This window comes from Lacerta agilis, chromosome 6 (genome assembly GCF_009819535.1).
Source record: "Lacerta agilis isolate rLacAgi1 chromosome 6, rLacAgi1.pri, whole genome shotgun sequence".
In the NCBI taxonomy this organism is placed as follows: domain Eukaryota; kingdom Metazoa; phylum Chordata; class Lepidosauria; order Squamata; family Lacertidae; genus Lacerta; species Lacerta agilis.
Window position 1 is genome coordinate 47,907,704 of NC_046317.1, and position 144,179 is coordinate 48,051,882.

The 144,179-nt window shown below is 44.1% G+C and overlaps 5 protein-coding genes across 8 annotated transcripts; 1 reads left to right on the forward strand and 4 right to left on the reverse strand.

The window, feature by feature from the left end:
- Nucleotides 1–1,198: 1,198 nt before the first annotated feature.
- Nucleotides 1,199–9,273, reverse strand: LOC117048526 (glutathione S-transferase Mu 1-like). The gene is made up of 8 exons (XM_033152469.1): nt 9,108–9,273; nt 5,855–5,930; nt 4,838–4,902; nt 2,884–2,965; nt 2,645–2,745; nt 2,231–2,326; nt 2,029–2,139; nt 1,199–1,451 (listed from the first exon to the last, which is right to left on the reverse strand). Exons 1-8 carry the CDS (start codon nt 9,141–9,143, stop codon nt 1,356–1,358), a joined length of 663 nt encoding a protein of 220 aa, XP_033008360.1. The 5' UTR covers nt 9,144–9,273; the 3' UTR covers nt 1,199–1,355.
- A 9,112-nt stretch (nt 9,274–18,385) lies between these two features.
- AMPD2 (adenosine monophosphate deaminase 2) lies at nt 18,386–66,889 on the reverse strand. Of its 4 annotated transcripts, none has more exons than XM_033152473.1 (18): nt 53,569–53,801; nt 45,113–45,243; nt 41,673–41,803; nt 40,463–40,531; nt 38,554–38,665; nt 36,692–36,878; nt 35,439–35,580; nt 33,883–33,972; nt 32,769–32,898; nt 31,937–32,131; nt 31,660–31,791; nt 30,819–30,982; nt 27,286–27,412; nt 26,683–26,846; nt 25,557–25,677; nt 25,136–25,309; nt 23,133–23,243; nt 18,386–21,555 (listed from the first exon to the last, which is right to left on the reverse strand). In XM_033152473.1, exons 2-18 carry the CDS (start codon nt 45,140–45,142, stop codon nt 21,340–21,342), a joined length of 2,295 nt encoding a protein of 764 aa, XP_033008364.1. In that variant the 5' UTR covers nt 45,143–45,243; nt 53,569–53,801; the 3' UTR covers nt 18,386–21,339. The 4 variants fall into 4 exon arrangements, with proteins under 4 accessions (XP_033008364.1, XP_033008363.1, XP_033008362.1 ...); XM_033152471.1 differs by lacking the exon at nt 53,569–53,801 and adding an exon at nt 66,479–66,889 and having other exon boundaries at nt 21,340–21,555; XM_033152470.1 differs by lacking the exon at nt 53,569–53,801 and adding an exon at nt 64,295–64,490 and having other exon boundaries at nt 21,340–21,555.
- A 12,978-nt stretch (nt 66,890–79,867) lies between these two features.
- On the forward strand, nt 79,868–99,033 carry GNAT2 (G protein subunit alpha transducin 2). The gene is made up of 9 exons (XM_033152474.1): nt 79,868–80,258; nt 89,143–89,185; nt 90,847–90,988; nt 92,668–92,825; nt 94,552–94,680; nt 95,667–95,796; nt 97,326–97,479; nt 97,764–97,974; nt 98,554–99,033. Exons 1-8 carry the CDS (start codon nt 80,141–80,143, stop codon nt 97,952–97,954), a joined length of 1,065 nt encoding a protein of 354 aa, XP_033008365.1. The 5' UTR covers nt 79,868–80,140; the 3' UTR covers nt 97,955–97,974; nt 98,554–99,033.
- Nucleotides 99,034–100,554: 1,521 nt separating this feature from the next.
- On the reverse strand, nt 100,555–125,058 carry GNAI3 (G protein subunit alpha i3). Its single transcript, XM_033152476.1, has 9 exons — nt 124,845–125,058; nt 115,932–115,974; nt 115,030–115,171; nt 113,034–113,191; nt 109,347–109,475; nt 105,297–105,426; nt 104,608–104,761; nt 101,834–102,046; nt 100,555–101,726 (listed from the first exon to the last, which is right to left on the reverse strand). Exons 1-8 carry the CDS (start codon nt 124,960–124,962, stop codon nt 101,856–101,858), a joined length of 1,065 nt encoding a protein of 354 aa, XP_033008367.1. The 5' UTR covers nt 124,963–125,058; the 3' UTR covers nt 100,555–101,726; nt 101,834–101,855.
- A 12,746-nt stretch (nt 125,059–137,804) lies between these two features.
- Nucleotides 137,805–139,865, reverse strand: GPR61 (G protein-coupled receptor 61). Its single transcript, XM_033152477.1, has one exon. It carries the CDS (start codon nt 139,306–139,308, stop codon nt 137,944–137,946), a length of 1,365 nt encoding a protein of 454 aa, XP_033008368.1. The 5' UTR covers nt 139,309–139,865; the 3' UTR covers nt 137,805–137,943.
- Nucleotides 139,866–144,179: the final 4,314 nt, after the last annotated feature.

Here is a 144,179-nt window from a genome sequence, read left to right on the forward strand (position 1 = left end):
ATATTGTGAGGTGGTATGAAATAAATTTATTTATTTATTATTTACTTATTAAAAGGGTCAAATGAGACGCATGGGTGAGACTTTGGGAAGTTTCTTAACTGCTCAAACCTGTACATGTCTCCTCAGAAGTAAACCCCACTGAGTTAAAGGGGACTTTCTCAATAGTAAGGTAAAGGTAAAGGGACCCCTGATTGTTAGGTCCAGTCGCGGATGACTCTGGGGTTGCGGTGCTCATCTTGTTTTACTGGCCGAGGGAACCGGCATACAGCTTCTGGGTCATGTGGCCAGCATGACTAAGCTGCTTCTGGTGAACCAGAGCAGCTCACAGAAATGCCGTTTACCTTCCCACCAGAGCAGTACCTATTTATCTACTTGCACTTTGACGTGCTTTCGAACTGCTAGGTTGGCAGGAGCAGGGGCCGAGCAACGGGAGCTCACCCCGTCGCAGGGATTCGAACCGCCGACCTTCCGATTGGCAAGCCCTAGGCACTGGTTTAACCTACAGTGCCACCCACATCCCTTCTCAGTAGTAAGTGGGCTCAAGATTACAGTCCCAAGTTGGTACAGACAACACCCAGAAGAGTTCAGTTGGAGAGCAGCCAGATGCTACAGGCTGAAGCCAGTTATCAGAAGAGAGGACTTTGGACAGAGCTCAGTCTTACTAATAATTATTAAAAAGTGGCACAGGGAATTAACCCATAAGGGCCTGTTGCCTATTCCAACAAGGCACACACACACACACTGTTTTGCCCCATGTCTTCTACTGCATATCTGTATTGAAAATTTGACTGGTGAAATATTAAGGAAATTACTAATTTAAAAACAACAACATACTACTGGTGGCTCATGTAGAAAAGCCTTAACTGGATTAGACCATAATGCTTCCTGCCAGTTTATTTGGTTGGCAGATATTTATTGGCACAGTGCACTGGGCAATGTTGCAGGGGACAACCACCTTCTTCTTCTTCTTCTTCCTCCTCCTCCTCTTCTTCTTCTTTTTCTTCTTCTTCTCCTCCTCCTCCCCCCACTTCCATTCAGGTTGTTCTGTGCCCTGTGAGGTCTTGGAATAAGCTCTTTTCATAAGCAAGTACTGTAGCCACCAGCTTGGTTTGCTGGCAGCATTTTAAACCCAATTTTAAAGCATGGGAATGGAGAATTTTTTGTGGCTGCAGGGCAGAAAACTAAGGAGCCAGCACAATCTTTTCAGTATCCAATAGTTTTTTATTAATGACAGTCTGGATTAAGGGTCACAGCATAACATACATGTTTAAAAGCATGAAGGGATGGTGATTCACTCAGGGGCCATCACTGATGCTAACACCCATCTGCAGAGGCTTTAAGGTTCACAGTCTCCTCTACACTTTTTCATAGCTCCACTTGGCGAGCCTCCAAAAGATGGGAGCCTTCATGAAACGGCCAGATTTCATGTAGGCAGAAATTTTCTCCAAAGCCTGCAAGGGAATACGTAGTCATTAAACAGCAACACATAGCAAGAGTCTAAACTTGACTCTGGAGAAAAACTGAAAATAGCTGTTTAAGACCCACAATGCTTCAGAAATGTTTTCGCCTGGCTGGAATGTGTACTTGAACTCTGATAATGCCTCTTGCTTGCCTGTAGGGGTGTACCTAGGGGTTGGCCAGGTTGCCCCCATGCCCTGGCAACTAACGCAGCTAATTCTGGTTTTGTCCCCATGCTACTTCCTGCTTGAATTCCACAAAGGCAGCACTGAGACTAAGGCCACATGCACAATGTACATTTAAAGTGCTATGATACCCCTTTAAAGAGTCATGGAATTCCCCCAAAGAATTCTGGGAGCTCTAGTCCCCTAGGTGTGCTGAGAGTTTCCGATCACAGAGCTGTATTACAGAGTTCACAGAGTTGCCTGGGAAGAAGGAATGATTGCCGCACCACTCAGGGGGTTCATTCTGTGGGAGACAAAGAGCAACTCGAGGAATTGCATTTCCTTTGCTATCAATATAAGAACAATTCCTACTGGAGATCAGTGCATAGATCACAGTAAATCTCACCTCAAAGCGGGCAAGGAAATCCTTCAGATTTGGGAACTGATCAAAGTACTTTGGCTCAAACATCCAGTGTTGATCCAATATGTCATATGCAAGAAAGTCTACATAGGTGATCTAGAAAATTACAAGAGGAATACATTGTAAATTGAGCCCTAGAACTAAAGAGGCATCTTTGTTTCTATAGAATTATACATAGCATGTGTACCTTCTTTCCTGCAAACCACTTCCTGTCCCCCAAAAACTGGGAGAGCAGCTTCAGTTTTCCAGGTATCTGCTCCAGATATTCGGGCTTCAGTTTTTCCTGCAACCAGAAGTTCTTGAATCATTAGGTACACAGATTGATTTCCAGCTCAGCTCTTGTGAAACCTTGAACTACTGACTCCCCAGTTATAGACTTCCTTTCTCTCTCATGCCTGCTTATTGGTTGTAACTTTACAGAGTTTTGTTCCCCTCCCAGTCCCACAAGAACAGAAAGAATTATTTTGTTCAGCCTTACGTAAGTGCTATCTTTTTTGACCCACTCACACACCATACTGATCCCCAAATGATTCTCAACATCTGCTAGATTCCTGATCAGTTCCAATTTGGGAAGTGGGGGGATGCAAACCACAAAACTCACAAAATCTGGACTGTAGCAAACTTTTGCAAAGGCCATTCTCAGATCCATAATGTGGTTTTCAAGCATATCTATTCTGATCATTTCTTCTTCACTCTCACCACCTGTAGAAATGCAAAATACACAGAAGGTAAGAGAGTACGCACTAACCAACTATTTGGCAAGAATATTACCAGTCGCTTAATTAATTAATTAATTTTTAAGCTGGCATCCAAAGAAACACTAGTGCCAGGAACACTCACTCATCTTGTGCTTGCGTGCAATGTATCTCATGATGGCGTTGCTTTGTGTGATCTTCGTCTCACCATCGATTAGATAAGGGAGCTAAGGAAAGGATAGGAAAGGTTAACAGTGCCAAGTGCAGAAGACCCAGAACACTTCATCGCCCCGTCATCCTTGATGGACAACTTCCCATTTACTTAGGAGAAACAGCATCAACCGAAAGGCTTCCTAAGCTGAAATGGCTTCAAGAGAAGCCGTTTCACACTGCTGGGTGATAGTTTTCGTATCCTAGTATAATTACTTAGGGCTGTCCAGGGATGGACATGGTAATTTTGCACAGGATATCCCAGTAGCTCCATCCCGAGGCAGTCTCTATGGGAAAAGATCAGGGAAGGAACAGCAGGGACACATAAGGGATGTCTTATTCCTTTCTGGTCTAGCCTCTTCTTTTAACACTGAGCCTTCTTTCTTTTGACACTCATCAGCTTCCAGTCTTTCTCAAGTTCCCCCAAGTCCCACAGAATCTTTGGGGAAAGTCTTGCACATTAAATGTATGGTATTTAAGGTGTGTGCTTCTTGTTTTATTGAATGGAGAATAGAGACAGGGCTGGAATAAGCTCTTTAGAGGCCCTAAGCACTTAAAAGATTTTGGTGCCTCCATATACATCTAATTCAAAATATAACAATAATAAACCAAAAAATAAAATTATATTTTTCAAAATAAAACAAAACCTACAGTAAGATGGAAAATAATGTTTATTTTTTTACACTTCCACTTTATTTATATCTGAAATTTTTTCTCCTACTTTTTCTAATTGCAAAGTCTTTGATCAGATCCTCACAACTAATCTTGCAGAGCACATCTGCTTCTATACTTGGTAGAGATAAGGCATCCAGCCTGTCATGTTGCACAGTTGTTCTGCTGGGATTTTTGATAATCTTCAACTGAGAAAATGAACACTCAACTGAGCAATTTCTGACCACTAATGTTAAAAATCTGACAATGGAAAATTTCTGTGGTGCCCTACTTGATGCCCTAAGCACGTGCTTATTTTGCTTAATGGTTAATCCTGCCCTGGACAGAGAGATGGTTGAGAGAATATGTGCAGAAACTAGCCTAAGGCATAAAGGTAAAATTTGCATTGCTCCACCCACTTTTGCCTGTGGCCCTGCCCAGCACTGGCATGTGGCCCTTGGAAAGTTGCTCAGAACAGAACACAGCCCTCATAAACTAGAGAATTGTGCATGAGAATTTGGTTGCAGAATTTACAGGGCCTGGCTTCTCCCCCCAGGCAGGGACATCTTAGCTATTGAGGCTACTGGCGCAAGGCGCCACAGCGTGCGGAGGGCACCTGCGCCCTCCAGCCCCACCGGCAGCGCCACTCTCGCCCACCTCTTCTCAGGCTGCAGATGCGGGGAGGCCGTTGGCAAGCTTTCCATCAGCGCTGCAGCCAGGGCTCCCTGGACGGCAGCGCCACATCGCCGCTTCAGCCGAACAGGCGGAGATGAAGGCGGAACACAGCTGGCAGCGTCCCCACCCGCCCCTCTGTGCCCTCCGGCTGCCCACTGCACCTGGCCCTTCCCGGCGGAGTGCGAGGGGTGCCAGAGGGATCTTTGCGCCAGGGCGCCGGATTTACTTAAGACAGCCCTGCCCCCAGGCACACTTGAAAGGCTCTTGCCTCTGCCTTCCTGGCAGCCTTTGCTCTAGCAAGAAGCCAGGAATGCACTGCAGATCTCAACCTCCAGCCAATCCCCTGCTTTAGATTCTGCTCACACACCGTCTTCATTTTCCACTGAGCTGTGACCTGTACTTGAAGTAGCAGACAGTGAAGCAGAGCTAGATGAGAAAGAGCCTTAGGACTCTGGCCTGGTTGCTCTCACTCATCTCAAAGAGGGAGCAGCAGGAGAATGACCCCACCATCCCCATCAATGCACAACAACATGTTGCTGGTTTTTTCCACAGTTGCTACATACATTTGGGAAGTCCAAGCCCAGTGTCTCCTTCGTATCAGTCCACTGACTTGCGTCATAATCAGGAGCTGTAAATACAGGTATGAAAAGTAAGTTTTCTCCTTCATTTCCAGCTTCTCTTTTGTTTTTGGCTCCATTCCTAAGGGCATTATGAGGCATGAATCCTAGCAGTCTCATGCTGGAAGCCATAGTCCAAAACAGCCAGAGTGTCAGGTTGGGGAAAGTTATTCTAGCTGTAGAAACACAGGGCTGAATTGGTCACTGTCCAATATACAACCCATACAATTAATTGCATACAACAGCAAGAGATCATCTGTTGCATTCCAACTCGCATCACTAAAATATTTCACATGGGCTGCATTAAACACACACACACACACACACACACACACACAAAACCCTTGAATCCTTGAGGTTCACCAGGAAATTTTCCATGTATAAAAGCCAGAAGGCATACTCAGAAACCCTTAAGTCAGGCTTCCTCAACCTTAGCCCTCCAGATTTTTTGGCCTACATCTCCCATGATCCCTAGCTAGCAGAACCAGTGGTCAGGGATGATGGGAATTGTAGTCTCAAAACATCTGGAGGGCCAAGGTTGAGGAAGCCTGCCTTATGTGATCTTGAGTGTGCATGGTTGAGAACATGAAGGTCTTTCTTGCTCAGATCAAGGTCCTCCTAGCCCAGCTATCTTTGCAGGGATTCCAGCAAGGAGGCCTACACTAAGTGGCCTCCAGAACTCGCAGGCTGCTGTCTACCTGAAGATCAGAGTCAGCAGCTGCACCAGGATTTAATTCTACTCTTTCGTGAAAGTCAAATAAAAGGTGCAAGTTACTAAAAAAAATATCCATCTATTTGCAAGTGTTCTTCTTGGATGTTGTTTTCTCTGCTCCCCACCATTCACATAGCTAGATAATTCAAAGAACCTAAGCAAATAAAATAAAATAAAATAAATAAGGCAACTGGCAATAATCCTAACTGCTGATGGGATTCACTATTGGCTGCAAAGTAACAGCTCCTTACCATCTCCAGGTGCATATTGTTTGTCCTCAAATGTGGTCCCTGTGTATTCCAGAAGGAGTCGGATTGCATGGGCAAGCTGCAGGAAGGAAGAGACAAATATTTAGTGGCAGAATAATCACCAGTGGTAGAAAAAGCAGACAATTACATCTGCTCCAGACTAGCAATGGCCCAAGGCAAAGGATACTGACATGTCATCTGATATTTCACAGATGAAGATAGCACTTTCCGTACACCCTATGTTCAGCCCACGTCTTCAGGGCCTGCATGGGCTGGGCGACGGGAGCACCTTCACCGACCTTCCGATCATTAGGAACGCAGGAACGGCAACACAGCATTCCTGAGGAATAGGTCCTGGTGCTGTGGACTCACATCTGCTCATGTGAGCACCCAAACGCAGCAGAGTAAATGGAAGCAAAACTGTGGAGGTTCTGTAGCACACCTAATTTATTTCTACCAATCAGACTTGTTCCAATAAACCATGGTTAAGATTAATCAGACTAGGGTTTGAATGTTTGAATTGTGGTTAAGAAATGAAGACTTCCAACCTCCTCATACTGGAGGAAAAGAGAGAGAGAGAGAGAGAGAAGAGCGTGAAAGCCCATGAAAATGTAAACAGAGTCACTGTAAACCGTGGTTTACACGGCCTGCTCATTTAATCTACAGGATAATAAATCTTAAAATGCACTGACATCTGAACTCACAAGCAGTGTCAGATTAACCAAGTGACCTTGACTCAGGGCATCTTGAACAAATGCGCCATGCAGACCACTCCCCAAAGAGTTGTATTCAACAGCATATGAGAAAATATGTGTATAACCCTGATAGCAGAAGCATTTTTTATCAGTTGAAATATCATGTAGCATAGTGGCAGCGAATAGGAGCTACAGAGTTTAATTCAGTGGGGCTTAATCTCTGGCTAAGTGAGTATAGGATTACATAAGCATGACTGGAGACATCCCCTTGGGGTGGCGCACCAGCATAGTCATGCCAATCCTCAAAAAAGGAGATCTATCAGACCCCCATACTATAGACCCATTAGTCTCCTAGATATGGCTTCCAAATTATACTCACAAAAGAGTATAGGATTGCAGCCTTAGTGAGAAAGATACAGGAAGCATGCTGAAACACCCCAGAGTGTTATATAAAAGTGTTAAGTATGAATGCACCCTAACAATAACTGGCTTCCCATATGTAGTTATATAAATATTGCATAATTATCCCCCCAAAAAATAAGCATTATTATAAGCCCATTTTTTTCTTAATTTTAAGTATTTCTTAGCCACCTTTCATCAAGAAGATTCCAGCATAGTGTATAAAAGTGTGAATAAATCTGTTCATGCAACATAGGAATAGAATACAAAACAAACAACCAAAACAAGAGGAAAAGTAGAAGCAGAGAACAAAGGCAGCTCCAACAAAAATATCGCCCCAAATGCCTGGGCATTACAGCTACTGCACCAGAAAAGGAGAAAGATACAGCATATTTTAATGACAGGAGAAATGGGGGTCATGTGGCAGGGGGGCAAGCTCCTTATGGGAGGCACTTGCCGTCCCCCAACTGCCACCCTGGCACCACCTACACTGGGCAAAAAGGGAGAGCTGAACGGGGCATTGAAAAATATTGTCATGCCATTGCCATGCAGAAAGCATTCCACATTCAGGGCACCATTGCAGAAAAGGAACTGTGTTCCAGAAGGTCCTTGGGATAGCTGGGATAGCTCAGTCGGGAGAGCATGAGCCTCTTAATCTCAGGGCAAAAGATTCCTGCATTGCAAGGGGTTGGACTAGATGACCCCGCGTGGTCACGTCCAACTCTACAATTCTATCTTTCTAGGATGTTAAGTGCCTTTCCAGGAGCTCTCCGGGCAGGGATAAACTGGTACCTTGAACAAAGATCTGGGGCCAGGGAGCAGGATGGGGCTGGGATTGTGCTTTTGCACCTGCACGGAGCGCAGGCAGAAAAGAAAAGAAAGAAGAAAAAAAGACGTGGCCAATCTGCCTCCTTAGGATGCCAGAGAGGCGGGTCTGCCGGAGGAAGGTGGCTGAATTTTGGGCAAGATGGAACTCGCTCCTTCTCCTCCTGCACCACCATCACTGCTTTTCACTCTCGCTGATGACAACGTCGCCCAACTGTTATCCAAGCTTTTTTGGCACCGGATTGAAGAGGTAAAGGGGGAGGGAAGCGGCTCCGCGCCGGGATTGGCTGCTCAGCTGCCCGTCGGGGCGTATCTCTGAGCTTCCCCGTGAAAGTCAAGGGGGAAATCACGGCCACAGGAAACGCGCTGACGATGCAATCCCGTCGCCCCCGCGCCAAAGCCGGAATTTCAGGGAACTCAGGGTCTGGCGCTGAGTCACGCCATCTCCGCGTGGGGCCTGATGTTGTCCGCACGGGCTGGCAGCCACTCTCCGGGCTTTCAGACCGGGTCTCCCCCACAGCTGCCTGGAGACGGCGGCGATTGATCTTCAGCGTGCCAAAAAGATGCGGTAGCGCCGGACGATTAATTGATTGATTGTATTTCTATGATGCTTTTCGTCCAAATGAATCCCAAAGCAGTTTACACACAATAAATAACAATAACTCAGTGCCGGATTTACGTATAAGCTAAACAAGCTATAGCAGTTAGGGCCCCACTTTGAGGGCCCCCCCAAAAAAATTAAAGGGGAAAAAATGGGTGTCCATTTCCAAAATATAAGATAAAAAACAAATAAAATAAAACCTACATACAGCAACAGTGTTTTGTGTTGTGTAGGCTCCTGTTTGTTATGTGCAAATGGCTATTAGGTACATAAATTACCATATAGCATATATTCAGCACAAAAATCAGCGACAATTTGTTGTTGACAAAGGACAGCTGGATATATAAAGGGCCCCATTACCTTCAGTAGTTTAGGGCCTCATCAAACCTAAATCCGGCCCTGATAATAGAATACCCTTGTCTTTCCCCGAGTTGTATGGCTTATAGTAAGCGGAGAGAGGGTTGCAGCCTGAGCCTCTCGCAGGACTCCGGCAGCCCGTTTTCCTGTCTGTGATTTTTTTCTGACTCGCAGGAAGAAGTCAACGGGCGAAGTTTTCTACCGCCGCTCCGGATGCGTCTTCGGAAAGCTGCACCTGTTGCACGTCTGCCTGCGAGACAGCCTCTGCGAGGCACTCATAGACGCCCGCCCATCAGAGCGTGATTGTTGGTACAAAGACCGGAGCTCTAGTGGCCAAAAGACGACCCCAGCCTGCCCCCCACCAAGGACCCCGACGTACCCCACGGATATCCCAGTAGCCCAGCGTCACCCCCATCTTCCTCCGGCGTCCCTGGCTGCTGTTGCTCGGCTCAGGCAGAAGCACGACCCCCGCTTTCGTGGAAAGGCTGAGCGCCGCTTTCAAACTTGCCCGGCGAGTTTCCGGGAGGAATGTGGAGGGGCGACTCCCATTGTGAGCTTAGTATTACCGATGCGGGCTCCGCCCCAAATCCCTCTCGTTTCCAGAGGCTTGCCTCGCCTCCCGGCCTTGGAGCCTTTCCTCCAACCTCGCCAGTCCGTTCTGTGTCCTCGTAGCTGCGTGGGACTGTCAGCTGCTCCTCCTCCTCCTCCTCCAGCCCCAAACCCATTGAAAGCAAACGCTCCTCTGTAGGTGATTCTCTAGCAGCTTTGCAGGTGCCGGTGATAATTTGCACAGCACAGATCTCTTTGCAAAGAAGACTTTTAGAAAGGCCAGAGAGACAGGGGTTGTGAAGATCTCCAAAAGACACAGAGCAAACTAGGTGAATTGAGAGTCATGCACAGTAGAAGAAAAAAATATAGTGCTGTGTGTTTTGGGCGTGGGGAGTGTTAAACTGTATGCCAGACCTTGCTAATCCCTGGGTTAAGCAAGTGATGAAATCTAATCTTCTAATTCTTGTAACTGCCAGGTTAGCTTCCTGGACAGGTGTCAAAAGAGCAAAGGAAGGGGCTTTGTGGGAGATGGAAAATGGGTGGAGCCCCTCCCTCAACTCCTTTAAAAAAAGTTTTTATACTTTTCAAGTTTATACATTTCATTAGTTTCACAACCAATTTAAAATTTCAAAATTTGACTTCCTTCCCCCTCTTTCTGCAGTTCCTTAAATTTATTTTTTAAAAATATCTTCTGCATATCCAAATTCATTTAATTTGGTCTATGTATCTATTTTAAATATATACTCTTATGAAACTGCAGGTTATTACAATAATCCTGCTAATGTTTTTATCTGTTTGCAATTTATCTGTAAATATTCAATAAACCATTTCCATTCTCTTTTGAAAAGTTTGCTATCTTGATTTCTTACTCTTCCAGTAAGTTTCACCATTTCTGCATATTCCATAAGTTTTTGTATCCATTCTTCCTTTACTGGGACTTCTGCTTCTTTCCACTTTTGGCCAAGTAGCATTCTTGCTGCTGTAGTAGCATACATAAATAAATTTCTATACAGTTAAAATAGCTCTGTCCCTATAATTCCCAAAAGAAAAGCTTCTGGTTGTTTTTTTTTAATAAAAGTTATTTTGAACATCCTTTTCAATTCATTATATATCATTTCCTAGTAAGCTTCAACCTTACTACAAGACCACCACAATGATAAAAAGAACCTTTCTCTTCACATTTCCAACACTTGTTTGATTTAGATTTATACATTTTTGCCAATTCACTCAGTGTTAGATACCAATGATAGATCATTTTCATATAATTTTCTCTTAAACCACAACATGCTGTAAATTTTATATCCATATTCCACAATCGTTCCCATGCTTCCATATCTATATATTATGATTGATATATATTGCCCAGTGTATCATTGAGGATTTTACTTGCTCATCCTTTGACTCCCATTCCAATAATATTATATACATTTTACATGACACTTTTACATTACATTCCAACAGTTCTCTCTCCAGTTGTGATATACGTTCCCAAACCCCTGTATCCTATCTTTCTTAAATAATTCATTCAAATGATGATATTGTAACCATGTTGTTAATTTCCCAGATAATTCCTTAAATTCTTTTAATTTATACTCTCCTCCGCCTTGTTTTAATACATTTCTATAAGTTGTCCGCCCTTCTTTCATATACTTTTTCTTTACTGCTATAGCTTCCAGCAGTGAGAGCCATAATGGTGTTCTTACCTCTAATAAATTCTTGTATTTATCCCAGGCATAGGCAAACTCGGCCCTCCAGATGTTTTGGGACTACAACTCCCATCATCCCTGACCACTGTTCCTGTTAGCTAGGGGTGATGGGAGTTGTAGTCCCAAAACATCTGGAGGGCCGAGTTTGCCTATGCGTGATTCATCCCATACTCCATCCCCTCCCTCAACTCTTGGATAGCTAGAAAGACAGAGGCAGAGTTGGGAGGGCAGTGATGTGGCCCAGATGTCAAAGCAGCAAGCTGGGAGAAGGCAGAGCAATGCTTGATTTCTGTTTGTGAATCCATGGCTGTGGCTATGGGAGAAGCGAGACCCTCTTGGGGTGTTAATGCTGTGAACTCCATCGTAGGCTCAGGTTGTACAGGGTGAGTCCTTTAAAAGAGGCCCCGTGGATACAGAGTACACATGTTCCAAGGGGCCTCTTTTAAAAGACTCACCCTGTATATATGTGTAAGGTAAAGGTAAAGGACCCCTGGATGGTTAAGTCCAGTCAAAGACGACTATAGAGTGTGGAGCTCATCTCGCTTTCAGGGCAAGGGAGACCGGTGTTTGTCCACAGACAGCTTTCCAGGTCATGTGGCCAGCATGACTAAACCGCTTCTGGCACAACGGAACACTGTGACGGAAACCAGAGTGCACGGAAATGCCACTTACCTTCCCGCTGCAGCAGTACCTATTTATCTACTTGCACTGGCGTGCTTTCGAACTGCTAGGTTGGCAGGAGCTGGGACAGAACAGGGGCTTACCCCATTGTGGGGATTTGAACCGCAAACCTTCTGATTGGCAAGCCCAAGAGGCTCAGTGGTTTAGACCACAGTGCCGCCCGCTTTGTAAATAAACTATGTATCATAAAGACACCATGGTCTCATTCCTGAAGGAAGCACTCACCCTGAGTACCCCTGGAATCTTGCACCATTCAGAAATTGGGGTGGCTTGCAATAATATATTCCTAACCTCACATTGCCATGCTGGGCTCCTTTAGGAGAAAGGATGGGATATGCATTTAAATTTATTAGTGATAATACACACATTTTTATGGCATTTGTATATCACATTTTCCTCCAAGTTGCTGAGGGTGGCTTACATTTAATCCCCACCACACACCTATGTTACTACAGGTTATGTTAAGAGGCAGTGATGGTCTTTACAGGGTCTAAACTGGTGGTGACAAGAGGTTGGTAGCAGCTAGCTGGCTGAAAATATTGATCCGTTGTGCAGCAGCCATGAAAATGGCGGATTTCATACTAGGGACCATTAGGGAAGGGATTGCAAACAAACAACAACAACAACCTGCCAGTATCATAATGCCGCAACTCAAATTGATAGTGTGACCCCACTTGGAATATTGTGTATGGTTCTGGTCACCTCTCCTCAAAAAGGATAGTGAAGAGCAGGGGAAAGTTCAGAAAAGGGAACCAAAACGATCAAGGGACTGGAGCAAGTCCCCCTCTGTCAGGAAAAGATACCACATTGGGGGCTTTTTAGTTTAAGGGGGAAAATAAGTAAGCAGGGGGCACGAAGGAGATTTATGCAATTATGCATTGTGTGAGGAAAGTAGATCTCTCACATAACAGTGGAACGAAGGGTTATCCAGTGAAGAATACTGGAGGATTTGGGATGGACAAAAGAAAAGACTACGTCACCTCATGCATAGTGAAACCAATGGCCGCCATCTTGGGTGGCTTTAAAAGATGATTAGACAAGGACATGGAGGAGAAGGCTACCTACTGATGGCTACTAGCCATGACAGCGACATTCTATCTCCACTGTCAAGAGGCAGTATATGCCCCTGAGTTGCTGGAAATCACAAGTGGGAAGAGTGCCTTTGCTTCTAGTCCTGCTTGTGGGACTCCTCACGTGCATCTGGTTGTCCACGGTGAGAACAGGATGCTGCACTAGAGGGGCTTTCGTCTGATCCAATGGGAGTCCTCTTATATATTATCTTTTCAAAATAATTAGCTGAATCATTCAATCTATAGACTCTTTCATATTGGGGAAGGAGAGAGAGAGAATTTAAAGTAGACCATTGTTCGCCTTTGTTTTAAAAATTCCTGCCTCTGGCCTGTACCTTGCAACCAAGTGATCCTAGACAGGGAAGGAAGGAAGTGGTTGCATCACCCAGCAGAAACCAGTTGTCTTTGCCTCAGGCTGAGGTGGAATAGCAAGATGTGGCAACCTCTTTATATTTTAACCTACCACAGGCAGGGATCCGTTTCTTCATTTTTAAGCTTCAAAAACTGGGGTGTAATTCCCCCAAAGACTGGACTTTGTGATAAGAAAAGTGAAGGGGAAATGTGCCTGAAATTAAATATAATTAAGGCAACAGGAAGTGGAGGGAGGAAAGGTAACAATGAGATAACCAGGATTTTAAGTGACTGGATTAAGTGTTTTGTGAAAGTTCTCTAGGAATGCAGCTGGACTCTCCATGTAGAGCTCATGGGTTATTATATTGCATGTGTGGAATAGTGATTATTTCTGTCACTAAGTCTTTACAAAATGCATGGGATTTCCATGAAATGGAGCTATGAACCTGATTGCAGATGTGCAGTGAATATTGTTTAATAATATAACAGCAGATCCTTTTACATGATGTTGCATGACCACTGGGTCTTAGTATTTCATGTTGGTGTTGGTGTTGGAGTGTCTGTGTGTTTAAAAGATAATTGCGAAGTTTTGAAAACCTGTGCCAACTGGAGATACTGGTTCTGGACCTTGGCTCCCCCCCCCCTTTTTTTTAGCAAGGGTGATATTTGGATCTAAATTGGTGAACATAAGATATTTAAATTTATGCAATTGAAGAAAATGGGTTGGTTTGTTTTTTCATTATACATATCTATCTATAATACTTTCAATTCTTAAAAGACTGAACTCATACAGTTGCATTACAAAACAGGACACGGGAGAAGGCTAATAAACCAAATTGTGTTCGTCCTTTTAGGGCATATTCACATTAATGGGTTGAGATGCAGGAAGGTCAGCCCCCCCCCCAATGTGCCCAGTTGTGTTTCAAGCCACAATGTTTCCCTGCCCCACAACCCCCGCTGGAAAGCCTATTCATTCAGGTGTCTTCTGCGCTTGCATGCTCATCTGCACAGCAGCTTCTGGGGTATGTTCACATTAGAAAACTGGATACAGAGTAAGTGGCTTGAGGGGAAAAATGCATCAAACAGCAGTATTTGTCAAGAATCTGTAGGATTGATAAGCATCGTGGCTGACATCATGTGAGCGCAGCTGCAAAAATGATCAGCGAGGCAGCCCTGGGTGTGGAATAAGTGGTAATGTGAATATACCCCCCGTTGTGCAGAAAAACTGACTGAATAACACTAAGAACACCTCATGTGCTGTAGAGAGAGCTTCTCATGCTCACATCTTGTGGATTATTTTGATGGGAACTTGTAGCACAAACATGCAGCTTGCTGACAGGACGTCCTACGTTAGGAAATTAACACTGGTGAGCTGAGGAAAGGCAAACTCCCCATGAAACCAAACCTGATGCTTTCTCCAGTGACATGACGTATTATCCTACCTACTTAATAGAAAGGGTGCTCCTTTCATTAAGGATAGAATTCACTGTTATTCAGTTGTACAGGGTGATTTTGCATTCTTCTGCAATGAGGCAGGGCTAGTAAGAGTGCTCCTGGCCTGGGCTGCTCACCATCTGATACACCTGTCTCAGGTTACCTCTCCCCCCCCCCCCAGCCTTCGTAATCCTGCCTTGCACAGAAATCTTCCCACAACTCTGGTGTTCTCTTGGCCCGGCTTCCTTTTGGTTTACTAGAGCTGTCCCTCTGGTGTTCAGATGCCCAATAGAGCAGATCAAGGTTTTCATGTTATATTAGTAATTGTGTCCCATTATTCCCACCATTATCTAAACATAACAGAACTTAAGTCATACTGGGGCCCACAGAGGTCTCCTCCCCTGTTGATATTAGGCTGGAAATAAGCATTCTGCTGTAACCAACACAATGCCGGAGGGACATTGCTGCTGCTGTGAGTGCTGGAAGGAAGAACGCTCCCTGCTGCAAGGCCCATTTCTACCTGGCCTAGGGGGTGGGGCCCAGACTCACCTTGAACAGCTAAAAGAGGCTCCCTGGAAGCTGGAGGGACATTGCTGGAACAACTCTTGGGTTGGGAAAACTGGCTAAAATATTTTAAAAGGCTCTAATTTTGGTTCTTCTGTTTCATTTTTGTTGGTTAAATGTTTAGCTGGGGTTGGTGGTTATTTTAATTTGGGTATAACTGTAAACTGTTTGTTGTAATTATTGTTATTGGTTTCTATTGATTTATTGGTTTGTTTGTTGCATGTATAGGATATTTTGTTTTTTAATGTTTGATGTTTTTGTTGTGTTTTTATATATGTTGTAAGCCGCCCAGAGTGGCTGGGAAAAAAACAGCCAGATGGGCGGGATATAAATTTAAAAATTATTTTAAAATATTGTAATAGGTTGAGAGGTGTCCTTCGCTGTCATGTGTGTGGTGCCCGAAACAGTTCCTCTGGTTTGCAAAGGGGCTCAGAAAGGCCGACAATCCCTGACATAAAAGCACTCACCCTACAGATTCAATCGCTTCACACAAGGCACTGTGGCAACGGAGTCTAGGAGTTTTCAATCCAGGCAAACCTTCGGAAACAGTAGCAGGCGGTGGAAGGAAAGCATTTGCAAAAGACAGGGATTTGGGTACCTGGCACCCATCGAGGTTCCCTTGCTTTGCACCCCCTCAGGAAAAATGAAGGAACAGTTGTTATCTCTTGCTCCTTTCAAATGCAACAATCCCGTTTTGTTTCAGAAAAGCTGGAGCTCCATCTTCTGGCAACTTTGCAACATGGCTTTTTGCAATTATTTCATGCTCCACAAGTTTTCTCATCTCTGAAGCATTTTTAATTCAGGAACCACTTCACCATCCTTACTATATTCACCTTCCATCCACCACAAAATCCCAAGTGGCAAGTTTCTTATTTCCATTTTGCAGGCGAGAGACAGTCGCACTTGACAACAGCCACAGAATGAGCCCATGAAGAGCGGGTTCGAACTCTGATTTCCCAGCTTCATCTCTTTAACCCCAAGGCCATGCTTAGAAACAAAGAGTATTTTTAGTTTCATATAAAATAGAAAATACTACATGAATTTGCCAAGATAGCCCCAGAGAGGAGTTTGGAGCAACCAGTTAGCAGTTGATGCTAAGTTACTACCTGCTACAACTATCTGCAGACAAGGACCCTTGAAAAGGAAGGTTCCAACTTCCCAAACCTGGGATACTCCCGACTACTATATTCTGCTCTGGTCAGACCTCACCTGGAATACTGTGTCCAGTTCTGAGCACCACAGTTCAAGAAGGATACTGACAAGCTGGAACGTGTCCAGAAGAGGGCAACCAAAATGGTCAAAGGCCTGGAAACAATGCCTTATGAGGAACAGCTTAGGGAGCTGGGTATGTTTAGCCTGGAGAAGAGAAGGTTAAGGGGTGATATGATAGCCATGTTCAAATATATAAAAGGATGTCATATAGAGGAGGGTGAAAGGTTGTTTTCTGCTGCTCCAGAGAAGCGGACACGGGGCAATGGATTCAAACTACAAGAAAGAAGATTCCACCTAAACATTAGGAATAACTTCCTGACAGTGAGAGCTGTTCGGCAGTGGAATTTGCTACCAAGGAGTGTGGTGGAGTCTCCTTCTTTAGAGGTCTTTAAGCGGAGGCTTGACAGCCATCTGTCAGGAATGCTTTGATGGTGTTTCCTGCTTGGCAGGGGGTTGGACTGGATGGCCCTTGTGGTCTCTTCCAACTTGATGATTCTATTCTATTCTATTCTATTCTACTATATCTGCTTGTATGTAGGCACTCACCTTCTACTTGATACAGCACTGGGCACTGGATGGAGTTGATTCCAGTCATTGCCGTGTCTTACACCTTAAAAAGCAACGACGACAAAGTGCACTAATTCATGTACTCAGTGAAAGGAGACAGGAGCACTTATGTGGATAGAAGCCTTGCATTTTCATAAACTCCACCAGCAAAAAAGGCCCCAAATTGTTCAAACTACTGCCAATATATATTTATGCAAGCCTGAGTTAACTAGAGATATCACTGTGTGTTACATAACACACCATGTACAAATTAAGAGCGGGTATTGGGGTAAGGGAGTCCAGCTATCTAGAAACCTCCCGTTTTGTACCAAGCCCACATTCCAGTCAACCTGGGGGTGGTCATGGAATGATCGTTAGCTACTGTTTTATGAGCTGCGTTCCAACCTTATCTGGTTGTTCTCTAGGGTCAAAATCCACGAGCTCACATTTTCTTAGATAGGCAATCCTAGCTAAGTTAGATACCTGACCCCTAATTTCCTGCTGTTCCAAGCTTTCAAAAGCTCCCTCAGGAGGGCTTGGTGCAAACAGGATTTCTGGGTTTCATTTCACCGATTTTGTTCCGTGACTCACAAGAAAGGAAGGTGTTTTCAGTTCTTTACTGGTCGACCACTTTAACTTACAGGGATACACTCCCGACTCACCACCCGCACAAGAATTGTCTTCAGTGAAATCATATGAGAATATCCCAGACCTCTCTCTCCTGCCTTCTGGAGAGAAAATAGTCCTTTAGCAATGACATTCTGGGAATGGGGCTAATGCTTGTCTTTGTAACAACGCAAGCAGCATTTCTTGGCTCACTGGCTCTCTGAATTAAAGCACCAACCATGTGTATTTGGTGCATTTTCTGTAACTTGTATACATTTAAATTTTTGAATGTTTAACATATTAATTCATTTTTTTATGTCATTTCTTAAAAAGGAGCAGTCGCCCTGCAGTCCACAAAGACATGGTGTTGATTGCTCAGTTTGCAAAAGTGTACAATTGTCACGGTGGCATTTTTAGACTTTGGTCCTTTAGATGATTAAAAGTAAAGGTAAAGGTACCCCTGACCATTAGGTCCAGTCACGGACGACTCTGGGGTTGCAGAGCTTATCTCGCTCTATAGGCCAGGGGAGCCAGCATTTGTCCACAGACAGCTTCCGGGTCATGTGGCCAGCATGACCAACTCGTTTCTGGCGAAACCAGAGCAGCGCACGGAAATGCCATTTACCTTCCCGCCAGAGCGGTACCCATTTATCTACTTGCACTTTGACATGCTTTCAAAGTGCTAAGTGGACAGGAGCTGGGACCAAGCAACGGGAGCTCACCCCGTCAAGGGGATTCAAACCGCCGACCTTCTGATCAGCAAGCCCTAGGCTCAGTGGTTTAGACCACAGTGCCACCCGCAACCCACACTTTAGATGATTAGTCCCACATAAAACACACTCCATCCTTGTGTGGAAGCAATCTGAGCAATAGCCCTGTGTCTGGTCTGTGAGTCATCCAAAGTAAGAAGTCCATTCAGTCAGAAACACACAGAAGACTTACTTAAATAATCTTTAATGATGGATCATGCTCATGTTTGATAGGATTTCTAACATCACATTTCAGCACAGACAAGCAGATAGTTTATCCAAACTACATCAAAATTATCAAGAGTGTGTGACAGGATGCAGTGATTGCCAGGGGGATACGGGTTTCATCTCCATCTGACAACAAAGCAAAAACTAACATGGTGTGTGCCGCACCAGATACCAAAGAGAAGCAATGCAGGTTGCGGCAAGGAAAGTAGGAAGGAAGGAAGGAGGGAGGGAGGGATCTGTGGGGAGGGGAGAACCCTCTTGACATAGACCAAGGTACATTCAACTCCCTGAGTCGAGATTCTGTATCTTCACAAAGATACAGACCAAAATGCTGTGGCTCCGATCCACAAGGCTAGCTGAAACCAAGGCAAAACACCTCCACTGCACTCTCCGGGTACTCAAACAAAAGCACAGAGGTAGGGGAGGAAAGAAAAAAAGGTTTTCCCCTTTCAGGCCGTGGAGGTGAGATGCCAGTCATACAAAGAAAACATTTTGACCCTTTAAGAATTCTCCCTGTCCCTCTTGTACACACACAAACACATGGACACAAAGTACAACAAGTGCCTGTTTCAGAGGTAGAAGCTCAAGGGGAAATCTACCCTGTCTTGGCACACTCCATGTACTACTCTAAGCAAGGCACTGGCTGCAGTATGGATCTTCAGATTTTGGTCCACAGCAGCCTAGAGGGAGGGCTCCGCAAGCTCCCTGCCCAACCTTAGAAAAAATAAAAAACCCATTTCTATTGATGCTGCTGCCCATCTAATGTTTAGCAAACACATTTTCCCATTGAATCAAAGCTGCTTGCAACTACAAGGTCAAAAGTGCCTTGGCAACAGCAAGGGAGAGGTGGCGCCGTGCAATCGACTCACCACCGAGAAGCATTTTTCCATGAGCAATGCAGACTTTGCCCGAGAGTCTGAAAGGAGCGAGCCCTGTCTGAGGCTGGTCTTCTATTCCAAGCGGCTGTGCTCACAAGGAATTCCTTACTGCGACTAGTTGCACACAGACTGCTAAGGGGGCCACAGAGGCCCAGTATGTGAAGGATGGTGAGCTGCCCACAAGCAAGCTTCAGAAGCTATGTGATGGTGAACAGCCTGGCCAGAGATCTGTGGAGGGGACTCTTCTAACCGTTATGAACCTTTCACAGGGCAGGACTCAAAATGGAGAGCTGGGAAAGGCACAGATCCATGTTCTTCTGCGCGTTTCCATTTTGAGTCACACGGCTTCAGCAGGAGGCAGAAGTTACTGCCTGTTGCCTCCTTGGGATTCATTATCCATTCGCAATAACTAGGAGGCATCAAAGTCAGTTCCCAGAACAGCAGCAACTTTGCTGGTGAGAAAGCCAAAGCATTTCTATGGTATGTTTCCTTGCCAAATGTAGAAAGAAGATCTTGACATACATATGCATTATGCAAGGGCAGACACAAGAGGCTGTTCTCCTCAACCCAATGCAGAGGAAAAAGGAGGCTGCCCACGTGGTCTATGCCTATGCGTGGCAAGGCGTACTGAGAGCTAACGGCTCTCCCCAAGCTCAAGCAATTGGCAAGAAACCGCTCTTTGACCCTGTTGAGGATGGGGATCAAAAACAACAATGCTATTCTATTGCAGCTCCAGGGAGGAGGAGTCAGATTTTGTTTGGAACAGCGATACTGAAGTGGGCACCATTTTGCTGATCTACTTCCCAAACAGCAGAAATGTTCCAAGAAAATAATACAAGTATGATGCAGATACTGTTTTCCGCCCCGCTCCTGGGCTAAGGGCGGCTTGTGGGGTGAGGGGAGGGCAACAGTTTAGATTAGATAAATGGATTGACACATGCACTCTAAATGACACCGATCCAACCAAAAACAGGTGTTTAAGGTGTTTTTTGGTGTGTTTTTTTGTTTCGAAAGGACATAAATAAAGGAATACTCAATATGGCTGATCACAGAACGCCCATGTCACATCCATTTCAACCTTAAGGCAAAAGCCCCTGCTAGGATGGGTGTTACGGCTCCTCTTGTTACACTTAGATAAAGACCTCTTTGTTACATGATTGTAGAGACAAATGCTAAATATGCCAGTTATCCGGCAGGCTACTTTCTCTTTATCCTGCTGGGCTAGACTTGAAGGCCCACTGTTCCCCAGCCACTCACAGTATTTTGCCTCCTAAGGCAAGTGGGGATGAGAACTGGTGCTTCCCCCAAGCAAAAGACACCAGAGTTTAAGGGCTTGAGACAGAAGAGACTCTCACCGGATGGCCAAGCTTTGCCCTGCCAACATGCCGCTCTGATAATAAAACACAGGGCTGCCTAACCAAAGAGAAATAGAGATAAAGAGGATGTTTTATTGGCCAATGATAAACTCCAGCTACCAGCAGCCAAACAGAGGACAAACAAAAATCCAGCGTAGCAGAAGGCACCACCACTCTGCTCTATCCCTTGGCAGAGCCACACAAACACTCACAGCATCTCATTCCAAACACAACTGGGACACATGCTTCCATGCTGGTGCTTCATTTGGCCTCCATGCAACTGTCGCCAGGTGCCTCTAAGCTCCACTCAGCAGGTCTCTGCCACATCCTTACTCTTTGCTATCCAGCCTCTGCGCAAAACCACCACTGCCAACATCTGCAGGATGCTCTTCCCCCTTTCTAGAACTCATTCTAGAGACTCCAAAAGGAATTTCTCTGACACCCCTGCCTCCATTGCCCCAGCAGGTAACAAGTGCAAAAAAACCAACCCATTAATGCCTTTCCAGGAGATAACAGAAGATAACAATATGCTTAAAAACAAAAACACAACAGGAAATTAAAACGGTCCATGGGGCCAGGGTGAGTGGGGTGGTGGTGGTCAGGGTCTCTTCATGCTTGTAGGACAGCCCCACCTTGGCAGGCCAAGAAGGGGATGGAGGGGAGATTGTGAGCAGGCCATTCTTCAGCGAGCATCCAGGCTGGAGCTCATGGTCAGAAGGTCTTCCTCCTGGATGGTCTCCAGTTCCTCTGTCTGCACAGCCTGCGTGATGAGGGTCAGTTCCTGGGAAAGTGTCTCATAGCGGTAGGCCACCCGGATGTCTGGCACGTTGGTGCGCCGGATGTCGTTGCCCTCAGGACCCTCCTTGTGGTAGTTGTGCCCAAGCCACTGGCTCTTCACCTGGGCAAAGCAGAAAGAGACCAATCCATTGTTAGAAGAAGTGACAACTTACGCTTTTCCACAGTTGTGCCATTCAACTGTGTGGTAAGATCCTGTGCCCATGAGCACTTTAATCAAGGCTAGCACTCAAGCATAAAATCCCAGGATACCTTTGTCTGTCTTTAGGCAATCTGTAAAAAGGAAACCTTAGAAAACAAAGCCCTGTGGAAGCTGTAAAGAGCTGGCAACAAAACTGTCTGGGCTGCTGGTACACGGATACAATGCATCTTTTGCAAAAGAAAAGAAAGGCAGCTACATTTATGGTTCGCTATACCCTAAGACAGTGTTTTTCAACCACTGTTCCGCGGCACACTAGTGTGCCGCGAGATGTTGCCTGGTGTGCCGTGGGAAAAATTACTTTATATATAGTCAATATAGGCACAGAGTTAAATTTTTTAACATTTTCTAATGGTGGCGTGCCTCGTGATTTTTTTCATGAAACAAGTGTGCCTTTGCCCAAAAAAGGTTGAAAAACACTGCCCTAAGAGAACTTGTCCTCTGAGTGCCATTCCTTATGAGGACAAAATGACACCTTCCACATACCAAATAGAGGTTATCTGCAGACCTGGGGGTGAAATGTCAATGTTTTGCAGAAGTACAAACCCGAATGGGTAATGCAAGAATATACACAGCTGATTAAGGACTGAACATGCTCAATGAGCACAGAATAGCGTGACCACTGGGTGGATGGGCAGAACTTGAAAATCGGGGGGAAATGGAATGGAGCACCCTTGAAAATGTCAGGAATCCTGAACAGGAACACTCTAAGGTGCAACAATTCCTTATATTGCAAAAGTAGGATGTCTTTGTGCACACATCTCAAAGTCTAATAAGGGCAGAGGAGACAGTTTAGAACCACTCTTTGATTCCCGCCTCCTCAAATCCCACAGGGGCAGAAAATGCGAGCTGCTCTCAGCTGGCCTGGACTGGAAGAAGAATCATTTTGGTAAGGAGGGGTACTTCTTTCACATAAAAGGACTGCAGTGATATTGGGTTGGGAGAAATTGAGCCCAAGAGGCCACAGGCCACAGGGACAGCATTATCAAAAATCAATTCCCTATCCCATCCACCAGGGTCTTATTAACAACCAGGAGGACAGATCCTTCATTACTTAAATTTAAAGGGTCACAAAGTCCAGAGAGGAGCAGGGAGGTTACAGAATATCCACCTCATGACACAGCTCCTTCTGAGCTCCATTTCTCCCCTTTCAACAGAGGTCACGCTGCAGAAAAGGCCACAGAGTGGAAGGAACTGGGCTGAGAAGAGACCCTCTGGACCTGATCCCAGCCACTGCCTTTCACAGAGCCCAGTTGTCACATGACAAATACAAAGATATTCAGCTGGAGCATGTTCATGTGTGTGTAAAGGCACAGCTGGGTAGGAGGCAGTTCTAAACCAATCTTAAATGTCCAAAGCTGGAGACATCAGGCCATGAACCAATACGGAAGGGAGTTGCTGGGGTATTCTTGTGTACTGTATTCTCTGAGAGGTCAGGAAACAAAGGCAACCTCTTTTCAGAAAAAAAGATGTAGCATTACCTTGTGGGAGAAGCCACTCATGAGCACACTGTTGCGTGCAAGTTCGCACATATCACAGGAGCTGAGCTTCCAAACCTGTGTGGCGATGCTGTACTCTTCCATCAGGGGTTCCTGTAAGAGATGGTTTTGTCAGTCAGGCTGCATCATGGACTATATTGCAGATGAGAACATACAGCGGCCCCATCAAGGCAGGACTTTGAGGCAGGTGTCCAGGGTCCCACTCAGAAGAACAAGCAGGAGGGTCCCCCAATGAAGCAGGGCTGGCTGGCAACATTTTGAAAGCAGTGAAGTTATACGTGTTATCTTCGAAAAAGGGCACCTCCCCATAAACTCCAGAGCCTAAAATAACCTACTTGCACCCTTTGCTTGTATATAAAGAGCATTAAGACATGCCACTGAGCTAGGTTTGGAGATTCTAGCACATATTGGATTGGATGGGTAGGAATGCGAGATTTATGAGATCACGGGGCATATTCTGGTTACCCTACAGCAATTTCTCTGTACCAGATAATTAGGAGAACAGCATGTACTAGGAAAATTAGGAAAACGACATGCGGCGAACATAGCTGAAAAGATGCAGACAGCTGAAGCAACATCTCCTGTAAATACAGTTCAGTTGTAGCCCTGGCCTGGCCTCCTGCTACTATCCCCCCAGGCTGAATCAAGCTCAACACTACAGGCTGACTACTACGTTCTTGCTCTGGCCGCCGTAGTGGACAGGCATCTGTCCAGACAACTGAACAGTCACTAGGTGGCAGCATTCATGCTGACTTGTTGAGAGGAACTTACTGCTTTCACAAGCAGAAAAGGAATTAAGAGGAAAATCTGCCTACAAAGTGGAACCCAAGAAATGATGTGTGCGTATATGACCAAAATGGAGACAGAAGATGATTCCCGCCCCCCTTCCAGTTGCTAAAGTTACTTCTGAAGTCTTCCACAAAGCCCCAGCCCTCAGATCCAAGTTCCGTAAGTTTCTGTCATGCAGGAAAGACATTCAACTGATTGCTATCAATACATCTGGCTAGGCAGGAAGGTGAAATGTAGGGCTTCTCCAAGGTAGCTTGCTCTGAAATGCTACCCATTCCATATGTAGGCGAGCTGTCAGGTGGAGTGGAGGAGATTCAGTGCATGGATGAGGTATCTGGAGAAGAGCTTTGGCACTTCTTAGGCACTAGGGCATGTCTTGGGGCAAGCCAGACCTCTGCAAAAAGGCCCAGGCTCTACATGAACTGAGATGTAACTTATCAGAAACATTCCAAAGCAGATCTTAAACTGACCCTCCTAGGAAAAAGCCAACAGGAGCTGGGAAGCATCTGCTTCAGAGTGAGGGTGAAAATGTTTCTGAGCATCCAAGTTGGTAGAATTAGGCAACAAGCACAGAGCAGGATGGAAGAAGCAGCCAAAGGACCTCAGGGGAAAACGGAAGAAATGTGGTAATACTGTGAGAGCCTCCAAGCCAAGTTGGGGGTTGCAGTGGGGGAAGGAACTGGAATGCTTGTCGCTAAAAGGAGAAGATTGCTACAGTGGGCATAACAGAAGCTTAGTGGAATGGAAAGGAACCAAACAATGGATTAAAGGTACAAGAAAGGAGATTCCAATTATACATTAGGAAGGACATTCTGACACTAAGAGCTGTTCGACAGTAGAGCACACTGCCCAGGAAGGCAGTGCTCTCTCCTTCGACAAAGGCTTTAAAGCAGAAATTGGGTGGCCATCTGTCAAGGATGCTTTCATTGTGATTTCTGCATTGAAGGGGGTTGGGCTGGGGGTACCTTCCAACTCTATAATTCTTTGAAAAGAACCAGTGGAATACAGATTATCATACAAACTTTACAGGAAGGAAAGGCTTGCCAAAAAAAGCATTCTGCTTGCAGTGGGTAGTGTTTTGTTTTGTTTTTTGTTTTTGTTTTTGTGAGGAGGTCAGAAGTTACATGAGACAGGTAAATGGATGCCATCTGCCACAGGGTCATGGCCTCACTTGGCCTCGGCGACATCACACTCACCTTAGTGAAGTGGAACTGCAGTGGGTCGTCTGTAGACAGGGAGACCATGAGGCCCCGAGAGAGGTACTCAGGCAGAGGGTTTCGATGGTAGCTTAAGAAAAGGCTGTTATTGCTGAGTGGGGACATGGCAATGCCAATCTGGGCCAGGTAGTAGAGGTACTGCAGCACAGGTGCCTATGGAAGAAATGCAGGGTTAGGAGCTGGGCAGCACATCTGGGGAGTGTTGAGCTTCATCAAATCCTTGGCTCAGAAGGGAATAGCAGCAATACCCAGGATGTGCCTCCTTCAACAAGTTCAGAAGGCTCATGAGATGCCAGGGACTGAACCTGGAAGCTTCTGCATGTGCTCTGCCCCCGAGTTTGCACATGGGTGCACACGCTCTCGTTTTCCAAATGTGCCCCCCTCCCCTTCTTACTCTCACCTTGCGGAGCAGGAGGCCATGTGATATGTTCTCAGACAGCATGAAACCAGATACCAGATGGTGGATGGGCCCTGCCTCTCCACAATGGGGGCGCAGCACGAAGGTGTGAAAGCCTCTCTTCCTAGAGAACCAGCAGCAAAACACACAGTTCAGTGTCACTGTATAGTGCCTTCATTTTAGCTGCCTATTTATTACATTTATATCCTCCCCAGGGAGCCCAGGGTGACAAACAAGTGATAAAACAATAAAAACATCTTTAAAACTATTCCAACACAGATTCAGGTTAGGACCAATCTCAACTTAAAAGGCTTTTTGAAGGAGGGTGGTCTTCAATAGATGCCTAAAAAGACAATGGAAATGGAACCTGTCCAGTGTACATGGGGAGGGAATTCCAAAGTGTAGGTGCAACAACACAAAAGTCCCGATTCCTAGATTGTGTGGACTTCCTGATAAAATGGCATCTTGCAGGAGGCCCTCAGCTGCAGAACAAATTGACTGACTGGGTATATAAGGGGTGAGGCGATCTTTCAGGTATCCTGCTCCCAAGCTGTAAAGCGCTTCATGCACCAAGACCGGCATCTTGAACTTGGTAGCTAATTGGCAGCCAGTGCCTTTCTGTAGGAGTAGGAGATGAGTCATTAGAATGAGAAGTGGAATGGGAACTGGGATCCAAGCAACAACATCGAAGGTGTGAAGCTAACACAAAACACAGCAGCCACCTCCAAGGGCTCTGTGCACCTGCTTATCTAATAGGGCACAGTGCTGCATGCTCAGTCAGCAGGCACCCAAGGAGTCTTGGCTCAGGAGGTTGCGCAAAGAGCCTTAAAGGAACAGGATTGGGGAACCTCAGGCCTCTAGACCTCTCTATCCGGCTCTGGGGGCTCTCCTCTGCTTACTGGCCCTCTTTGACGTAGGCAGGAATGGATGCATCTCTGGATGGAGAACAGAGACGGGCATGCAAAACCTGCTTCTGCCTCTGGCCTCACCCACCACAGACATGTGGCTGCTCAAAGGGAATGTGGCCCCTGGGTTTTGCCTTTGGAGCTAGCAGGGACAGGAGTACCATTCTGCAATCTCATCCATGTAGACTGGGGGGTGGGGAGGAGGTAAGAAGAGAGCCACCTACCTGCGCAGATGATTCAGAACCACCATGTTAGCATATGTGTAGTAAAGGTAGTAGGAATAGGGTGGGTTGTCCTCCTCCACCCAGTTCCCAGGCAAGGGGCTGTCTAAGTTAAAGATGTGGTGCTCTGGCTTTGATTCGTCATCCACGCTGTCAAATCCATCCACCTGCCCATCAATAAGCCAAGGGAAAGGAAGGAGAGACAGAGACAGAGAGTAAGGATGGGATGGTCCCTCTTATCTAAGGATTTTTCTGAATCCTCTCGCTCCATGCAGAAAACCTACTATACAGGTGCTTAAGGAGATACTCATCCTCAAGAGCCTTCTCTGAGAAAGCAGAGGCAAGTCTGTTTCTTAGCTAAGACCGAAATGCTAAGACTGAAGGTTCAAATGGCTCAAGATCTGGCATAAAGCCATTTCCAACCAAGCCAAAGTCAGTCCCCCAGGACTGAGTGCCCAAGACAAGGGGCACCCAAGCCCCACATATAAAAACATAATCCAAAGGTATAGCAATCCCTTTAGTCTATTCCAAATCTTGAGACCTCACCAGTCTTCCCCTTAGGAAGCCACACCAGATCAGCCAGCTTTTTTTGGCGGCAGAACTTACGTGCTCCAAGAAGAGGTGCAGCTCCGGGTGGCTGGCAGGGTGGATCGTAGCTTCGAAGAGGGGCAAGAAGATGTTCTCCAGCATCTCCTGGAAGTTGGCCAGCTGCTTCTTTGTCTTGTACACATCGCTGTCGGAAGCAGAGAGCACAGTTGTCATTCACAGAAGCTTAAGACACAGGCCTTTGCAGTACACCTTGCAGAAATCTCCATATTCTGCAGTTCACCAGAGGGTTATCACTTGCAGTGGCTGAGTGAGCCACTCCACATGCCACATGGCCAGAGTAAGACCTAAGGCAGTACTGTTACCCTGGTTCAAGTCTCACCTCTGCCATAAATCTGCTAGGTGGCCTTAGGTGAGCCACACCCTCTTAGCCCCAAACCACACCACACCTCCCCCATTTGCAATAAGGGGATCACAATTCTGAGCTCCACTGATTAGAATTGCATATTAAGAAAAGAAATGACATTTGAAAAAAAGGCTATAAATTTATGACTATGGAACTAATCTAGATGGTTTTGATACAATAAACCACTTAGAAAAATCCAAAGCAATTGCTGGAAGCTACTTAGAAGAGAAGTTTAAAATTACTAGAGTTAGCAGCAAATTTAAAACAACAGAACAATTTGAATATTCAGATAGTAGCATTTGACCTGAAGAATTTGACTGTTTGGGACATAAAGAAGCATGTTGTGGGCTGGACACACAAGATGATCTCTTACCACATCTTTCCTGTAATCAAGTACAGAGCAAGCTAGGACTGAAACTGTATAATTAACAGCTACATGCTCAGAGTTTGCCAACAGCTTCAGGGACTGTTGGGCAATGGTCTTAAGAATGTGATCCAAAACACAAGCTTGCAAAAACTTGATCCAAAATATATCCTTGCAAAAAAAAGGGGGGGGGGGGAGGTGACCATAAGCATTAGTGTATCTCTCCCCAATTCATTGCTTTGGTTAAAACATGGTGATATACTATGTATCTTCTGCTTGTTAAATATTGTAACAGATTTCTTCTCTTTTCTTCCTTGTGTACAACAACTCTTTTTTAGGACAATAACATTATGTATTGGATAATAACTTTATTTATTTATTTATTGTAGTATTGTAGTGTTTTGTTTATTTTGTAATTTGTATTTTTGTATTTGTTATTTGTTTTTGTTGTGAAAACTTAATAAATTCCTTGTAAAAATATTTATTTATTTATTTATTTATTTATTTATTTATGGAATTGAAACTGATTACAGTTAGTGATCTATATTATACCTTTTTATTAAACTTTCAATTGAAATTCTCTTTAATATATTTTGTTAAATAAAAATGAAAAATAAAACAACTCTTCTTTAGGAACAACTGTTTGCTGACCGCCCACCGCCCCCAAGTATTTCAAGAATACCTCATTACAAAATGCTGAACTTTCTCCTGCCCTAATATCAACTTAAAATACAGACTCTACTAAACAGGATTGTAGGGATAACCAAGATAATGTGTGTGAAATACTTTGGGCGCCCTGCAGCAATACACAAATTCTAACTATCATCTTCACCTTCCAAAGCAGCATTTGCATGGCTTCCTGTCATCTTTAATCCACAAGAACACAGGAAACTTCTTTATAATACATCAGACTAGTTGCCCATCTAGCCCATTACTATATCCTCTGATCAGCAGTAGCAGCTCTCCAGAGCAAAAAGCGGTTTTCCATATCACCTGCTACCTAATCATTTTATTTAGAGGTGCTGGGGGTTGAAGCTGCCTTATTCCAAGCCAGACCCTTGGGTCCATCTAGCTCAGTACTGTCTACACTGACTGGCAGCAGCTCTCCCGGGTTTCACACAGGGATTCCTCTCAGCTCTACCTGGAGATACTGTAGCTTTAATCCTGGCCCTTCTACATGGCAAAGCAGTTGCTCTACCACTGAGCCCCAAGAATGTTGGGCTCGCTTCCCTTTCACAGCTTTCTTTTAGAAAATCCCAGCTTATTCTAGTCTCTCTGCACCATTTAAGAAACGCAGCATGTTGCGCTCCTCAGGCGCCCACCAGGCCCCCGTTCTTTGCATTGTCACCTGAGAGATAGCTGGCGCACTCACTCTGTTGCTCTATTCAGACAGGGAGGCTTTTCATTCACTTCCCCCAGCCAGCAAAACAGGTGTTCAGCTTAGAACGTGCAACCCTATCTGAAGGGCTTGCAAGCTGTGTTGATATAAGTGTAGCCGAGCAGCTAAGCTTCAAGTGCGCTCTCCTGCTAAGCTAGGATTACAAGCAAGCACGGCTAAAGCCCCAAGCACAGATCCCTCAAAACAAAGTCCTCCGCGTTCCTTGTCAATTTATCCATCAGTCAAATATGCAAAAAGAAAACTATGGGCACCAGCTAAGGAATAAATGGACTTAGTTATATGATGCATAGCCTACTTTTCTCCATCAAAGCAGCTTGCCAGCTTTGTTTACTTTGTCTTAAACCATAAATTAAGAGGGAGGGAGCAGAAAATGCTAACACCATATCAGAAAAGCAACAGAAAAGCAATGGTAAGAGCAGCTGTAATATAAGGTACATTTGCAGGCCAATCACATCATGGCTACATGGTGTTAAGGAAGGACCTGGCGGGGGCTGCAAGAAGAGAGCAAGCTGGGAGCCAAGGGAAAGGCAGCAGAGAGGGAAGGAGCTGAAGGGAGAGACCTGACTAAGCAGGGAAGGAAGCAGACAGAGGAGGAGAGAACAGGAAGAAAAGTGGACTCTGATAAGCTGGGAGAACAAAGGCAGAAACTGCCACCTGCATGAGAGCAGTTAACTGACAATATTGATTTATTCATTCAAGAAATTTGCTGTTGCCAGGCAACTAGTGGCAGCTTGTTCATTTACTGGTGGTGTTAAGTAATCTGCTAATTTTATGAGCTGGTGTTTTTTTTATTTTTTTATCAGTCCTACTGAATTCGATGCAAGTAAGTGCATGTAATACTGCTGCTTTGGAGACATGGCCTAAAGAATACCTGCTCAAGCAGCACAGTTTTCACCATTCTTTTATAAATGCAAAATAAAAGGGGCAAGATGTGTCACTTTATAAGGAGGCTACTCCACAATCTGGGTGCCAAAACAGCAGAGGAAAAGAACCTCATGCAGGTGCCTATGAGAGATCAGGGATTTTTCTGCTGTTGTTTTGGTACCCAGATTGCTTTGCGGGTGAGGGAAAGGTGCAGAAACAAGAGCCTCAGAAGCAAGATTCTGCTTATGGAACAAGCTTTCCCAACTTTTCCATTTCAGATTCCACCTTAACTACAACAGCTGCAGGGGTGTCCAAACCCCTCACCCTGCCAGCACAACAGATTCTACCCCTCTAGCCCTTGTAAAACCCTTTCTAATAATCCCAGCAGCTTGCAACACTTTGCTAAAATAGAAAAATGTAATTATGTTTCTCCTGCATAATACTGCGATCAATTCAAGCCACACAAGTCAGTACAGCGGAGTACCCGTCGCTTTGAGGCTGTCTCCCCTGCCAAAGATAGGCTCCCCTTCCTGGAATAACACAGGGGGAGTGACACTCACAAGAGGCGAGGCACCTGCACCAGCCAGCGCACGTTGTTGGAGTGCACTTTGTGAGCCACAGCCCACTTGGCTAGCTTGTCCCACTCGTCACGGGCTCGGCCATAGATGGAGAGCCGCAGCTCCGCATTCTGATACTTGCTCTCTTCCAGATCAGACATCACCTCCTGGAGAGAGAGAGAGAGAGAGAGAGAGAGAGAGAGAGAGAGAGTGTAAGGGCTTGTCAGCAAAGGAGCCTCATCAAAGACTACCCTCCTTTGCTACAGAAACACTCTCGTGTTTTTGCAGGATGAAACGCATTACAAAGGCAATCCAGAGCTTGGACACCTTATACCTTCTTTGCATGCAGGGTAGAATAATTTATCTGCCTGCAATTGATTGCTTGGACTTCTCATGTGCTCTTTGAAATAGCCCCAACTGTCTCAAAATTGACTGCTCTCTTTGCCCTAATTTTTATTCCTAAAACAGGTGCGTTGTTATTCCTAATATTCTGGAAAGCAGACAGAGTGAAGAAAATCTTGAAACTTAGAATCTTTTATTAGGCCTCAAGTCTGAGGGCAAAGTTTGCAAAAAAAGTAATATCTGGGAAAAACTCAGAAACCAGGAGGGCTGAAGTGGGCTGCTAGTAGTCAAGAAATCTCAACTGCCCAGCATGGTTCTCTTTCTCTGCCCCATCTCCTGGTTCACTAGACGCCCTAACTCAATTTGAATGCTCCTCCCAAGTTTTAAAACCACACACAACGCAAGAATAGGGATACAGAGTGTGAATAGCTTATTCAGCACTCTGGCAATAAGCAGGAGCTCCTGGGTACACAACTAAGAAAAGATCAAGCAGTCTGCTTACCTTGATGATATGGGCAAAGTATTTTCCAGAGACTCTGTTGTCTGTCTTGATGAATATCTCCCGCAGCACAGACTCACCTATGGGGTTATATTTGGCATTGAACTTGTCAAAGCGATGGAAGGTGTTACGATCCTATTAGAAAAGGCAGCGACAAAGATTGTTGTAATTAAGTAACCATGAAGACAAAAGACAGCAATTCTCTTCTTCCCCATTTGGCAAACTGCAAATGAGTATATAAGGCCTGTAATAACATTGTTAAGGCTCTTATTTGACATACCGCATGGACATCAAGCGTGTCTACGCTGAGATCATAAGCTGTGAGATTCATGGTCTCAAAGACCTCCTTTAGAGTTTGCTCCTTGCCCTTCTCCACATGCACAATCTCCTCCAGGTGCTTCTTCATAGCCCGCTTGATGAAGCGCAACAGATGCTTCTGGTTCATGCAGGATGATGCATGGATATGCGTGTCCACCTGCTCAAGAGATCAGTGGTTAAGAATACGGGCCAGGAAGTCCAGAGCTCAAATCTGACCTTGGCCATTGACCCACCAGCTGGCTTTAGGGAAATCCATTATCTCTAAGCTCCAATGCCTAACCTTAAAACATGGGCAGAGAACCTGCTGCTGGACTACAACTCCCATCAACCCTCATCACTGGCAACACTGGCTGGGATTGATGGGAACATGGCCATTCTCTGGATGGCCATAGGCTTCCCACCCGTTTTAAGGACTGAAATAAAATTTAAAAATATACTGTAGATAAATGCTTATTATTCAACCACCATGACACTTCTTGCCACTATGGTTGCCTGGAAGACACTCAAATGGGCAGGGAACCATTTGTCAGGCCATCTACGGAAGCAGGGTGCAAAAACAAGCCTTTGAAAGAGAGTGCCTGTTTATTAAGAGGTACCAATGGAGAGGGGCCCACGTCTCCATCAGGCTTGCTATTCCTTCCTTTGGCATTGCAGAGGCCAAGCAGTTTGGGCTGTAGCTACTGAGCATTCTGCAGTAACTGCTGGGGTTGCCTAGATTCCAGTTACGTGTGGTACAAGCATTCTTTGTAATAAAAACTACAGGCACATACTCCTGAAACAAAGAATGTCAGTACCTTCCGGATATTGTAGAAATCGCGGTGCGGAACCCTCTTCTGAGCTGCCAGTTCTTTCATCTCATTGAGCAGGACGTGCATCTGGAACTTTGAACTCAGGTACTGCAAGCGTCTGTAGCAGAAGGATTTTCTGGCCAAACATTAGAAAGGAGGTTTAGTTCACCACACCAAAATCAGACCTTCACCATCTCAACATAGTAGCCAGCACTGTAAATCATGAAAAACTAATTTGGGGTTTAAATCTTGCTTGCAGATAGCTCAGGCTAGTGCATTTGTCAAGCAACAGCCAGCATTTCTAAGGAGGTCTGGGTGGGTGGGTAATTACCAAAGACATAAGGGAGAGAATTGTAAGGAATTCCGTAACATCAGAATACATTGCCATGCGAGGTCAGGTCCATGTTCCAGCCAGCTCAACACTGATCAGACATATACTGCAGAGAAATTCCAAAGCAAGCCATGTTGATCCTTACTGTAAGTTCCTGGCATCTCATAATCAGAAGTGTACTACTCTCAGTTTGACCATGAAGTTTGTACAGTAGACCCTCGGGTTACGTTACTCTCGAGTAACGTAAACTTTGGGTTGCGAAAGTGGCAAACCCCGAAGTATTTTTCCAGGTTTCACCGCTCACACATGCACAGAAGTACTCTACCACGCTGCATGCATGTGCAGAAGCAGCGCCTCTGGATATGGATTTTTCAGTGTGCACATGGACCCCCAGAATGAATTAAATTTGTATCCAGAGGGCCCACTGTACTTCAGGTTATCATGGCAAGTAGCAATCACCAGAACTATCTGAAGAAGTGTGCATGCACACGAAAGCTCATACCAAGAACTAACTTAGTTGGTCTCTAAGGTGCTACTGGAAGGAATTTTTTATGTTGTTTTGTTTTGACTATGGCAGACCAACACGGCTACCTACCCCTTGTGAATTTACTCAGGCCTTTTCATTTTTAAAAAAATGATTTTGATGCTAGTTCTCCATGATAAATACCAGAATTACAATCCACCCGGCTTGGATGTGAGCCTAACCACATTTAACTTAATTGTCATTTGGAAGAAGGAGCTTGTTCCTGCATGTAAAGTTGAAAGAAATAAAATAATAGCATCACTTACATTGGACCATTGATGATCAGAGCCATTAGGACATTCATGTCAGCAATGAACTCCTGCAGGTCAGGGTAAGGCAAGTCTAGTTCTGTGGTCCTAGAAGAAGAAGAAGAAGAAAGAGATGAAACAAGATCACGGACACAAGCAGACACAAGTAAAAGGGAATCAGAGAGCTATATTTTCCAGATGTGCATTTTGTGTAGTTCTATGTGCAAAATGAGAGGAAAGCAAAGATCAGCCCTGCCAATAGCACAAAAGGAAGATCTCTCTCTAAAATCATTAGTTAGAACTAAAGGTGGGGGGGAGCTACCAAAGAAGGCGCTAGCTCAAGAGCAAACTGGCAAACAAAATGCTTGAAATATAGAAATTGGCAGTTATTACCACTGCTTCAAATTGAAATTGCCAGAATATCGAGCTGCTTACTAGACCAACTCTGTTAAATCAGGTTAACTGATATTTCCATACAAAGTAGGAAATTAAGATTCCTGAGAACTTTCACTTTAAAAGAAATTGTAAGCATTAGCAGTTACTATTATTGAAATGCATTGAGAAAAACACAGATTGTTTCTGGGGCAGACTCCTGTTCTTTATTGTATGTGTGCTCTTTTATTGTATGTATATTGTATTTTCCTCACTTATCTATGCCCGTTTTCCTGCCATGTCAGTATTTATTAAAAAATCACAACTAGGGTTCAAGCTTGAGGAACTTCCATTTCATGCAAAACTATCCCATGCAAGGTTCAACTTTTTGTCCAGGAAGTCCTGTCTAGCTGTATTATTGCATTCATTCCTCCACCATGTAAAATCTTGGTTGTTTGCAAGGATTTACCTAAGTGTCTGAAACTGGTTAATAGCTATTTTGCTAGAATTTGATGTTTTTTAAATTCAGTTTTATTATATAGTACTCTGAATATGTTAGAAGGAAAAAAGACTTAACAATAAGGTTTTCATACATTTTACTAATTTGCTTAATCTAGTTTGAAAACAGCATGTGCTGTTTGGTTCAAATAACGAACAGGCCCAATTAAAATGTGGATCTGCCTTTCTGTGCTCTCAAAGCTGTGTAGGCGGCTGTCAATCACACCTTCTTCCCCAGCTCCTGTAGTACAAATATTCCCTTCTATACTTTCCAAGGGCAAATGGATACCGGGAAGAAAGCACAAGATTCATAGTGATTTTGACAGTGTTCATTATCAGACATCATGTGTGCATATATTACGATTTGCATGAGGGAAGTGTTTTCACAAGATGCTACATAAGAATATGGAGCTAGACTTCCTAAAAGCTCAGGATGACTATAGATGAATTTTCACTTTCATTGGGCATATGCCATTTCTATAGATACTTGAGCTAAACGCATCCAAGAATCCCAGCTACAGAGAAAACAGGGAATAACTTGGCCATTTAGGTGTGGGCCATGGATAAAATCACTGTGAATGACCTATGCTCACCTCCAAATTTTACCTGTCACTAAAGAACATATTTTCCTAGAAGCACTGTTAGAATACCAAGGCATCTGTACCCAGCAAGATATTGCCATGCCTTCTCCCATTCCTGCTTACTTGTCGGTGATGTCCTGCTTAGTGTACACGTGGACTACTCCATTGACCATCTTCAGGCCAAAGCCAAGGTCTCCAGGCATTGATTCAGGGTCACACTTCTCATAAGGATGCTGGTTTGTAAATGGCGTGTGCCCTGAAGCATCTGCAACACAGAAAAGAGCAAATGAGAGGGTATACTTTTGCTTCATCACTACAGATACTGCACCTACTATTTTAAACAAAAAAAACAAAATACAAAAAATAAAACTAATTATTCTCAGGAACCATCTCTTTCCTTGAAGTTGATGACACATTCCCTTATCCAGTTATTGTTTGTTTGTTTAGCAAGAGTTGGTGAGAAAGAAAAGCTAGCACATGGGGCACAAAACAAGTCAGCTCAGTGATGGTTGTTCAGCTACAGAACATGATGGATCAAGTCAATATGGGACGGCACAGTCTCACTTGGTCCAAGTCACGCCATCTCCCCCAATCATCCAAGGCTGACTCCACGGGAGCACAGAAACCTTGTAGAATGTAATTAATGGGTACAAAGTTCCATTTTTCTCAGAATCTTTGTACATTTTTTTTTGAGAGCAAGCAAGTTTCTAGTTCTCATGACATAAGATACATTTTGAAATGTGGGGGCAAAGTCTGCTGAACTCTCAGAATCCAGAGGGGTGGCTGCCACAGAACATTCGCTAGAACTTCAACACCCCACATAAGCTCCTTGCCTCCCTAAGACTAATAAAACCTGAACAAAATGAATTTTGCAAAAAACAAAACCAAACCCCAAATGTACTCAACTGGAACCCAACATTTGCAGAATTCAGCATTTCTCAGCACAGGATTTGGGTTGCCTTAGTCTCCAAATAAACACACGACCCTACACTCAACCCATAGTTCTGGCATCTTTCCATGGGATCACTTATAAATTATTTGTAGTTGAGCCCTTGGAGACATGAAGATATGCCCCATTAAATGTTGCAGCTACGTACCCAGTCTTGCCTACCCCAAAGCTGGGGGCAATGTATGACTTGCCCCCACAGCTCTCCTTGGGTGTGGGAGAGGAGGGGAGCTGCCTCTGGACCATGCCCTGGCTTCCACTACCTGCTGGCCTTGCAAAGGCATCATCAATACCATGACCACCTTGTAAGTAGCCAGGGACCAATCTAAACCTTCTCTGTGTTCCTCTTCCTATCTGCCACTTTAGGCACCTCCATTACTGGAGTGAAAGGAAATGCCCTCTCACACACAGGTCCAGATTCAGACCTCACCTCCAGCCCCAGGGGTCTCGGGGATCTCCTCATACATCCTGGGGGCCAAGGGTCTTTCTGAAAGGTCCTGTAGGAAGCGGGCTGTGGTCTTGCAGAAGCTTTGCAAAGAATGCCCCATATACTTCTCCCGAATGAACAAGGCCTTCACCACACTCTTGGCAGCATCCAGCAGGTCTGTGAAAGGCACCTGGGCGGCGGCGGGGGGGGGGGAGGCAAAGAAAAACAGTTAGCTGAACTGGGAACAGCACTTATCAAGGAATCATGATGGGCAGGATAGGAAACAGACGGCATGAACCACTAGACAAAAATGCGTAAAATATAAATAATAATAATAATGTTTCCAATAAAGCAAATCTATCAAGTGCAAATTTCAAATAACCACAAAATGCTAACTGATCCATTCAAAATATATAAAGAAGGCCAGAAAATCAAAACAGCAGCCAGAAGGAAGTCTTCAGAGATTCAGTGCATAACATGGAAAAACACAGGGACTGTGTTAGGTAACTCTAACTGCTTTGCAAGATATCAATAAAAAGCCACTTAGCATGCAGAACTTCAATATCCATAAATAAACACAATGAAAGTGAAATACACGGCTGCAGCTTCTTCATGCTAAATCAAATCACTCCAGAGGTTCCTAACAGACACAGCCAAGTCTGAACACCAAATTAAACCATAGTTTAACCAGACAAGAACAAGTCATAGTGAGTCTTTGGCTTGTGCGTGCTCCAATCCACCCCCCCCCAAAAAATACTCTACCTCCAATGTAGCCATGAAAAATAGTTTAGACGGTGTCACGCCTGAGTTCAGTTAATCATAGTTTAGTGTCATTCAAACCATAAACTGGGGTTAATGTTGACTATGGTTTGTATTTGGCTTGTTTCAAACAAACCATGATAAACATTATCCACAGTCTGTACAACACTGAAACATGAGATTAAGCAAAAACAGAAGTAAAAGTTTATGAATTCCAGGAGGAGAGGGAAAGGGGGAGCATGTGAGCCAGAAGCTCACATGGGCTCATTCACAGCACGCTAAGCTGAAGTTTAGCAAAGTATCCAAATGGAACCACTGGGTGAAGTTAGGCAAGCTCCTCTTCTTAGTCACAGACTCCCATCTGCAATTTTTGGGGGTATAACACTTACAACATAGGTGTTGAAAAAATTAGTTAGAAAATTCTTTGAATACTTGAAATAAATTAATAATAAAATAAATAAATAACAATTTTCCACAATGAGCTATGCCCAAAGTGACTCACAGCAAACATTCAAAACATCAAACTACAAAGCACCAAAAATACAAACATACAAAATACAGAGCCTGTCAGTAAATTCTATTTGTCCAGCTGGTTTATTTAGATGTGTTGCATATTTTTTACCAACAGCTGCTCTCCAGGGGCTCAGGCACACAGAGGCCTTTCAAATTCCCTGCTACCTGATCCTTTAAAGTGGAGATGCCAGGGATTGAACCTGGGACCTTCTGCATGCAAAGCACAATGTGCTCTAGCACTGAGCTAAGGGCTAAACTGGAGTCATTTCCTGCCTGGAGGCTATCTGATTGTTATCAGAAAGCAGCATGTTGTGTAGAGCAGTGGTTCCCAACCCACCCGCCCCCTGCCCCATCTAAATATTGCAGAACACATTGTCAGACCACTGAATGATTTCCCTGCCTGCTGTAGCAGTTGTAATGCACTGTGCTGGGTGCTGCATGATTTTTAATTGCATTTTTTTTTTTTTTTACAAACATAGCATGGGTCACCCGCATGAAGCTTGCAGACCACTGTCTGGGAACCCGTGTTCCTTTGCGGGAGATTATGGGTGGGTGCAAATGGGATGGCTAGTTTCTGAATCCGTCAGCCTTACCCCGCATGTCTCTTCTCCGGAGATGGCGACCCTCTGGAACTCCCTTTCCAGAAGCACATCCCGTTCTTTGGGGAACTGGTCCACCAGGTCCTCTCCCTGCTCCTTAAACAATCTGGGGAGAGAGGAAAGAAAAGGGAGAGGTGAGGGAGCAACAGTATATGACAGATTTGGCTCTGCCGGTATCCTGCCGTGCTAACTGGAGTCCCCTTTTCGAAAGAGGCCCTTCAAGACATCAAAGCAGGACGTACCACACACAAAACACGTTCAAGACAGGGACAACCTCCCCGCCGACCACATGGAGAGCAGCCCTGAACTACGGAAAGAGGTGGAGACAGTCATGGACACCTGGCAGCTTCAGAACCATGGACATTCAAACAGGGAGCCCACGGAGCAGGAAGGTGGTTCCTGCTCCTCGGGGAAGGGCTGTTTCATTCTGCACAGTTTCACCAGGTGACCAATTGCCCCTTTCCGCACTGCATGAAGTCAATCATCTGGCAGAAGATGTACAGAACCAGAAGCAGAGATCCAGCAGAGCAAGGGCCTGAAGAAGCTGGCCTCCGAGGGACCCCCTGGCAAGGACCTCGCTTGGCAGAGGGGCTGGGCTTACTAGGGATCTGAGCTGCTCAGCCAGCACCATGAAAAGAGGGAAGGTGGGGGAAGAAATATAAAACACAGAGACAAGAGGCTGGCTCCACCCACTGCGCCTGCCGTGAAAAGAATCATCACCACTATAATAAAAAGACAGGAGGGAAATGGAGCTCAGAGCAAAGGAACAAGGGAAAGTGACCAGCAGTGGAAAGGGAGGAATCCCCCGCTCAGCTGTGTCGAGAGCCATGGTAGGCTTGGGACCAAAGGCGCTTCTACCTGCCCTAGTTGCCATGGGGCTTCCCAGCTTCTCAATCTGAACAGCATCTACTTCTCAGGAGGGCTTGCCAAACTTGACACATGCACCAAAACAGTGGCTAGCTTTGGCCTTTCCTCTGCAAGGATTTCTCCATTCTAAAACACCGAACTTTCATTCTCCTCCAGGAGGTGAGGGGAGATTCACTTCATCCATTTACACTAGGCACGTCCAACAGGTAGATTGTGGTCTACCGATAGACTACTGGACGCCTGTGGTAGGCCACTTGTAGATCACTGGCTCCCCCCCCCCCCAAAGAAGCTCAACAGAGCTTTCCTCCCTAAAAAAGCCCAATAACTTTGACCTGAACTACCCAAAATGGGGTGGATCACTGCCAGCTTTTAACTCTGAGTAGATCGCAGTCTCTTGGGAGTTGGCGACCCCTGATTTACACCATCTTTCCACTCTGAAGTCCAGTTCCAGGCCTGCTTCCAGGCTGTCTGGCATGTCTCTGCTGGCAAGATTAGAGCCCTACTCGGACATTTGGGGCAAAATTATGTGGACTTAAGATGGAGAGGCGAGGGATATAAATGCAAGCCCCCCCCCAACTTCCTTGTGCCTCCTGGCCCCACTTGTACAAGGTCTGATGGGGGATTTCTAAGCACATTGCACATAGAATCCCCACCCCCGCCCCCTTTAAAGCTTTGCACTGATTGTAGGAAGGTCTGAACAGGAGCTGGCATGCACTGGGATGCTGAGGGAAGGTGGAAGGGTTGTGTACGCATGCCTCTGCCTCCTCCCCATTTTAAGCCTGCACAAGGCAGTCCCAAATCCCTGCACAGGACTTAGTTTGACTTAGCAGTACCTGCACCTAATGAATTGGCCACACACCCAGCGGTGGCATGATTAAGAGTGGGAATGTGCCACATGCAGGTGGATAGAACTCTTGCAAGAGTGTCACTTCCTTTGTGCCTGCCAAGGTGGGGAGAGGATGAGGATGCAGCCTGCAGGGTGCTCCCGCTCCCACCCCTGAGTCAAGGGCAGAGAGAATTAATGCCAGGCACTCACTGTAAGTCAGCAGCACTGTCAATTTTCAGGAAGTCCTGTTTGGCTCTGAGTAAAATGTCAGGTTCTAGTCTGAGGATAAATGGGAAGTGGAGGCCAAGGCCAAGACAGGAACAAACAGAGAGACAGAAAAAGAGATGGGAGGAAGAGAGAGAGACACACAAACACACAGAGAGATGAGAAAATGTGGAGGAAGAAAAGGAGAAGAGAAGGAGAAGAAAAAAGAAAACACTAGCATTAATGCAGAAACCAACACCAGAAATGGCAGACACTGTACAGCAATATTCACCAGCAATGGGAAACAGAAGAGAATGGACTCAAAGGCCTAGGACAAACATCAAAACCAAACCATGGTTTGGCCATCAGGAAAGTGCTGCTGATTTGAATAGTAAGTCCCTCCTCATCCATGGCAACCAATTTGCCAGGAAGATCAGGCAAACCACCCCCACCTGAACCAGAAAGTATAGCTCAATGTGAGTTTCTGGTTCTGGTGAAGAGGCAAACTATGGCCAGTTGTAACCATAATTTGATCAATCCAGACATCATGCCAAAGTATGGTTACCACAACCCAGGAAGCGGAAAAGGGAATTGGTGTGTGCATGGAGAAGAGCGAGCAAATGCTCTTACAGCACATTTCCAATAGCCTAGGCATGGTTTGGTCACAACATCTGTACTGGGCCATATTTGTCCTCTCTCCAGTCCTGGTTTCTAAACGAATCTAGCCACCTCTGGGCAGACAGAGCTGGAAGAAATCCAGAGGCCTTTATTTGACTGCTGGTAAAGTAGATAACCACAAAGCAATCCCACCAGTGAAAAGCCTCTGGGCACCCAAGACAGACTGTAAGCAGGACAAGCATTGTGTAAAACTGCCAGGTACAAACAAACACACACATACACAGTTATGTATATGCACACACACCACACACACACACACAGCCATGTCAATGGCAGGCATCCTCGTCAACGTCCGATGTGCACCTCTTTGGACCACCTGTGTCTTCTCCATCAAGCCTGTTTCCCGAGTTATAGCATTCTATTCTAGGTTGCAACTAAGGGTTCCCCATTTGGCTTCTTGCCACCTTTCTCAGTTCTCAACTGCTCATATTCATCCAGTTGTCTTTGTTCATGAACTTCTCTGAAATGTACCTTCCTACTCTTGGAAATACCAAACAAAGGAGCTAGGAGAAGACCAAGAAGCACCACAGCAACTTACTTCACATCCTGGCTGATTTGCCGCTCCAGCCGCTGGCGCCTCTCCTCCAGCTGTTCAATGGGGCTGTCTTCTGGGAATTCATAGGGGGCACTGCGCATTTCACTATCAGCCAACGAACGGCAGAACAGCTCCTGTGGGCACAGCAGCACAACAGTGCAGTTGACCAAGGGTGGGGCAGGGAGGAGTAGTTAAGCCTCCCACATAACAAACCCCTGGCAAGCAATGCGGACACCAGCAGGCGAGTCCATTAAGAGAGTCCCCCTGGAGTCTGTCTGCCGAGATGGGAATCCTCTGCCAGCATCCATGAAAGTTGTGGGTGGGATCCATGCCACAATGCCTGCTTTTTCAGGGCAGGAATTCACAATGGGGTCACCAACGCAGTGACTTACAATTGCCTGAGTGATGACTGTTAGATGAACCTCACTGCTGCTGGTTTCCCATTGCCCAGGTCATCGAAAGGTGCATTAATGATTAATATATCTCAAGGTCCCCGTCTCCCCTGCTGCCTTCCCCAGCATGTTTCTGACACACGGATGTGTCAACATCAGGAAACAACAGCTGCTGGGCCATCAAGCAGGCCCCAATTTCTTCCTACAAAGGTCAGGTGGAAGCTAGAGCAGGCAGCTTCGAACACTTCCATACCACCACCAGTGCTCACATCCAGTGTCTCTCTGCTTAGGACCATGCCTCACATTTCAGTTGTAAGATATAGACTTTACAGACCTGTACTGTGAATCCACTAAAGCCGTAACATCTGAAGTGTATATTCAAGCCTGTGAGGTGGGGCTAACCTACATCACGCCACAATGCTTTTCTACAGTGTGCATACGACATTTATGTACTTCAGCTATTGTGATTTTAATAAGTACACTTTAATAAGTCTGTACTATGGACCCATTAAAATCAGCACATGATGTGAGCTCCACCAACAGGCTCCGTGACACTTCTATCAGTCTGGGACCAGAAAGAGAGAGGGCAGACCTAATATCTTCAGTTTGGCAAAGGTAGATTGAAATGACATTTCCTGCCTTGAAAATGCATACACATTTTAATGTCCTAGACCTGGGGTGAGATACCCATGGTTTGGCCAGATTTCATGCAGCCCTCTGGGTGCCCTGCCAACCATCAGCTGTTCAGCAGTAATGGAAAGAGGGTGTGCAACCATGGCTCCTTTCTCTGCAAGGTCACAGCAAACTTGTATTCTTTGCAAAAATGCAAAAAGTAGTCCACACATTTTGCAATTGTTGGATCTCAATTTTGGGGAAGGACTTGCAATTCAGCTGTTGATTGAACATATTTGCATTATCACACTAGAATTACTGAGCCTTTTGGATAATCAGTACAAATATAGGAAGTTCAAAGTATTTTTTTATTTAAAAAAAACCAAAGTCTATGAAGGAAATGGAAGGTATAACTTGAAGGGAGCTAGTAATAATTAAAAATATGCCTCTGCTTCCATGATATGTGTGGTGTTATGAGAGAGAAACAGAAATTGTGTGTGCATCAAGAGTTTATGATTTTGTGTGGATGTGACCCCGCCTGGTTCAGGTATATGGCTCCACAGCTTTTCTACTAGGCCAATGTGACCCTCAGCCCCCACCCCCATGGCCCCTCATGTTCAAGAGCAAGGCCTGAAGACAGATTTGTAGCATGGTTCAGTTTTGCAACTGCTCTAAGATGTTTGTGGATTTTGGGGGGGTGCCTAAATTGAAAAATGAAGTTTATAGCACATATATACAACTTCTTCTTCTTTTTTAAGGAAGGGGACAGACAGTTCTCCTGAATTACAAGAAAAAGGACAAGATCTTGCTATGGACATTTCCATACTGCAACTAAAGAGCCCTGAAGCACAGGCAGCAAGAAAGCGAGCTGTGCTACAAAGAGACATGAGCTGGGAAGTGCTGAGTCAGGCTCGCTCTGCAAGGATTTCCACCAATAAATCAGACAAGCAATTCAATTACTTAGCCTGCCAGTAGGTCGATCAAAATGCATTTTCAATTAATTCACTCAGGTACCCAATTCTTGAAAGCTTGCCTGTGGTAAGTTGTGCTCACTCTTTAGATAGCTAAAGGCAAAAAGCCAAATTTCTGTGCCAACAATTACAATGGAAACATCTGTTGCATAGGTTAAAGGGTATCAGCATCAGAATTACTGGCGAGGCAAGTTGGCGAGGCCACTTGCCGTTGACCTGCAAATTCCCCAGTTGAAATTAGGGACCTTTTCAGTCTTTCCAACTGAGAGAGAATGCACCCAAGCTCTCCAAAGCAGACAAGAGCCCATCCAGACAAAAAGTCTGGCCAAAGTACTCCTGTAATCACTTCCCCTGACAATGGCTCAGTTCACACTCCAGCAAGAGATTGCTTACCTATTACTGAGGTTGGAAAAATTGTTCTGATTGCCTGAAACAGGAAGCCTGGAACTGGGTCAGGCAATAAGGGGAACATAACAAGAGCTTCTCCTTTTTCTTGCTCCTCCTTTCTCTTGTAATGCTGTGATTAGCAGGACAGTTCATCACTCGCAGAGATTCTAGCTACTCCAGAAACCATTAAGTGCACAAGGGACAGACTTTGCCAGGCTTTGAGGCTGCATTTAGGCTAATGCACATTTGCTGTGAGCATGCCACGTCTGGACTTGGAAGTACATAACAGAGTCCCAGAACTGCACAAGATTTGCCTACCTTAGAATCTGGCATCCCCAACCAGTGGACGAAAACAGCCAGTGTGGGCTGCAAACAATGCTAGGTCCACCTTTCCTTTATGCCACAATTAAAATTGGGAGATGGTGGAATCAATATGGCAGTGGAGACCACGTAACAACACTTTATGCCTCAACTGAACGGTGGCACTAACTAGCACAATGTGGCAACCTGGCCCTCTGGGAAGCACCCCAACAAAACCTCACTATAAGCACACTCAATGAGAAGTAACTCCCAAACACTGGGTTGGATCCAGAGGTGGATCCTAAGAAAGCAAAACTGTACTTCAGCCAAGGCATCAAACCAGCAGAAGCTTCCACAAACAGAAGGGGAGGGTGATTTATCCCCACAGCCCCTCCCATGGGTCCCCCAACCCTCCACCTCCCACCCACCCACCACGACCAAGCGCATTTCCCAGGGGCACAAGAGGAACTGGCAAAGATCACCTCCCTCTCACCTTCCATTTGCAGGAGTTGAAAGCAACCCACTCATTACCTTCAACAGTGAGAGGGTGCATGGATTATCTCTCCCCCCCCCCAATCTTTGCAAATGCAAGAGGAATTGCATGCATTTGTCAGAGTTCAGGGTTACAGAGTTGAGAGTTACAAGCTTGTTTCATAAAAAAAGCAATGAAAGGAAAAGAGGAACTCGGGACCATTAGGTATAACTCTGAGGTGGTGCCCTTGTAGGCCTGGTTCCAATGTTATAAAAGAGGGAAGCAACAGCAATGAAGAAGTCACGCTACCTCGGCTATCTCTTTGTACTTGCCATCCATGGAGGTGCGCAGGTCAACAGGAAAATGCTTCAGGCAGTGGGGAGGCCCTGGGAGGGAGCGTGCAGGCTGCAACTGGCGGGACCGTGGTCCTCCGTGGATCTCTGAGGAAAATATGAGACAGCAGTCAGGGAGATGAGAGAAAGCCATGGCCCTGATCAGAACAACTCAAGGGAAGAGAAGAAATTTAATCAAGCACAGCCTCTATCAGTTCTCCCCAACCTGATGCCCTCTAAATGTTCTGGACTATGATTTCCATCAGTCCCAGTCGGCAGCGGCTGCCCTACCTGGTAATTCTTTCTGGATCAGAACTGAAAACTGCCATAGGACAGTCCTGCTTTCCTAGAAACATCTGCAGACACCCCACCTCCATCATTTCCTTTGAGAAACAGCTAAAACACTTGGCTTTACCATCACTCCCTTCTCACTCCACATCATGCATTTGAAGGAAGCAGGTTGTGGCTGCTGGTAATTAACAAACAAACAACTTTATTGCCCTGCCTTCACCCTAAGGTCCCAGGGGTGGGCTACATTGATTAGAAGTACATCAGAAGTTTTTTAAACTTACAATAAAAAATGCAACCACACACACACAAATAGAGTGGGTCCTGAAAATATACATCTCAGCTGTCAAGGCCAGGGAAAAGGGGTGATAAGATGATGATGCTATAAAAGGTAAAAGGTAAAGGACCCCTGGATGGTTAAGTCCAGTCAAAGGCGACTATGGGGTTGCGGCGCTCATCTCACTTTCAGGCCGAGGGAGCCAGCGTTTGTCCACAGACAGCTTTCTGGGTCATGTGGCCAGCATGACTAAACTGCTTCCAGCGCAATGGGACACCGTGACGGAAGCCAGAGTGCACGGAAACACCATTTACCTTCCCGCTGCAGTGGTACCTATTTATCTACTTGCACAGGCGTGCTTTCGAACTCCTAGATTGGCAGGAGCTGGGCCAGAACAACGGGAGCTTACCCCGTCACAGGGATTTGAACTGGCGACTTTACAATTGGCAAGCCCAAGAGGCTCAGTGGTTTAAACCACAGCACAACCCACGTCATATATAAACCAATATAATGTACTAATTCTACACTCTTTCCATCCTTTTGCTTCAGGAAGTGGCTCAGGAATGTATTCAAGCTAAGAAGTTAGGGCAATTTGTGCACACAGAAATGGCAAGCACATACTACCTCTGCTGAACCTCATCATCCTTCAAAGGAAAATTAAACTGCCAAGTTCACTTTCTGGAAATCCTTTCCAAAAGCCTTTTTCACATCTGTGCACACTGAAAAGTATGAAGCTGCTGGAACTCAAGACTGGCCCAGGGCATCAACAGAGCGAAGATGCTACTGAAAATTGACATTAGAAACAGAACTAGTCTTGTGGCACCTTAAAGACAGGTGTGTTTATCAGGGTGTAACCTTCTCTGGATTAGTCACCAGATGCAACAAAAGAAAAATAACAGAAACAGAGCAACTCTGATTGCTGCTCGTAACCCACCCCATACCATGTCCAATGAATGGCAGCTATTGACAACAAGCAGGAAATCTTATGTGAAATATGCCCAATTTTATGCTGTTTTCTGGTCTCTGTTAACATAGCCCAGGTTCATCAGTTTCTGAGCTATATTTACTAGTTCCAACAAGAGCTCACCATTTAAAATAAAAGAAAATGGCACAAGCACTATTTGATCCATTGGTTCATCATCCACCCCCAAGGGTCACTTGACGCCCACACTCAAATTACCAGCTGTCAGTCTGTGTCACAGGGTCCCAGACCTTACAAACGCCCAAGAACTATCTTATGATCCATCCTCCTGTTTGCCATATTCAGCTGCTCTGCTACCAGGGACAAGGGTTGGGTCTGGAAGCCACCATTATATTAGTATTATGATTAGAGTTCCCAGACATCTCCTTCCATGCCTGGCCATTCATTTCCTGAATATGTAGTCACATATTAATTTTGGCAGATTGCATAATATGCACAATTGTTGCTTTATTCAAGCTCACAACAGTCATGCAAAATAAGCCACTCCTACTCCCATTGAACAGATGCAGGATTGAAGGCGAGACTTCCTGAAGGGCAGTGACTGTATGTTCCTGGCCCAGCAGGGATTTAAAGTTGGACTCCGGATAGGCAACCAGCATATGCTATTCAGCTTGACCCCACCATGTCTCAAATGTTGGTTCTCAAAGTACCGGAAATGCCACTGAGCTGAGGACCAGATCGCCTTTCAAATAGGGAATAATCCCTTATCAACTGGCATCACCTTTTATTGGGCTTTTTCAATGCCATTCTTGCTAGCATTTGTGACAACCACAAACCATGTTGCAGATGGAGGACTCCAGCCCGGAGATGAAAATACTTACTGCCATGTTTAACAAGGAATTTCTGGCAGGGCCAGGAACTGACTATGCTAGCTAAAAATGAACAGATGCTATTGCTTTTCTTGAAGAACAAGGGTGCAGAAACTGCGGCCCTGCGGATGTTGTTGGACTACAACTCTCACCACCCCTCACCAATGGGCATGCTGGCTATGGCTGATGAGAGTTGGAGTCCACGGAGGACCACACAGTCCCCATCCCTACTGTAAAAAGTGAAGGCTCCTCACCATCACGCCCAGTTAAAAGGATCCCATTTCTCACCAGCTTCTAGACTCTTAGTGTCTGCTTTGAGGTTGAGAAGCACTAAAACAAAAAAGGGTATCCCATCCCTTCTAAAAGTCTAAACTAATTGGTAAGGCTTTCCCTACCACTTGTCTGATGTAGAAATAATAATCAGCTTCCAGCCTGGAGACGAGTACCTTAAGTTGGCTTCCAGAGAGTCTATTAAGGGGAATAACACATCCTTTGTTCTGTTAAAAGGAACCTGGCAGAAACACATTCTCTCTTGTTTGCGCCTGCAGAGGCTGAAGGCAAACACCATGGACCGATCAGCCAGACCCTACGCTGAACCTCACAGGAGAAACTGCTCAAAGTCCATTTTATAGGGGTGACTGGCTTTCAGCTCTCAGGCCTTAACGTTCTGAGAGCAAATGCTTGCAGACCAGACCTTTCCTCCCTCCCACCACAGCAAGAGCACAACCACTCCTAGCTCCCCATGCAGAACACAAACAACCCAACCATAGCACTTTTGCTGACTATTGGCCAAGATCTATCATGGAGTGGGCTCTCTGAAGCCACACAGGAATTCAGGGGTGAACCAACTTCCTACCTCTGCAGACTATGGGGCAAAGCAAGTTGTGAAATAATACAGAGTCATAGGCAATTACTTTGTTCCCTTCTGCTAGAATCGACATGTCTTGACCTCAAAATTCCTAAAAATAAAGCAAGGTAAACAAAATAGACTCCTCAAGGGAAAGGGAGCGAAAGAATGTAGTTACTTGAGACATTAAAGCAGATCAGAGTCCCAACTGCTGTGTGCTCAGTATGTGTTGTAGAATACACTACATTGGTCCATTTCATATCTTGTTGTTTAGATCTAACTTGTGACAAGGTTGCTCGTAGATCTGTTTTTAATGTCTCCCAAGGCTGCTTCACACACTACAGAAAATATGGGTTTTCTTTGCTCCTCTGCATGTCTCTGTGGTGCCTTTAAACCATAAGGTCTCCAAGTCCATGCCACCAATTTTTCACATGTCTGCACCCTCCACACATTATAGTAGTCACCATGTGGACATAGGCAACAAACAAGAGCTCACCCCCCCCCCCCGGTAATAAGCCAGTCTAGGTGCCAGACTAGCAATCTTCTAACTCATGTAAATTCTTTCCTTTCCATGGCTCATGTAGACATCTTGACTGGCACTAGACATGGTTTGCAAACAAGCTTCCATCCCTGTTTGTGCTGCTGCAGATGTTAATGCTGCTGTGCCAGAGTCAAATCTAACCAGGAGAGGGGAGTTAATTTTTGAGAGTGAAAGTAAGGAAGGCGATGATGGGCAAGGAAGGAGATGCAAACCTGCAGCACAGCTTTGATCACCTAACCATGGTTACATTTTCATTGGGTCAATTTGCAAGGCAGCTCTAAGCAAGATGTTTCACCTACTAAGCAAAGAATAATAAGCAATAGACTGGGAGGCAAGGGAGGTTCAAAGGTACAAAGGGGATGACACCTCTAGCGGAACTGGACTATAACCAACAGCTACTGGCAATTACATAAACTGACATTCTTGCTGCTGTCAATAGGCAGGAAATCTAGATAACTTGTGTGGTCAACTATGTCACAAGTAAACACTATGTGGCTTTGTCAAAACCTTTTCTGTTTAAAAGTTTCAGGTATTCATAGCCACACAAAAGGATTTGTAAAGTAAATGCTCAGGAGACAAAAGGATCCATTTCTAGATACCATTTTCCAAGCCATAGTGCTCCAAGTAACATTGCTGAATTAGGACTGAGGAGACCCAGGCTCAGATCCCACTTCAACCATCATGAAGTTCCGAGTGACCCTGGGCTAGTCATTCTCTCTCAGCCACATTGAAATCGCAGGGTTGTTGTGTGGATAATGAGGTGGGGGGACCCATGTATGCCACCCTGAGCTTTCGGATGAATAGGGTAAGAGTGTCCAAATTAATCAATCACTCAATCAATCCACAGTCCCTGCAAACATTTTTTTCACTGTAATGCCTCATGTCCTTACTTCTTTTCCACTTTCTCTGTCATGAGATACATCACATTCCATTCTTTGAAGAGGATATCATAAGTACACACATTCATGAAAATTCATGGCTCACTTGCACAGCCCACACTAAATCACAGGATCTGGCATTCCCTTGGTTGAATCGTACAAGTCCTGTCTATAATTACTGACATCACCCACTACGCAAGGAATTCCATTTGTCTTCCCATCCAAACCAGCTACTGTCTATCTAGAGTCACTTTTCAACCCAACTCAGCTGGCCTGCAAGTATTGATTTCCTTTTCTTGTCAAGAGACAGAATATCTCCCTCTAAATTGTATTTAGTATCAACAGTGTGTTCAAGTAAGTTTGTTACTGTCCACGAAAAAGTTGAAATTACTTTAGGTGAAGGGTGAAAGATGTCTGATGGCACTGGAGGTGCTTGACTGATGAGCAATCTGTCACTCACTGTTGCCCCTATAAATCGCTCAAGAATAAATACAAGATGGAGGATTATTACTTTAGAGAAAATCTCCAGGTCAAATTGCACAAAAGCTGCTTTATACAGTCAGACCATGGATTGTCGAGCTGTGCTGCCTACTCTACACTGATTAACAGTGACTCTCCAGACTTTCAGAGGGCAGGACATTTTCCAGCTCCACCTGGAAATACCAGGGATTGAACTTGGGATGTTCTGCAATGCAGAGATGTACCCTACCATTTAGCTATGGCCCTTCCCAAAAGGTTGCCTGATCACAATCTAGAGATCCTGCCTGGGTCTAAACATCCCACGGCAACAGGAACGCAAGGAGCTACTGCATTTCCCAGTCCATTTCTCCTCCAGATCCTGCATCCATCTTCATGTAGCAGAGTGGGAAAGCAGTAACGGCAGATAAAAGTACCATGCCAAGGAGAGCCAGAGGAGCTGCATACGATCCTGCTGTTGCTGCCTTAAGAGTGTTCAAAAGAACAGGCAGGATCTCCAGGGCATCATCCGGCAATGAGACACGTGTGTTTCCTACCCACCAGGGTCTAGTAAAGCATTTCATAATTATATACCTGGAAACGTCATTTCTGAAATGATACGATTATTAGCTTTTCCCCATCTAGAGTTCTTAGCTGTTACATCTACAATAACCAGAATTCTTGTTGTGGGATCTCAGCCAGCTACCAGGGAACTCAGTGCTGGGCACTTAAAACAGATGCTGATTCCTCCCCAAAAGCAACTGCACTGCAGTAGCTGGCAATATACATTTTCGGCACTCAGATTTTCAGTGCTCATTCCTTCAGAACGAAACTTGTCACAGAAAAGGAAAAATTGGCCCTGCTGTCCTTTAGCAGCCTATTCCCAGAAACCTCTGCACAACACATTCCAGTTTGTGGGGGAGGGGGCCACTTCTCTTAGTAGATGCTGAGCAAGTTTCACAAGTGTCACAACTACCCGACAAAAGAAAGGGTGACACAAGAGAAACCAGTCCCTTCGAGTTCATTCATATCCTGAGCTCACTGGAGACACGTGTGAACTCCATAACCACACGAAGGTCTTCCCCCACCACCACCCCATGACAAAAGCTTGCAATGCCTGCTTTGCACCTGGCCCTCAGCAGGTCACCAAGGCACACACCACAAAGCAGAAGAATCAAGCCCTGTTCTAGGACAAGGAGGAGAGCACTGCCATCAACTGTCAAACCTGATTCAGAGTGTTTTAGCCTGCCTGATGCCCCAGAGGCTGACTACTCGCTCCATCACAGTAACTTATGTGGAAGGAAGAAGTGTTTGCTTGGGTTCCCTCCCCCCCTCCGCCCATTGCCCCTCTCCCACTCCCAATCCAGGCACTGCCTGAATAGTCAAGCTCCACTGTGCCTTGCTAATGACCCTCACATGTCTCCCTAATGGGCTCCCTGTGCACAGTGCAAACAATCAATTCATTAGGAAAAAAACAGCAAGAGCTGGGGAACCGCCAGGCCAATTGCAGGGCTAAGGCTTGGCAGCCCCATCAAAGCCAGCATGTGTCTTCAGCTCATGAGGGGGGCAGTCAAGAACAGCTGCTCCTGTAGCTCCAATTGCTGGCTGGGCAACACCACGGATGGCAACACAGATTTCCTCAACCTTTCTTCCACTGCCACTACCAGCTTTAGGATGTGCTGCAGTCTGGAGCCCCAGCTTTTGTTGGGCAGCCTCCCAACACCTGCCAGAACCAATGGGGGAGCATCACTTCCAGGCCCAAACCGTCCATGGCAAAAGTCCCCTTATGGTGTTGCAGCAAAATTTTAGTGGGGTGAGCAGTATAGCCTGCTCCTCCTACACTCAAGATACCTAGGAGAAGTAAAGACAGGACATGGCTTCCCACACTTAGTCATATCATCATGCTTGGTTCTAAATCTGCAATGGTCTTCACTTAAAGTCAAGCTCTGGCCAAATGCTGAAGTTCCTCCACCAAGACTATAGCTGCGGATGCTGAGTTGGTCACATGCCCATATTGTGACACTTGTTATGCCACTCTTTTGGAAATCCTGAGCCCACCACACACAGAGCAACAGAAATGTGGCTAATTCAGACATATGCCGATGCTGTAATATATATAGCGACGGCTTCATTCACATGTATGTAATGGAGATACTTTACTGTGACTTCTCATTGGCGAGAGAGGTCACTAGGTGCTCCATCAATCCGACTCCAAGGACCAGATATTCATTTTTCTTTTATGCAATTTACCCTTGGGGTTTCCCACAAACACTGGGGATGCAATTATGGTTAGTTTCTTAGTGGATTAAAGGCTTGCCCTGAGACACTAGAAAGCTAGACTCTCTCTCAGTAGTCCTCTGTTGATCGCTGAAATGCCTGTTCCGGCAACATGAGAAAAGGTAGCACAGATAAATTGCCATGCGACTAGTTCCTTGGGGTAAAAAATTGGGCAGCATTTACAGAATGCATTTCAATGAAATAGTGGAGCCTCTTCCAAACAGCTGTATTCTCACAAGTACTAGAAGATCATAGAAATATGTTTTAAAGAGTACTAATAAGCATCATAGTTATCCCCCCCCCACTTTTAATTTTATTGTACATAGTACATGCAGATGGTTGTGACTAATGGCTATCAGATCTACACACATTCAATTAATTAAAGTATGTGTGGGTTTGTTTGCTTTTAAACTCCCTTTCTCATGAGAAGCCTTGCACCACCAAAATACTAAAACAGAGTGCAAGGGATAGAAGTCCTGCATTTTTTGTGGGTATCATCGCAACAACTTCTCATCACAAGGAATCAAAACTCTTGCAATGCATCTGAGAACATGATAGGGATAAAAACAACTGCAAAAGAAGCTGTCATCATTACCCACTCCCCCCACTCCCCAAGACAGACACTTCAGCATCTGCACCAGGATAGCTGGTGGAGGTCCCTTCAGTGATGAGCTGTCAGCTAGCCCAGCTTCAGAGAATTGCCAGAGATTTACACACAGAGACACAAAACACCTCCCACTTCCCAGGAAAAAAAAAGAAACCTCAAGCTTCAATTATTAATACAGGAATACCTTGCCAATGCTCCTGCTCTAACTTTCAGGGATTTGCCTTCTGCGGCAGCCTGAGCAAATCACCCCTCTCTTTTACGTTGAGTGCCACATGCCCATCTCACGTCAAAGGCTCTTAAATCGCATGCCCCTTAACAACACAGCATTGCAACTCCAGCCCATTAAATAGAACAGGCAGGCTTCACTTTATCCTTCAAGCATCTCCGAACTCCTGATTAATACAAGCAGCTGCAACCCAAAACCATCCAGCCCCAGAGGGGAGAAAGGAAAAGACATTTCCAAACACTTACAGATCTGTCAGTCTTAAGGGCCTCGCTAAGCCTCTGCCTTTTCTCCACCTGGAAACCAAGATGCTGGCAGGCTAGGCAAGGAGCATCCCATCACCTTCTGCCCCCTGAGCGTGGACCAAAAAGCCTCCAGGGTACCCCTGGGGGTGGCAGAGTGCCAACAAGAAGGCAACCGAGGACGAAGCAGACAGAGGTGCCTGCTGCTGCCGCTCTTGCCGGTGTTTTGCAGCCTCCTCTCTGAGAGCTGCAGTCCCACAGGATTCCAGCTCCAGAGCCGGCTTGGGCTGTACCAACCGTAGCTACATGGGGGGAGAGGGAGGAGACAAAAATATATTACAGTCTCTTCCAAGAGGCAGGCAGAGCCAGACAGGCAAAGAGAAGCCACCCGCCACCACGCAGCAGAGCTAACTCCTGGCCTCAAAGTAAGGAGGAGTTAACCCCTAATGTGCAGCCACAGCTGCAGACGTGTATCCCAGCGCCCGCCCCCATCTCTCTCTGAAAGTAGGCAACGGCAGAGATCTACCCACACACCAGGATTTCCAAAAGCACAGAGCACCACACACTGGTCGTTCATGCTGTAAGAAAAGGGGGAAATCGAACAAAAGCTAACTCAACTTTAAGAGTGTGTTTTCATTATGTACTGGTATAATAAGGCACAAGAACACTCCAACCCACATACTTTGTAGGGAATACATTGAGATTCGCATTTAGTTAAGCTCAACATTGTTATTAGTATTGCCCCTCTCTGTTTTTGTTTCACGTTGTCTCTGTATGATTTAAAAACATAATATACAGTGGTACCTCACAAGACGAATGCCTCGCGCAACAAAAAACTCACTAGACGAAAGGGTTTTGCGGTTTTTTAGGTGACTCTCAAGACAAATTTTTCTATGGTCGTGCTTCGCAAGACGAAAATGTTTTGCAATTCCCCCCCCCCCCCCGCACAATGCATTCCTATGGGAAACCGTGCTTCGCAAGACGAAACTTTCGCAATACGAAATGACTCGCGGAACGAATTAATTTCATCTTGCGAGGCACCACTGTATCACATTTCATGGGTGGGGGGCAAACAGTGGTGTGTCTTGTGCTCCCCCCATCTTTTCCCCACTAAAGGCTACAAATTCCACCCAGCAGTCAGTTCGCAAGATGTGATTATCTGTCCCTCTCAAACATTAAACCCCACTCTGGCTAGAATCTGAGGGAGGGTGCTCCCCTTTGCCCAATTTCTCCTGCACCAGTCTGGAAAATATTACTTTTCTGCTATCTGTAGAAGATTGTCTCTATCTGGCTCACAGACCATCCAGCTCTAACCATTAGGAATTGTTACTTCCCAAATGGCACATTCTAGCCCTTACGGCACAAACTCCACTGCTGGCATCACCCAAGTGTGTTAAGACAACTCCAAGCCAGATCTTGTTTGGTTCCAAGGTAAGGAGAGGAGCGGAAGAATCAAAGCTGTGCTGCATACTGGACTGCAGCTCAGTGGTGACGGGGATGGAGAGTGTCTTGGCAGAAGCCGCCCGTAAGCTTTGTCTCCAAGAGCTGCAGCCGCTGGTTAATTAAGAACAATAAATGGCCTATGAGAAGCAGCTGTCCTTTCCTGATCCCGCAGGACGTCATGGAGGTGCCTGTGCTCAGAGTCTGCTGTCACAGAGATGAAGGGCCTCAGGGGTGACAGTGATGGGCATGCCATTCCTTAGTCTCGATTCTTCGAAGACAGACTGGCAGCAGGTTTTGGAACCCTGCCCAGTGATCTCTCTTTTTCTGAGGAAGGCAGTGGTGGTGGCGGCAGCAGCAGCAGTGCCCCAATGTTGCTTACAGACTGCCTCCAGTTCTCAACAGTCTGGCCAAGGATCCCATACCTCTTGTTGAGAGAGCCGGATCCAACCCAATGGGGTACTTGCTCACAATGCCCTTAAGTGAAATGTGATTTCAGGGATGGCACTAGAGCAGCCAAGCCCCAAATCCCCAGAGGCAAGCTCCAGGCTGAACTGCTCAAAACTGGGTTTTGAAACCCCATGGAGGTAAACTTCATTATTTCCACATCTGGGAGGAGTCAGCTTTTCCCTGTGGCAGCACCTGTGGAACTCCCTGCCTATTGACATTAAGCAGGCATCCTCGCTATACCATTTCACACACCAGCTAGCTTCTTTGTTTCAGCAAGCCTACCCAGATATAGTGTTGTGTATGCGCTTGTTTCTAAAATAAAAATAAAAATGCTGCTTTTATTGGTGTATTATTGACAATTATTTTATTATACACAGCTTAAATATTTTCTTTAATTAAGCAGTTTTGTATTTCTTTCCTAAATAAAATAAAACTATTTTTGTAGGTATTTAGCTTTCTTTCAAATGCATATGAGGTGGGGTGGAGAACTACAGATCAGCAGCCAAGCCTTTGAGGAGATTGTCACCTAAGACTGGCATCAATCCCTTTCAAAAAGAATAGCTAATACGTTTTTCCTATCAATATTGTTATGTCCACAGGTGAGAAACACCTGTATTTTAAATAATAAATAATATATATCAGTTATTGGGGTTGCAAGCAAATGAGGCAGATAAAAGATATATGAAGCATGGGGATATATTTACACAGACCTTCCTTATACTCAGTGTTAGTATTTATACTGGAGTGGGAATGGCTGTTGGATGAATTTCAGCAGCTTGACAAAAACAGCCTTAGAGCCAGATGCTTGGAAGCAACAGAAGTACACTGAATAAGAAGTCTGTGGGCCAGGGAGGAGGAGGAGGAGGAGGAGGAGGAGGAGGAGGAGGAGGCATTTAACCCCCTCTGTCAAACATTAGTCTCCTGTTTCTGGATTACTTGAATTGTGCAGATGACAAAATAAATCCCTGGAGAAATGATGGAAGCTGCATGAATGATGCCTTTTCCGCAGTTGTTGTTGCTTAGTAAAATTTGGAATTATTACTTGGTTTTGATTTGACAACAAAGTCACAGCAGGCAAATAAGAAGCATATGTGCAATATGACTGAAAGTTAAGCAAGATCTAAGACAGAATGTAAACAAAATGTAAACAATTAGTTGTTATCATCCAAGGAGAAACAAAAATCAAAATACAGTAGAAAACAGTGTACTGTACCGAGTGTTGAGTGAGATTCGCAAAACACTTCTGTGCACTAGGACAGCACAAATCCACTGAATGCATATGGCTGTCATTATCTAGGTGTAAATAAAGATGGGGGAGGAGAGAAAAAGCTAAGATCCTGCTGGTCTATCATGTGGACTTGTGAGTGGCCTTAGGGCTACAATACTGGACAGGAGATCCAGCTTCAATCCTCAATTTTGCCTGCAAGTTTTAGCCTGTTGTCAAGGAAATAATTTTATACCAATCAGGGAGAAAATAAAAGCATCCCACACAGGGCAAAATACACTAACAGTGTAAACCTATAAATGTTTACTTAGAAGGAAGGCTCACTATTTTATATGGATGTTACACCCTAGTAACCCTGTTTTAGTAAGCCTAGGTTTTCTCTTCTGTTAGAAAGACTATAGCTTTGGACTTCCTGCATCAAGCAGGTGGTTAGGCTAGATGGCTAAACCCTATGACAGCAGCTTAAAGAGGGTTGCAGTCATGCATACAAAAGGAGGGCAGGCAGCTTAGACCTCTGGAAATATAATTCTGATTTTAATCAAAAGGATCTGGCATTCTTTGCCTCCCTCTTAAAATCTTCTGTTCAAGACAGTTTTCTCAGATCACACAACTGACACAAGGTGCACATTCTGCAGGAGTTTCCAACATTTCACTGGGAAATCTGCTGGCTTTGAAAACTGTGCTGTTCTATGTACATCTGCTGAGAGTAACAGAGGGGGAGTTAACAAGTGGCACACACTGGAGTTGCACTATAATCACAGGCCTCTCTGCCACACTTAGCATAGGAATGTAGTGGGCTCCTGGAGAAGAAGGGGGAGCTTTCCATCATTCCCACCTGCAAGCTCGAAACATTTTGCAGGCTAGTAACTTTTGTGGGCTTATTTACAAGGCTGCTTCAGTGGTTTTGTCACCACACCCCAGAGAGAATTCTTCTTCCAAATAGCAGCTCTTCAACATCTGGCCTAGACCACAAGCTATTGTGTATCCATGACTATTTATAGGTTTATTACTCGAGTTTCATTTGTTTTTTTTTACCTGAATTAGTTGGACGATGGGGGGGGGGGAACACTTTTTAACTGCTACAGAACTAAAAATAGAGAGCACAAACTCTGACCAGTAGTGACTCAACAATAACTAAAATACCCTGCTAAACAATGAACAACTATATGCTTGCTCCATGTGGCTTTGCTTCTAAGTAGTCCCCATTTTGTGTACTGTGGTTAAAAGCAAGAGGTCAAGGGCTTTACATATGTTACTCCAATGCAGTAGAAAACTCTTCTTCACTGGCTTTTAGGAAGGGTGCAAAGCAGTGCTTTTTTCTGGGGGTACTCACGGGTATGCAGTACTAGCACCTTTCCCCCCAAATGTTAAACGTGTGGCACTTACTGTAGCAACTTCATGGTGAGTACCAGCACTTGTTTTTCTCTTTAAAAAAGCACTGATGCCAAGGCAATATCTCTTTCACCTACTTTTTAATTTCAATAGATAGTCCACTGTTATTTTTCTATACAACCCCCTGTTCTTCACTATTATAATGTTTAGCTCATTTTTACTATATTTTAATATTCGCTGTGAGCTGCTTTGAGTTATGGAAAGGCAGCTTAAAACAGTTTTAAATAAATTTTTAAAAGACAAAAAGGGGAGGAGGAAACATCAGGAAATTCACTCACAAAAGGTTAGAATTCAACTTAACATTGCTGCACAATAGAACTGCGCTGTAAGATTTCCAAAGAAAACAAAAGCAGCATCGCCATCCTTTTACTGCAGATTTAGCAATAGAGTAATTTTGAAATGCTCTCTCACACACACATAAATAAGCTGAAAGAGGATCCCACACTTCCCAGATCCCTCCACATGGCATGAAATGTTCTTTTAACCACTCACAATGCCATGCTTGGATCCCCCAAATCCTCCATTGGTCTGCCCTTGCTCCTCAATATGCCAAAGCATCTCCTCTTGCATCCCCATTACCTTATTTTCCAGGTCCTTATTAGCACCATCTAATAAGTTTGGTCCCCAACTTGTCTCATCTTTTCTAGCAGTCACTTCTCATTTGAAGCCTGTGGAGATTCTCACCTCCTGCAGTCAGTCCTCTTCTCCACTGTTTAGCCTGAGGTTATTACCACCAGAATTCATAGCTACAGAAGCACCCCCTGGTGCTGTAATATTTGCTTTTGAGAAATGTTTTTAGGTCACACAGTATGATCATCCTGTTCTAGGAATTTTACTCCCATGAGGACCACAAAAGTAAATACTGTATGATTATGTTCTCAGGATTTTCTCCCAAGAGGACTAGCCAATATTATTTGTAATTTGTAATTTTTATTTTTAAATGAGATTCTCAAAATATTCTGCCTGCCCAAAGGAAACTAAGGCAAGGGGCATGATCAGTTTGCTATTTAACTTTTCCCAGTTGCCTCAGATACATAGAGTTAAAGATAAATAGTGAATAGGAGATCGCTATCAAGCTCTAATTTTGCTGGTTATAAGTACACACGTGTGCTCCCCCCCCCTCTATATATATATATATATGTGGGCAGCTATAACCCTTCCATCCTGTTTCTCCAATATTCCCTATACTTTTCAAAATAACATGCATCTAAAAAAAAAAAAAACAGTAGTAAGTTTATTTTCCTTGTATTTCATGCTTTCCTCCCGAAGAACAAATATTATTACAGTAAGGAAAACAAGAGAACAGCAACAACAAAACCATCTGTCCCGTACATGCACAGGGCTCCACTACCTCACAGCTTTAGGGGACAAAGGTGGGTCATTTAACAAAGGAAAGCTGACTGCAGTGGTTAGAGTGAAAGACTCAGCAGATTTGAATGCAAACCTTTGCCATGCCCTGTTTCTGTGTGATCCTGGACAAGTCAAGGACAGGACAATTCCCAAATTGCTCCAAAGTGAATGCAATTAAGTTTCACAGATGGATAAAAAAGCTTGAGCATGGGGACGGGGACAGCAGTTGTGCTGCACAGACTCTACTACACAGTTACGTCCAAGGGCTGTATGCACTTCTATTGGTTTTTTTTTTTAAAGATTCCAAATTCTACACTAAAATAACCTAGGAAAGCCAACTGCTGCAATTAGAATATATGAAAATGTGCAGAGTTTTGCTCAGTTTGAACACTGTGCTCTGAATCCCAAAATGATGTTTCCAAAGACTGATGGGGGGACAGAGTACGAATGTTGTGAGAAATGAAGGGTATTGAAACAAAACAAGGAAATGAAGCAAAGCTGTTTAGGGCACTAAAGTACCAACTCCTTGAAACTGAAAATCCTGAAGCAGGAATAGGGACCCTGTGGCCCTCCAGATGTTGCTAGACTCCATCTCCCACCAGTTCCTTTCGGCATTGCCAGCTGTCAGACTCAGGGATGACAGGAGCTGTAGTCCAGCAACATCTGGAAGGTCTCCAGGCCTGGGCTAAAGAAACAGGCTTTTTTTTAAATTAAAGTGAAAACTAAGGTCATTGGCAAATCAGGATTTGCACCTTCTATCAGATCTTGTGCTTGTGTGACAATTTTATAGACATGCACAACACTATACACAGCCCTGCCATTATTCCTCCTATGAGGCAGAAGTTAACTGGAATTGTAAGGGTACCATTACACATGAGAAAATAACTGAAATCACGCCTGGCATTTTGCGAGCTGTTTTTAAAATGTGACACCCTAAGCAGCCAGGCACGCCTCACTGTCACTTAACAATGGTCTTGGCTGTGTAGAAGTATTTTACTTCCAGTTGCAATGTGGTGGTAATAATGATATTCTCTCAAGTACTAGAGAACACAGGAAGAAGCACGCTGTTTCTTTCAGAGCTTACCGGTACTTCCACAAATGCTCAAAGGGCCTAGACTAGATTCCGCCCACAACCCTTGAAACAAAGGTAGGGCAAAAAAAGATGCAATGACTATCTCACACTCTGAAGAGCACCGGCAAAATCATTTGATTTGCACTCAGACAGGCTGGTGTAATGTAATGAAGTATTTTGTGTCAGCTTAAAAACTATATGCACGGTACAGAGAACGACGTGACAGAAGCCAGTCCCAACACACTTCCGACTACAGGTGGTTTTCAGAAAAAGGTTAGATAACTCCATGGAGGAGAAGGCTATCAATGGCTACTAGCCATCAGGGATATGTTCCGCTTCTGCCAGCTTCTGCTAGTTGCGGGAACTCACAATAGGGGAGAGTGCTGTTGCACTCAGGTCCTGCTTGTTGGCTTCCCATAAGCATCTGGTTGGCCGTTGTGAGAACAGGATGCTGGACTAGATGAGCACACTCTTCTTATATTATATGTGGGATAACTCAGATTGTTAATATCACCATCACATAGCAGTGAAAGGAAGACACCACAGCTTACTCCCTCATGTGCTGGTGTATGATATACAGTATCGGGAGTTTTCTTCATTTATTAATATATTGATATACAGCAAAGAGAGCTGGACCATAAAGAAGACTGATCGGCGAAGAATTGATGCTTTTGAATTATGGTGCTGGAGGAGACTCTTGAGAGTCCCATGGACTGCAAGAAGATCAAACCTATCCATTCTCAAAGAAATCAGCCCTGAGTGCTCACTAGAAGGACAGATCCTGAAGCTGAGGCTCCAGTACTTTGGCCACCTCATGAGAAGAGAAGACTCCCTAGAAAAGACCCTGATGTTGGGAAAGATGGAGGGCACAAGGAGAAGGGGACGACAGAGGATGAGATGGTTGGACAGTGTTCTCGAAGCTACTAACATGAGTTTGGCCAAACTGCGAGAGGCAGTGAAGGATAGGCGTGCCTGGCGTGCTCTGGTCCATGGGGTCACGAAGAGTCGGACACGACTGAACGACTGAACAACAACAACATACAGCAAAGGCAAGCGACAAAGATTTTTTTAAAAACAAAACCTAGATCTGCCTTCCTCTCAGTAGCAATAGCAGTAGTGTCTGATGGAGAATGGATGAAGCCGCCTAAGCTGCAACACTGGGATGGATAGCTCTCCAGGCTAGTCTGTCTTCTTAAAACATTCCAGAGGAATTCTATAGAATCAGGGACAAGAGAACCCTGTCCATTTACTACAGGAATGGGGACAGAAGGCAAACCCAAGGCCATTTCTATAAGAACACTGGAAACTGCCTTACACCGAGTCAGAACATTGGTCCATCTAGCTTAATACTGCCAACACTGTCTGGCAGCTCTCCAGGGTTTCAGACTTACAGTCTTTCCCAGCTCTAACAGGGGATGCTGGGGGTCGTACCTGGGACTTTCTACATGCAAAGCAAGTGCTCCCCAATGGAAGCTCTTGCTTTTTCATTATGTGCTTGGGTACCAAAACCTCATGGTCCGGAATAAAAGGAACAACCTAGAACAGCATTATTAATTATTATGTTACTGGCCACAAATGCTCAGTCAAGGGACAGGAAAAGAAAAGAAAAAGTCCTTAGAATGCAGTTCAGAAAGAATTAAGACCCGGGCTACTAGGAATGCTGTATTTTAGGGAAAGCATTACTGTATAGCAGGCATGTCCAACAGGTAGATCGTGATCTACTGGTAGATCACTGGACATCTGTGGTAGATCACTGGCTCCCCCCAAAGAAGCTCAGCAGCTTTGTCTCCCCTAAAAAAAGCTCTACATCTTTGCCCTGAAGCCCCCAAAACAGGGCTTTCCCTCCTAAAAAACAGAAAAAGCTCAACTTTGATCCAGACCCCCCAAAACATGGATGGCTTTCCTTCCTAAAGAACCTCAACAACCTCGACCTGAACCCCGCAAAAGGGGGTAGATCACTGCCAGTTTTTAATTCTGTGAGTAGATCGCAGTCTCTTGGAAGTTGGCCACCCCTGCTGTATAGTTTTTTGAGGCGAAAACCCCATTCATGGCACTCGTCTCCAGTCTAAATAAAGGATAGGCTATGAAGTGCCTGCAATAATTCTATAGTGTCCAATGTTTGCAGACCTAGGCAATCTAGATGGTAGACATTTTAGGAATATAAAACAAACACACAAAAAGAGGAAAACAATGTGTAAATATATTTATTTCTTTTATCAACAAACAACCATTCAATTCAGGCACCTTATCATTAACGTGATTCCCATTATCCGTGCATATGCACATCGCAAGCTTATCTAACCCATCTACAACAATCTGTATGCACATATTGGACAGCTACACTATATGTATGTTCTATATCAGTTCCTGGGCACTCATAGCTCCAAATAAAGAGAGCCCAGGAGCTCATAAGGATACAAGGAAGACAGCCATATGGAGCAGCAGCCTGCTTCAGTAGGAGCAAATGCCACGTACCCTATCCTGCAGTTGCAGTTCCTACATACCCACACACTGCAGATGTACTCCCACATGAAGGAGGGTGTGCTTTTTATGCGCAAAGACTCCCATGCTTCCTACAAAAATCTAAACCAAGAGGCAAAATACTCAAAGTAAAACTATCAAACTTGGGAATATACCTTCTCTCCTTCTCTCCAGTTCTCACAAATAACCTGCAAAGCACTGCAGATACTGGCCCACTTACCTCAAATTAAGCAACAAGGAGGAAGCCAAGAAAGGAAAAGTACAGACAGTGCTGAACTTATCAGAAAAGGGGATCCAGGGTTCACACATATCTAGCCATACTCCATGTTCCAGTTGGCTGGAGGTGGCTCACTAGAAATGGCATGCTCTCGGCACATGCTCAGAAGAAAATTGATTGTTACAATTTTGCATTCAAAATTTCACACACACACCTAATTTCTGGCAAGCTGTGATTAAAAGTAAGCCTGAATCTATAGAACTACAAAAGGTGAGGCAATATATCTTTCAGATGTGTTGTATCACACAGGGAATTCACAGTTCTTACAATGTTTTTTTGTGGGCAATCTAAACATCCTCCCCTTAGCTGGTGCATCTGGTGGTAAGGGGGCAGATCTAAATGCCTTTCCCCCAGCTAGTATGTCAGTTGTAATAAAAAATCTAAGACATAATTAGATGGGATCCCAGATATTGCTGTCTTCCAAAGCCTTGTATACAGAATAACCAAAAACAAAACAAAACACCCAAACCCAAAAAACAAACAAACACAGAGTATACCTACATTACCCTAATCAACAACAGCTTTAAATCCAGCATTCTAACACCTCTAGTCTCCACTGTACAGATAGTCAAGGATGTTCCTCCTCCCTAATCCAACAACCAAGCAACTGGCTTTCCAAATTTCTGCTCCACTCATTAAAACAGGGCTCCACAACACACAGAAAGGCTGGCACATGGATGCCGAAGCTCTTTGATAGATTTGCCATTTTATGCCTCAAAACAAGCGTACTCTTCATGCTTCTCTGGTCCTTGAATTCTCACACAGTCCTATGCATGCTTAGCAGGACTTGTTTCTGAGCAAAAAAGCACAAGATGAGCCTGTTGTCTCCCTACCACGGTCAACAAACAGCCTAATAGTAAAGGAGCAATCATCTGCTTAAAGATGAAAAAACACATAACCGGAAAACAGTATAGGGTGATGGAATGAGGGCTGGAATCGGAAGGAAAAGGGATCGTTTCCATTCCAGGACAGCTATTTTCCCTGCTTCTCTCTCTTTTGATAGCAGCATCTAATGGATAAGGAGGCAGTACCACGCCCTGCTCACCTCCTGTGATGGGAGCCTGAAGACTGGCCCGCTTCCTCAGCGGGGAACCGCTCTTGGGGGGCCCAACGCTGGATGACATTTTTGCTGCCTCCTGGAAGCTCCACCGAAGTCTCGGAACCGGCGCTGCTGCCGTGCTCAAGAAAGAGGCGGGGACTAAGCTAGGCCACGCCTCTTGCCGCTGATGGATGGAATGTGGTCCTCTCAGACCGGGGGTGGAATAAATCGCCCCCCCCACCCGCCTTCCTAAATCGAGGATCGAGGTCCTGCGCTACAGCGCACCTTGTCTGCTCCCCGGTTCGTCTGTGGGTGTGCTAAATGAAAGGCAAGGCCTGCGATCCCTGTCCGCTGTTACTTGGGAGTCAGTCTCATTGGAATCGGGGGGGATTTGCTTCCGAGTGAACAGGCACCAGGGGCTCCCTGGTTCGGCTGGTTTCATTGCAGGCAGCACAGACCGCTGCCCTCCCCCCGCACTCCTCCCTCCGCCTTGCTTCAGTCTCAGGCTCACAAACCCCGCCTCTAGTGCGGGGCGTTTGCGCTCCTTGCACCGTGAAGGCCACACACACGAGATCACGCCCCACCAGCAATAATTAATCCAGCATAACTACCACCCCGGGTTCCATTCCTCACTAGCACTCTCCCACCTGGAAGTACAGTTTGTATTGCAGAGGGGGCGATATCACCATCGGTTAGTCATCCGATTGTTAAGTGTTAAAAGTGAGGAAGTGTGTTAACGCGATTTCGAATATACGCCCCTTCCTGATCCTGATCTTAACTGCCCGATGGCAGAAACGGGATTCTAGACACTCCCGAGCTCGCTGTTCCCAAGGGGCATGAGCATTTGTGGCATTCTTCTTGGCTTTCGAAGAAAACGCGAAAGGGTTAAATGAAATGTAAAGTCGGCAGCACAATCGGGTTAAACCGAGGCGACTGGATCCCACAAAACCGCAGAAATGTATTAAAAGATACTGATGAAAATCAACGGATTTGAAATGCAAGTGTCTCTGGAGCTAGCTTGTGCATTGAGCTTTAAAGGCTCTCGGTTACTCTCCCTCCGCAACAAGCAACCAGCCAGACCCCTTTTCGAGGAGTTCGCTTCTACCGGAAGCTCTCTGCCTCAAGACCAGCCTCGACCACGTCGTCGTCCCAAGCAAACGGCGATGGCAGGGCAGGGAGCGCAGACGCGTCCCCCGCTTCCCATTTGCACAGGCCAACTTGGCACAATGGACCAGATTCCGAAACGCTTGGCTCCTCCCCCTCCGAGGCCTTCCCGGCTCGGCGGCTCCTGCGAAGATGCTGAGCACCGCCCCCCGCACCGAGCTCGGCGGACGGAGGCGGTGCCTGCTGCAGCCGAGGCGCGGCATCCTCGGCAGCGCTCCCCGGCCCTGATCTACTGCGGGCATGGAAGCGGTATGCGGGGAACGCCAGTCCCAGCTGGTCTCCCTGCCCTGGGGTGGGGGCGAGTTTGCCTAACCAGCCCGTTGCGCAAGTGCCACTTAGGGGGGCGGCGAGAACTTGGCTCGAGGGGACATTTGCATTTTTTTCTGTGGAGCCGAGCAGCTAACCTGGCTGCACGCGAGAGAGGCCGGCTTTTGGGAGGGGGGGGGGGGAGGGAAGTCGGTTACAGGAGGGAAATGGCGGCGGAGCAGCCCTTGCACTTGAAGCAAGTTCCCGGGTAACTACGATTATTCCCTCGCGAGCGCAACGGGCGGTAGCCGTTGCCTTCACCCCAAACTCTCGCCAAGCGATCCTGCTTCACGGCGCCTTTAAACGTCTGCCCTTGCGCAAGAGATCTGCTAGAAAAGACTTCAGCTCGCTACATCCGCTTTTTGCACACACACACACAACTTTCCAGCTCTTTCGTCTGCAACCGGCTCCGCCCTGGAGATCAGAACCGTGCTCGCGGCCCTCCTTCCACACCGAGGCGCCCGCGTTACTGCGCTGGATAACTGGTGGGGCACGGACGCCCCCCGGAGCCCCTCTGGCTTCGGCCGCCTTGACCCTCCGCTCCCGCTTTCTTTCAGGCCTGGCCCGTTGAAGTTTCGGGTAGCGGGGGTGGGGCTGCGCAGTAAGGAAGGAAGAGGGTCTGCGGGGCAGCAGTTCGCGGACCCGAGGTGCTTTCACGGCGGCGCGAACTGAGAGGCGCGGGAAACCCCTCGGTTTGCCACGGCGAAGGCGTCGTCCTACCTGAAGCCATCGCGGCCCCTGTGGAGGCGTCGGGCGGCAGGTACCGGGAAACGGAGGGATCCCCTCTTGCCGAGCCGCCGCCGCCGCCGCCCCGCAGCTTTAGAGGAAGCCGGCCACTGGCAGCCCCTGGAAGCGGGGGCGTTTCGCGAGCACTTCCTGGCCCAAAGTCCCACCCCGGAGCAACTGCTCGGCTTCTTTCTGAGAGGTCCGCCCGAGGAACTACTTTGGCCCGGCTGAGGGCTTCAGGGCGGCCGAGTGCTGGCGGGGAAGGTGCTGTCACTGGCCCCGAGGAGACGCAGCCGCATTATATAAGAGCAGAAGTTAAGATGCTACACCCACTGGGCATGCCGGCATTGCAAAATCAAACCGTGGCGCACAGGTAGGGCGGCCCAAGCCCCGCCCCGTGGCCGGCGGCGGCGAACAAAGGAGTTTCATCCGGCTTGTGGAAGTGCCGCCATCTCGCGGCGGTGTAACTAGAAGTTAGCTGCGCGTCAAGAAAGGGCGCGAAATGTGCCACATTCCCCCCCCCCCACAAAGAATCCTGGGAACTGTAGTTTCTCCCTCAAAGCGCTACCTCTCCCAGCCACCCTTGGCCAACTACAGTTCCCGGGGTTCTTTAGGGGGAAGTGATGTCCTTTAAATGCAAGGTGTGTGCCTCTTGAAACTGACCTCTTGAACGAAGGAATTGAGAAGGGAAACTGCGACCTGAAAGCGCCGAATTGCAGTTCTTTAGGAGGTTCTGCGATAACAACTGTGACTTGAGTCAGGATAAAGTTCAGTCACGTGCACACACGCTTTATTTATTCATTAGCTCATCCAGTGCCAGGATGCCTGATATATCATCAACAACAGTTTATTCGCCAGTGTTAGATTCCCTTCTGTACTTGCCGCATTTCATTTTCGTCTGAGCTCACAGTTCAGAATCCCTTCACCATTTGTATATATATAACCTGTGACTCTTGGTAACACTTCACACATCTGATGAGGTGGATTCTGAGCTAATGCCAGAATAAGTTCGTTGATCTTTTAAAGTGCCACAAGACTCTGTTGCTTTTGCTGCAACAAACCTCTGTGCCTCCGGAAAGTGAAGTGTGCAGTCCTCCCCGGCAGGGCTTGTCAACAGCAAAGTTTCCTGGCATTAAAAAAAAGTGGAGTTAGTGTTGTGCTAACTTATGTGTTGGTGCCCTTCCCTTTTAGTCATAGGGACATCATTCATCTTGAATAACGGCTCCTTTTCATTCTGAATTAATCCAGAACGTGTCATGCTTAACACATCACCGGGATTACAGTCCTCTTGCCCAGAGTAGCCTACCGAATGAAAGAAGGAAGTGGGGAGGGATTTATACGACATGTACAACCCCGAACAAAGGCAGAATCAAGCTGCAATCATAATCAGAAATAAATCCCCTGTATTTAGACAATAATTAATATTTATTAAATGATATCAAGGACAATAAAGATTCCATGGGACAGTGACCAAGTAATGAAATCACAGATACAGCTTTGGCATTAAAATGTAATAAACACAATAGCATCTGGTTTCATTTAAAAATGTTTTGCACTTTTAGTGTTCATAAAAACTTGCATGTTTATTCGTGTGGGCATTTTCTTTCATAGGGAAAAAAAGAATTTGTATCTTTGTGTTTCCTAGTAATCCTTGGCCTCATAAACCAGTGTTCTCCACATCTTGTGCAGGCATTCACACAGAGTGCCGCAGTCTCCCCTCTCCCAAAATTGCAAACCCAAGACTTCATGCAAGGGCAGGGCAACTCAGGCCCAGCAACTATTAGACTCAGGGCTACCCAGTGGGGCCCAATTTGATTTTTTTTTTTTGTAGGGCCCCAGTTCACACCCAAAGTCTGCAAAATCTTATAGATCTTATAAAATCCACCTAGAATGCCTTGGTGCAGGGGCCCCCTTAGGAGCGGCCCGCGGGGCCCAAGTTGGCCCAATTGCTCCAATTGCCTTAAGGTCAGCCCTGATGAGACTGTGTAGGGGTTGGACAGACAAGCCCTGCACCTTCTAGGTCTCTGATGTCACCATTCAGAGTACAGACTCAAGGACTTGTTATGGAAATAAAGGGGGGCACTTATTGGAAATCAGTTTTGTCACCTCTTCCCCCCAAACCCTGAGACAATGAGCCCAGCCACCTTTTATTCACAGTCACATAAGCACTACACTACAGCATGGCCTGCACCCAATCTTGTTTTTTTACAATCTTGTTTGTCCTCAGTAACCAAAATTATATTATCAACGTATACAAGCAGAAAAGTTGTTTTCCTTCATTTGCAAGGAATCATACAAAGTGGCACTAATAAAGAAACGTTCCAGTGTGGCAACAGAAAGCAAACTAAAAATGCTTTTGCAGTTGATCAAAACTATCCAGCAATATCAAGTTATAGGAAAACTGGTGCTATTAACAGTAATCCTTCTAATTGGTTAATTGGTTTGGCAACTTCCAGGGAAAAGGTGGTGTGATCCTAATTATTTCCCCCAAAAGTTAAATGATAATTATTGCTAATTATTTCCCCCAAGAGTTAAATGATAACTGATCAGAGGCAGCTACCGGAGAGCTATGAGATTCAGGTGAGGGTCAGATGACTTGCCAATCCTGGCAGGTATATAAGAGGACGACCCGGCCTGCCCAGCATGGAAGACTTTTATACAGTACACAGATCTGAAAGGGCCACAAAAGGTAAACCACCCAAAAGCTATGCTGGAGAGTTTGCTAAAACAGTCATAGCAGATACAGCTGTTGTTAGTAACTCAGAGAAGTTTTGGGAACCTTCAAGCTTCCAAAGTTTAACGTCAGAGGATGCTGAACCATAGTTAAATGCCATGAAGGCTGAACTTGATTCCTTAGAGAGGAACAAGACATAGGAACTAGTTCCAGTGGATCTACTGTCCCTCAGATACTCCAGAGTAAAATTTGGTTTAATACCACTCTAATATATTTGTCCTACATACATACATAATTTATTTGTATGCCACCTTTCCACAGTTCAAACCATGCTCAAGGCGGCTTACAAAATGAAAAAAAATGCTTGACTACAATATAAGTTGTCATAAACAATAAACAACACATTTTAAAAAATACACAACCAAACTGAACAATTTCCACATATGATGTGCTCATCAGCTGACTTTCTGCAGACTTCGTTTTTTATAAGCCCTAGAAAAACTTGTAACACAGCATACCACAGTCTCATGAGTCATGAAATAAAAGTTTCTATTTTCATTCTGAAATAACATTTTCTACATTTCTGCTATTGCATAATGGCTCACCTTAGACTTTTCCATTATGCCTGCTTTTTTTTCTTTTTCTTTTCTTTTTTTTGGCTATTTTTAAACATCCAACCTTGGAAAGAGTCCTACAGAGCTTCCTGACTATTTTATAATCTTTTGATTGGTCCTAAGCAAGTTAATGTGTCCTACTTTCCTGTTTTTTAAAACTCTCTAATGGACCAACATAGCTGCAAACATAGACCAGTTTGCTTTGAAGGTTATTTTTTAGTTTTAAAGGACAGAAAAATGTCACTCCAAAAGATATTTCCCATGCAGGTTTACACATGTAGAGGTACCTCTGGCCTGCGGGTCAGACTTGGCCCATTAAGGGTCCCCTTTTGGCCCCATTCATGCCCTTTTCCTGAAACCACACCTACCTGTTCTACACCTGATGTCAAACGCAACATTTGGTGAAGCCGGGAAGGTAGAGATTCCACTGTGTAAAGCACAGAACTTGGGTAGTGTCTCTATCCCCTACCCCCTTCACAACCAAGGCCAACTCAACAGGTTTGTGGGGCAACCCACCCATCAGAGTTGGCCTGCTGAGTTGGGGTAGATAAATATCTGGTCCATCAGGCCAAAATGCTTTCCCACCTCTGTGATATACAAAACTGCTCTTAACCACTCTTGTCCCATGTACATGTGAGAACTAGAATATATGTGGCACTAATCTGGAAATCTGGTGAAATTCAGCACCATGCTAAGGCAGTTGTGCTGCCAGCCCAAGTGTTTATGTTTGCCAGATGGAATGAGCTCCCTCCTCCCCTGCTTGCCATTTTGGGGGTTCTGACCCAAGCAGGTTTGGAGAGGGCACGGGAGCGGGGGTGGAGAGGAAGATGAGGAGTCCCATTATACTAGCAGGAGTTGTTATGCTGGCTTCTGCTAGTGTTGAATCCAACCCAATCTATTTATATATAAACCTATTTTTCAGTATTTAGATGCCAGGCAGAAATATTCCCATTCTCCCAGATCTTTGGCTAATTAAACAATCTATGGCCTTTTAAAGTGTGGGTGGGATATTGTTCTTGCTTGTTATGTATTTTTATGTTGTGAATCTCCCTGTGATCCTTGGATGGTGTAGAAATTTAATAAATAAAAATAAATCTCTATAAAATGAATGTCTGTTTTGTTTTTTTTTAATGGTACCCTCTAACTCCTACAACCAGCACTGGTTCACTAGAATAAATGTTTCCAGTTATTATTGTGCTTTATCCCATTCTCCTCCTTATGCACTTAAGAACACCAGGACTCATAGTCCTCAAGAGAGCATGTCAGATAGGGGAAGCACAAATCTTTCTGTTTTTCAAGCTACAGGTGAACTTAAAAGGCACTAGCACACTTTCTCTGTTCTAGCGAAGATCCTATTGTTCAGAAAGTTGTTCTCAACACTGGTTCTGATTGGCTCCAGCAAATCTTATCAGATCTGGACAGTAAGGTACAAAGCTAAAGGAAAATTAATTTAGCATCAGTTTCATGGTCAGGAGGTTGCAAAAGATCTGATGGGTTGCATCACAGGTGCAACCAGTTCTGCTTGGCTTCAAATGAGAGGAGGAGGATTAACCCTGTCCTGGTCAGCAAACTAGACCAGCCAAGAGCTCAAATGCGTCTTTGGCAGGTTGCCACCGTTTTTATGTTTTCATCGATTTCAATATAAATTCAAAATATTACAAGTCATACATTATCAATATGCTCACATTCTCAATTTCATGCACAGGACAAAACATTTCTGTCAAGTAGCTTTTAAGTACTGTACATCACACTTTACATCCACAAATATAATATCAGTTCTTAGACGTTTATTAATTTTGTCCAATTAAAATTCCCTCAACCTATATTGCCATTACAATGATTTTTATATTTTCAAAATAATTTGATTCTACCACCTTTTTTTAAATCCAGTAAATTAGCTTTGCTAGTTGGATCTACAGCTATTTCCAATATCTTCCCATCTTTCATTGCTGGGGCTTCTGCCTTTCAAAAGTTCTGTGCAATTAAAACTTTGGCTGCTATCAAGAAAGAACATACTTGTTCATTTCCTGCTTCTGCATCTTTCACCTTTATGCACCCTGCCTTTCCTTGAAAAATGAGGAATACAGACTCATCCCTGAAGATAGCTAACAATTCCTAGATTCTCTTGCATAAGGTTAACCACCAGTCGGGGCTAGAGGGTATTTCCTTGAAGCATCTACCTAGGAAGACATGATTAACTGGAGCATTGCATTTGTTGAGTGATAAAATCTTACAATGCACACATTCACTACTCATGGACCTAGGCTTATGTGCCATGTCTTGTAATCAATTATGTAATCAATCAAATGGGATGTGTGTGTGTGTGTGTGTGTGTGTGTGTGTCTTGTAATTGATAAGTACCGGTATTTTATTCAAGTTGACACCCCTGGGCAGAACTGCCATGTGAAGACGCAGAAGGGGGCACTGTGTGGCTGCGTGTTTGCATGGAAGCACAGGGACTGGCAAATAATCCTCTAGAAAATGATGCTTTGGAGAGGGATGGAGGAAAAGATTCCCAATCTCCTTAAAGAGGAAGAAGAGGAGGATATGGGGTGGGTGGAAGATGAGGAAAGCTGTTGTTTTGGAATGGGATGGCTCCTTACTGTTGAGGTTCAGGAAAGACCTTGCCCGAAGGGACACTTTCCCCCTTAGTGGCTTGTCTCCTCATGACTGGAAAGTTTATATTGAGCAATAATGTTGTGGAAGTTCCCTCTCCCTCTGTGTGTATGTGTATAAACAACTGCAACAAATGTGGTGATGTTGCTATGTAGCTCCTAGGCAAAGGTACAAGGAAGACTAGGTATGCCTCTGTTTGAGTTCCCAGCCAAAAGGAGGAGTAATTTAGAAAACAAAGAGAATAAAATGTTTTCACGCCTACCACAAACTTCTTAAACTCAGGAAACATTTGTAAAGGATAAGGTACAAAATTGTTGAATAAGTTGGCAATCCAGTGCACATCGCATTGGAGTAGGTCAGAGGCAGTTTTAGGGTAGCCTGACATCGGTGCCCAAGGGGCCGACACAACAGTTATGTAGAATGGAGTGCAAGGAGTGTAGAATGGAGTGCCAAATGTTAGTGTTGCACGGGGCACCGTTGACATTTGAGAGCCCAAAGTCTGCCACTGAGTAAGTCCAACTGAATTCAGCAGATTTTAAGGAAAGACTCTTTATCATTATATGGCATGGAACCCTTTTGACCGAATCTTGACAATTAAGATACAAAAATGCATTTGCAGATACAAATAGCAGATACAAATTCACAGCATCATCTTCTGAGACACCCAGAACACAGGAGTCCTCCCTCCAATTAGTGAGGTTCCATTTTTAGGTATTGGGGCGAATAGCCAATGAAAGGGGTCTCTCCCATCAACTTGAACTATGACCTGGCTGATAAACATTTCAAGGACAATTTGAGTTCTGCACCACCAAAAAGAAGAAGATATACATCCTTTTTTAAAAAAAGAAGACCCCAATATGTATAATATTTGCATATGGTAATGTTTAAGTATTTGTTGTTGTTGTTCAGTCGTTCAGTCGTGTCCGACTCTTCGTGACCCCATGGACCAGAGCACGCCAGGCACGCCTATCCTTCACTGCCTCTCGCAGTTTGGCCAAACTCATGTTAGTAGCTTCGAGAACACTGTCCAACCATCTCATCCTCTGTCGTCCCCTTCTCCTTGTGCCCTCCATCTTTCCCAACATCAGGGTCTTTTCTAGGGAGTCTTCTCTTCTCATGAGGTGGCCAAAGTACTGGAGCCTCAACTTCAGGATCTGTCCTTCCAGTGAGCACTCAGGGCTGATTTCCTTCAGAATGGATAGGTTTGATCTTCTTGCAGTCCATGGGACTCTCAAGAGTCTCCTCCAGCACCATAATGTTTAAGTATATGCACATTTAAAAACAATTACTGTAATTTAAATATGAATACAATACTTCTTGTCATAGTGGGAAGACACACTGTGCCTGTTTAGTCTGATGACCAGGAGATGCTAACTGTTGATGGGCAACTTCTACTCCCCCTTTTCATTCCTTCTCTTTAAACCAGACTTGGGACACCCTCAAATAGAGGGCTATTAGCTGTTACATGCTTATTAGCTGTTACATGCGCACACACGCATATCCAAAGATCTATTTTCAACAATTACAGTTCCAAAGGCAGTTCTAATGCGCTCTACATGGGGCTACCTTTGAAGGTGACCTGGAAACTACAACTAATCCAGAATGCAGCAGCTAGACTGGTGACTGGGAGTGGCTGCCGAGACCACAAAACACCGGTCCTGAAAGACCTACATTGGCTCCCAGTACATTTCCAGGCACAATTCAAAGTGTTGGTGCTGACCTTTAAAGCAGTAAACAGCCTCAACCCAGTATGCCTGAAGGAGTGTCTCCACCCCCTTCGTTCTGCGCTGAGGGCCTTCTGGCAGTTCCCTCACTGCGAGAAGTGAGGTTGCAGGGAACCAGGCAGAGGGCCTACTTGGTAATGGCTCCTGCCCTGTGGAACGCCCTCCCATCAGATGTCAAGGAAATAAACAACTATCTGACTTTTAGAAAACATCTGAAGCCAACCCTGTTTAGGGAAGCTGTTTTAACATTTGATGTTTTGCTGCTTTATTATTATTATTATTATTATTATTATTATTATTATTATTCTGTTGGGAGCCGCACAGTGTGGCTGGGGAAACCCAGCCAGATGGGCGGGGTATAAATAATAATAACAATTATTATTATTATTATTATTATTATTATTATTATTATAGTTCACAGTTAAAATATTTTTTTATTTTTATTTTTCATCCACATATTTAGGAGGCTTCACAACCACACAACTCCACTCTAATGCTCCATCTGCCTTTGTGTGTTTACTGCTGCTAGTTGTTTTCCCCTCACCTATTTCAGTCTCCGCCCCTCACAAAAATCACGGGAGGCTAAGCGAGGTCCATAAATTAAGACAAACAAATTTCAGTGTCAGGATTAGAAACTTGTTTCAGGCAATTGCTTTGTGAAATCACTTTAATCCTTGGACCGAGAACGGGTATTTTTAGAACGCCAGCTCCGAGCAAAGGGAATTCCACACGCTCACCAACATGTGGCTGTTTTCAAGGCCTGGTGACAGACTGACTTTACAGCAAAACCAGGGGAGCAGGTAATATAACAATAACTGAATGGTGACTGGGATATACAGGAGCTATAATGAAATGGTAGAATAATTCACAGCTGGGAGGTGAGCCTGTGCTACACATGCGAGAAAAAGTTGGGGACTGAGCCATTGCTAGATCACAAAACAGGCCTAGAGTGGAGCACACCCTTCTGTACCCCCTGGTTTCCCAGCCAAGCTGTTTTTCACCCCTCACCTGGCAACATTTACCAACCTCTGGTCTATTGTTTTTGCGTTTGTAGTCAGGAAGAGGGTTCTCTGTTTTTTCCAGCAGAGGAGGTAACATGATCTGTCCAAGATCACAAATGGTTATACCCCTGATCACCACCCACACTGTCTTTCCATCAAATTGTTTGTTGATTGAAAGTATAGCTTAAGAAAGAAAAAAACACATTCAAAGGATATTTTGCCCCTCAAAGAATTCTGGGCACTGTAGTTTATCCCTCATAATGTTACAATTCCCAGGGATCATTTCTACGGTGCACAGAATTCTTTTGAGGGGGGGGGGGAATGTGGTTTGAAAGTGCTATAAAGCCATAGTGTGTGTGCAGATTTACAACCCACCCCATCTCTCAGATTCAGAGGAGGTCATATTACCATGTTGTTCTCCACAGCAACCCAGAAGATGGGATCACCGTTCCCATTTTTAAAAGATACAGAAATTGAGGCTGGCAGATCCTCATATGTGCAAGACCACCTAGTGGGCCCACAACTGAAGTAATATCTGAAATCAGATCTTATCTTCCAGCACTTGGTACTGGGAACATGCTAATCTGAAACCTGGGAAAAACTGATATAATAGCCTATGAATAGTTTTAGTCCTTTAAAAAGCAGCAGCTGCAGTTCTTAAATGAGCAAAATGATAAGACTTTGTCTGGGCTACAAAGAATTCTGGTCCAAGTAAAAGTTGCTGCAGCCACTGGATGCCAGATTTTCCTGTGCATGCCATAAATTTTGAGCACTAACAAGCATGGCTTCTCTCCAAGAATTCTGGAAATTGCAGCTTTATGAGGGGGTCTCCTAACAACTCTCAGCACCCTTAACAAACAATAACTTTCATTAATCTTTGAGGGAGACCGGGCCTCTTAAGGTGGCATAAGAGTGCTTCAAATGTATTGGGGTGTATCCAATGCTGGTCCTACTCAGAGGAGACCCATTGAAATCAATGGACCTGACTAACTCAGGTCCACTAATTTCAACGGATATACTCTGAGTAGGACCAGCACTGGATACAACTCATGTGGATGTGACCTAAATCTTATGCAGAAGCCTAAAGGTTTTTCAGTTTCATCAAACTGTGCCCTGACTACATAGCATTATGTAGTCTCCATTACTCCCTCTCTATCCAATGGCAATGCAGTATCTGCTAACGGATGGAGGGAAAACATACCTGCACAGAGAGCGGTGCTGCTGTTTCCCTTCTTCTCCCCCCACCTCGGCCCAAAAAATGACTGGGATTTTCTTTGCAGAGCCTCCAAGAAATAAAAAAAAAATGCTTTAGTTGAGATTCCTGCATTGCAGGAGGTTGGCCTAGATTATTTGTTTGTTTATGTTTATATTTTTACTACTACTAATACTACCCCGCCCATCTGGCTGGGTTTCCCCAGCCACTCTGGGTGGCTTACAGAATACTGTATATAAAACATAATAAAACATCAAACATGATCCTCGGGGTCCCTTCCGAATCTATGTTTCTGTTGTAACGTGGGGAGTTTCTATGAACATTTAACTCCAGACTCTAAATGTGGGCTAGGTGAACATAACTATTAGTGGCCCAGATAGGATACACATTATATTACTATCTTTTTCCAGATCCAGAAAGGAAGATCTGTGTGTTGCTGAAGCAACACAATATGCCTTTGGATGCAGATGGGCACCCATCTGTTTTGGACTATAACTCCCATCAGTCCCAGGCAGCTCTGCGATTTGCAGCCAAAAACATATGGAGGGCACCAGGTTGGGGGAAGCCTGGCTTAATGTGGAACAAATCCCTTACTTTTTCCAATATAGTAATCCCAAAGCTTATGGCTCATGCGGCTCCATTCCCTAGCCTCTCTGGTGGTAAGCACTACCAGGCAGCAGATCTTATTTTTGTTTTATCTTATGAACATGGCCTTCCTATAACTACTTAAGATCATAAGACTCAAAGCAAATATTTTATTATCTATCTACAGTATTTTAGAAAGTTATTTGTTTGTTGTGCACCTCTTAAGATAGTGTAACCAGATTTTGCACGATTATTCCTGACCTGAGATCAAGGAACAGGCTTTGGTCTGTGGAAGAAGAAGAAGGAGGAGGAGGAGGAGGAGGAGGAGGAGGAGGAGGAGAAATTTATACCCCGGATACAATTGGATGGTGTTTTGAATCGAGATGGCAGCATGAACCTTTCAAAACCGCGTGGATTTTAAGTACTGGTTTCAAAACTGCAATGACCTTTTGGTCTCTTAGAATTCCTGAGTATTGCTGGGTATGAGGCTGCTAGCATTATACCATACTAGTCAATTGGCACCATATACTCAGACTCCATTAGCACAAAGGTTCTATGAAATAAGTGGACATCAGCAATGCATTTGTAAGTGCTCAGCGAAATCACCTTCCAAGATTCAATGACAGACAATGTGTTCAGTGAGAATGAGGCTTCCTGACATAGGACAGAATGTCCCTATTTTCATCTAAGAAATGTTAGGAGGGTATGTAACGGAAGTATAGGGCTGCGGGGAAAGTGGCTGGAGAGAACACCTGTCAGTGGGGTTATCAGAAGCTACTGGGAGCATTAAGAAGGCCTTCTCCAACAGGCATCGCCCCAGCACAGAGAGCGCGCGCACAGAGATCTCCTGATCCTTCTAGAACTGCAAACCTCCCAAGATGTAGGAGTTTGCTGCAGGAGGGGGAGGATTTTGTGAGCAAAGCCAGCAGTTTAAAGAGCTTAAGTAGCAGGATAGAGAGAAGCATGATTAGCGGGTGCAACTCTGCTTGCCAGCACTTAAGGATTAAACTCACTCGTTCCCCACCTCAGTGAATTATCTTATTCCCCAGAAGAGCCAGGGCTGCACAGAGGAAAAAGGAAAGAGAGGAGTGTATTTTGTTCTTCGTTTATCCCAGCCCTAATGCCCAGAAACACAACTGTGCACAAGGGACATACCCTACCCTGTTTCAATGGCTGATGGTTTGCTTCTAGGACTGAGGCGAGTGTTCGTTTCCTTTCCTCTATGCAAACAGAAAAGCAAACAAAACCCAGAAGCCCACCATCTCCCCCTAATATGCTGAGCAGCACATCTATTTTGGCCTTTTTGCCACTGTGTGTGGGGGGGGAGGGGGGTCACCTCACATTTTCACAAGCTCTGATGATGGCAAAGCCAGGCCTATGGGCCAGCTCACGCGAAAAGCATCAAAGCATTCCTCATGGATGTTGTTGCATAGGCAGGCATGGTCCTCCTGCTATTCCCATCCAGCTGCCCGTTGGGAGGGAGGGAGCCCTGCCACCCTTTCCTTGGTGAGCGAGAGAATACTAGTGTCAGAATTCTGTTCTCTTCCTGACTGTGTGGGGGATAAGAGCGGTAAAGGAACAGAAATAGCTGCATCTAATGACACATGCATTTCAGCGATGCCATCTCCATGGTCAGTCCCTAGGCGGCACCTGTTGGGGATAAATGTTATTAAGTTTACTGGGTTGCAGCTGCCAAAATGAGACCAGCGTGTACATTTGGGCCTCAACAAATTCTTAAGCCACCTTCCCCATCAGATTGGGTCCAAACTATTGCGAAAAGATCCATCTGGAGTTTGTGGGTGTTTTGTATACTGCTTTTTAAAATTTCTGGTTAGTTTTAAGCTGTTAAATTAGGTTCGTTCATTTGTATTATTTTAAACAAATTTGTGAGGATTGATTTTTTGGTAATTATTTATTAGTGTTATACTTCTGAGAGAGAGAGAGAGAGAGAGAGAGAGAGAGAGAGAGAGAGAGAGAGAGAGAGAGAGAGAGAATGGCTATACTTGTTCACCCGATATGTTATGAACCACTTTGGGCACAATTTTGTGATAAATGGCATACAAATAAACTGATGGCGATGATCAGCTCTGAGCATTGGGAATATAAATTGAATGAATAATAACTATTAGTTTATTAATTAATCCCCCAATAGGCCTCCAAGGGGAGGAGCTGACTATCAGGCCTTCTTTGGGAATTAGGAATCCTTGCCTAATATGTAGGTCCAGTCATAAGAGTAGCCCTGTTCAATCAGAACGAAGGCCCATCGAAGGCTGGCACTCTGCTTCACACAGTTGCCAACCAGATGTGAAAACGAAGCTCAGAAGCAGCAGGAGTTGGATAGCTCACTCCCACTTGTGTTCCTTGGCAGCTGCTATTGAGAATGTAGAATACAGAGCTATCATGACCCACAGCCATTGATAGCCTTATTTTTCATGTCATATCCCATCAAAGTTGGTGGTCATCCTTACACCTTGTGGGGCTGGGACTCCATCATTTTAATTATATCCTTTTATCTGTCCTGAATCTCCCCACATTCAGCTTAATTGGATGGCCTCAGGTTCTAGTACTATAAGAGAGGGAGGAAAGCTCACCCCCATCTTTTCTCTGCACCATGTACCACGTTATACACCTCTATCCTTCCTGTTGCCTGCTCCTCACTCACCTATTTTTCTAAATTAAAAATCCCCAAACGTCGTAGCCTCTTCTCACAGGGGGAGCTGCTAAGTTACATTCTCATGTTGCATAAGCATCTTCCCCTACACCACACGGCGCCACAGCTTGGGTTCAACGTTCTGCTTTGCCAGTCATTAATCTTTGCCATCTTGGGCTTTTATAATTGGATTTCCCAGGTCACATGGTGAGATAAAAAGCCCTCAAATCCACCGTAACAAAATTGGGTTACCCACGAAGACTTAACAGGGAGGGGGGAGGGGGAAAGAGCACAGAGCAAGGTGAAGAACTCTGATGCTACCTTCTTAGCAGTCTTGGACCAGCTGCCTTGCCGCTTGCAGCTGCGGAGCTAAAGCAGCTCTGTGGAATACCTTCTTCATCACCCTGGAGGATTCCACGTAAGATACTTTTATTTTGGTCTTTCTCATCTCCTCCACCCGAAAAAGGGTGAGTCAACCAATCTGAAGAGCTGGAACAAACAGAAGAGCTAGAGGGGCTTCAGGAACCAACGGAGGAGGAGGAGGAGGAGGAGGAAGGAGAGGAAGAAGGAGACGGTGAGATGGGGAGTGGAGCAAGTGCAGAGGATAAGGAACTTGCCAAGAGGTCCAAAGAACTGGAAAAGAAGCTACAGGAGGATGCAGATAAAGAGGCAAAGACAGTCAAGCTGCTACTGCTCGGTAGGTGCGCTGTAATGAGATCTTGTAGGGGGTGGGCTGCCTATACTATCACACGTTTCCGAATGAAGAATTCCGAAGGGAAAACATTGCCATTCTGTACCAACAGCCGTGGATGGGAGGGGAAAGTGTTTCATCTCAGTAGGGTGCTGGTGGTAAAAATAATAAAAATGGGAAAGTGCCTTTCAGTTCTGATTTAACCATGATGCACATGGAATGAAGGCAGCCACCCTCTGGCATGCCGTTTTCCAAATCAGGCTTTTCCCAGACGATGACAAAAACTATGGTTGATGTTGCCGCCAAGCAACAGATACTGCTCAGATAGCCAAGGACATTGAAATATGGCAGAGAAATAGCTTGTTTCAGCACACACCAAGAAACAGAATTAAAAAAATAAAAATAGAAAATATGTTTTCCTAAGTAGCACCAGATGGTTCCTCATTAGGTTGATGACCTCCTAAGTCAGCCGATCAGCCGGATCTCAAGATCTCTCAGCCCATTGGCTAGAACAATATGTCACAAACACCCCTCTCCATCAAAGCAGTCTCAGGCACCACAGTTGTCAGAAGAGATTAAGTGCTTCCAAGGAGAGTCAATGGCTGGAGGAGAACAAGGAAAGCTATGGCCCGTGTTATTTTTGAATGTGCAAAAACATGTCTCTTGCATTCAATCTCCCTTCACAAGAAGAGGTGGCAAATTGATCTGTCAGCCTTTTCAAGGCCTTTTGGAAAAGAAGAGGAATGGAGCCTGACACAGGTCCCTATCCTCTCAAAGGTGAATATATGAACACCCTATCCAAAGGACATTGAGTATTCTCAATTGGATCTGCCAAAATAATACGTCCTGAACTTGCCCTTTAAGCCATCCTAACCTTATTTTCATCACCAGCCCATAAAGACAGTTGTGAGGCTCAAGAGATGAAGTTATAATGTGATAGTTATATGCAGTCAAGTTTTCTTAGACTGAACAGCAAATGCTTTTCAGATCCTTGGGTCTGTGGTGCTGAAGGAAAGGCATTGGTGTCAATCCAGGTTTGCTTTCTTATAGGACTTAGAAATGAATCCATGTTACAAAGTTCAGCCTTTACTTGATAATAGCTATAGAAATTGAAAGTGTTCTGTGTGTTTATATTGATGTTGACTTAGGTATTATCCTTTTGCTGAAAGAGTATTGATTGATTCCAGGTACCCTTTGTGCTTTGGGGTTGGTGTTCAGACCAGCAATGGAGGTTTGTCTCTATGTGGTTTCGGTGTCTATCCCGTGAACCTCTTGTCACTAAACATGAAAGGAGACTGGCAGAAGGCCAGCATCAAAATAGATTGACTTTCATTCAAGACAGCTTTACTGGGAGGAAAGAGTGGGTCGTCCCCCCCCCCCAAAGTTGTAATTCCATGCATTGCTGAACATTCCCGCTTGATATCTCCAGACACCTTCTGTGATGCTTCATGTGCCCCTCAAAGCTGGTTATTGTCATGGACTGGCTCCTGACAATTATTTAGTTTGGTGCACGAGGTGGAGGGGAGACAATTATGGGAGTATAAAATTATGCATTGTGCGGAGAAAATGGATAGAGGAAAGGTTTTGCACCTTCTCTCACAGTACGAGAGTGACATTGAATGTCAAGAGATAGAGGACAGATAGAAGGAAGTATTTTGCATACCACATAAACTGTGGTATTTGCTAGCACAAGATGTGGTGATAGCCACCAATCTGGACAGCTTTGGAAGAGAATTAGATAAGTTCATGAAAGATAAGGCAATCAATGGTTGTTCATCAAGATGGCTGCGTACTACCTACAGGATCAAAAGCAGCAGGCCACCTGAATAGCAATTGCTGGGGAGCCACAACAGAACTGGGATATTGCCCTTACCTTCTTCTGTTGGCTTACCATAGGCATCCGGTTGGCTGCTGTGGGAAGCAGGATGCCAAACTCAGTTAGCTCTTTGGTATAATCCATCAGGGCTCTTATGTTCTTATCCGTGGTTTTTATGGCTGATGACTTTCCAAGTATAAGGAGGGTGTGCAGTGCTCTTATGAGTGTACATCTTCCCAAGCTCCTGATTGCCGCACATATAAACTCATCTGAATGATGCACTGCCCGTGTGGCTCATAGCTGTGAGCTGTTTCCATAACCCAGAGATGGGGAACCTGTGGGCTACCAGATGTCCCTTTCTGCCATGGACTAATCTAGAAAGTGATTTAATGGGAAGAAAATGACCAATGGAGATTTTACAGGAGGTGGCACAAAGGAAGTCTGAGACAAGAAAGCTCATGGTTAAAGAAAGTAGCTGGACATCTTGTAAAGTTGTACGAGCTCAGTGAATTTTTGGAGTCCCGTAGTGGGTGACCGTAGGTGCAGTTGAGATGCAGAAACAAACAGCATCTTTGTTCTGTGCTGCAAGCCAACATGGAGCACTGTTGTACTGCTCTCGGCTGATGTACATATTTCCCAATAAAGATAACTTAGACCTAGAGCTCTCGTCTCAAGAAGCATTTTATTGGGACTTAGACATCACTTCAGAACTTATGCTGTGCTAAACTCTGCTTGGACTGTTTCCAGCTAGTTACGCAGGTTGATGGAAGCGTTGCTGGACTGGAGAAGCTGGCGATCAGCCTGGAGAGCTCGTTATCCTCCTGGCTTGCAGTCGACCTTATCTTCTATAGTGCACAGTTTATTACCGGGCAAAGGAAAGGGAACACCTTGTGCCAGCTCATTCAATAGTGGTCTGAAAAGCACAGGGTTCTCCACACACAAAAGCCAAGAGGATATATGAACACAGATGTCACGCCAAGGCGAGAAAGCCTGTTCACCCACCCAGCCCCTCAGAATTCAAAGATCAAGATAAAAGCACCTCTGGCATTCTACATGCAGCAGGAAAAGATGTTGCCACTCCTGCCTTTTAGCTCAGCCAAGTCAAAGTTTGAGAAATTAGAAACCACTGCTATTAGGAGCAGTGGGTTGCATGGAAACTCCTTCTGCATGGGAAGGAAGCAGTATCCCATGTGCTTGCTCCAACAGAATGGCTTTTTGCAATAAGCCTTCCACAGAAGAAGAGAGAGATATATAACAGCATAGATCAAACAGCTGAAGTAGCATGTATCAAATGTGCAGATAGCCTGTACTTGCCTGCCACTGTGCAACATGGGTTCCTTCAGGTGACAGCAGGGTGGTTAGGATCAGGGTGATTAAGCCCTAATTCTAAGCAGCTTCCTGTTTTGGAATAAGCAGCTTAAGGTGATGAGATGAGGAAACATACTGTGGCTGCTGAAGAAGACTGAAGGGCAAGCGAAGTAAAGCAGGGGTGGGGAACCTCTGGCCATTTATCTGGCCCTTGGAATTCCCATCAGGCCCACACCTCCTTTCCAGCCTTTCTCTGCCCCCTTCCTCGTGCTTTTGACAAGCTGGAATGTGTCCTTGAAGTATGATAGTACAGTACTGGATTGTCAGGATGGAGGTAGAGGTGCGTATGTGTAGCAACCTCTTGACTACTGTGTCAAGCATCTGATCTGTTGCTCCACCCACTTTGGCCTCTGGCTCCACCCACCACTGAAGGCTGCCCATAAGGCAATGCTGCCCTCAGGCTGAAAAAGCTTCCCTACTCCTGAAAAAGTGAGCACCTAAAGAACACACACTTCTAAGCCAGCGCATCTAAAACGCAAATATCTACTGATGTGAGGTAAAATATGAATCAGTCCCAGTGGACGTTACTATTATGAATCTACTTTGCAGCGGTGAGAAGGCCACTGTAAGTAAGCAAATTTTAAAATATAATTGGGACTATATTGTTACCTTTTTTCAAAATAGCCCACATTGGTTCCAGGTTGTCTCAACTTAGGGCTGTTGGCTACCACTAGAACTGGAACGCCTGCAGGTGGAGGTATAGTTTGATACAAACGTGGAGAGGGGCATTTATAGTGTGATCCTATGCAGAAGTAAACCCTATTGATTTCAATGGTGTTTATTCACAGGAAAGGAGGTATAGGAATGTGGTTCACAATTGTGCCCTGCTTAGCAAAACCCAGATACTTCCCTTAAATGAAAAAGTGATCTAGACAACTCTCTCGAAGGACTGTTTTTTTGTGTTTAGTTCTACTACAGAAGGGTAAGGAACTCCAATACACAATCTGATTTGGCCCTAGTGGTAGTAATGTACATGGGGTATTTTCAGCTGACAATAAATTCCTGCATCATTATTTCAGTATGGCAGTAATGCTAGCTCCCATGCAACATCAGCTCCCATGTAACAGAAGAAGTGGTGGCCTTGCCCAGAGGGCAGTGGTAGCTGATCCTCATTAGGACTGGTAGGGCGGAAGGCAGATATGCCAACAGTGGGTGGAGCCAGAGCCAATGACAGGCAGAGCCACGGCCTGATTGGTTGCACTGAACAAGACAGGCCAGTAGGGGCTGGCTTCTGGGGCAGACTGAGGTGGGTGGGGCTATTCCCCATTCGCCCTATTAGACCAGCCTCCATTGCTGAAGGGGGGCATCTGTACTCTGGTTTGCTGACCAGAGTTAGCCTAATTGGAACATCAGTGAAGTGCTGAACCTGCATATAAAATATAAAAGTAGGGGTGCCAGTTGAGGAGCAGCAGTGGGGATGATGTTCCTCCCTGATTCCAGGCCACCTATTCTGTGGGTGCCCAAAATAGAAAATTCTTTCCAGTAGCACAGTTTACTGTGCAGCTTTTTTTGGAACTAGATCCAGGAGCAAACCTTTGAACCATGCTGTGAACTGCTCTTACACACCTGCCAGGGGTGATATTCAGCATAGGCCTGGCCTACCTAGTAATTTCAAAGGGTGGGATAGTCATTGTTGGCTTCAGTACAGTATTTAACCTTCTACTTGTGCTTGTTCAGTACAGTATTTAACCTTCTACTTGTGCTGGGTTTAGGGGAGAGAGAGAGATAGAGAGATTGCCTCATCTCTTCTCTTGACCTGGCTGCTTAAGGCTGAATGCCAGCCTGTGAGGAACCACAATTTGACTGTGGCCTCAAATCATCTGTAGGGGGTCTACCTTCTCCTTGAGTTAGATATAATTCCACCACTACTCAATTTTGGAATCTGAAATCGCACCCTAGGATGGAGTTGTGTTTCTTACCACTAGTGATTTCACAAGCAGAATCCAAGAGCTGTCATGACAATCATACAAACAAATTAATGAGTGCATTTTGGCATACTATCTTTCTCTCTCTCTCTCTCTCTCTCTCTCTGTGTGTGTGTGTGTGTGTGTGTGTGAGAGAGAGAGAGAGAGAGAGAGAGAGAGAGAGAGAGAGAGAGAGAGAGAAGGAGATGGACAAAAAGAGAGATATCAGTGAGAAATAATCAAGAATAGCCAGGTGAGGATAAGACAGAATCTTCCTGCCAGGCCACCTTGCCATCTAAAGAATAGGAACAATGTACCAAGACCACAAATCCTTATTGGACTGAAGTTTTGTCCCCTAAACAGTTCATGCACAATACTGGGAGGAAACTGCGGCATTTCAGAAATGAAAACTCAAAATATTAGAGCAGCCAGCCAAAATATTAAATCCAGCCTCCACTGGATCAAAGAGCTTCTATGAATGGTTGCAATTGGGGGGGAGGGGGAGAGACCAATGGCTAAAATGTTTTGATTTGAAAGGCAGTCAAATTGAACTTTTAATCTACTCATTAATGATACCTGATGGGTGCTTATTTTTATATGTTTCATTACAAATATTGTGTGTGTTTTTAAAATTCTATTTTCTCTGGTAATATTTGGGGTGGTGTTATTGGGTTGTTCTTGTTTTTATTTTGATTATGCATTTTGTGTTTTTATATTGTGATTTTCTCCTGTGAACTGCCCTGAGACCTGTGGGTATAGGGTGGTATATAAATATAATAAATACTGTAAATAATAATAATAATAATAATAAGGGTGGATACAGAAGGATCTGCTATATGAAAGAGGCTGTGTAGCTAAACCCAGCATAGGGAGGCACAGCAGAATGATTTGGCCTCTATCCAAATCCATTCCCTTGGTTACTTCCTTAGTAATTACTTTGCCTCTTTATTCTTAATGCATGCCGTAGCAACACTCACAGCATTTCCTCTCTTGCTTTCTTGCACGACATCCTGGAAATGGCACAATCCATACCCTTTTGTAAGGAATGCTGCATTACCAAAGGCTTTCTGCTTATAGAGACTGACGTAGTTGCACGGGGATGGGGGGGTGGGGACCAGATTCCTCCAACTGTCTGCACTGTTCCTTTAACATGCACCCCCTGAGAGGCGCACATGTTTTCTGTTCCAGCAATAACTGAAACATTTTAAACACTTTATTAGCAAGGCTGTGTCTTCATCCGTACAAGACCTTTTCAAAAAACCATCATTAACACCAGCACTTTTAGTAGATACTCCAAGAAGCACACAATGTAGCTCAGATCCGAACTATTTTAGATTTTTTTATTTTTATTTTTAAGAAAAAAAATGCCTGCCCCAGCATAATTGCAGCAAGACACAAATAGACAGGGCATCTTCTCTCTCTGAAACAAAAAATAAATCCTCAAGATAAACATGGAAAGTGTCTGAAGTATCTGTGTTCAAGAGTATATTCCCTAGTGGAAGATTTACAACAAACATCCCATGTCATTGGTGCCCCCTTTCATGCCAATAGGTTTCTCCAAGCATGTCTTTGCATAGCCAGAGAATGTAAAGTGCATTTCTTTCAATTTCCATATTGAATGCAACGAAAACAATTTATCAATAAAATTATCTCTTTCGGAATGGTATCTCTAAGTTCCAGTTGTTTGGTTGATTTCTCCATGAGAGTTGCCACCCAGACCTGCGCAGCCACATTTCTAAAGAGATGTGGTATTCTAAAGTCTGGTGGAGAATTTTCTTGTACTTACTTCAAGCACTAAAAAAAACAAGAAAAAAAACCCATACAAATAATGAACTGCTCCCACTCTCTTTTCCCATCAAAGAAATAGACACAACTGGTCAGACTGGCAAAAAACAGCTATTTCATTGGCCTATGAAGGAAAAAAGGCAGGCATTTTCTAGTTAGCAGTTGGAGCAGTGATTTTGTACTTAGCAGTTTGCATCAAGAGGCTTCACACATTACATTTTCAGCAGAGACACGTTACATGATCCCGGTAACTCCTTGCTCTTCTAATCTGTTGTAATTAGTGCATACACCATTTTAGAGAGAAACGTAGCTTTTTCAAGTGTTAGTTTCAACTCATATATGGTACAGATCTGTAACATTTACTGTAACTGCAAAAAAATAGAAAGGCTGCAGAGAGGTGGGTTCCATTTTATAATAGTTTGACATATTTTTGTTTCCACTCCCTGCAAATAAAAAGACTAGGGCATCAGTCTGAGGGATTCAAAGCCAATCTGTTCCTTACTGTGCTAGTTTTCAGTTAGCAGGGATTGTGCGGGTGTTTTTAACACAGGAGAACATTAAAAAATTGAATCCCCACCTATAATCTGAAGCAACAAAACCATTTCTGCCTTAGAACATTAGACTGTAACTGTGGAAGGGAATGGGGGTGGGGTCAGGGAGTGAAGGAAAACTGAAACAGGTATATTCCTATTTCTTAGCAAATATTCTAAAATATTTTGAAGTTTAGGAAGGAGAGAAAAATGCGAGCTGACTTGTCCTCTGTTCATACTCCCTACCTGCAGAATCTTAATTGAGACCATGTTGAAACTCTGCAAAGGAATTCTATGGAGGGTAGTACTTTCAACTTTGTTGTGCTACACTGTAATGCTAGGAAGGAAAGACAGGGAGGGAGGAGAGGGGAAACGGAAGCAAAGACTAACACCATTTCTTCTGAAACCGTTTGCCACATCATTCTCCTGCATGTGTGGATTAGGCCCAATTGATAAAGCAGTCTTTCAGAATAATTTCATAGGGAGAGAAAAAATGTTACTGGTACATATTATTGGTTGGTGTAGAAATAATATATGAAGGAGTCAGGTCCAACAGCAACAGGCTTTACTGCAGTTATAAATAAAGTTGTAGAAAGGTCTTCAGCTTGAACTAGGAATGCTTCAGTATTCAGGCTGGGATGTCTTTTAATAGGCCAGGGCTCCACTTTGGGATACATATATCAAGACACCTCGAACAATGCACACACCACCCTGCTCATATTACTAAGGAAGCCTTTGCCCTCCCAGATATCTGGGACTGGACTTCAACGCTGGGTTGAACCTCAGTTACTGCACAAAGAATGAGGTGGGTGGCATTGCCAAGGTGCAGGGTAACAGTGAGCAACACCACCTCCTGCAGCATGTCTCAAGCTCTTTGGGCTGTTGAGTTTGCTAGTCTATACTCCTGTTCCCCACGATGTATAATTTCCTCTCCTTCCTCCCCCCCCCCCCCAGCCATCACGCTCAACTTACATCCCATCCATCGCTTTCAAAATGATATCAAGTTAAAAATCTGAATTAGGTGCACAAAATTGCAAAACGCCACCTTTCAGAAAGCCAGCTGGATCTAATGTCACCTGCAGTTTCTAAAGCTCCTGTATCAATACTGCCGTATCATTTACCCTAGGTGTTGCTTAAGAAGGTGTGCAGCTATCTTGCTCAAGCAACTAACTGTCCACGTGAATAGTCCATCCATATGTGCATCAGAGGAGGTGGTGGTGATCACTGATGTTCCTCCACAAACACAAAGCCACATGTCCCCTCTGATCTTATGTCACCCATATGAATAGGCCACTGGCATTTATTTGCGTAAGCCTGGTGACCTAACGTCTGAACTGGGGAACTTGGCAATGGGAAGACATTCCAGTACGAAAATATAAAATAGTTAAGTGCCAAGACAAAACGACCCCTGTCTTTTTGCAAAGTGATCTGCCTGTGTCTCTCTCCCCATATTCTGCCATTAATCTGTTTCCTTTTGCTTCTTCCAGGTGCTGGAGAGTCAGGCAAGAGTACAATTGTCAAACAGATGAAGTGAGTACTGTATTGCCTTCTAGACCGAGGAGTTGCTATCCCACACCATCCCAGAGTAGCACATTTAGAGGCTGTTGTTGGCAACAGGACTGAGTTGGGACAAATAACTTAAACAGATTATGGAAGGCTTAAAACACAAATAAAAATAGCATTTAGTTAAAAGCAAGCTAGGGCAACATGGACTAACTGCTTGCTTCACAAACTGATCTTGAGCAGGATAAGGAAGAAATGGTGCTTCATATGCTATAGCACGGAGATGGGGAACCTATTGCCCTCTAGATGTTGCTGGACTACAACTCCCGTCATCCCTGACCATTGGCCATGTTGACTGGAACTAGAATAATAGAATCATAGAGTTGGAAGAGACTACAAGGGCCATCCAGTCCAACCCCCTGCCAAGCAGGAAACACCATCAAAGCATTCCTGACAGATGGCTGTCAAGCCTCCGCTTAAAGACCTCCAAAGAAGGAGACTCCACCACACTCCTTGGCAGCAAATTCCACTGTCAAACAGCTCTTACTGTCAGGAAGTTCTTCCTAATGTTAGGTGGAATCTTCTTTCTTGTAGTTTGAATCCATTGCCCCGTGTCCACTTCTCTGGAGCAGCAGAAAACAACCTTTCTCCCTCCTCTATATGACATCCTTTTATATATTTGAACATGGCTATCATATCACCCCTTAACCTTCTCTTCTCCAGGCTAATGAGAGTTGTAGTCCAAAACATGAGAGTCCAAAACTAATGAGAGTTGTAGTCCAAAACATCTGGAGGGCACCAGACCCCCAGTTCCTGCTATAGCAGATTCATTGACTAATCTACATTAATTTCCCTGCACATGGTTTTAGTAATCCTCATAATAAGCCTGCAATAAAGGCTGTTGACGAAGTCCATAATGACAGATTTCTAAGCCCTGAGGCTTATGAACTGACAAACAAACAACAAAAGATGAACGCAGTTCTGTTACTCTTCCTTTAGCAGAGTTCCCCCTGGGATACTCAAAACTTTCTGGGAACTTAGATTTAACACCAGAGTGGAAGTGCAAACCATACAGGAAGAAGCACCTTAAACTGTAGCAGTAACCAATGTGACTGCACCCACACCCACCCACCCTACTCATGAATTCCAACAATTGAAGTGTGACCTACAAATCTAACGGCCATCATTTAATACACAGACCTTCAGTGGAAGGGCAGCTAATTATATGTCATGAGGCATCTTGGCAACATTTTCCTACAAGTCCATTATAGATGATGACCTTATACATCGTATCTGTCTATGTATCTAGGACTGACAGCCTTCACATTCAAGTAACATACAAATAAAACTCAAGGCCTTTCAATGGGACAGTATTCTCATTTTTGCTGCACAATTAATGGGAGCCACTTATTGTTCTGGGAAAATGTCAAAACTGCTGCCCCTAGGAGTACAATCAGGCACGGGGCAAAATGTGTTCCTCACCCAGACATGGTCATCTCAGCCAATGCAGTTTGGGGCATGTTTTACTCTGTGATGTCTTAGATTCTGGTCCTTTAAAAAAACTTTCTTTCCCCAAAGCAAATAGATTTATTATGCATCTCTATAAAATGGGTAGAACTTCTCAAGAAGATCCAGAGTGGTTATTTCATCTATGGCGACTGTTCCCCCCCCCCCCAATTCTTACCCAGGATTATCCATCAAGATGGTTACACGGAAGAAGAATGTTTGGAGTTCAAAGCAGTTATTTATGGCAACATCTTGCAGTCCATCTTGGCCATCATCAGAGCCATGACCACCCTGGGGATTGATTATGCGGATTCAAGCAAAGCGGTCAGTATCATTGAGCATGACAGCAGAATGTTTTTGTTTAGCAAATGAGGATCTCTGGAAAAGGGGAGGGCCAAGACATTTGCAGCTACAATGTGGCTGATGTGCTAAAAAGGGACCTGCTATTAAAGTTTATTTATTTGTGTTCAAGGTCAATATGTATAATCATACAACAGGAATGCCATTGCCACTAGATACGTTTCCTATCTTTTATTTCCATGGGATGTTCTGAAGAAAAACAGGTAGGAAAGGACAGGTGGAATATCCAAGCACCAGAACAGCAAGGGTTAGTGTAACTGTGATCTTCATGCACTATGCTGCACACTTCATAAGATATCAAAAAGAGAGATTTGGGCTTCAGCCTCAAGTTGAAGCAGCTATGGGATGATGCCACCTGGTGGCTAAAGACCACTTTTCAAGAGCAGTAGCCATAGATTCACCGGAGCTGATTCATAGAAGGGCTGTAACTCAGCAGTAGAGCATCTGGTTTGCATGCAGAAGGTTCCCAGCATCTCTGGAATGGATTGGGAAAGATTCTCTTGTATGAGATACTGGTGAGGGCACTGCTGGTCTGACTGTATAAGGCAGCTTCCTTCGCTCCTAGAATTATGGTGTCAGAAAGTCCTCCAGTAGTACCTAGGCTGTGGCCACTGTTGCACTTTACCTTCTCCTACCTAACACAATTAATGGTGAGAATCAAAGTACTTACTGGAAAAGGTAAGAGTGAGAGTGTGCTGGGACACCACCCAACGCATTACGTTTCTGGAAAGATGCCTTGTTGGAGCAGATCACCACACAGAAGATGCCAAGATGGCAGAACACACACTTGCATCCATGTGAGCAGTAATGTGGAAGCACAGACACATTTCTAGAGCAGCTTTTCCCCTACAGTAGTTCTTACATGTTACAGCTTAAATCATCCCCAGCAGATGCTTATTTGCACATTCTCATAATACTTCACAAGAAATGCTCAACTTGAGAAACCATCAACCAACCATAGGAGGTTTTTTGTTTTATTAACATGTCCTGACCAAAGTTAATTTGTCGCAATTTGGACTTTTTATTCACTTCCTTGTCAATAATATGGGATGCGGGGTGGCGCTGTGGGTTAAACCACAGAGCCTAGGGCTTGCCGATCAGAAGGCCGGCGGTTCGAATCCCCACGACGGGGTGAGCTCCCGCTGCTCGGTCCCTGCTCCTGCCAACCTAGCATTTCGAATGCGCAAAGTGCAAGTAGATAAATAGGTACCGCTCCGACGGGAAGGTAAATGGCGTTTCCATGCGCTGCTCTGGTTTACCAGAAGCGGCTTAGTCATGCTAGCCACATGACCCGGAAGCTGTACGCCAGCTCCCTCGGCCAGTAAAGCGAGATGAGCACCGCAACCCCAGAGTTGTTCGCAACTGGACCTAACGGACAGGGGTCCCTTTACCTTTACCTTTGTCAATAATGGCCCTGGGAAACAACTGTTCCTCCTTTTTTAATGCAATGTTGTCCTCTAATTTGACACACGCCCCGTAAGAAGTCCTCTGCAGTCAGGAAGGAGGAAAATATGAATTGCCCAAACCGTGCAGCTAAAAACTGGTTGTGATGGTGCAAAATACAAACACTTGAATATGAGGTTCTGCCATAGCCTTGTCACCAAGGAAACAACAGTCTCCTTACAGGCTCTGTCTCTTTACAGGATGAGGGGCGACAGCTGTTCAACTTGGCTGACTCCATCGAAGAAGGAACCATGCCTCCAGAGCTAGTGGACTGTATAACCAAACTCTGGAAGGATGCAGGCGTTCAGGCCTGCTTTGAGCGAGCCGCTGAGTACCAGCTCAACGACTCTGCCGCCTAGTAAGTTGGTCCCTGTGGAAGCATATTGGGGAGGGGAGAGGCAGTACTGCCAGCCCAAGGGGTTGTGGCAGGGAGACTTCAGAGAGAGAGACTGCCATACATTTATATAGTACATTTCAGCTTTAGTTAGTGCCCTCCAGATATTTTTGACTACAAATTCCATCAGCCCCAAACATGGATGGAGGGGGTGGGGATGGAGATGGAAGAGCATTGTGCAAGTGGAAGTCTGCTGTGGGAATGCAACAGGAACCCTGCATGCAACCCATTATCTCCAAGCCGGTAGTCCCCTTTCCATAGATGCCAAGCAGCACGGGAGTCATTTCCCTGCAGGTGTGGGTGCACCAACATGGGTAAGACTAGTAATTTAAGTCTTTTGCACCTCACTGGCACTCGACAGGGTTGAAAGCCAGTGGGAAAGATCCACAGAAGCAGGCTCACCCATTTGGCTGGGCTGTTCATACTTCCCAGGAGTGTGGGATCAACTCACAGAAAAGAGGCTCCCATGCAACTGGTGAGTATGAATAAGAGAGGTGACCCCCACCCAACATGTGTGTTAAGATGCTCTTTGCCTGAAGTGAAAAAGAACAGCATGACAAATGGTCCCTAGTCTGCAGACCTCCAGTGCCACATCACTAATGCTCCAGGGTGCCCTGAAATTGTGCCACCACAACCAAGCCTTCTAACAATGTAACTGGAAGCTTAGGGCAGGTCAGGTGTGCACTGCCTACTTGCTCTCTCCTGTACACTTCTTAGAGCAGTTTAGGGCCTGGGGGACAAAAAGCACTGGCTATGCCCACAGTAAATATAATGGCTGCCAATTTCCTTGCGGAGCAACTGACCAGGAGCTGTCCCTTTCTATTTTTGCTAGCTTTGTTGGCGGAAGTTTGAAACAGACACAGGCCTATCCTAGCCATGACCAAAGGGCCTTCCTTGTATGCTTTCTGGCAAAAGCAAACAGCTGCAAATTTAAACAGATCCAACCAAATGCAACAGCCCAATAAACTGCAAATTAGTAACCCACAACAATTGCACAATTCTTGAAGTACCTCAGAGCAGCAGAGAGCCCTGGTAAAAGCCACTGCATTAGCAGGGAGACAGTATTGCTGCTGGAGTCCTCTTTAACCTGTTACTCTCAATTTATGTACAAGCAGAACATTTTGAGCCCGGTTCTCAGCTGCTCACATATGGTTTTCTGTGCATATGAGTATAATATACACAGCACCTAACACTTTCAACCACTTGGCTCTAGACAAGTTAAGGGTAATTACGTTCAGCCAAAAGGATGCAGTGGTCCGATCCTGCAAGATCTGGGTTCAACACCTTGCTAAGCCATGAAGACTCCAGAAGGCTTTGGGGAAGAGTCACTCAGCCTCAGCTTCCCATCTGGAAAATTGGGAATACAAATAGTGGTTTACCTTGCCAATTTGTGAGGACAAACAATTTACAGTGGTACCTCAGGTTACATACACTTCAGGTTACATACTCCGCTAACGCAGAAATAATGCTTCAGGTTAAGAACTTTGCTTCAGCATAAGAACAGAAATTGTGCTCTGGCAGCGCAGCAGCAGGTCGCATTAGCTAAAGAGGTGCTCCAGGTTAAGAACAGTTTCAGGTTAAGAATGGACCTCCAGAACGAATTAAGTTCTTAACCCAAAGTACCACTGTATTGCAAAGCCCCCAAATGTGCTGTAGACTTACAGCATTACTTCTCCATTTCCTTCTGCAGCTACCTGAACCAACTGGATAGGATATGTGCTCCTGGCTATCTCCCCAACGAACAGGATGTATTGCGATCACGAGTTAAGACCACAGGTATCATAGAGACAAAGTTTGGTGTCAAAGACCTCAACTTCAGGTGAGAAAGAAAACCCTTCTAGGTAGCCCTCCTTGTTCTTTATTCAATCATAGCACATTCCGTATGTTCCATCTGCCAAATGGCAACATGGATAAACTCTGTTTATCTTAAAGATTGTCTCCTCCTGTATATGCCTGTACACTGTGCTTTATTCTCAAGTGTGAAGTCCTACTCACTGTGCCACTACAGCACAGAAGTGTAGCAGGGCCTTCTTAGTTGTGTCCCCTTACTCCTACGGGATGCCCTTCCCAAGGAAGCCTGCGTGGCCCCATCACCGAGTGCCCTCAGTTCTTAAAATGGTCTGTGGCTTCTATGATTTTTATATTTACTGTCTCTTTGCAGCAACCATAAGATTTATTTCCCATTTTAACTTGATTTTTGTTGGTGGAGCTATTCTACATATTCTGTTTTGCTACCTTTAGCCTTTTGATTTCTCTTTGGACATTTACTGTTTCAATGGTTGCTTGTTAGCTATTTCCCTTAAGATCAAAAGGGATATTTGTTGTTGTTCAGTCGTTCAGTCGTGTCCGACTCTTCGTGACCCCATGGACCAGAGCACGCCAGGCACGCCTATCCTTCACTGCCTCTTGCAGTTTGGCCAAACTCATGTTAGTAGCTTCAAGAACACTGTCCAACCATCTCATCCTCTGTCGTCCCCTTCTCCTTGTGCCCTCCATCTTTCCCAGCATCAGGGTCTTTTCTAGGGATTCTTCTCTAGGGATATACATCTTTCTAAATAAATACTTTGCCAATCTGTGTCAGTTTTACCTTTTTTGGTATTATCTTCATGTTGTTATCTGAACTGTTGCATTAGGCTTCCAGCCTGATGAACTTGAAAATATTCACCTGCTGTAAGTTCCAATTACTGTATACAGTATGTTCATTTAAAACTACAATGCTGTGGAATGACTCTTCCCTTCTGGCATGCTGTTTCAAATGGTTACCTTTGAAAATAAATATCATAATCACGACTCTTCTTTCTGCAGGATGTTTGATGTAGGTGGGCAGCGGTCAGAGCGCAAAAAGTGGATCCACTGCTTTGAAGGGGTGACCTGTATCATCTTCTGTGGAGCTCTCAGTGCTTATGACATGGTGCTGGTAGAAGATGATGAAGTGGTATGTTTTCTAGCTCAAACTCTTATGAGATTAATTATCGTTCCACAAACATGCCTGCATCCGCTTTGAAATCCAACAACCACCACAACAGCTCCCCTGTCCCACAGAATAAAAAATAACGCCAGGATCTTACCCTTACTTACATAAAGAGCCTGCCAAAACTTGTTTTTGAGTAGAGCAGAGAGGGAAAATAGGGCCTTGGGGGAACTAATAGATTGTTTCCAAATTGTGCTGCTCTGATGCAAGTCCAGGAAGCATTGGCTTAACCCCTGCCTGAAAATAAATATGTTTCTGTAAGCATACATCCTAGAACCAGTTGATTCCAATCCTTCCTGCGCACTTTAAGGATTGGTAAAAGCCTCCAATTTACATCAATGGTGACATCAAAGGCAGGGCAGGCTTTTCAAGGCACAGGAAGGGTAGGAAATTTACCCCTAGTTTTACTAAGGATTCCTCCTGAAAACCCCAACGATTCTGAAAGGAGAAGTATACGTCATGAACACTTCCCTATTGCTGCAAGATCTATATGCAAAACACTGTTTAACTATATTTCTCTGAATCCTTCTAAGGGAAAAGGAAATTCTATTACTTTCACCAATTCTGTTACCTTCACCAATAGAACTGGGCTGCTGGAAATCTTACCAAAAAGAAGACATAGAAGTTGTGTCAAAAAAGTGCATCAGCTATATAGCCCACCCCCTCCCCAGTTGATCATAGTCTTTCCATCAAGGCTAATTAAAATAAGAGAAGGAAGCTATAGATGATTTGCCCCACAATAAGCAAATCTAATCGCCAAGCACAAAGGGGGGAAAGCAGCATGTCTGAAGCGAATGTCCACTGAAAGGAGGGAATCAAGGTTTGTTGCAGCCTGTTCCATACTCTGTAATTAGGAGGATCAAAACCTTATAGAAGCAGTGCTTTCTAACTTATTTATATCACTGAGAGAAAAAACCAACAGAGGAGTTAAAACTTTGGCTAAGAATGGTAGGCCAATACTGGTAAGACAGTAGATTAATGCCATAGCAACAAAATCCACCCATTACAATTAGATTAACCAAGAGAGGCAAGTAGATAGATGCATCAGCCACCGAGCCAAACAGCTCCAGTATAAACTTGCTCCAATTTCAGTTTAAGAACAAGAACAAACCTGTGCAGAAAATGCCACAACACATGTACAAACATTGCTACTTTTGCTTGGTCACCTCCCATTTGACTTCACAATAAAGGGATGTTTTAAAACACTGTCTTTCAACATTGTTCTACGCAACTTTTACATTTAGAGTTGCACCCCAAGCTGCAGGAATGGAATAGATTGTCTGTTCAGACATAATCCTTCCCCTGTAACTCCCTGCTCATCCTTAGGGCACACAGGAGGCTACAAGGGGAATGTTTTGGAAGTACCGGTAATAGAGAAGTATTTGGGGTAATGGTCAAGTATTGTGTCTAGAAGCATACACTACAGATAGAATGAACAGATCTTTTACAGAAAGTCTTTGAGCTTGCTTGAACTGTGTGGTCTTCCCCTCCAGAACCGCATGCACGAATCCTTGCATCTGTTCAACAGTATATGCAATCACAAGTTCTTTGCTGCCACCTCCATTATTCTCTTCCTGAACAAGAAGGACCTCTTTGAGGAAAAGATCAAGAAAGTACATCTCAGCATTTGTTTCCCAGATTATGATGGTGAGTTGGTCAAGCATTTCCTCCTTACAGTAGCCAGTCACCAGAGGCAAGAACTGCTTCACATATGATGTAGAAACACACACTAAACATGGGTGACACATCATGTGCCATCTCTAACCCACTTCCTCCTCTGCTATAGGAAAGGAGGAATCAACAAGCATCCCCTCCCCTAGCAGGAGACTGCATTAGATCAAAAGCCCTTCTCTGAATGAGGAACTCTCCAATAAGCTATGCCTCTTTCAGCAACATCCATAGCCTCTTTCTTGTTTCTCTTACGCAAACAGGTCCCAATACTTTTGAAGATGCAGGCAACTACATCAAGCTTCAGTTCCTTGATCTGAACATGAGAAAAGATGTGAAAGAAATTTACAGTCACATGACTTGTGCCACAGACACGCAGAACGTCAAATTTGTATTTGATGCAGTCACGGATGTCATCATCAAAGAGAACCTCAAGGACTGTGGCCTCTTCTAAGACTTCAGCTTTTTAAGAAGGTAATTTCCATTCTAAGGAACATAATCAACAATAGTAGTCCTCCTATGGAAGAGACTGGTGGATGGGTATCTTTAGCACTCACTTAATTCACAGAGCTGCTCCTGTAAATTTAAAACCACACTTAACCTTGCATTTGAGTTTACTCCAACAGTCCAAGCTCACCAATGTTCCTTCAACAAAAAACAAAACCACTTATTTTAGCAGTTATCCTTAGCTTCCCCCAAAGTGCAGCAAGTTTTGACTTTGATGTGAATTCATTTTAGTAAGAATTTACTGTTCATTGCAAGAATTTGGAAAATGTTTCTGAATAGGGAGAGCTAACCATAAATTCTGAGGCAATTCCCATGCAGATGAATCAGACTTCCCCCCACTACAAAGTGTAGCAACTACAGCAGAGTATTTATAATGTACATAATCAGCCTAAATGAGAAATAAAATCATTAGCAACCTGACATTATAATTTGTCTCATGCTTTATGTATTTGTGTAGAAGTCTTTTGTGGTGTTGCAGGATCTAAATGTCATGTTACAATGTATCTAAATTTCTCCAAATGCTCTCTCGCCTTCTTTGTCAATTAGGAAAAAGGACTTGCAGTTAGCTTCACTGTTCTGCTTGAGCAGAGCCAACGGAGTAAATAAAAGCCACTCAGAGTCCACATTTTTCTATAACCTACCCATGGCACAAACTTTATACTTCCAAGAACATGCCATCAAAAGGGCATGAAGGAACAAAAGCTAAGAGCCTCCCATCTCTAAGCCATCTTCTTTGGTAGTTTTCCTCCTTTTTGAAATTCTCGGCAATCTGTAAACCCTGACAACTTGAAAGACAGCCAACACAATCTTGTCTGCAAACAATGAATCATGCGATACACTGGACCTTTGTGTGTGCATACAACTGAGATCTTTAAAAAGCATCAACCTTCTGTGGGAACGACACAATCAGTGCTTTTGTGGATTCTTCGGCAGAACTTCCTTATCTATAAATGGTCTGAATGGTGATTCTCAATGAAAATCCTAAAGGGTTGAATGTGCAAGACCAACAATTTCTAGATTACACATGAAATCAGTATGCAAATTAACCAAGAAAACTAAGTAACATTTTTCAAACCTTCCAAGTAGATCAGTTTCAGTTCTTTGGAACTGGTGCAATTTGTCCCTACAGCCTTAAATAATTCATTTTCTTTCTAGTATCCAGCTTTCCCCATATTAGAAGGCCTGGTGAACTTAAGACTGATTTTCTTTCTCTATACCAACTCACCTCACTGAGTACAGCAGTACTGATCCCAACCCAATGCTTTACCGCTTGCTGTGGAGACAATTGCTCTTGCTGTCTCTCTGGTCCCTGATGGAAAGAGGTCACAGCAATGTGTACAAGCAACCAACCTACTGACATCACAGTCAGAAAACTTCTCCACAACATAGGAAATAGAAAGAAAACATATAAACTGGAAATGGTGACGTCAGGATTTTCACTCTGCTATTTAGCACTGTATCGTTCTTGATCATTTGTAAATAAGTCGTATGTTACTGTGGATAGGATTATCTTTTGTTATCAATATTTACTTCAGAGAATGGCTTAGGTGGCTACAACTGAATGTAGAACATTCAAAAATAAAGAAACATGCATTAAAAATGTGGATACAGTGTTACCTATTTGGAAAAGTAACAAATGCCTCTACAGGTTTTATTTGTGTTTTCAAAAGCCACCCAATACTTTTTCAAACATTTTACCAGGCCTAATATTATAAGGATCATATGTTTAGGTGATTTAATATTGTGCGTGGAAGACATGGATTCAAATTTCACCTGAGACAGACACTCACATACCCAAAGGCCACCTTCAGAAATAATGCAAAGTGTTCACACTTCATTTGTCTCCTTGCCAAGAGGGGAAACAAATCACAAAGTAGCTAGCTAAACCTGGGAGAAGTGAAGTGTGTAGACTAGCACACAATGCATGTGCAGGATGATTCGTTTAACCATAGTTAGTGGCTTAGCATTACCTCCAGACATGGCCAGTCAGTGAAAGACCAAAGGATGTCTTGCACATGCACATTTATCAAAGAAATCGGCCCTCACAGAAATGGCCTTGGGCAAGTGGCATCGACTCTGTGTTCCCCTTTTGTGAAATGTGAATAGAGTTGATGCAAGCTAAACATTAATTCACCAAGAGTATTTTACCATAGTTTGTGCACAGAGAAACTGATTAGGCTAGTGATCTGCAATATTCTACCAAGTAAGAATTTTACCACTCTTTCCTGTTAAGAATCATCATCATTCTTGGTAACAAACAAACAGGCATAAAGAAATGCTTTAGAAAATTATTGCTGTATCTTGCTGATATGACTTAATGGTAGAAATAACTTACCACAATTCTCAGCCTTATCTGTGTCAACAAACAGAAAATACCTGACACCAGAGTTCTTCAGGAAACAAGACAGGAAAGTTTCAGTTATTTATATGAAAAAGCTAATCCAGCTAACTAAAATCTTTATTTACAGAACCTGGAAATGCTATTAAGAGAGACTGACAAAGATCCCTAGATCATTTCTAGAAATGGCTCCAATAAAGTGAGGAACATTAAGATTTTTAACTCACCATTTTAATATTGCCAATAACTACATCAGGTTGAAACTGTACATGACAAATTGGAAAAGAGTCTCAATGTAATGGTTTCAGCAAATAAATGTACTGACTCGGGTTAATAACATCACTACAGTAATAACAATGGCAAACAGGAACTTGGCACCACATTTACAAAGTAAAAGCATGCGGTTGATACATTTTTGAAATCTCCTATGAGAAAAGGCCCTGGTAAATGCAGAACAAATTGCACTGGCTACAAAACTCCCCACTGGTTTAAGACCAAACACACACACAAACAAACAATTAAGTGGTTGATTAAGTAGCTTTGTAGCAGCACTCTCTCCCCACCCCCTGCAGTTTGTAATTTTACAACTCACCTTTCTACCTAGAAGCCAATTCAGGCATTTCATGTAAGAAGATTTCCATCTGCTACATTAGTAGCACACTCAGTGATTTGGTAATCAGCATAAACTAGGCTAACCCCCTCCCCCAGCCATTAAGTCAGACAAGACTTATTACCCTGCTAAAGGAAATCTCTCTTTTGGGGGTGGGAGCACCTAACAGTGTATGTAGCAGGCTCATAACATTATACATTAGAAGAAGCCATTGCTTTGGCCATAAGAATCCTAAGGCCCTTTTAAGTAGTTGCAGTTACTGTATATCAAGTTCTGACCATACCAAGTTTTAAAAACAAAAGGTTCCTGCTAAGAGGAATACTTTCTGCGTGATCTGGTCACAATCATGTGCATAGTTAAGTGTTTTTTGTTTGTTTTTAAAACAAGTCTGTTTGCAAATAAGGAAATAAAATTTAGTAAATATATAGTTTTGATGGAAAAACCTTAAAAACAGAGCGGCGGTGGCTTATTAAAGAAAGAAAGCTACATATTGAAGGTCTGGGATCTCAACTTCGTAACAGCTGTACATATTTGAGACTATGCAATCCATATGATGCCTGGATGATTTTAAAAAAATCACACTTAACAGTAGTTCCATTTTTGGAATTTTAACTTCCGCATCCCATATCAATAAAAAGGTCCCTAGTACAGAAGATTGTGCTAAAGAATGCAAGGATTTTTGCATGCTGTTTTCATTCCCCGGTCCTGTTCATGCTTGCAGCTGTCCCACAAGGCAGCAAATAAACAGTCCAGTTCTTAAAACGCAACATCCTGAAATGGAAATAATTTTATTTCATTAGGTGAAGTTCATGTTATAGCCAGGCAGCTGCTTATGCAATGCAAAAGCTCAGAAGAGACTACAAAGTTCATAAACTTACATTTCACTGTTACGCTCTCTTTTTAGTAGAGTCCACATTCTTTCAGGTTGTTTTTAATTATAACATCTGTAACAGCATCAAAAACAAATTGCACATTCTTTGTGTCAGTGGCACAGGTGAAATGGGTGTAAATTTCCTTGGTGTCTTTTCTTCGGTTCAGGTCTTCAAACTGGCACTGAATGTATGCAGCTGCCTCTTCATATGTATTAGAACCTGGAGGGGGGAAATGACAACTTCTACTAACTAACACCACTTTAAGGACTTGCAAACAGACTTTACAGGCCTTTGAAAAGAAAAGTAACTGTTTCCAGTCATCACACTTTGCCATCATTTTAGGCAAAATAAATGCACCTAGACTTGGGAAACTGTGTCTACACCTCTTAGTTGAAGCAATCACAAAATAAGTAGTTCATTTTAAAGAAACACAATCACAGCTCGATTTCCCCAAACAGGGCATATGCAAATCTTTTGTGATCAGAAAACTTTACCATTTATTTCTTTGCTTCTTTAGTGCAAATAGTGCTGCAGTTACTGGGTGCCATGAGTGAAGTACTACATTGAATCAGATTGAGTTCAAGAGCCACTCAGTGTCTTTGGTGTGCAGGCAACTCAAAATCAAAAGAAAAGAAACAAACCCCAACATGGGCTGAAAAAAAGGAGATTTAATTTACGGAAGTCCTCCAATGTAGTTGTTACCTAACAAGCTTCAAGTGTAACCACTCTTCAGAGGCAACTAAAAACGTATTTAAACCCTACTATTTTAAAAAACACACACACACACACACACACACACATTTAGTAGCTATTTGTATTGGAGCTAATGAGTAATGGTAAAATGTTTTGAAATGAGATATATATTTCATTTCATCTTAACGTTATACATTTCACGGTTATAGGTAAATTGATTTTTTTTTAAATAACTGCCTCTGATTAAAAGTGGTCAGACTCCTTTCTTAGTAAGACTAACTGCAAAGTGAGGTGCTTTCATTAATAAAACATAGAACTGTAGAATTGGAAGGGCCCCTGAAGGTCATCTAATACAACCCCCTGCAATGCAGGTGTTGCTTGGATTTTGTGAAATGTTTGTACGTAATGCTATGATTCAGAAAGGCCGCTTACCTCTTAATTGGGCTGGTGGCATTGAGGCCTGGCACTGTTCACTGTCACAATCCCATGGTGGCTGGGTTGGGAGGCCTGATTGGCACATGTGGTCTGAAGACCTTCACGAGTTGGCTGGATTGTAGCCCGCCTGCAAAACAGCCAATCGCAGGCAGGCCACTGTGCAGGACCACCCTGGGGGCGGGACCTCTTGCAACATGTGCGAATCAGGCCATTGTACAACCTGCCCAGGGGCTGCTGGTACAGATGGGATTGTAAATGGAAGAACCAAAATAACCTGATCCTGGGCAGACTTACTCAGTCCAACTGAGTTAGCAGAGCCTGCTCTTCTGTGCAGAAGACTACAGTCTCCAATATATGAATATATGAAGCTGCTTATAGTGAACAGACTATCTAATTTATCTAATCCAATACCATCTCCTTTGTCTGGTAACAGCTTTCCTTCAGCTCAGTTTGGCTATCAGGTATCTCTTTAGCTACAAATGCCAGGGGCTGGTCCTCAGACCTCATGCATGCAAAATATACACTCTGCAACTGAGGCATGAGTCCCTCCTAACCATGTTTTAAAACTGTGTTTATGAAAATGCATGCAAAAAAAAGTGGTACTCGGGTGCCAAAGAACTCTCATTGTTCTTGAAAACCTATTTCTTTCTTGGCTTTTGTAATAAATTATCTTACACTGGTTTTTAAAACTAGCTATTAGCTCCCCCCTCTTTTAGTTTTTAAAGCAATGATTTTTTAAAATTAAAAAGCTGCAATACTTTATAAAATCCAAGAGGCTTAAGAACTACCAATTTCAATTGCAAGAGAACATAAACAGGTGTCATGAATGACAGTACTTTGGACCTAAAGCTGTGGCTTGGGTTTTGACTGCTTATTTATTCCCTGTAAGAAGCATAATTCATCTTTTAAGAGTGTTTGCCTAAAAGGCCTATCCATATATCTCATGCAGTCTGATAATTTCTGATTGGTCTAGACTTCATCATTACAGCTAGAGGCAGAACCATGTGGTTACAGAAGCATAATAGTTGGCTACAAAGCCAAGACACAATTTTTGGACCTCTCTATGAGGAAAATAGCAAACAGTCATGAAGCAGTAATTTGCAGCTGTTGGGACAATCATGACTTGCTTATTCATAGGAAGAAATTCTGTGGAAATAGGACACAACAAAGCAGTGAGGGAAGACTACACTGTGCTACAAATTTTGAAAGTTTGGGCAACAGAACTCACAATGTAGGCCATAATAAATTGCTGGTGATAGGGCATCAGTTTCAGAACTAGGATTATAAAAAATTAATTTTAATGCCGAGAGAAACTACCACTTTCATATCATACATAGTGAAAGGATTCAATTTGGGGGGAAATGTCTAGGTGTCTCCTTCCATCAGAAAATTCAACCTTGGGCTTTAAGAGAGAACATGAAGTATTCAAGCCCTATGACAATAAGTAAACAGAGCCAAGCTAATGCTAACATATCTGTTTTCATCTAGCAGGAACACTATCAGACAGGGATCTATATTTTTTTAAAGGCTGGATAGATAATAGGACAAAGAAAAATATTATGTACATACGGTATACTGAGGTCACAAATACGCATTAAAACAAAAGCAACAAGCTGTTTTCATCCTATTCCCCCCATTATTTTTTACCTTACCTGGGTATTCCGGGTAGCAAATTGTTAGTGGACTCCTCCTTATCTTTTCCTCAAACAGATCTTTCTTGTTTAGGAAAAGAATGATTGACGTGTCTGTGAACCATTTGTTGTTACAAATGCTGTCAAAGAGCTTCATACTCTCATGCATACGATTCTGGGAGGAGGAAAACATCTCGTTGAAAAGGTAATACCCCAGCAACTTTGCATAATCACTAACGAAAACAAAGCTACTAGTGCAAATAATGTGATTTAGTCAAAGCTGATGCTCAGATAAGAAAGTACTAGTAATCATTTGGGCAAATATCAGAACTCCTAAACTTTGGCAAAAATGGGTCACAAAAAGATTTTTCAGTTATCACAATTAGATGATGTTTCACAAAAATTCATCCAGATGCTTTGTTTCCTTCACAGCTAAGAACTACTGTAGTTTTCATATTCAATGGTGGAGGGTGGGAGCAAGGAAGATTTTATTGAACACAGCCTGCCAATTAGTGCTGCTGCCAGCGCTCACTGCAGGAAATTTGAGGAGACATACAAAAAAATGTTTGCTTCTATGCCTTAGTAATTTTCAAAACACAAGTCATTTAAATTAAGTTGTCCTAAACAAACTACATAAAGCTTAAAGTCAGTTTCCACCACAGTTTACGTAATGCAGCATGTAACTAACATTTAACTCTATGGCAACCTACCATTTCTTCGTCCTCAGCAAGAACAAGGTCATAATCACTGAGAGCTACGCAGAATATAATTGCTGTTACGCCTTCAAAGCAGTGGATCCATTTCTTACGTTCTGAACGCTGGCCACCAACGTCAAACATCCTGGCAGAAAGAGAAATTGCTTTTATTATTATGCTACATTATGCCATAAATTACAGTGCTGTGTACAGTGTTGTCAAAAGCACACCATAGGGTTGTTACAAAGCTGAATGACCTATGCTGCTCTAACACTGTTTTACTGAAGAACTGAAACATGCTGATCTTTCCTAGCAAAAACTATCATAAGGATTCTAATAATCAAACAATCACTAAAAGCCAGATGAGTCATTGAGACCACTAGGCCAAGTACCTCTACAACTTGCCTGCTTGCATGAATGCAGAGCTCCCACAATACACTACCTTCCTCCTCCGCTTAGTATTACCTCCACTGGCAAACTCATGCTCTCAAAGTCAAAGCCCATGAGTATGTTCAGTTATGATAATTAGGGATCTCCTAATAATTTGATCATGTGAAATTGTCAGCAGTAGTCACCACATATCATGGTTTCCTTACCACTTCAGGTTAATGAGTGGGAGTCAAGTTGGGAAATAAGAATGATTTTGACATGGGGTAGGATTCAGCAGTGCTATCAATCTGCTTTAGCAGAAACATGTTATTGCAGAGGCTGATAAACTGCTAACGTATGGTATAATTTAGTAATCTTGAGAAATATTTAAGTAGTGAACAGCCCAGGGAAAACATTATTTGTTTATACACTTTGAACAATATGCGTAACTCCAGATAATTTCCAGTGAAGTCTATTGAGCATAGTACTTCATTGGACTGTGCTATAAGAACAAGATTAGCATCTCTTGATAGAGACTGAATGGGCATATGATCCAGAAAATCTAAGAATCACATGAAATAACAGGATCATAACAGCAGCAATGTGCTTTTTATCAAGTATTCAAGGTAAGTGGACTGGGAAGAGGGACCTGTCTACTTCTGTAGGGAAAGGAAATATTTACCTTGAAGTATAAAACTATCCTGCCTCTAACAGCAGTAACGCTGAAGAAAGAACCAAAAAAATAGCAAAATCTCACTTTTGCAATGTGAATTCATATTCTCCAACAGTAGACTATAACAATTTACCCCATATTCAGCACAATGATTTCCTTTTGGAGTGAAAGGTGGCATAGAAAGGAGGAAATGCCACAGCAAAACATAAGGACATCTCTCTTGACATATCACGCAGGTGGGTAAGCTTGCTCAACACAGAGCCTGAATGTTATGCTAGCATATGATGTTTATCACCTTCTGCTGCTTGGGAACAGCATTTTGTTTGGCGGCTGCTGAACAACAATGGCTGATTACGCAACCTCTTGCTGCAGAATGGTCAATGCACTTACAAAGTGGTTTACTGTGGGAAAGCTAACCAGCAGCAAACGTTTACAAGCCATAACACCATAGTGTTGCTAGTTTCTAGTTAAATTTCCCCTAAAGGGTAATATGGTCTTATTTTATGTTTAGCTGAACCGCACAACAAGCCAAACATTAAGACTGGCTAGCTTAAATGAGGAACCTACTTAAACAACATACGCGCTGCTGTGTCCACATAATGCATCAGGAATTCTTTAAGAATGAGTTAAACCCTCCCCTTCTGTGATTCTGCATTTAGGAGTTCTGCATTTAGGAGGATAGAATTAGATATAAGCACAGAAAAGAAAGAAAGAAAGAAAGAAAGAAAGAAAGAAAGAAAGAAAGAGAATCTGCCTTCCACCCCTCCTATCAGCTTGTGTATGAGATTATTTAGTAGACAAAAATCCCACTGCAGGAATGGATACAGGAGTCCTATTTAGTCTTCTTTGTTCTTATGGCTGTGCTCTTGACAGCTTTTACTGCCTCACCTACATTGGGGTGGCCAGCCTCCGGATGTTGTTGGGACTCCAACTTTCACCAGCCCAACAGTATGGACAATGGTCAAGGATTATAGTCCAACAGCTGGAGGGCACTATGTTGGCTACCCTGACCTATATTCATACAGCAAACAAAGCTGCCTCCCAACTCGGTTAGGCCCTCTGGCAAAGGTGTAAATAAGGCAAGACAGAAAATGATATGCTGCTTTAGAAAAAGTCTTAAAATACTCACACCCTTCTTTAACTGGTAGTTTAACAGTCAGAACGTGCTATCGAGCTGTGCCACAATTTACAGCATTTTGTAACTAGTTAATTATCATTACATCTGATCTTGGATACTACATACCAAAGCAATTTTGGGCAACTAATTCATATACTAGAAAGGTGAGAAGCCAAGGAGCTCCAAAAATGTTTTATTTAAGTTAATAATTTAAACAGAACTTAAAAACTGTAGTAACAACTGCTGGTATAGTCCAGTTCTACATATGAGGAAAGAAGACTTCAGATAACGTTACGAGAAGGGAAGAGAGGTGTTGAACTGCCCAAGTCCAAGGCTCAATTTACTGGACCAGAGTGCAGAAAAGCAGATTTGATCCACTAGTTATGTCACACTCATCTAATACAGCATATATATATATTATGGAGTTTTTCTCATTCATCCTCTATATATGTGGGGGTCATTATTCCCACTTTACATATAGAGAACACAAGCTCATCCACGATAAATTTTCCAGAGCCATACCGTGATGTCCAGAACCAAACTTAACATGACATTCACCCAATCCTAACTTCCTTGGGTTTGTTTTTCATTTTTGCTGTGCATTTATAAAATAAACACAACAGTATTCTTAAGCAATATCCCAACCAACTGGAGTGCAATTAAAAGACATGTGCAAGTGAGCCTTGTCAGCAGAAATCCAAGCATAGGTAGTAACTCATTTTGCCATATATAAAATTCTTTATTAAAACATTATTATTATTATTATTATTACTACTACTACTACCTTCTATCAAGATAAAGCACTGTAACTAGGCTATGGTGGAGCATATGATCAGAAATGAGTATTTATCTAATAGCACGGTGGCAGGTAGAGGAATACTGGGTTTCAATGCATCCTTATGGCTGGCATGAAGGATAGGAGGCAACAGGGGAGAATTCATACTTAAAAGGATACTGCCTAGGTCAGGCCCATTCTGTTAAGGTGGATACGTATTCATAGAGCAGGGCTCCTTACACTTTCCTCCTTTAAACCTCAGACAGTGTGTCTAACATTTCTCTGAATTCTATGACCTCTATAGCAAGGCCCCCACCCTATCACAAAACATGGTGGCATCTTGCAGCAGGAGGGATGTGAGCTCTTACCAGTCCCACTATATATACTGCAAGGCACTATATTTTACAGAGACATGGGACGTGATGGAAGTTATAGTCAAACAGAGCCAAGGGACTTTAAAGGCTGCATTTAAAGAGCATATGGCAATCCCTGTAGGGGTGATCAATAAAGATGGTGGCAAGCTACATTGAGGTACATGGGTTGCAAGTCTCAAATTACTACGCATGTATTCCAGGGGGAAATACACATCCCCTGTCCTACATCAAGCTCTATAAATGGCAAGCATTTAAACACCTGTGCATGCTTCCGGCCAATGTTCTGTTCTACTGACTGGTTAGTACTCTCTCTACACAGTTTTGCTGAAAAAGCCATGCACATTTCACAGAGCCATGTTAATTTCAGTTCCAACTGCAACACGGGAAAATAAACACGTGGCAAATTGAAACGTCGGTATGGTGGGGCTTTCAACAAATAATGTAAAACAGTAGTCAGTATCCTTTTAGTATATATGCTCCTATAAAGGAAGGGTTCAGTACCTGTGTCTGTGATCCCAACATAAAAGCAGCTGAAAAGAACAAAACAATGAAAATAAAAAAGTGAACTGATACCAAAAATCTCCAGCAAGAATAGAACTGAAGGACAGAGATACTTTACACTGTGTGAAGCCAAAACCAAATTAAACCTGCACAACATGCACAGAAGTAAAAGTCGTAAATTTTACACCACAACCCAAAGAACAGTGGAGTGATAGTAATATGCAAATGGGACCCTACAACCCACAACGTAACTCACTTAAAGTATAAGTCCTTGAAAGTGAAGTGCGTTTCTACAATGCCTGTTGTTTTCACTCTGGTCCGTAGAACATCTTGCTGAGTTGGAATGTAACTTTGCTGGGATATTCTGTCCAAGTCATTAAGGTAGCTAAAGGGGAAAGAGAGATGGAGAAAGGAGATAAAAACATTTTTATCCACTCTCTTGGACTAAGGCACAATTTTTGTGAGCTACTCCTATATTCTTTTTCTATGCCTTATTCTCATCTAGAGAAAAATCAAAAATTCTTCTGCAATGTTATTTTTCTTCTTCACCTTCCAGGGTGTCATGACTGTCATATAGTTGTAGATTACTAGAAACCAGTTAAGCACTGCCTTTACTGGATGTAACTGTTGAAATTTATTCCATGTTAACAAAGTTACGTAAGTTTGCAACCTCAGTTGAAACTGGAGCCAATGGATATATTTTGGGTTCTTTATGAGAGAGCTACATTAAGAGCTGCCTTAAAATGTACAGTGGTGCCCCGCTAGATGAATGCCTCGCTAGACGAAAAACTCGCTAGACGAACGGCATTCGCTAGCGGAAGGCTGCCCCACAAGACGAAAAAGTCAATGGAGCTGCCTCGCAAGACGAAAAAAAACATTTTTCCGGTGCGGAAACCTCCGCGCTGCATTGCCGCTTCGCTAGACGAAAAATTCGCTCTACAAAGACACTCGTAGAACGAATTATTTTCGTCTAGCGGGGCACCACTGTAGTTTTAAGATACAGGCTTAATGCTTTCCAAAACATCGTTAGCAATGTTCACACTATAAATTCTCGAGTTTTACAACAATCAGTAAATATAATAGCTTGAGCCAAAGTAGTCCCTAATATGATGATGAGAATGTAAACTCCATAAGGCAAGGTCCTGTCTTTTTTGCTTAAGTTATTCAATAAAGAACATTTATATAAATGGTGCTTATTTGAAACATTAAAAAAGAGTTATAAGATATACATGTAGGAAATGCAATGTAGAAAGAATCGATAGTTACCTCTATATTGGCGGGCAAAGGGGAGAAATACAAGACACAAATTAAAGAGTATGCACTATAGATTGGTAGGATTGCAAGCTTGAGGTATGTATCATTGCCTGAGTTGCTGTGATGAGAGAAACTCCATGGAGATTGGTAGGAAGTTGAGTGTTACGCAGCAGTTAAGAAAAGTGAGTGACTAGACTATGTCCCCAATTAAAATCTTAGCTCAGTCACTAACTTGCTGGTTAACTTCAGGCAAGCCACTATCCCCCAACCTCACGGATCCTCACTCAGTAACAGGTCTACATTAAAAGGGTTGTTGCAAGGAGTGACAACTATACACAGTACTTGAAATCTGAGGATATTTCCTCTGTCAGTCTTCTCCAACATGGTGCCCTCCAGATATTTTGGACTAAAAAGTGTGCAGACTCAGGGTGTTGAGTGGTGTAGTACAAAAGGTATGGAGGGCACCAGGTTAGGGAAGCTTGTACTATATGATTAGGTATTAATATTAGGTAATGCTCCCATTCCCCATGGTTTCTTTTTACAAGTATCTATGACTTTACTTACTTCTAAAGATGCGTAAAGAACCAACAGACTTTTAAACCAGTCTTGAAAATCACAATGTGCTGGAACCAAGGATGAAATACAGTAGCTTGCCCTAAGGGTACCATGAGCTTTATCAGTTAAACAAGATTTGAATCTGGGTTATCCACATCCATATCCAACACATTAGTTACTATATAGTACTCTGGCTCCAGCTTACCGGTAGCTTTCTCCTGCAGCAGAAGGAAGGGCAGCCTTATTCTGCACTGCCACTTAACTGTATTTTACAGCTAAACCTTTTAACGGAGAGCCCAGTCTCATCTGGTTCTATAAAGTCTCACAAAGCAGTAAGATGACTTAAATGTAACTCAAAGAATATAATTACTGTCTTGAGATGCTATTCCTTTGCCGAAGCAGATTCCTGATTAGGGTTTGATGTTAACAAATTATCTAGGGAGGGCAAAGTTTATGATCTCATCTTCTTGTAATAAAAATACTTCTGCTGGGAAACAAAGATCCTGTGACCTTCCATGCTATACTTAAACTACAGCTATGTGAAACAGTACTGTAACTTTATTTGTTATTTCATTCATTTATACCTCACTTTTCAGCCCACACTAGAAGGAAGAGCGTGTTGTCCTGCTTTTAGATTAGGCAATGGAAAAGCAACCTGAAACTAAAACCAAAATTTGAGTGGATTAAATGAAAACTCCAAGCAACTGGCTACTTCAAGTCCTGAAAACAGTTAAGAGCTTCATTTGAAAACAAGAAGCAGTGAATTATTTAAACAGATGATATACTCTCTTTCCATGCAGGTTAGTCATCTGTATACAGTATAGTTACGTTTCAGCAGCAAGCTCTAAAAAAGTAAAGCTGGTTTAGATCTACCTTATCTGGTAGTACAAAGAGTTGGTTCGGCAAATTATCAACCAGCAAGGAATTAGTGATTTTATTGCCCTCGTTCTATGATATGCTGCATACATTGGTATAAAAAATAATAATATGTATCTATCTCAAAATAGATATTCCACAGGTTCTTAAGAATATCTTGGTTTAAATTACTGGCAAATGCAAATAAAACCATTGTTCTACAAAAGGGGGGGCAGCAATGCCAAGGAAAATCTATTCAAGAATGATACTTGTTCCCTATAATCATAGCCAGCTTCATACTGCTGTTATGGGTATAAATGGCTTCTTTTATTGTGACTTCAAGCTAAATAGTCGTACCTCTGGATACGGAATCTTTGGGTTACGGTCACGGCAAACCCAGAAGTGTATACTTTCGGGTTTCACCCCGCGTGCATGCACAGAAGCACACCTCTATTTCAGGATGTGAACGAACCCCCAGAACGAATTAAGTTCATATCTGGAGGGTCCACTGTAAAGGCAAAAAAAGTCTCCAGGAAGTGTTGCAAACACCTATACCCTGAGAATATTAAGAACTGTTCTGGAATGAAATAATAGGTTCATGCAGTGTCCAAAGAACTGTTGCCACTCCTCAATTGTCCTCAGTGACCAAGTTTAAACAAATGACAGGCCACAGTCTTTCCCAGTGCTACCTGAAGATGCCCAGGACTGAACCTGGGACTTTCCGCATACAAAGTAGATGCTCTACCACCAAGCTACAGTCCTTCCCCAAGTTCAGACAAGAGAAAATAAACACAGAGAATTGGGGAGATGACATTTTTTGTCAAAATAAAAAAGATTAGTACCACTGTTTTTGAGAAGGAGATATCAAGATTGCCATTTAAGGCAGGTTGCCAAGCATCCAGTATACCATAGACAAGAAAAGTGAGTGGTGTTGGGACAGATGGCTCCACCCTTTCCTTTGACCCACAGAACTCGCTTTAATCAGTTAAGCATAATTGATGGAATCTTCAAAGCCAAGCCTTCATTAACTGTTCACTGTCCAGTTTGTCAAGCTTAAGGAATTTTCCTGAAATGCATTTTAACATCCTCACATCAGGTTTCCTCACAGCTTTTTGAGAAATACCACAGAAATTATTTGGGAGTATTCATCGCTCTTGCCATAATAACTCTGCAAAATAAACAACAGTTCTGATAAAACAAGTATAACACCTATGTGGGTGGTTAAAAGAGCATGAGTTTATCTGTGAAAGTGCTTAAAATCTATAAAAAGCATTCTTACTAGGATGCAGAATCATTAAGCTGATATTCCCTTGATCTGCTGAAGCATGCTTGGACCCCAGGATCTCTCCATAACCGCTTAATCACGCCTGCCAGTTCAGGAGTCATGACTCCCTCCTCTGCACTTCCAGCTAGTACAAACAACTGGCGAGCATCATCCTGCAGAAGAAGGCAAATTAAACACTGCTGTTATCATGTGCAGTATAATAACATATGCTTAACAACCAACATTAGGGGAAGTATTTCAATGCAAGTTTACAATGGTATGGTTGATTACCACAACCACCAGCAGCAGTTTCCTTCTCTGAAATGTTACTTCAAAACAACCAATTGCTAACTGAACAAACCATTATTTGATGTGCATCACAACCAGAATTCAAAGAATCAGCTATGCTGATCAGAACTACCAAAAATGAAGGTATACTGCAGTCTGATATGACAGTTGGGAAACACGCTCATCCAATAAAGAGCTTTGGGACACCTTAAAGATTTATTTATTATTGGAGATATCCAGTGTTGCACAAGCAGACCTGCTCATAGAATTGGACTTCCTCTTCTTTTCCTCCCTTCTGGAGCCCTCTGTGCCCCACAACCCTCCAGAGCAGATCTGCAGTGGGAGACTACAAGAGGGAGAAGAGGAAGCCCCATTGCATGAGCAGATGTCTGTTCTACTAGTGAACAGACACAACTGGATGTTGCCCTATGGCATAAGCTTTTGTGGACTACTTTAAATATTACTACTCAGCTATGAAACACATTGTGATAAGAATGGCAAGAGCCAAAGAAATAATAAAAGCTTATGCTTATGAATTAAAAAGTTTTAAAGCTGCAAAACTAGTAGCTGAGCACTGTCTTAAGCTGGGAAAAGAGCAATTTAAGCAAAATAAGTATCTGCAAATACAAGAAATATAGCTTCAAATTAGGAAAAAGAAGTTGAATTTTTTGAAATAGATGCTCATCAACTGCATACCAAACTAGTTTTTTAAATCATGGATAATTAAAGTTTTAAAGCAAGTATGGGGAAGCTCCAGTTTCTGGGACTAAATTGTCCAATCAAATCATGTTCACCTTTCCCAAGTCTTATGTCATCTATGGCGTTAGGTGCAAGAAACTTCAAGCCTTGACTAAAATGAATAACTGGGAGCACACACTACATGTGGTTGGTTGTAAGCTGCTTTGGGTTGTCTTGGGCAAGATAAAGCAACTAAAAAATTGAAATAATAATAATCACCAGCTTGAATTTAAATGGGGGAAATGACTGATATACAGGAAGATGGACAGTTTCAGCAAGGTGTTCTCCTACTTAATTATACAAAACAGTACTGATAGATTAATTAAAGAAGCACAGTGGCAGAAGCTACAAATTTGTCTAACATGTCTTGAGCTGTTTAAGAGATCACAAAAGAACATTCTCAGAGGTTGACAGCACTTATTTATTTAAGGGATTTGTACCCCACCCTTCAATGTTTACATGTCCAGGGAAGCTTACATAAGACTACTAGTAACATAAAAACCATTAAAAACAGTAATAGCTATAAAACAGCAGAGAGCAAACAAACCCACATTTTAACAGAGATTTCGAACTAGAACAGAATGCATCTAAAAGTTAATTAAGAGCTTGGGAGGGGGGAGAGAGTCAATGCTTGGAGCTGAAAAGACAAAGTACACACCAGCACTTCTAACATAAAAAGACCTGCTTCCCAGTTACCACCCACCACCTAATCATCTGAAAGCAGAAGTCCAGAGAAAGCCCTCAAAGATCTTAATGCACTGTCAGGTTCACATGGGAATGGGTAGTCCTTTACATCTACTGGCAACATTACAATAACATCAAAACAACAAGAACACAGTTTACCAACTCCTCACATTTTTTGATCAAATGTATACGCATAAACACATGATGGTAGTGGTATTTCCACCACCAGTTTAATAGACAAGCACTTTATTATCATTACTACTAAATCAGTAGTAATTTTAAATCAATACAATACACTTACAGCTCTGGCAACTTCACCAAAGTCTATCTTTAGTCTTCCCATTGCTCTTATTATTGCAATGATGGATTGGATAGTATTGCTGTAGACAACCACTTTATACTGTCTGCATTCTTCCTCTGAATAGCCATCCTCATGAATGATTCTGAAAAAGAAATAAATACTAACCAGTTGGTGCTTTGCCCAGAGTGGGGAAATCCCCATTCAGCCATTAGGCTAGGTACTGAGCCCGTCACTGTCAGTCAGACTAACCCACATCACAGAGTTGTTATAATGATGAGAAGGGGGAAAGAGAACCCTACATCCCCTCATTGAGAAAGGGCAAGACAAAACAGTAACAAATAAAATTTTATTCCTTACATTCACCTAAACGTTTTGGGTTGTAGTTTAACTATTGCCAAGATAATGGGGCTTTCTTGGCTCTTGTTTCCCCTGCAGTCCCTTTGTCCTCTCAAAAACTGTTCCCTGGGATTGGGGAATCCTCTGGAATGAGGTGGGATGTGGAACAGGGGCTGCAGCAGGAAGGATGAACCAGCAAAAAGTTCAGGGAACCCCACTCCCTTGCACAAGCTGAAGTACCATCTACTTGTGCAATAGCACATTAGCATACTTCACTAGCACAATGGGCAAAGCACCAAGAGAGGATCATGACAGGACTCAATAGCTTTGTAACCTCACAGCCCCCCGCCCAATAAGACATGTGCACCAACAGCACAATGTGACAAGAAAAGGAGCAGCATACAAACTTTCAAATCCCCAGATGTTCCCTTACACTGCCTTCATGGCAGGGGGAAGTGGGGAATAACAGAGCTCTTTCAAACCCTGCGAAGATCCTCCATGTACAATTAATTTCTGCAGTATAATTGGATTAGGTACCAGTCTAAAAGATATGCCGCTTTACTTACTTCATCTGTTTCACAATGGTGCTTTTACCAGATTCTCCAGCACCTATAAAAATAAATAAGCAAACCTGTTTTAATTTGATGCAGAAATTGAGAAAGCAGAATCTTGGTGAGTGAGTTCAAAATTTAACTATTTTTCTATATCAACAACCATCTGTTCCAGAAGCTTCCATGCACCAGTACACTACATACAATTTAATTCCCATGCCTCTTAGCAACAGCTGCAAGTAATCTTTGGCAGTTTAAGCCTCATTGGAAGTCAGGATTTACAAAATGAACATCTGCATTCTTTATACAAATAACTGGGATACCTACATATGTATACAGGATTACCCATCACCTACTTATAAATGCTTCTCATACTTCCTGCAGCAAAACACTACTGATCTCTCAAAGACTGTCAGATACATAAAGACCAAATAATTACGTGTATAAAACACTTAATCACACACTTCCATTTGTGTGTACATGTGACAACACAGATGTATGCCTAAAGCCCACAGCAGCATATACTGAAGTTTTGAGTTTCTAAATTTTTGCATGGTTAGTACTGAACTATGAAACATGAATTCCCCAAGATTTCAAAGAAGGGTCATAAATCGTTGGCAGAAGGTCCTAAATTCAATTCTACATCTACAGGTAGGACTGGGGGAGAGACCGTTATCAGAAATCCTAGAGAACTGCTTCCATACGCTGTAGATAATACTGAGTAGGATAGCTCAATGGTCTGGCTTAGTATAAGGCAGCTTCTTATGTGTTTATAAATTGAATGTTGCTACTTGTTTACATACTTCAAAATCCCTTGGCTATAACCCTAGCAATTACTTTTCCCCAAAGACAAGAAGGTTGTCTCTAAAGTGTATTGCGCAAACCAAATAAAAGTCTCTGGATGGGAAGAGAAGCTTGCATGTATTTCATCAGCAGTTGCTTTTGCTTCTTAGAGCCAACTCTCAATTGCTATGCCTCTGAGCCACTCCTAATCATGTGGAAATAATATACTGTTTAAAATATTAACTCCCTTTCAGGTGGCAGATCACATACCAAGCTGCTTTTAAGTTCTGCTACAAGAAGAACAGGATTTTCTTTACACTGGCGTTGTGCTGCCAAATGAAGTCAGAACGGAATAGTAGGGAAGGATACTGTAAGCATTGTGTCCAAATTTTCAGGATCCAGGTCTTAAGACCACAATTACTGGTGAACTGGGTAGCATGATGTATACAGAAAAAAACGACAATAGCTTCAGTAGTGCATTTCACATTAATTTCTTATTTTTAAAAAGCAGCCTTCTATTGTCAAAGCAAGCAAACATATTCTACTCATGACTTAACTAGATAGCATTGGGTCCCAAAGATACACTGACACCCAAAACTGAACAAAAGTTAGTGCTTTGTTTAGATTATGTTTGTGAAACCCTTGGCCCTCCAGATGTTGTTGAACTACAACTCCCATCAACCCTGGCTACTGGCCATGCTTGGGGGGACTGATGGGGTTATAGTTCAGCAACATACAGTGGGCCAAAGCTTTCCCACAACTGGTTTAGATATTTTAAAAGACTAAACAGATGGGATATTTTACAGGAAGATGAATTTGCAGCATTGTTTATGAAAAGGTTCAGTATAGATTGCTCCTCAATTTGAAAACCTGATGAAGAAGAGCTCAAACACATTTCAGACTCTGGGGCAACAGCCTCAAGATATGAATGACCCAGCATTAGATTTTTTATGTGTACAGATCTATGTAAGATTTCTTACATTTCCAGGAACCTGGAATATTCCTTAGCTCTGTTCCACTTCTCTTAGGCCTGAAATATTTATTACAACTGTGCAGGGGAAGGACCCCAGCTATCATTACTTTCCTGCAAAACAAAGTCAGGAGGGAGATGACTGCAACCAAAAAGGAACGGGCAATAGAAGCAGTGCTTCACATTTTGCAAACATGGATCAGGGACCCAGACAGGGGAGGACAGAGTGCGACTTTGCAAGAAAAAGCCAGCAAAAAGTGGAAAGTTTAAGGACTCCCCCCCCCCCCCCCGCTTCTACACTGCAGTCACTCCTTCGGAAGTGACTTTGCAGAGAAGATACAGCAGTTGGGGTTTTATTATGCAAGGTGGCTTCATCGTGAGTAGTTGTGGCATTTTTCCTTAAGTTCCACCTCAAAACAGAAGGAATAAAATTACAGTCAACTTGTTCTAAAGAGGAAAAAGCTTTAGTTAATAGAAATAGTAATTAGATGAGGTTCATGTTGCTACATTAAACAGAGGTTTTACCTAGCTAGGTTCCCCTTCTTTTAAGAAAGCTTAGTTGCAGTGAAAGATAATATTACTACTCAAAGCCATGGCACAAAATTAGCAGGTACTTTTTGAGTATACTACATGTACGCACAATGACTATAATATGCATGCTTTTTATCATTTGTGTAGATCGTGGGGATTATGCCAAGGCAGAAAAAAAAATCAGGTACAAATGCCCCCTAGCTCTCCATGGTGTGTGCCTGCAGTCAAAAAATGTCATCCATTCCTCACATGTCACAGGGCTCCACACTGTATATTCATTAATTTTATAAAATATGAAGCAGCCTGAAAATTCACAGAATTATTCCATTTATGTATAATTGTTCCCACTGAAGTGAAGGAGGCAGAACCTATTTACTGTACTGTGGTTCAACTGGCTTGTGAACTACAAGTTATACTGAACCAGACAAATAATATACATTATTTGAGTAGACAGGTCAATGCAACTTCTTTAAATTTAGCTATTTACGGCAATAGGAAAACCACGCAATAACTATACGTCAGCTTAATGGAGTGGCCCTTCATTAAAGTGTTTTTCCTAGAGGCAAAACAATAATGGAACAATAGAAGTGTTGTTTGGAGCAGAGAGATGTGGGGAGGATAAAGGAGGGGTAATAGCAGCATTCTCTCAGTTGCATAGATTCCCTTTATCCTTGAAATCTTATGCAGTTAACCTTAGTAACTGGCCAGTTACTAAGGATCAAATGCCAAAGGACTGAAAATGTGTCTACAATGCTACCTCCTCAACTAAGTATTATGTATTTCAGAAGCTTGAAAGACATCTATTAGTTGCTGACTGTTGGTAAAACGCCAAATAATTTATTCACACTTTGGTTGAAAGTGAATTTTGTACTTGCCCAATTGTGCTAATTGTGAGACAGACTAGAGTATTGTTTGTGGAAAAGTAAGTGACCTTTGTATGACCAGAGAGAAAGAAAGACAAATTATGATCACACAATTCAACAGTTTACGTAACTGCTTCCAGAATACCCCCCAGCACAAAAAAGTAAATCTCACCAAGGACATACAGAACACTTTACCACTCCATCTGAGGAGCTCTGTTTAAAGACCACCAACACACAAATACAACAGGTATCAGGCATTGTGAACAGCAGCATAAAGAAAAAACCTTCCTAAAAGAATACAGTATCATTTTGAACTGGCGGCTGGTGAATGTTACAGTATTGCATAGTGTAATAAATCCGGATGAAGATGGTGCAAGAGGGCCTTTCTCAAAGAAGCCTACATGACTGGGTGCAAAACTGTCAGGATATTGAAATTAACCAGAAATTTATGAAATTAATGAAGGTTTGGCCTACATCAAAGTCATGGTTTGACAAACCATGGGTTAACCACAAGTTGTCCCACAGACAAAGAAACCATGACTTATTTCTCCAAAGTCGGTTTGTTTTCCAGCTGCTTTTGCCTTTGACCACCCCACCTCAGACATTTGCCAAACAAACCACACTAAAGGAAGGGTGCTTGGTTAGTATGTCATGCAAAGCTGAAGTTAGAACATGTCAACAAATCATGGCTTCATAGTGTGACTTGTTGGCAGTTAACAAACCATAGTTAAGTTGTTGGGCATGGTTCACACACAATGTTCAACCATGGTTTAATGGCCAATGGCTTAGTATTATGTGTGAATCAGTCCTATACGACTAACTCTGAGGAATACAAGGAATATTTCATTATGTAAACACAAGTGATTTTATGTTCACCGATTTCTTAAAAACAGCAACTAAAACCATTTCCTTGTTGCATGTGAATTTTCAGTAGTTATAAACACACAGTCAAGTGAAGCGAACAAATTACCTTGCTCATCATTCCTTCACTGCAGGCTTTACTATGGCAATAGCACCATCTATACAGAAAACGTGATCTTTTTTCTTAGCAACTGGTGTTCAAAGACATGGAGCCTCTAATCCTGGAAGCATCTTATAGCCATCATGGCTAGTAGCCATTGATAGGCTTATGCTCCAAGAATTTGTCTATATCCCTTTTAAATCCATCATGTTTATTAAACAAAATGAATATTCTGCAAATCATAAACCATCTGTGGACCGACACTAATTAATGTACCCATGAACCTCTGGTTGTATTGTTTGGATAATACAAGGAAATGAATTTGCACACATGTGCATGCACACTTACCCCACCAAGTTCAGTAATAAACTTATATGTAGATTGATCAAGACTAGCTCCTTCAAATTAAGACTATGCCATACTGTCAAGTGGAGTTTTGGTTTTAAAATAGTATTGATTCAAAGCCATTTATTAAGTCATTTAACCCTATCAATGCAGGAGTGCTCCATAAACAAAGTAGTTTAGTTTAAAGCTCTATTACAGATACTAGGAATTCTATCTTTTCTTCTGAATACATTGCAAGGCAGTCACGCCTTTCCTTTCAGCATTTTTTAAAAATACTGTTTACATGCACAGTTACATGCAAGCTCTGTACACAGCATAAAAACATGAAAGCATTTGGGGTCCTATGAACCAGTTTGTGAACTTACATTCTTTAGCCTGCAGTTCTATACAAACCTACCTGTGATTAAGCCCTATTGAACTCAGAAGAGTTCGCGCCTGAGTAGAAATGTACAGCACTGATCTATCAGACAAACAAGCATAAACAAGCAAATTTGGGATGAAGATTGGTGTAACTAAACTTTGGGAAAGTGTGCTTCCAAATTCCATGCTGCGAAAAAGGAAAGAAAAAGTGCAGAAAAAGAAAGGACAATAATTCTTCTAAGGCACAATGGTAATAAAATTGCCCCCCCAAAGGGTTTTAAATCATGATTCTCCCAATTGAAAATACAGGTTCAGACCTCATAATATTCATAGTATTTCAGTTATGTGTGTGTTCATCATGCTGACTTCCTAATCATAGTTTGTTGGGGTGAAGCAATCCATGAGCAGAGGTTCAGCATAATGCTAAGCATAATTCATGGTTTCTTTCTCCACTAGAAAAAAGGGTAGTGCAAAGCAGGAGTGGCTGGTCTGCACGCAGCTGGGCACAGGGTAGTTTACTAAACCATTAAATTAATGGCTTAACATTACATGCTGACATGGCCACTGTGTGACATAGTTCTTCTAACTTAAATGCAGGCATGGACAACCTTTGGTCCTCCAGAAGATGTTGGACTGTTGGCCATGCTGGCTGGGGCTGAAGGGAGTTGTACTCCAACAACATCTGTAAGGCGACAAATTTCTGATCCCTGTTTTAGTGGTTTTTGAATAATTTTAATTTTAATCTTTCTCATTAAGCCAGTGTTCATGGCAAAGATTTCATAACTGTGATAATTTAAATTGTCCTTTTCTAGTTTTTGCCAGTTCTAAAGTTGCCTTTTTGAAATGGGATGGGTAACAGAGCACAGCATTAACTGTAGTTGTAGCTGATTTTTTTAAAAATACCTTTCCTAATGCAGAATTTTGCATTTTCATTGCCACTGCAATTGACGTCTAGTGGGCTTTGATCACAATGGCCTGATTCACATGCAGTGCTAAGCTAAACTCCTCCCTTGCCATTTTGCTGCTGCACTAAGCTAAGCCATGGTTTACTTAGTATGCCATCTGAACCTTAAGTTTGTGCTAAGCTAAATTAGTGTTATGTGCAAATGAGGACAATACCTCTTTCCACCTCAGTCTAATTAAGGGTTTCTCCCACTGACCCACCCCAGCATGCATGACTTTGCAGTTGAATAAATGATTTTTTTTAATTGATGCAACATTGTCAGTACAGACTAGGACCTAAACTATAAAAGTGCATTAAACAATAACATTTTTAAGAACAAAGACAATAGAACACACAATAAAATGTGGTAATAAATAAAGCATAGTTGTCCAACCAACAAATCTGGATAAACTCTTTAGAAACTCTTCATGGATTGGTTAGGATTGTACTATGCTATACCATACCATCCGCCATTATCTGTAAACATGGCTGTTTATCCCAGACCTCATGGTTGTTTGTAAGCTAAACACCTACTCCTAGGTCGGGGGTCTGCAACCCGCGGCTCCGGAGCCGCATGCGGCTCTTTTGCACCTTTGCTGCGGCTCCGGGCAGGGCTGGTGCGTTTAGTGCCGAAATGTAGGGGGCGCTGCGCCGCGCTGCTGGCCTGCCTGCGCCCACCCACTTCTCTACCTTGCCGGCGGCTGTGCTGCTCATGCGTGCCTTGTTTCGTGCCAGCGCAGGGGCAGCAGCAGACCGCAGCAGCTTCCCTCCTTGGCGCCTGTCCCGGCGCTTGTGTTTGGCTGCTGCTGCTGGAGCTGCTGGCTGCTGCGATTCGCCGAGGCACGACGACTCGACGAGATAGGAGGCAGCTGCGGGCTGGGCCAGGGGCGGCGGGCGAGGGGGAAGCCCTCTTTTAAAAAAGTGGAAGGGCCCGGCTCCAGGACACGTGGCAGTCTGGGAAGGAAAAGGAAGCTAAGCGTGGCCCAACGGGATGAGATGGGCGCGGGAAAAAGCTCAGGGGACGACTGGTCCCAGGCTCTGTTTTGGGGGGGCGCAGACTTCCCTTAAGCAGCATGGCGAAAGGGGCCCGAGCATGGGCGTACCGACGGGGGGGGGCAGGAGGGGGCAGCGGCCCCCCCAGAAGCCCCCTGCCCCCCCTAGAAGTGGGAGTCCCATGGACTGAAAGCAGGGTTTTATCAGCCCCCTGCTTCAGCCCCTCTCAGCTGCCTTGCCCAGCCCCTCTGCTGGCCAATAGTGATTGGGGCAGTGTGCATGCTGTGTGCTTTTGCATAAGTTTGCTAAACTTTTAGGGTTGCATTTGTGCTGTTCATGGGGCGGAAGTATTCTGGGGAGTTGGATTTCCCCTTCTAGATTTGCCCCTGCAGCGTCAGGCGTTCGGACGGTTCCTTTAATACAGTGCTTGTTGTTTGGCTGGGGGGGGGAGCGTTTCGTGATATTTTGCCATTTTGCCTTCATTACCTGCTCTTCATTACCTGTCTAAATTGTGCTATGAGCTTCTGGGTGTTTATATTTTTATGGGCCACAATGGTTTTGCGGCTCCCAGTTTTTTCCCCTCTTCGGAAACGGGTCCAAGTGGCTCTTTTTGTCTTAAAGGTTGCAGACCCCTGTCCTAGGTGAACACCCCCCAACAGGTTTATATTCTCTCAATTAAGAAAATATTTCCTCTGCTTTCTGCTTTGTTGTCCTCCAGTCATTCACTATCTGATCCTATGAGCATTAAGTTTCTTTAGAAAACATTGAAAAGGAACTTCATCACCAAGTTTTTGAAAACTTTGTTTGGAAGCTACCTCTAGTTATAAAATGCATATTTTTAATTTCTTGTTTATCACACCTGCTGTGATTTCTATTTTAGGTTTTTGAAAATCTAAGATTTTGTACTTTAAGAATTGGGTCATTTGTTACTTTTTCTTGGTTGCTTTATTTTAAAAGCCTGAAATTAAATAAATGAATGGCTACATTCATTAATTTAATGAAATAAAGAACTGAAGTGAATGACATCTGGCCTCAGTGACTTAAAACTGACAAATGAAAAGGCAATGCAATTTCAACTTCTGCCACTTGTTATCTAACATAGGTCTTCAGATGCACCGCCAGGAAAAAAAGAAGTTCAGGAGAAAAAGTTCTGGCTCAAAAGCAGGGGGGGGGGATATCTAGAAAAATACCAGGAAGATCAAGTACACTTGTCAGATGCCACTAACAGAAGACAGGTAATCCTTGTGCTCTTTGCTAGAGAGAAACCATTCCACTGTCCCCTATAAGTACAAGACAAACAGCTTGAGGCTAACCCTCTTTCTCACTTTCATGGCAAAGGGGCAAGCTGTCCAAGGTATCAGGGGTCTCTTCCTCCAAACTTCTAGAGAAGCAGCAAAAGGAGCAGGCAGGCACTTGGCATCAGATGCTGCCTACATACTAGTTCTAAGGATCTGTTTCCCTCTCTTTCATTTCATTTTTTGAGAGAGATACTTCTGCAAATATAAAAACCTGGAGGAGGGCCTGAAAAGGGATCTTTAAAACACAAATGCAGAACAAACCCTTATCAACACACGGAACAAACAGCAAGGAGTTTTTTGTGTGATATGAAAGGTAGACCGCTGGCCGTTTTCTCCTTCCTCAAGGTCTACTGCAAGTGGGTGAGTGTGGGGCAACTGCACAACCATTCAAAACCACCATCCTTCAAAGTTCCTTAAACCTGATCGGAAGGTTTCTGTTAAAATAATAATAATTGGGGAAAGCCTAGGATCTTCGCCCACGAAGTTTAGTCGCGACTGACTTCCTGGGATTCGGGCCTTAAGCCTGTAGGACTTTTACTTTTACTACTTAGAGCCTTAAAAAAAAAAATACACACGAAAGCCGTTTGGGTCAGAAAGCGGCAGCTTCACCAAGAGGACCTCTTGGGCTGGGCCGCCTCGCTCCCTCTTGCTCGCGAGTAAGCTGCGGGACGTGCCCGGGAGCCACAGGAGGGCCAGCCAGGGCCACCAACGGGGAGCGCCCGGTTAAGAGAGAACCGGCGCGGGGATAAACCCCCACCTCGGCCTCTCCTCACGGGGCCCGGCTGCCCCGTCCCGCTGCCCCCGCCTCTGCCCCTCGCCCCACCCCGGGGCCGCCGGCGGAGCAGGCCCCGGCCGCACCCTCCTCGCCCGCTTCTCCTTACCGAGCAGAAGCAGCTTCACCTCCTTGGACGCCTTCTCGCCGTCTTCGCGCAGGTTGCGGTCTATCATGCGGCTCCGCTCGGCCGCCGCCTTGTCCTCGGCGCTCAGCGTACAGCCCATGGCGGCGGCGGCGGCGGCGGCGACAGGACGGGAGAGGCGGGCGGCACCTCTCGCTCTCCTCAACGGCCACGGACTCGGGAAGGGAACGAGCTGGGCGGAGGAGGGGGGGAGAGAGAGGCACCGGAAACCCGTCCAGCTTCCGCTTCTCCATGGGCAACTGGCAAGAGCTTGAAAGGCACCCTGGGAAATGTAGTCAAAGGATGCGTCTCCAACTCCCACTACGGGGCGCGCGGGGCCGGGGAGACTGACTAAGGCCCCCATCATATATCCAAAGGAGTATCCTATTATGCCGCTCCAACTCCTCGAAAGATTCCATCAACGGTGTCTCCGAAAAATTTTACACGTCACTTGGGAAGACAGGCGAACTACTGTATATCAGTGTGCTGGAAGAAGCAAAGATCACCAGTGTTGAAGCAATTATTCTTCAACATCAACTTCATTGGACTGGTCATGTTGTGCGGATGCCTGATGATCGTCTTCCAAAGCAATTACTCTATTCCGAACTTAAAAATGGAAAGCGTAATGCTGCTGGTCAACAAAAGAGGTTTAAAGACTGTCTCAAGGCAAATCTTTAAAAATGTAGTATAAACACTGACAACTGGGAAACACTGGCCTGAGAGCGCTCTAATTGGAGAACAGTCTTTACCAAAGGTGTCATGGGCTTGACACCTGAACTCAGCACGCAAGGGAGAAATGTGCTAAGAGGAAGGCACACTTATCAAATCCACACTGAGATCAACTCCTGCCCAGAAACCAATGTCCCCACTGTGGAAGGACGTGTGGATCCAGAATTGGCCTCTACAGTCCCTTACAAACTCATTGTTAAAACCGTGTTTATGGAAGACAATCTTACTCGGCTATGAGTGGTTGCCAAAGAAGAATCCAAAGGAGTATTGTATTATGCCGCTTGGTTCCCACAAAGAATCTTGGGAACTGTAGTTTGTTTGGGGGTGTTGACAGCTCTCAGGGCATCACACCTTCCATGTACTGTATTGTAGAAGATCTTACAAACCTTCTGACTATTGGCCATACGGGCTGGACCTGATGGAGTCCCATCAGGATCCGGGAGGGCTATAGGTTTCTCATGCTTGGAATATAGGACTGTAGCATGAGAAAGACAATACCAACTGGTATTTCCTTGGCTGGAGGCGCACATGTTTCAAGGTAAAAACGGTAGGGTTGTTCATAGGAAAACATTGTGAAATCCAGTCATTTTTTCACTGCAATGATTTGTCAGCAATATGTCTCCACTTCCACCCCAATAGAATTAGTGTGTGTGAAAAATGTGGATGTTTTCTAGTTCTTAACTTTAAAAATGCAAATGCAAATATAATTCACAGCTATTGTCCCTGCTTTTTCATGAAAGGATGCGGTAGAGAAACTCAGGCTGAATCTTTCTATTTCAGGCAGTCAGGAAGGGCTGAGACTTGAGGATGGTATCGTGCTTATCACTATTAATACAGTATTTTAAATTGGTGTGGTTACAGCCAGTCTATACTGTATTTCATAATTTCCATATTTCAGATGAAGCTGGTAGTGGCTTGAAATAACTAATAAATGCTTTAAGAGCTGTTGCCTAATCTTTTATTAATGACATGCATATGATTGATTGATTTTTAATAAGTAAATAAAAACATTCATATGATGTCACATGTCTCCACTACAATACTATGTACCAGGGATCCTCAAACTTTTTGATTCTATGGGGACACATTTGGAAATCTGTCTTGGGCACCAATAAGTGTCCATTTTACTGAAGAAAAACTAGCAATGCTCAGAATTACCGGTATTCCACCGCACCAGAAAAACAGCAAAACAGCTATATGCTCCCCCAAAGCAAATAAAATACAAAAAGCACCCCTATACAAACAAGCAGCCCCCATAGCCAAACCTAAAACTAAATACAGTAAATCAATAAATAAAGAGGGGCAAGGGGCCTTGGTGAGCACCCTGGAGGGTATCTGTGCAGTGGGGATGCCTGCTGTATACAGTAAAGGTAAAGGACCCCTGACAGTTAAGCTCAGTCACAAATGACTAGGGGTTGCGATGCTCATCTCGCTTTACTGGCTTTATTGTCCGCAGACAGTTTTTCCGGGTCATGTGGCCAGCATGACTAAGCCGCTTCTGGCGAAACCAGAGCAGCGCACGGAAACACAGTTTACCTTCCCGCCGGGGCAGTACCTATTTATCTACTTGCACTTTGACGTGCTTTTGAACTGCTAGGTTGGCAGGAGCTGGGACAGAGCTCCCGTCACGGGGATTCAAACCGCCAACCTTCTGATCGGCAAGCCCAAGGCTCAGTGGTTTACACCACAGCGCCACCCGCGTCCCCAGGTTATCATGATGAAGTCAGACAGCATTACAAAACAGAATACAGAGCAATATAAATCGCTCACTGAAATGATTTTCTTCCGCATCTCCATGAGTCTGAGTCACCTAAAATTATTCAGTTATACTGAAAACAGAAAGCAGAGCAAAACAATTCCTCTGAAATAGCTCAGGCTTCAGCAAAAATAAAATAAAATAAAAAAAACCGAAGCAGCAATCCTTTACTTCTGGGGATGGAAACCTTTTTCTGCCCAAGGACCACATTCACTTGTGGGCACCCTTCCAAGAAGGCACTGCCTGCCAGTGATGGGAGGGGCCAGAGACAAAATGGGTGGAGCAATTAATGTAACCCCTCCCCTTCTATAGTGGGCTACTTTTCAGCCACACAAAAGTCAGTTTCCAAACAAACTTACCACTCCATCCTCAATTTAGGCAAGCAAGAAATGCTGTCAGAATTCAAAGACATATTCCAACTAGCAGGATGAGTGAGGGGTGTGTCCTAAGGGCCAGATAGGGAAGATCAGAAGGCCACATTTAGCCCCTGGGCTTGAAGAGCACCACGGATATCAGTAGAATTACTTTTAACTAGACATGGATTGTTTTTTTGTGTTCTTGCCAAATCTGTTCCTGAGTGTGTCTTAGAGCTTGGATCTGCAGACATCAACATAAACAGAACCAGTCTGAAAGAACAAATCCTTGCATTCATCCTGGGTCTTTTTGAAGACAAAGAGAGGCTGTGAAATAATTGAAGAGGGTGCAAAATAGATGCCATCAGCATTGCGAGTTGTCTCACTGGTGCAGCCAAGATTATTAAGAATTATATCATAGAACTGTAGAGTTGGAAGGGACACTGAGGGTCATCTAGCCCAACCCCCTGCAATGCAAGGATATGCAGCTGTCCCATATGGGGATCAAACCTGCAACGTTGGCATTATTAGCACCATGCTCTAACCAACTGATCTATCCAGTATGCTTGATGAATACCCCAAATCTGATGGGTCTTTCCCCATAAAGACGGGATTATGCAGATATACTCATGAATAGTCCCACTTAGCTGCGTTAGCCCTTCCTGCTCCATCTAGACTGTGTGAAGTTGTGTATCTTGGATGGTTTTCAGACTTTGCCGTTTACAGAGATTTACACGTATAATACACAGCTGGTAGCCAGAAGTGCATTATTCTGGCCCTAGCTTTGGCTACTAACTTCCTACATCCATAATATGCAAATACAAGCCTTACACTCATTCACACATTGGTGCAGCCCTTCTGGGGGTGGAAGAGAAGCCGCTGCTTCCTGTTCCTCTCCCGCTTCAGTTCTGCTTTCATCGAGTGCTGCCTGAGGCAGCTGCCTCACCCTGCCTCATTGGTGGGCCAGCCCTGCAACTAATGGATCATTTCCTTCTTCCTCAGAGTGACACCTTCTTTCTCCAAGACCCTCCTTCTCCATGACAGCAGAGGACCTATCTTCCTGGTGGTGAGACACAACGGCCCCAAAGGCTTCATCCACCAACCTCCCTGCTTTTGCTCACCTTTGCAGGTCAGCCACCTTCGCCTCAAGGGAACGAACTCATTGCACCAAGAGCTCATTGCACCAAGGAACTTCTGTCCAACAGACAGTTGGTCATAGCCCATCTGCTTCGCTTTCTCCCACCTGCAAACATCCTGGCCCTTTCAGTTGCACCCCATTTCCCCTTTACATGGCGCAGAATGAGGATTTGCAGCTTTGCAGGGTTAATCTGTATTTTAGGCAGAGATACTCTCTTCTGGTCCAACCATGCAAAGCCTAAGCTAAGTCTGAATGAAAGAGAAGCCTGCGCAGGTTGTTGTGTATTGATTCAAGGATTATCATATCTGTATTACTATTGTCTATATTCACATTAGGGGAAAGTAACTGCCTTCCTGTTCCAGAAGGAACAGCTACTATTGGTTCATTCAAGTTGCTGCATTTGGATCCTCATTCTTATTGGTTCCCACCAAAAGGCAGCTTTGTGATTGCTTGAGATTGTTCCCTCCAAAATGTATCCTTTCTAGCCAGTCTTTCTGTTCCTATAAATGTAGCATCCCTCTCCTCAGTTCCCTAGTCTTGTTTGCCTGAATAAAGAGTGTTACATGAAGAAGCTGTCTCCTGCCTGCTATGTCAGAGAGCTGAAATCATTTGCTGAATCACTATCCCCACGCTACAACACAGGTAACCTCCCTCTTCCTCTTTTTGGAGGCCTACTTCCCATTTTGAGAACCACAAGGAAAAATGATTGCAAAATAAAATTGCATTAAAATTGCCATGACAAGCTTTGGGGCAATTACATGTTCACTGTTTTATACAATCCCCAAATGCTCCTAGAATGCTGCAATATAAAACACACCCAAGGGAACATCAGGTTTAAAAACAAGTGATACATATTGCCTACGTGTCTAGAACAGCTGCCACAAAGGAAATGAAGGCCACCACTACAGTTTCACCATTTATTCTCCAAAGAGGGAAGTTGCTAGCTAAACACGTCCTGCTATTGCCCTCTAGTGTCCTTTATGTAGTATGTCTGAAACCAAAAAAGTGGTTCAGGATATGGAACAATTTCCATAGGGTTTACCAATCAATCCCTCTTCCCAAGGAACTCTGCAAAGTATAGCTCTATTAGGGGAATAGAGGGTCTCCTAACAACTTTAATAAACTACAGTTCCCAGGATGCTTTGGGGGAAGTCAAGACTGTTTAAAGTGGTACGATGGTGCTTTAAGTGTCTAGTGCAGACGGTCTTATTTCAGTCTTTGCCGACCTGGTGCCCTCCAGAAATTTTGGACTACAACTACCATCAGCTCCAGCCAGCTGTAGTCCAAAACATCTGGAGGGCGTCAAATTGGCAAAAGCTGGCTTAGTTCTAATCAGGAGATCAGCTAAATAAAGTATCTGCTAGGTGTTACATATAGCAGGGTACACACCAAGGATTCTGGGATACGGAAGCAAGAATTACTCCCCATTTTTGGTTTGTAATCCAGATCTGTCCCATACAATATAGGAAACACACACAGGTTCCTGGTTAGGCAGGCAGCAGAAGAGGAAAATGACAGTTTTTTATATTAGCAAAGCAAGGGGTAAATCTTGGATGGTGTACCATCTAAGAGTAAACTGAAGCCAAATTGTGCAGTATTGCACAACTGAAACTGAGTCTGCAACTGACCTTAGGGCAAAGGTGGTTAATTCTCAGGTCAAAAGCCTAATCTAGCTCCCCAACAATTTTTTCCTAGCTTCCTAAGACCTAAGTGGCAGAAGCAAAAATAAAAATAAAATAAACACACTGCTGTGAATTGGCGGAGACCAGCATCCTCATGGAGATTCAAATTGCCCTCCCCAGTTATCATATTGATAGTTTGATGAATAGAGGAGGGGCTGAGGGAGCACTGGGTGGGGCAAAACTAGAAAAGAATTTTTTCCATTGTTACCTTGTCAATATCAGTTCTCCAATTCCCCCCCCCCCCAATTGGGCCTATTATAGGGTAGGTTTGCAATACAAATACTGCTCCCCAAGACTTCATGTGAGGGCAGAACAACTCGGGCCTCTAAATCTAGGGGGCCTTGCCAGCCTGCCCACTCTCCAGTGCCACAGTCTCCCCTCTCCCAAAATTGTAAACCCAAGACTTCATGCAAGGGCAGGGCAACTCAGGCCCAGCAACTATTAGACTCAGGGCTACCCAGTGGGGCCCAATTTGAAGCAGTGGGGCACAACTTGATTTTTTTTTTTGTAGGGCCCCAGTTCACACCCAAAGTCTGCAAAATCTTATAGATATACATAAAATCCACCTAGAATGCCTTGGTGCAGGGGCCCCCTTAGGAGATGCCCGCGGGGCCCAAGTTGGCCCAATTGTTCCAATTGCCTTAAGGTCAGCCCTGATGAGACTGTGTAGGGGTTGGACAGACAAGCCCTGCACCTTCTAGGTCCCTGATGTCACCATTCAGAATACAGACTCAAGGACTTGTTATGGAAATAAAGGGGGGCACTTATTGGAAATCAGTTTTGTCACCTTTTCTCGCCAAACCCTGAGACAATGAGCCCAGCCACCTTTTATTCACAGTTGCATAAGCACTACACTACAGCATGGCCTGCACCCAATCTTGTTTTTGTACTATCTTGTTTGTTCTCAGTAACCAAAATTATATTATCAACATATACAAGCAGAAAAGTTGTTTTCCTTCATTTGCAAGGAATCATACAAAACAAAGTGGCACTAATAAAGAAACGTTCCAGTGTGGCAACAGAAAGCAAACTAAAAATGCTTTTGCAGTTGATCAAAACTATCCAGCAATATCAAGTTATAGGAAAACTGGTGCTATTAACAGTAATCCTTCTAATTGGTTAATTGGTTTGGCAACTTCCAGGGACATGATGTGTGATGGTAATTATTTCCCACAAGAGTTAAATGATAACTGATCAGAGGCAGCTACCGGAGAGCTATGAGATTCAGGTGAGGGTCAGGTGACTTGTCAATCCCAGCAGGTATATAAGAGGATGACCCGGCCTGCCCAGGCTTTTCAGTTTTAATTTTATGCATTTTTTAAAATCACCTGGTTTTTCAGTTTTGATTTTATGCATTTTTTAAAATCACCATGGTATTTAACAATAATATCTTATGTCCTTTAGAGAAAAAATTGTGAATTGTAGAATTTTAAATACCTGGTGAGACAACTCGCAATGCTGATGGCAATTTGGTATTGTATGGTTTTTTAAAAAAATTATAAGACATTTTGAAACTTTTTTTTTTTTTTTGCGTAAGCAACAAATAAATATAATAAACCAAATTTAAAAATAAAGTAAATCCTACAAGCATGAAGTCTGCCCACCATCCTGACCTCCCCCTGTCCCCAGCCATCAATGGGGTGGGAAGTGGCGGCCAGGATCAAAGAGTTGTGGCTGACCTTTCAAAGAGTTGCTCTGCTCAGGCTGCCTCTCTAACAGGTATGGAAAGTTTCTTTCCTTCTCAGTTTTTGCATGGTAGAGTGCGAGCATATCTTCAGGTATCCTAGAGGCCATAAATTGCCCATAAGGTGAAAGGCCACTGATTGACATAAAAAGGATTTTATTTTTTTATTGGTACCAGCAAAAACCAGCAAGTCCCTGGTACTATGTCCCCAGGGAAAGTCATCACTGCACCTATTTGTTATTTTTGAGGCACCGGGTTAAGGCATTTGTTATTCTCTTGTGTGTCTTAAATCAAAGGGATTTATTAGATCTGATGAAAAAGGAAGCTATATTTTAAACACTGTAACTGAGTTCTCTATTCTGCTGTCTGATTCCGATGGTGTGACTTTTAGAAGGCATTTTTGTTTAAATTCTGCTTTTTGCACTATTTTCATTATGTAATTACATTTTATTATAAATCCTACTTGTGGCATCACATGCCCTGGGATATATTCGTACGAAGGGTGATGTACAACTTTCTAAACCATGCGGGTGGGAAATATTTTTCAGTTTGAGGGTTCCATCCTCCTATAGGATAACTGGAGAGTCGCAGGACAACGGTGGGTGGCCCAGAGGCCAAAGTGTATGGAGCGATGAATGCGACTCCTAACTTTGTACAGTAGGTTACATTCCAGTAATGCAAAAAATGGAGGTTATGACACCTTGGACTTAGCTACACAGCTGCAAATAAAACGTTTTAAATGTGTGGTAAAGTGCAATATACAAATGTGACACTAGATGGCAAAAGTGAGCTATGCAAAATTCTATGTATTTTTCAAAACTTTTCTTTAAAAAAGCATTTCACAGCTTTTTAAATATGTGTGTAGATTCCACCCTTCATGCAACACACACAACTCTCCATCCAGGCAAGCAAGCAAGAGGCAAGATTAAACACAGTTCAACGAGACATTCCAGCCTGGCAAAATCACTCGAGGAAGCATAGCAAGGCCACTAAGAGCTGTGGTCAGGGCGATGGGGCGTAACCTGAGGAGAGTCCTGAGAACCAGACAGAGAGGCCCAGAGGAACTCATTTAACCACCACCCCATCCCTAACTTAAAGAAACTATAACTCTCTTCCTGCCTAACAAAAGCTGGAGAAGAATTAGGTGTTGAAATAATGGGAAATGTCCACATCCTAGATCTCAGCCAAGGCCCCAGTCAGACCATACATTTAAAGCAGCACCAAACCACTTGAAACAGTCATGGCTTCCCCCAAAGAATTATGGGAGCTGTAGTTTGTTAGGAGACCCCATATTCCCCTCACAGAGCTACAATTCTCAGGGTGGTTTAGCAATCAATCTCCCTTCATTGGGAAATCTAGCAAGTGTGATTGGGATGGGGGGGGGTCTCCTAACCACTTAGAGCAGCCTGAATAACTACAGTTCCCAAGATTCTCGGGGGGGGGGAGCCACAACTGTTTAAAGTGGCATACTGCTTGAAATGTATGGTGTGCCTACTTCCTCTGTCTCAACACTCCCTGCTTCCCTCTGGCTGTACCCGGTAGAAGTTTCCTTTGGGACCCAGCAGCTTGCAAAACACTGCAGAGAGAAAGGGCAATGGAGAGAGAGAGAGAGAGAACATAATTTCCTCTGGAATAGGACTCCACAGGCTGCAGATCAAAAAGAAACTAATGCTCACCGCCAGCTTCAAGTCACACTGCTTGGGGAGTAGCATCAGATCTGGACGATGTTATCAGGACAGGCACTTTCCTAGCTGGAGCCCTTCGCTCAAGTTTCAGAAGGCGAGAGCCCATTACTCACACACAGGCAGGGAGCAAATTTCATAATAAATAATGGCTTTATTTGTGGCTCAAGGTTTCAACTGTCCTACATAAAAACTCCCTCCTTTTCTTGAGGGGTCAACCAATCAGAAAGCAGGATGGCAGGTGGCACTTTTTGTGCAGGCCAGAGAGAGAACCGCTTCTGTGCAATGTTCAGCTGCATACATGGTATATATTTAAAGCACTTGATCCCCTCAAAAAACAAAAAACTTCATAGGAACTGTAGTTTGTTAAGGATGCTGGGAATTGTAGCTCTGGTGGGGCAATCTACAGTTCCCAGGATTTTGGGGGTGGGGTGGGTGGGGAGTCATGTACTTTAAATGTGTTTTACATGGATGGTGTGGAAGTGACCACCAGCATGACACAGAGGACATGCCCCAAAGTGTCCATGATGGGAAGACTTCACCTTAGCCAAGAGGTTGAGAATTCTGGATAGGGATAGACAAAATTTTGCAAGTACACCTCTTCCCACCCCCCCCCCACCTGCCACATTTGTGCATTAAGAAAATTCTGTAGATTGGACAGATGGGCATAGCTTTACACAACACACACACACACACACACACACACAGCTTTCTAATTGCGGTATTTGGATCTCCACCCACACCCTGTCTAAACTGTTGAAGAGAAAGTGTTGTGGTAGAGGACGTGAAAGAATAATGCGCATGTGTCACTGGGAGACATAAATGTGTACATGGAAGGGAGAAGTGAGCCAAGGAGGCCAAAGCTGGGCTATGTGCAGAGTCCCCTGATCCTTGCCCTGTCCATTCCCATTTACCGGTAGGTTTGTGAGCCTTTAGATCTCAGGGCCCGTGGGTACCATTCACCAAACAAACGCCATCCATGAAAGCCCTGGGGAATGTCCCCTCCTTTCCTCCCCCCTCCAATTAGCCTGGGAGGGGGGTGGAGTCAAGAGAACCCCAAGAACATGCAGGAGGAGGGGAGAGGGGATTTTCCTTTCCAGCAAGCTGATATGCTTGCATAGATGGAACATTTGCAATAGGGCAACCTTGAATTCCACCCCCTATGTTTTCTATGCAACAGCTGTAAGGACCGTATATCTATATATGTAAACTGAAAGCTGAGATTGTGGAGTCTGAAAAAGAAACAACACCAGACCAGATTCTTTACTAGAACGCAAGATGCCACATCTCACAGTACAATCACATTCATGCAGAGATGGTTAGGCCACCAAAATACTCCCGCTGGTCACCATCACAGGACCTTACATTGCCTACTGGGTTTGGCAGGCGTGCCTGAAGGCATCATGAGCTTTGGATGCGGTTGTCATCCCCATTCCACACTCCCTGAGATGCCAATGCTTCTGCTTGCTTAAGGAGTGTGTTTGTGCATCTGTGAGTTTTAGCAGCCCATCTGGTCCACCTTAGAATATGGTGTTTAGAGGCCTAGATTGTAGGAAACTGTTGTTGATCAGTGGTCAGAAGCCAATAGAGCTGGACTAGAAGTAACTCACTAGGGAATTAAACAAAAAGTTTGCAGTCTAGTGGGTGGGCAGGGTTTAACAAAAACATCGTTTTTTTCACCAAGTCCCCCTCAATAGGGAGGCTGGAGCGAGCAACAAGTTACTTGGGGGAAAGGGGGGGCAGTGGGATGAAAGGTGTTCTAAGTCATTGCTTAATTTGTGCAGGGATGCGGGGGAAAGGCCTGTATTTATTAGGTGTTTTCCAATATAATTCTAAGATGGAATGGTGTTGTACCTCTGTCAATGCCACCTCCAAACAAGTCCGACAGCATCACACCTAGTTTGACCGCTCTTGAACTGTATTGCTAACAGAATTGGTAGTGTCAAATCAGAAGTAATGCCTCTAAGAAGGAAGCATTGTCGTGTGTGTGTGTGTGTGTGTGTGTGTGTGTGTGTGTGTGTGTTGAAACTGCCAGTGTATTGGAACTGTGGCTGCTTTGCCAATTGCTAGTCCAACTTCTGCTGGCCTGATTTCCTTCAGATGCTTTGGACTACAACCCCTGCCCCATCAGCTCCAGCCACCACAATCGTATTGGCTGGGGCTGATCGGAGTTGTGGTCCAAAACATCTGTAAAGAACCAAGCTGGCAAAGACTGGATGATGGGCAGCAGGGTGAGCATGCCACCCAACCACAAATCTCTGCATCTCGAAGCATCCCAAGGGGGACATCAATCTTAATCAGGAGGTGTGAAGGATGGGACAGGAGGTAGGGACTAGATAGGGAGCTGAGGGATGATGACACTCAATTCACCTTGCAGTCTGGAGATGGCAGGACCCCTAGGCCCAACTTTTAATCAATTGTTTGGTAGACTGTGTGGGAGGAAGAAGGCAGTTAATGATCAGGCTCCCTGCTGATTCTGGGTAAATATTACATGTACTGGGCCATCATCATCATCATCAATAAAACCTTTTCTAAGCTTGAGTTCCTAGATGTTGTTGAACTGCAACACCCATCATCTCCAGCCAGCAGGGAGCAAGGTCAGGGGTGATGGGAATTGTAGTCCGACAAGAATTTGAGGATCCAAGATGGAGGAGGCAAATGTACATGACAGCCCAATTGATCCACACCTATTTTTCCAGCATGACATGCCTTCCCACCCCACCCCCTACAGAAACACACAGGGAGTCTAGTGGGACAGGCTGCTAGGGAGAGGACCTCTGCAGTGGGCAGTGGGCCTCTGCATGCTCCATGCATCAAGACCCTTTGCCTCCGTGCCACAGCCCTCTTTTGCAAGAGCCCTTACATTTTCAAACTAGCAAACTCAGTAAGACAGGTGGCATTTACTTTCCCTTACAGAAGCCAGTGGCTTTGGTTGACTGAAGACCCAGGTCAAGTGAAACAAAACCTGGCTCCTGTCGCCGACCTTGAGATTGCCAGTGTCTGGTTCACTTTCTGCCATAGAGCACGTTCCCTGTGCTTCACTGACTTCAGCAACAGAAAGGAAATACAGTCCTTCAGAGCTACATGTTCCCAGTAGGACACCAAAATGATTCTTTAAAATCTTCCTCCACCACAAAGGACAGTTGTTCTGCCACAGCTGCCTCCATCCACCCCTGCATGGCTCAGTCATGTGGGGCCCCAAAAACAATGGGCAACCTCACTTCATCCTTTAAGTTAAGGGACACCAGCTTAACAGAAGATAAATGCAGGGAGGGAACCCTGCTTGGCAGGCCCTCTGTTCTTCAACAGGGCTAACTTTCCCCCCACAGAAGTTCAAAGCAAATGATAACATTGCTAGGTGGCAGCTATCAAATAAACTATTGTAAACTGGCAGGGGGTATGGATGGATGCTGCTGGACTCCAACTCCCACCAGCCCTAGCCAGCATGGCCAGTGGTCAGAGATGCCGAGAGTTGTAGTCCAGCAACATCTGGAGGTTCACCATCCCTAGACAGATAGAAACCTCTGGAAGTCTTGAAACATGAGGCTGCTTCTAACTCCAACCCTCAAGAATGAACAAAATTAAAAAATTCCTTCTGGTAGCACCTTAGAGACCAACTAAGTTTGTTCTTGGTATGAGCTTTCGTGTGCATGTACACTTCTTCAGATACACTGAAACAGCTCCTACTGTATCTGAAGAAGTGTATCTGGAGAATTGTGCATGCACACGAAAGCTCATACCAAGAACAAACTTACTTGGTCTCTAAGGTGCTACTGGAAGGAATTTTTAAATTTTGTTTTGACTATGGCAGACCAACACGGCTACCTACCTGTAACCTGTAACCTTAAGAATGAGTTGAAAAGCAAGTGGGGAGAGCAGTTACCATCAAACGGAATGAAATGACTGAGATACTAGTAGAAGCTGTTTCTTGGAGCGATAAGTTCCCAAATGCCATGGGTGTATTTATTAAGTGCTCCCAATCTCCCCTGCCCTTCACCAGCTGCTATGTTCTGCATTATTTCACACATCAATGAAACTAGATTGTCAAGTGCAAAAAGAGCTACAACTCAGGTTTGGGTGAACATGCAGCCCTGATGTAGCTGTTGGATACAGTGATGTCACTGTTCATGTGCTGGTCCAGGAACTCCGAGGTCTCTTCTGCAATTTGACCTGGGATCCGGAAATCAATGGTCGGCTGGTCCCTTTTAGGGCTAGGATGGGTAAGAGTGTTTCTGGCCTCAGCATTGCAACCCGTCCCTTGTAGGAACTGCAAGAAGTTCTCCTCAATGGAGCCTTCTCTGCTGGGTAACCTGAGGTCTTCCTCTGGTGGCTGCTTGAAGAAACAGGTGAGGTGCTTGCTCAGCTCTCCTCGGATCTGTCGATTGAGGCACCCGTAAAAGAAAGGATTGGAGGTGAAGGAAAAGTAGCCAATCCAAGTAACCACATTCTCTGTCTGGCGGCCGGGGAAATGGGAGCTCAGCACAGAGTAGAGATGAAAGGAGAAATATGGCAGCCAACAGAAGAGGAATTGGCCCCCCACGGCCAGGAGGATGATGACAGCTTTCCCACCCCCAAACGTCCTCTGAGGGGTAGTCCGAGGGGCTCCTGAACTAGTCACCATAGTGGATCTACTGCTAAGGGATTCTGACCGCTGCCGTGGGGTCTCCATCCAAGTGGGGAGTGGGCCATGGTGCATGGCAGCCACTCTGGCCACTTTGAACATGCTGCAGTAGACAACCAAAATGATGAGGACAGGCAAGAGGAAGTAGAAAAGAGCAAAGAAAGCCACAAAGAATTTGCAGTAGGCACTCCGACTCCACTGCAAGGTGCACCTCTGTCCACCATAGGCTGCTGAACTATTGGCACGGTCTTGGGAGAGCCAGCCCAGGATAGGGATGATGGACATGACCACAGCCTTGATCCAGACACCAACCAGGACACAGACAACCAGGCCCACAGTCATTTTCACCTCGTAGCGCATGGGGTGCACCACGTAATAGTAGCGCTCAACGTTAATGGCCGAGATGGAGAGGATGCACATGGTGATGAAGCAGACGCTCAAGAACAGGTAGATGTGGCATATGGCGTCCCCAAAGGCTGTGCCGTCAAAGAAGGCTGAGCTGGACAGCATAGCCAGAGGCATCAGGGTGACAGCAGCCAGGAGATCCACCAGGCAGAGGTGGAACACAAAGACGAACTTCCTCAGTGCAGGCGTCTTGATGATGACCGTCATAATGGCTACATTGCCTACAATGGCTGTCAAGTCAATCAAGAGCATGAAGAAGAGGCCCACAGACTCAGAGGCCACATCTCTGGTCTTGGTGTCGAGGCTGGAATTGAGGAGCAGAGAGCTCTGGCTTGTCTGCAGCAGCCTCCTGATCCTGGCGGAATTCCGCACCCACTGGGTGGGGAGAGAAAGCTCCATGGAGACTAGCACCTCCCTTTACAAGTCCATCACCCATCCTATTCTGGGTCCCCAGGGAGTGATCACAGAGAATCGACAGTGGCCGTGGAGAAGGAGCAACCCCAAACCCTGGAATCACATTCTTGCCCGTGTTAAGAGCTGAGCAGGAAAAGGGCTCTTATGTATCCCGTTGCCATTCTGTTCTGTACGCCATTATGTTCTTAATTAAACACAGTCATTTTGCACCTCATTTTGATTGTGCTTCTTTAGGTAGAATATCATGGCAATGCAAGAGGACCATGGGATTGGTTCTCGTGATGGAGAAGGGTCTCATTTTGCTGCATCTCATGACAAGCTTTTCCCCAGGCAAATGTCAGCACCTACAAAGAAACAAAGTTACAGATTAATGGCTTTGTCAGCCAAAGAGAAAGACCTGAGATAGGTCTTGTTAAGTTCACATGGTGGTTCTTTGATAAATCCCTAAACAACAAAGAAGACCTTTTCATTTTGCTCCCACATTTCAGGGTACTGTGCAAGGAAGCTTATTTGCTTTCAGAGACCAGTGTGGATTGAGTAATCCTGCAAAAGCTTAGCATTGAAATAGCATTTACAACCCCTGCTTTTAGCTGCATCTGGAAGTACCCTAGTTCTGATGGTATCTAAGCTCAGAGCAGGTTATGAGACCCCTTTCCTAGGGGCTTTTTACAGCTCACTTTCTTTGACCAATGAACATGCCATTTCTACTCATCAGTTAGAAGGGATCCAGGTGTTTCCCTCACCAAGTTGCTTTTCTATTGCAGCACTATACCTCAAACTGCAATTTGCTGCTACTGAGAAAATGTAGTTTTACCACCATTACTGAGAGTGGTTATGCAAGGCCTATAGGTGCTTATTGCAGCTGTTGTCAGACTGTGAGCTCCATTCAGATAATTCACAGAAAGGTAGAGGAAAAGTAGAAATAGCAGCCCTGAGATTGATTTTCTCCTTCTTTTGACAATGCAGCTAGAGGCTGTTTTGACCAGAGCTCTAACCTACATCCCATGGATTTCATAATACAGTGCTGGAACAATATTCTAATTTCCGCCTTAAAGGAGAAAAAACTATAAACACTTAAAAGAGCCCTTCTCAGCAGCCTGGACTAGCACACACGCACATGCACACACATACCACCTGTGATTTTCATGTTATAGCACTAGTTCTTGGGATGATGCTGGCATTGAAGGGAGGGGGGAAGTACAGTGGTACCTTGGTTTAAGAACAGACCTGTTTACGAACGATTCAGTTTAAGAACTCTGCAAAACCCGAAGAAGTGTCCCGGTTTGCAAACTTTACCTCGGTCTAAGAATGGAAGCCGAATGGTGGAAGGGCACCGGTGGTGGGAGGCCTCATTAGGGAAAGCATGCCTGGATTTAAGAATGGTTTCGGTTTAAGAACAGACTTCCGGAACGGATTAAGTTCATAAACCGAGGTACCACCATGTAGAGAGAGCAATGTGCTTTAAACATATGGTGTGGATCCAACTAATATTGTCAACTAGTAAGGTCCATTGGGAGCTGTCCAGGGTCCTGACCTGTCTTTTGCTTCCACCACAAGCCCAGGACAGCTGGGAGGGCTGGTTCCTGCAGCTGTTCTATAGCAGAGTGCCTGCTAGTGGTGTACTCTGCTTTCTTTCCACAACATGTTCTTCTAGGTTGATGGGTGTGGCACAGACTTCCTGTGCAGGTGAGACAAGATGGGAAGTGGGTGGAACTTCCCTCTTGGACATTGATGGGTGCACCAGATCATGGCTGTCCTGTTTGGCTGGTTATCTGGCTGCAACCATGTGCTCTTCTCCCTTGTCAGTATTAAGCTGCCCCACTTCTCGCACCCACCCACAGATTGGCTAAGTTGCCCCTTCTCATGCTGCAAACTAGATAGCTGCATGCAAGATGGGGGAGTCTGCAAGGCCCCTGTCCCCCAACCTCTAGCAAACACAGGGGAAACACACACAGCATGGTAGTGGTGTTTATTGCACAGTGAGGGATAGGGCAGATTTTGAAAGGTAAAGACAGATGTCTGGCCTTGATGGTCAGTTGCTCCAGCAGGGTTCTTGTGCTGAGGGCAGTTGCAGGACAGCAGGCAAAGTGTCCCCCACAGCTTGGTGTCCATACCAGAGATAGCATCACCTTGTGGGTGACCAGCTGCCATGGAGCTTGCCAGGGCACAGGAGTCCGCCTGGTGTGAGTATATTGACGGGTGATGTTGAACTTCCTTCACAGCCTGCATGGGATGGGGCAGCCTCATCCACTATGCCTGTGGAGAGCAAGAGGAGACATGGAATCAGCAAGCAACAAGCAGAGATCAGCAACTGGAAGGTTAGAGCGAGAGACTTTGGATGAGATACAGTCTTCGCACATGGCAAACAGGATGAGGGGAGATATTGGAGGCTGTTGCTGCTGCAGTTAGTACATTATCACAGCATGTGTGTGTCACTTTCCCTGCTTACCTGCAGGCAGATCTCTGACCTGGCTACCCCAGTTGTTGAGTGGGGTTGGCTGTCTGTGTTTGGAATCCCAAGGTGTCGTCTCTGTTGGGGTTCTAGGTAGAGGAGTGTTAGCTTAGGTTTCTATCTGTGTTGCAAGGTCAGCTGTCTATGCAAAATGCTCCTTTTATGTGCATAGCACCCTTTCTGCCTCACCCTTGTGAGCAATAAGTGTGTACAACATGCACACCTGGGGACAGAGAGATATAATCCCATGCCACCTGAGGCCACATCTGTACCATGCATAGTAAAGCACTGTTATGCCACATTAATCAGTCATGGCTCCCTTCCCCAAAGAATCCTGGGAACTGTAGTTTAAGGGCATGGAGACTTGTTAGAATAATAATAATAATAATATTTATTATTTATACCCCGCCCATCTGGCTGGATTTCCCCAGCCACTCTGGGCGGCTTCCAACAAAAATCAAAATACATTAAAATATCACACATTAAAAGCTTCCCTAAACAGGGCTGCCTTCAGATGTCCTCTAAATGTCTGGTAGTTATCTTTCTCTTTGACATCTGAAGGGAGAGAGTTCCACAGGGTGGGCGCCACTACCGAGAAGGCCTTCTGCCTGGTTCCCTGTAGTTTTGCTTCTCGCAGTGAGGGAACCGCCAGATGTGGACCTCAGTGTCCGGGCAGAACGATGGGGGTGGAGACGCTCCTTCAGGTATACTGGACCGCGGCCGTTTAGGGCTTTAAAGGTCAACACCAACACTTTGAAGACCTCTATTCCCCACACAGAGCTACAATTCCCAGAGTTCCCTGGGAAGAGAGACTGATTATTAAACCACATTGGGTATTGCACCTCTGCAAGGGGAATAAGGGGCCTTCTAACAATGCTCAGCACTCTTTACAAAAGTCCGTTCCCAGGTTCTTTGGGGGAAGCCATGACCATTAAAGGGGCATAGTAGTGATTTGAATCATCGACTCGTATAGTATATAGAATCAAACGTATAGTGCAGAAGTGGTTTGAGTTACGGACTTCCTTTGTGGGGTTGATAGCCCTCCCTGTGGAAAGTCATCCCATCAGATGCCAATAGGATAAAGAACTACACAACTTTTTAGAAGACACCTGAAGGCAGCCCTGTTATCGGGAAGTTGTTAATGTTTGATGTTGTATTATCTTTTCATATGTGCTGGAAGCCACCCAGAGTGGTGGGGGAAACCCAGCCAGATGGGCAGGGTATAAATAATAAAATTAATATTATAGTGATGTGCCTTGATTGCATGGCATACCTGAGTACAGGTAGGGATAGGGGACCAATTTGCTCAGGTTCCCATGAAGGCTGACCTACTCTGAATCTGCCATAAATTGCATCTTCAGTACAGTACTGTCCTTCTTGGGACATTTGCCCTCTCAGGGAGCAAGAAGAGAACCTGCTAGCTGGTCCACCCCATTCCACGTATCCCTTGTGAACTGCTAGAACAAAATAAGTATACTACCATTTACATGACATGAAAAGAGTATGTCTGCCTAGCATGCTAGTGAGCAAATGGTTGTTGTTGTTCAGTCGTTCAGTCGTGTCCGACTCTTCGTGACCCCATGGACCAGAGCACGCCAGGCACGCCTATCCTCCACTGCCTCCCGCAGTTTGGCCAAACTCATGTTAGTAGCTTCGAGAACACTGTCCAACCATCTCATCCTCTGTCGTCCCCTTCTCCTTGTGCCCTCCATCTTTCCCAGCATCAGGGTCTTTTCTAGGGAGTCTTCTCTTCTCATGAGGTGGCCAAAGTACTGGAGCCTCAACTTCAGGATCTGTCCTTCTAGTGAGCACTCAGGGCTGATTTCTTTGAGAATGGATAGGTTTGATCTTCTTGCAGTCCATGGGACTCTCAAGAGTCTCCTCCAGCACCATGGTTAGTGAAAGCCAAATCTATGGGGTTGTACAACCCCACAAAAACATGTTGGGAATTTTTTAACGTCATTTTATTGATTTTTTTTCTTATTTGACAAATACACCCACTGAAAACAAAATAACACAGAACCTCACATGTTCTACCCATGTTATTCATTTCAAAACTGCCGTACCACCCAGCTTACTCATATTTATATATTAAATGCCACACATCTTAATTCTGATGTGTCATAAAATTAACTCCCGAATAATATAATTTTCAGAAGTTCAAAAAGAGATATATCTGCCACTCTTGAAGTTGTTAGATAACAGGAGGAGAAAAAGAAAGCCAAGTGCTCTTACTAGGCCAGTGGGTGGTATTTGAGAATATGCTGTGTAATTAGGTATAAGTGAAGCTCATGCCAACAGTGGGTCCACATACAGACTGATGCACAATCTACTTATGATTAATTACGTTTGTTTCAGTCAATGCAACCCCTCTAAAGCCAGTGAAAATAAGTCAACCGTTTCA

Coding starts and splice junctions, on each gene's coding strand:
- GNAI3 (XM_033152476.1), bottom strand. CDS start 124,962: ATGGGCTGTACGCTGAGCGCCGAGGACAAGGCGGCGGCCGAGCGGAGC. Junction 113,192..115,029: donor TTGGTGAAGTTGCCAGAGCT/GTAAGTGTATTG, acceptor CTTCTTCTGCAG/GATGATGCTCGCCAGTTGTT. Junction 105,427..109,346: donor TTCAAGGACTTATACTTTAA/GTGAGTTACGTT, acceptor TCTTTCTGCCAG/GATGTTTGACGTTGGTGGCC.
- LOC117048526 (XM_033152469.1), bottom strand. CDS start 9,143: ATGGGGGTGACGCTGGGCTACTGGGATATCCGTGGG. Junction 4,903..5,854: donor ACAATATGCACCTGGAGATG/GTAAGGAGCTGT, acceptor CTGTATTTACAG/CTCCTGATTATGACGCAAGT. Junction 2,966..4,837: donor TGGGCTTGGACTTCCCAAAT/GTATGTAGCAAC, acceptor TCCTTTCCTTAG/CTCCCTTATCTAATCGATGG.
- GNAT2 (XM_033152474.1), top strand. CDS start 80,141: ATGGGGAGTGGAGCAAGTGCAGAGGATAAGGAACTTGCCAAGAGGTCC. Junction 80,259..89,142: donor AGTCAAGCTGCTACTGCTCG/GTAGGTGCGCTG, acceptor TGCTTCTTCCAG/GTGCTGGAGAGTCAGGCAAG. Junction 90,989..92,667: donor ATGCGGATTCAAGCAAAGCG/GTCAGTATCATT, acceptor GTCTCTTTACAG/GATGAGGGGCGACAGCTGTT.
- GPR61 (XM_033152477.1), bottom strand. CDS start 139,308: ATGGAGCTTTCTCTCCCCACCCAGTGGGTGCGGAATTCCGCCAGGATC.
- AMPD2 (XM_033152470.1), bottom strand. CDS start 64,373: ATGTCATCCAGCGTTGGGCCCCCCAAGAGCGGTTCCCCGCTGAGGAAG. Junction 38,666..40,462: donor GACAGTGCTGCTGACTTACA/GTGAGTGCCTGG, acceptor CTCTCTCCCCAG/ATTGTTTAAGGAGCAGGGAG. Junction 32,899..33,882: donor CTGATCATCAATGGTCCAAT/GTAAGTGATGCT, acceptor ATGTTTGGCCAG/AAAATCCTTCTGCTACAGAC.